Source organism: Acomys russatus, chromosome 29 (genome assembly GCF_903995435.1).
Source record: "Acomys russatus chromosome 29, mAcoRus1.1, whole genome shotgun sequence".
Lineage (NCBI taxonomy): Eukaryota > Metazoa > Chordata > Mammalia > Rodentia > Muridae > Acomys > Acomys russatus.
The window spans coordinates 6,305,695-6,447,269 of record NC_067165.1 but is presented as its reverse complement, the minus strand read 5'-3'; the positions used below and the strand labels follow the sequence as shown (position 1 = coordinate 6,447,269).

At 49.9% G+C, this 141,575-nt stretch overlaps 4 protein-coding genes across 10 annotated transcripts in view; 1 reads left to right on the top strand and 3 right to left on the bottom strand.

Annotated features, from left to right (window-relative positions):
* Positions 1 to 6,493, top strand: part of Cpt2 (carnitine palmitoyltransferase 2) — an 18,382-nt gene extending 11,889 nt beyond the window's left edge. For both annotated transcript variants that reach the window (XM_051171232.1, XM_051171233.1), the window contains 2 exons: positions 2,358 to 3,662; positions 5,929 to 6,493. In XM_051171232.1, coding sequence (XP_051027189.1) covers positions 2,358 to 3,662; positions 5,929 to 6,260 — 1,637 coding nt within the window. In that variant the 3' untranslated portion in view covers positions 6,261 to 6,493. The remainder of the gene's footprint in view (positions 1 to 2,357; positions 3,663 to 5,928) is intronic.
* Positions 6,494 to 13,369: 6,876 nt separating this feature from the next.
* Czib (CXXC motif containing zinc binding protein) lies at positions 13,370 to 20,559 on the bottom strand. Its single transcript, XM_051171687.1, has 8 exons — positions 20,474 to 20,559; positions 20,167 to 20,250; positions 18,658 to 18,714; positions 18,134 to 18,215; positions 17,919 to 17,950; positions 16,974 to 17,051; positions 15,549 to 15,614; positions 13,370 to 13,525 (listed from the first exon to the last, which is right to left on the bottom strand). Exons 1-8 carry the CDS (start codon positions 20,477 to 20,479, stop codon positions 13,448 to 13,450), a joined length of 483 nt encoding a protein of 160 aa, XP_051027644.1. The 5' UTR covers positions 20,480 to 20,559; the 3' UTR covers positions 13,370 to 13,447.
* A 2,255-nt stretch (positions 20,560 to 22,814) lies between these two features.
* On the bottom strand, positions 22,815 to 30,138 carry Magoh (mago homolog, exon junction complex subunit). The gene is made up of 5 exons (XM_051171705.1): positions 29,970 to 30,138; positions 28,690 to 28,748; positions 27,233 to 27,343; positions 24,939 to 25,021; positions 22,815 to 23,039 (listed from the first exon to the last, which is right to left on the bottom strand). Exons 1-5 carry the CDS (start codon positions 30,055 to 30,057, stop codon positions 22,940 to 22,942), a joined length of 441 nt encoding a protein of 146 aa, XP_051027662.1. The 5' UTR covers positions 30,058 to 30,138; the 3' UTR covers positions 22,815 to 22,939.
* Positions 30,139 to 36,836: 6,698 nt separating this feature from the next.
* Positions 36,837 to 107,641, bottom strand: Lrp8 (LDL receptor related protein 8). Of its 6 annotated transcripts, XM_051171496.1 has the most exons (20): positions 107,512 to 107,641; positions 106,681 to 106,800; positions 74,721 to 74,843; positions 66,491 to 66,619; positions 63,288 to 63,668; positions 62,339 to 62,461; positions 61,450 to 61,572; positions 58,265 to 58,384; positions 58,067 to 58,192; positions 55,286 to 55,460; positions 53,112 to 53,339; positions 51,768 to 51,886; positions 51,385 to 51,524; positions 50,055 to 50,196; positions 48,635 to 48,787; positions 47,328 to 47,552; positions 44,534 to 44,602; positions 40,288 to 40,460; positions 39,172 to 39,348; positions 36,837 to 37,005 (listed from the first exon to the last, which is right to left on the bottom strand). In XM_051171496.1, the coding sequence occupies exons 1-20, from the start codon at positions 107,621 to 107,623 to the stop codon at positions 36,967 to 36,969; spliced, it is 2,997 nt and encodes a 998-aa protein (XP_051027453.1). In that variant the 5' UTR covers positions 107,624 to 107,641; the 3' UTR covers positions 36,837 to 36,966. The 6 variants fall into 6 exon arrangements, with proteins under 6 accessions (XP_051027453.1, XP_051027454.1, XP_051027456.1 ...); XM_051171497.1 differs by lacking the exon at positions 61,450 to 61,572; XM_051171499.1 differs by lacking the exon at positions 63,288 to 63,668.
* Positions 107,642 to 141,575: the final 33,934 nt, after the last annotated feature.

Genomic DNA, 141,575 nt, shown 5'->3' with positions numbered 1-141,575 from the left:
GCGTGCGCCACCACGCCCGGCTCATAGTTTATAATTTTATCCATTATACATACGTGCTGTTTATAGAGTTAGTGAGATGCTCTCTGTGGATGAGGCTGGGGCTGATCAGGCTTAGACATAACTATTTTGTGCTTGGGTTCAGCCTTGGGTTTGTGCCTTGGGTGTCTCTGGTGTCATGTCTGATCGGCTTCTCTAGGAAGATGTTTCTAGTAACCTCCTCATGGAGTGCAGCGTAAAGAAGTGGGGTGGGGGAGATCCGTGAGCTTGGTTGTGATGTGTGTGTCTCCCAGCTTATCTTGATGGAGAGAACAGAGCCTATATTCTACAGAGCGAGGGAAGGATTCTATGTAGAGCAGCAGGCAAGGGCAATGCCACCATCTCAAGCAGGTCTTCTGGTGGCCTGCTGGGTAAGCGCATTGTTCTTGTCTTCCTGCCGCTTGGAGATTGGCCTTCTTCCGTCTGTTTTAGCCATTACCAGTTGCCTAAATACGATCACACTTTCTTTCAGTCTTTCTTCTCTCATTCTCTGGACTTTAACGTTGGTTTGTTTGGGATTTTTTTAATTCTCACTACCCAAAAGGCTAAGACGGAAGAATTACAAATTTGAGACCAGTTGTGGCAACAGTGAGACCCTGTCAAGGGATAAAGAGATACATACATAATAACAGTTGCTTTTAAGGCTGTGGGAATTAGAGCACTCACATAGGGCTTGTGGGTAGTCCTCAAAAGGCTTAGCAGAAGCCAGGTGTGGTGGGGCACACTTTTAATCCCAGCACTTAAGAAGCAGAAGCAGGCATATATCTGTAAATCCAAAGCCAACCTGGTCTACAGAGTGAGTTCCAGGACCACTAGGGCCGTGTAGAGAGACCCTATCTAAAAAAAAAAAAAAAACCAAACAAATCTAAAAAAAAAAAAAAAAAATTAAAAGGCTTCGCAGAGGGGCTAGAGAGATGGCTCAGAGGTTAAGAGCACTATTTGTTCTTCCAGAGGTCCTGAGTTCAACTCCCAGCAACCACATAGTGCCTTACAACCATCTATAATGTGATTTGATGCCCTCTTGTTACCTGTAGGTATACATGCAGGCAGAGTACTGTATACATAATAATAAATAAAATAAATCTTTGGGAAGAAAAGGCTTAGCAGAGACTTAGCTAGCTTACATATATCCTTAAAAGAAATGAGAACATCTGTACACACTTGCATATAAAGGTTCATAGGAATATCATGTTTGGCTAAGAAATGAAAAGACCCCACATGTCCATTAACTGATGAGTAGATAAACAAAATGTACCATATGCATGCAGAAGGAGCTTTTATTTGCCTGCTTCAATTGTTGTCTGGGATGCTTACTGCCTCTGTTTGGTAACCCAGGCCTAGTCCTGGAAGCTCCTAGCCTCATACAATCTAACCTAGGCCTAGAATGTTTTCAGCTTCTGAGACTTACTAATAAGCTCACCCTTTCTTGTTCTTTCTGGCCTCTGGGCCGGCTGGTTCAACTCATCTGTTCTGGCTCAAACTCCTCTCCCAGCTGACTTATTTAATCTGCTTTTCTTTTGGCCTCTGAATTGCTGCTCTTCTTGGTCTCAAACTAACTCCAACAGTCTGCTCTAATCTTCTGGTTTCTTCTCATTCTCTGGCTCGTTCAGTCTTCACCCGAGTTCTGTCTCTGCAACCTGTCTCTCTATTACTGTCCAAGTAAAACTCTGTCTCTGTCTCTCTTTCCCTCCCCTTCCCTCCCTCTCTTTAGGTGACTTCCCTTTCCCTGAGAGTTGAACGTATCCTATTCTGTCAAATCTTCTCTGATTCATCACTTTGTCTGCCACTCAATTAGGCATCACTTTCAAACATGGATGCTTCCTTCTACAAACTAACTTTACTTCATTGTTTGGGATTAAAGACATGTACCACCATGTCTGGACCTAAGCTTTTCGTTATCTGATATGATATACCAGACTGGCCTTGAACTCAGTCTGATTGCCTGTTTCCTGAAGGCTTTTGTATTCTAGCTCGTCACTCAGACCTAGAAGGTCTTTGGATGTGATCTCTTACCAGAGCAGCCATGTTCTGAATTAAAATTCCCCTACATATGCATATGATGGAACCTTACTCAGCCGTAAAAATAAAAGAATTGATGCCTGCTGTAACCTGGGGGAACCTCAGAACTATTATTGGAAGTAACAGGATCCAGACGCCTGAGGCCATGCGTTGCGTGATACTGCTAGTGTCATGAATTACTGTGCAGCCAAATACAGTGGCCTCCTTGAAGTTGATGATGTTTCTTCCGCCTGAGCTGGAGACCTTTTGTGTCTTAAATTTTATTTTTAAAGATTTAGCTTTTTATGTTTTCTCTTTTTTAGGGCCCTGGTTTGATATGTATTTAACTGCTCGAGACTCTGTCGTTTTAAACTTTAATCCATTTATGGCATTCAATCCGGACCCAAAGCCAGAGTACAATGACCAGCTGACCCGGGCGACCAACATGACCGTGTCTGCGGTCCGGTTTCTGAAGACACTTCGGGCTGGCCTTCTAGAGCCGGAAGTGTTCCACTTGAACCCTGCCAAAAGCGACACGGATGCCTTCAAAAGACTCATACGCTTTGTTCCCTCCTCTCTGTCTTGGTACGGAGCCTACCTGGTCAACGCGTATCCCCTGGACATGTCCCAGTATTTCCGGCTCTTCAACTCAACTCGTTTACCCAAACCCAGTCGTGATGAACTCTTTACTGATGCCAAGGCTAGACACCTCCTGGTCCTAAGAAAAGGACATTTCTATGTCTTTGATGTCCTCGATCGAGATGGGAACATTGTGAGCCCCTCAGAAATTCAGGCACATCTGAAGTACATTCTCTCCGACAGCAGCACTGTGCCTCAGTTTCCCCTGGCGTATCTGACCAGTGAGAATCGGGACATCTGGGCAGAGCTCAGGCAGAAGCTGGTGCAAGGTGGCAACGAGGAAGCCCTGAGGAAAGTGGACTCTGCTGTCTTCTGCCTCTGCCTGGATGACTTTGCAATGAAAGATGTCACCCACTTGTCACACACCATGTTGCATGGCGATGGCACAAACCGCTGGTTTGATAAGTCCTTTAACCTCATCGTAGCCAAGGATGGCACCGCTGCAGTCCACTTTGAGCATGCGTGGGGGGATGGTGTAGCGGTGCTTAGGTTTTTTAACGAAGTGTTCAAAGACAGCACTCAGACCCCTGCCATCACTCCCCAGAGCCGGCCAGCTGCTACCGACTCCTCTGCGTCTGTGCAGAAACTCAGCTTTAAGCTGAGCGATGCTTTAAAGGCTGGCATCACCACCGCTAAGGAAAAGTTTGATGCTACCATGAAAACTCTCAGCATTGACTCCATCCAGTTTCAGAGGGGTGGCAAGGACTTCTTGAAGAAGCAGAAGCTGAGCCCTGATGCAGTGGCCCAGCTGGCCTTCCAGATGGCCTTCCTGAGACAGTATGGCCAGACAGTGGCTACCTATGAATCCTGCAGCACTGCAGCCTTCAAGCACGGCCGCACGGAGACTATTCGCCCAGCCTCCATCTTCACTAAGAGATGCTCCGAGGCGTTCATCCGGGAGCCCTCCAAGCACAGTGTGGGCGAGCTTCAGCACATGATGGCTGAGTGCTCCAAATACCATGGCCAGCTGACTAAAGAAGCAGCGATGGGTGAGGCGCGGGTTGGGAGAATACCATGGGTCTTATTGCCCTCAGTGAGCCACAGCTGATCCCTACCCATCACTAGGTTTAATCCACTTGCCGACTCCCAAAATGGTCTTTTCCCTATGCTAGCCACGTCTGAACAGCTAGAGGAGCCACTAGAGATCAGACACTAAGACAACACAGGGAACTTTCCCCTCACTTAAAAGTCACTTTCAGCTGTGGCAAATGGCTTGTTTTATTGTCGTTGTTTTGTTTTTCCCCTGCCTTTTATTGGTCATCAAGCACATTTTTAGCAGTTTGGATGTGTAAGCCGGTCCCTCTTACTTCACCTCAGCTGCAGTGTCAGCTCACTGTAAACAGGTCATCTCAGAAGCTCGCCACATTTATTTATTCATTCATTCATTTGGTTTTTTGTGAAGAATTATTTATTTATTATGTATATAATCTTGTGTCTGCATATACAGCTACACACCAGAAGAGGACGCCAGATCTCATTATAGATGGTTGTGAGCCACCATGTGGTTGCTGGGAATTGAACTCAGGACCTCTGGAAGAACAGGCAGGGCTCTTAACCTCTGAGCCATCTCTCCAGCCCCATTCATTTGGTTTTTTTGAGACAAGATTTTCCTGTGTAGCCTTGGCTATCCTGGAACTCACTCTGCAGACCAGGCTGGCCTAGAACTCAGAGGTCCACCTGCTTCTGGTTCTGCTGGAGTCATTTTTTTCTAGAGTATTTTGTAATCCGAGGATCTCAAAGACCAGTCCTGTTGTGTGGTGTTCAACAGAGCTGGGAACTGAGAGGTGCTCACGACATCTAGTCGTTCTTCCTCCATTTTTAAGTTAGGAAGCTAACACCGGCCCAGCATTCCACAGGCTGAGGTTAGAGCCCGGGGAGATGCCTGCCCCTAGCACTTTGTTCCATCCAGTCAGTCTTTTACACATAATCTTTGAATTTTACCCTAGTTTTTTTTTTTTTTACCCACTCAAGTACATGTAAGAATGTGTGTGTCGCTGGGCGTGGTGGTGCACGCTTTTAATCCCAGCACTTGGGAGGCAGAGGCAGGCAGATCGCTGTGAGTTTGAGGCCAGCCTGGTCTACAAGGTGAGTCTAGGACAGCCAAAGCTACACAGAGAAACCTTGTCTTGAAAAACCAAAAAAAAAAAAAAAGAATGTGTGTGTGTGGTGTGTGTGTGTCTGTGTGTGTATTGTGTGTGTGTGTGTGTGTGTGGTGTGTGTGTGTGTGTATGGTGTGTATGTCTGTGTGTGTGTGGTGTATGTGTGTCTGTGTGTGTGTGTTTGAGGGGTGAACCCATTGGGTCCTGTTTCAGGTGAGTTCATTGTTCTCAGTGTCTTCTCATACCATCCCAACTCTGAACTGTTTCAGTCCTTTTGCTTATTGTAGATGTATTATCTTATGTGTGAGCATGTTTTTTATGTGTGAGCATGTTTTGCCTGCATGTATGTGTGTGCACTGTGTGGAGGTCAGAACAGAGCATCAGATCTCCTGGAACTGGAGTTAGAGGCAGTTGTGAGCCACCATGTGGGTTCTGGGAATTGAGCCGCAGTCCTCTGCAGGATTAACAAATGCTCCCACGGGCCAGCTCTCCAGACCTTGTTTGTTTGTTTGTTTTTTGAGACAGGGTCTCTTTATGTAGTCTTTGAACTCAATATCAACACCAGACTGGCTTTGAACTCAACAGAGATCCTCCTGTCTCTGCCACCACACATGGCCTTTGTTTGTTTTTGATAGATGGGTTTTGCCCTGTTGTCCATGCTGTCCTTAAACTTGAAGTCCTCCTGCCTCAGCATCCCTGGTGTTGAGAGTACGGGCATGCACCATTCAGTGCTTTCAGCATTGTGCTTTCATGTTACGTTCATGTTTAGCCCATGTGTTGGCAGCTGAGAAGACCCTTCTACTTTTTGTGTGAAAGTTCCTACCTGCCTACACCCCTTTCACTCACCATGTTGGGGTTGCTTACATCCTCTGTACTCACCATGTTGGGGTTGCCTACACCCCTTTCACTCACCATGTTGGGGTTGCTTACATCCTCTGTACTCACCATGTTGGGGTTGCCTACACCCACTTCACTCACCATGTTGGGGTTGCCTATACTCCCTTAACTCACCATGTTGGGGTTTCTTGTAACCCCCTTCATTCAGCATCTTGGGGCTGCTTACACCCCCCCGCCCCTTGACTCACCATGTTGGAGTTGCCTATACCCTATTCACTGTGAGGTCCTGAGACTTTGGCTTTCTGTTTGTTTCTGACAGGTCAGGGCTTTGACCGACACTTGTTTGCTCTACGGTATCTGGCAACAGCCAGAGGGGTCACCCTCCCTGAGCTCTATCTGGACCCTGCATACCAGCAGATAAACCACAACATCCTGTCCACGAGCACTCTGAGCAGCCCAGCACTGAGTGTTGGTGGCTTTGCCCCCGTGGTCCCTGATGGCTTTGGCATCGCATATTCTGTTCATGATGACTGGATAGGCTGCAATGTCTCCTCCTACTCAGGGCGCAACGCCCAGGAATTTCTCCGCTGCGTCCAGAAGTGCTTAGAAGACATGTTCGATGCCTTGGAAGGCAAAGCCATCAAAACTTAGCTTCTTGGTGGATGAGAAGCCTCCATTTTTCCTCATCACAAACATGGGTGTCCATGTAGCTGGTAGGTACTATCTGTGCCTAACAAAACTAGTTCCGAGGTGCCTGAAAGCCAGGGCTGCAGTGTGTGTGAGCTGAAAGGTCCCAGCCAAAGGGAATGGGGATCACACAGTTTGGAAAACTAACTCAGGTATATTTATTGTTTAAACAGCAATAAAGCTCAGTTGTTGCTTGAGACATGGTTCCCTTTTTATTATAATTCCCCACCTTGCTTCCTAATCTCCCAAAGAACTTTCCAACAGCAGGAACAGGTAGCATAGTGACCTCAGGGTCCCAGTCTTGGAGTGGCTTGGGTCTCCATCTCTGGAATACAGTCTGTTTAAAAGCACTCCTTCCTGAGGCATGGACTAATCCGCTTGCAGTAGAAGTTCTTCCCATGGCTTGAAAGACTACTTAAGTTTATTCTTTTTTAGTAAATGAGAAATCCCAGGTTTTTTTTTTTTTCTTTAAAGAATTTATTTATTCTTTTCGAGACAGGGTTCCTCTGTGTAGCCCTGGCTGTCCTGGAACTCACTCTGTAGACCAGGCTGGCCTCAAACTCAGAGATCTGCCTGCCTCTGAGTTGCTGAGACAGGAAAGACTGAGGATGGGAAGGGAGTGATGCTCCATCTGGCAGCTACAGGGAAGCTCTAGTGTCTGGTGGGTAAATCTTACCGGGTGTGGCCAGCTGGGGGCGAGGTGTCCACATCCTTATAAGTAACCTCTCACTTATGTGCTGTAAGGAAGCCCGATAAACTCATTAGCTCCTCAGGGTGAACTTCGGTGGAACTGTGCTTCACTTTGTCTTTGGGATAGTTGGTAGGATATAATAAGGCAGGGATGAGTTTAGGAAGAGCACTGGTGTTCCTGATATGAAGAACGAGACAAGCAATTGAAGTTGTGTGGACTGGGGTAGGGGTAGGGGTGTTTGTCCAGGGCATCTTGGCGTGGTGGTATTTCCCTGTAGGACTTTGTGGGAATAGTGGTCTAGGCACAGACAGTGTAGAAAGTAGAGAGATGTGTAACTAAGGTGTGGCCAGCAGGGCAGGAGCTGTCAGTGAGGGGATCCCAGGACGGTAGGCTTCTTTCAGGTGGTACAGGGTGGCATGACTGCTTGATGGGCCGGGTCTGCACTGGGAGTATGGAGCTGTTTTGAGAACTGCTAAAGGTCTACAGCAGATATTGCAGGCCCTGCATGGTAGCACTTCAGTCGTGGAGTATCAGCAAGTGGCTGCGATGGGTAATAAAAGATCTGAGACCAGGGGTGGGGACTGTGATATGGGGATGTGGGGGTGTGGAGAGAGAAAATGCCCTACAGACTTGCCTACCATCCCATTTTATGCAAGCTTTTTCTTTTTCTTTCTTTTTTTTCTTTCTTTTTTTTTTTTTTTTTTTCTTTTTTTGGTTTTTTCGAGACAGGGTCTCTCTGTGTAGCCTTGGCTGTCCTGGACTCAATTTGTAGACCAGGATGGCCTCGAACTCACAGCGATCCACCTGCCTCTACCTCCCGAGTGCTGGGATTAAAGGCGTGAAAACATTTTTATAATTGAGGTTCCCTCCTCTCAGATGACTTTAGCTTGTGTCAAGTTGACATAAAACCATCCAGCTACGGATGCTACGGAAGTGTAAGAGTTCAGAGAGAATGACTGAAGGTTATGAAAAGGCACTGTTAGGGCCTTCTATGCTCCTGTACCTAACATGGCTGTGCTGATTTTGATGGAGTTGGGCTGTCTCCTCAGCGCTGAGGAAGCCTGCCCCTTCTCACCTCACTGGTGTTTCTCCCTTTGGTTAAATCTCTACTTTTTGCACCGTATCTCACAGAGTGACTGTAGAGGATTTTAAATTCAGAACATGGCTGTTTTGGCAAGAGATAACATCCAGAGACTTTCTAAGTCTGTGTGACCCAGCTGGACTACAGACGTGCCTTTCCTGTTAGGAGACAGAGGCAAACAGATCTCTTGAGTTCAGGGCCAGCCTGGTATAGAGCAAGTTTCAGGTAAAGAAAAGCTTAGGTCCAGGCATGGTGGTACATGCCTTTAATCCCAGCACTCAGGAGACAGGCATGCAGATCTCTGAGTTCTAGTCAGTGCTGTTCAGGCAGTTCGCTTGAGTTGAGGGCAGTGTAGTGAAGCTGAGTTCATGGCAGCTCAGTTAGTTTGTGGAATTCAGAGGTAGTTTTATGGGGAGAGTTTTACAGAGAGGTTGAAGAGAGAACAAACTAGACACAGGTGAAGACATATGGACCCAGAAGAAAACAGAATTAATTTGAAGCCAAGCAGAGCAATTCAGTGAGAAACTGAGAGAAGCCAGTTTGAATCAGTCAGCTTGGAGAGAAGTTTGAGCCAGAACAGCTGCACTGAACCACCCAACTAGAGTCCAGAGCTAGAAAGGGTGAGTTTATTTAGCAGTAAATCATAGAGGCTGAAACCATTCTAGGCCTAGATTAGATTGTGTGGAGGCTAGATGCTTCCAGGACTAGGCCTAGGTTAGCAGATAGAGGCAGTAAGCCTCCAAGATGACAATTCTATCAGGTGGCCAAAAGTTACATTTACAAGTGGCCTCCAGCCCCTGGTGAGTGTTGTGTGGATTCTCATTAGAGTGTTCAGCATCACAGTCTTAAACACGCACACGCTGCCCAGGCTGGAGGGGAAGAGTACCTGCTCCACTCTGTGGTTGGAATGAGAAAGGTCACCATCAACTCTCGCATCTGAATATTTGTTTCCCAATTGACAGCAGCACTGTTTGGGGACATTTAGGAAGTATGATCTTGCTGGGAACCAGCTTTGAGCAGGATAAAAAAGACTTTGGCTACTTCTGGTTTGCGGTCTTTGCTTTGTGCTTACAGTGCAGGACGAGAGATCTCTGTATCCTATTCCTGCCACGTGCTGCCATGCTGCCCTGCTGGCCTCGTATCCCGTTGCAACTGTGAGCCTACGTCAACTCTTCCGTAAGTTGTCTTGGTCACAGCATTTTATCACAGCAACAGGAAAGTAATTATCAGGACTCCCTAGTCTTGCCGCTGTTTTATTTGACTGTGGCCTGAGATCACTTCTGGTTCCCAGTCTCTTTGTAGCTGGTTGAGGTGACAGTGATGGTGATTACAATTCCCCAGAGGCCGTGGAGCTTTCCTAAGTGAACTATTGTGAAACAGCCCTAACTGGCTCTAAATTTGATCCACTCTGAAGGCTTTCTCCTTGAATTAAATTGGCTTTCTGTTCTAAACCATTTAGGTCCAGAGCCTGCTCATAGCTCCGGCTAAGGAACACAGGCAAAGCTATGTTTCTCCTGTTTCTCGCTTTAGGGAGCGCCAAGAGGCAGCTATTGGGCAGATGTTTTGTCTTTACATCTGAAAACAGCCAGATTCTCCAGAAGCAACAGGGTGGCAGGCATTAGTGTGTCCTCGATGCCAGGGAGGGCTAGCAGATGTGAGTCAGGCTGGTTCCCAGTGGGTATTGGGTCACTAGAGAACAGTGTGGCCTGTATGCTCATCTGGTCAGAACATTGTTTCCAGTAGCTTCAGCGTGCTGGAGGAGGCCTGACCCCGTGCTGAGCATGCTGACCTCTCCCTGTAGCAGAGGCACAGCCCTCCTCCTGCTGTGAAGGGCTGGCTCATTCCGCTGGGAATGCTTTTGCCAGTCTCAGGCTTCCACCTGAGAGAGGCACATCTGGTGACTGCAATGAAGCCAGGAAAGTGGGGTTTTCAACAGTTTTCCTGTTGGGAAGAACAGATGAAGAGACAGAGCAGCTAAGGCTTATGCCCCACTCCTGGTTTGCTCCTGTATAACCCTTTTCGAGCATTTAGTTTAGAGAACCCTTGGAGACAATGCCAAGTGAATGTGCTGCATAAAACATGCCAGGAGACCATAAAGCCCTGCGGCTTTCTGGAGGGCTGGCTTCAAAGCCCCCTACCCCCACGCCTGCTCCCCGTCTCTAGGGGCCACCAGTGAGGGGGCTCAACCACTGGCTCCTGACTTACTGAAGAATTCCGACAGTATTGTGTAGTGCTCACCACAGGCAGTCAAGTAGAGTTCTTGGGTGTTTCTGCTATGCAGAAGTAGCAGAAAAGGCGGTGGTACACAAAGCACGCAGCATACCACAACCGCAGCATTGTTATTCACAAAAAAGCCACGTTTACTCACTGCTCTACCTAAAAAAAAAAAAGGTGAAAGCTCAGGGATAAGTTAAAGGCAGACTGAGCACTTTTACTTAACGTCCAAACAAAAGCCAGAAGCAGTGAGATGGCTCAGTGGCGTGGGTAAAGGTGCCTGTCACCACGCTGAGTTCAATTCCCAGGAGCCCACAAGGTGGGAAGAGCAGACTTACAAATTGTCCTTTGACCTCCACCCATGCATCATGGCACACATGGCCCTCCCTACACAAATTTCTAAAGAAAAATGGAGCAGTAAGATGGTAGCCTGGTGAGTAATGGCACTTGTTGTCAAGTGGATTCTGATCATAGAGGGAGGACAGAACCAACTCCGACAGTGTCCTCTGACCTCCACATATTTGCTCCCACCTTGTCATCTCCCGGGACTCCTGAAACCATTGTTGGCTTGTATAAGGTGCAGGCCTGGCAAGGAGGAGCAGGGCTCAGACATTGTTTGGACTCATCTCACTGAGTAACTCGCTCGAGTGAACCGTGCTCATTGTTCACATGAAGAATGGGTGGCCCCTGCCCAGGCTTTGCAGCGAGGCAGATGCTGAGCCAGGGATCTGCCCCTCCCACATGTCAGCAGCAGGCACCCACGCTTACAAGCTTACATTCAGTGCAGTGAAACAGGGCTCTGTGCCTCACTGCAGTTTAACATTTGTGTCTGCACATTCAGAGTTAGTAATTAACACGTTCAATTATAACACCATCTGTCATTAGTTCTTTTGTACCAATGGGTCTGTTTAACCTGTTTATTGATCTACTTGGCTACCACAGAGCTAATACCATACTAGCTTAACTGCCACTGCTCTGTACACTGTGGCATCTGGTACATTAGTCTCCCGTCTGTGACTCAGGAATTGATTCAAGTTATACTAAACAGAAGTTGCAGGTTCAATTATATTTATATAACATTTTTAAAAATGTGTCTTAACATTGTCTTCCCACCTGTCATCATAATATGGGCCTTTAATGACTTTCACTGATGCTTAGTAATATTCTCCATTGTTACAAATTCCTTTGAGATTAAATCCTTGTTACTCTGGGGGAGGAGGTGTATTTTCTTGCTGTTAAATTTCTTTGTGGTCCTGGAGTGTACTCAGGAGGTCAGGAATGCGATGCCAGAACTCTGGCCCTGACATGCACCTCACCCTAGACTGCTATTAGAAAAGGCATCTTTTCTCGAATTGTATTTTTGCTTATATGTATTGAAAGGCCTTTGATTTCATCATAGATTTTAAGGCTAGCACCTGTGAACTCTTTTGGACCAAGTTCTTCCTTCTTTATCACACTGGTGGGACCAGCACAGCGAGCAGGAGCAGCGGCAGAGGGATGCTCCTTCCATGCAGACCTGAGTGGCACACTTGAGCATTCATCACACAGTAAACGCAGCACTTGCTCTTGGTTTTCTCCTAAGTCTTGGACTGTTAAGTTTCTTTGTTGCTTTTTGGTTAAATAGGTATTGAATGTCTGCATAGTCTATTTCAATTTCCCTTTACTTCTTCATGACTACTGGCTCCCCAGTCTTTTTGAACCATGAATATTTAATTTCATGAACTTAACACACACTGACTATAGAGACTAGAAAAAAGAAAGGCTACTTGCCCAGTCCAGGGCTCCCTGCTTGCTTCCAGAGTAGACTGCAGCTTGGGCTTAGTAGGGGGAGAGTCTGCCTCTAGGGAGGGAGGGAGGATAGAAGTTCCACTCTGTCAGGTGTAGAAGCACTCAGGAAGCAGGGAACATAGGGGCCTTCGTATACATGACATGGCTGCCAGCCTTGAAGGAAGGCAAAAGAGGCACCTCCCTCCCACTCTCAGGCTAGCGTGCCAGCACCCTTTGTTAGGCTCTCTCAGCCAGCCTGGGGATGGTGTGCCTCTTCTACTCCCAGAGGTGGGAAAACATGGACTAGAGGGATGGCTGGCTCAGCAGTCAAGAACACACACTGCTCTTGCAGAAGACCTGAACTGGTCCCTAGGACCCACACTGGGTGGTCACAATAGCCTGTAACTCCTGCTCTAAGGGCCAGGACATCCTCTTTTGGTCTATGAAGATAGACTCACACCCACATACCTACACCTAAATACACACAAGTATACACAATTTAAAAACAAAATCTTTTTTTTTTTTTTTTTTTGTCCAGTAGATTAGAGAAATATAGTCTATGGAAACAAGTTTTCCAAATGTTTGGTTCCCAAATATGAAGGCAAAGCATCCTCCTTGCCTGCCTACTACTGCACTCAACAGCTCGTGTGGACGGGGAGCTTTGGTTCCACAAGACATAGCAGCTCATGACTGCTGTGTTCACTCCAAAGCGTTGTCTGGAAGCAGAACAAGGGATAAGCTGGGACCAGCAAGAGGAACTTCAGGGGACACAGAACTCTCATGTTAACTCTGCCAGGAAGTACTCCATCACAGCAAGTGAACAGAGACTGGCCATCAGCCGGGAAGTTTGTGGAGTAGATGGGTAAGTGCCAGCAGTGGGCTGCTGGTCTCTGGAGCGAGGTCTGGGATGTGCGACGAGGAGCCAGCAGAGATGCCTGGGTTTCTGGAGAGCCATGCTGAGCAGGGAGTGTTTTAGTTTGGAGCAGCTGGATTCCCAGCATCACTCCATTGGCTTCTCTGCCCTTTGTGCACTTGGCCTTCATGCCTTTAATCCCGTAGGTTGACCTGCCTGTTTCCCAAGAGCTGGAGAGCCTTGATGTAAGCTGTGTGCGCCTGTGTATTTTGCACATTGGATCAGGTAGAGTAGGAATTAGAAAGCAAAGGCCTCCAGAGTCCATTCTTATTTGTGGAGGGAGCACTGCTCAGACTCCCTTCACATACCGCCGTGCCACCAACACGGGCTTTATTGGTGGGACTTAGAACCGTGACAACCCCCAGCATGCAGACTGTGAGGGCTTGGTACAGGTGCTAGGAGAGCAGAGCTGAGAGGCCTCCATGGGAACTGCTGCCCAGGCACTCTGTCTCTTCTTAGTTCTTATGGGCAAGTTTGCAGGAGGTTCAGCACTTCACGAACTGATGGGTGACCTCGAAGATCCCCACAGACTCCTGAGCCTTTTCATCATAGTCTGTCCAGTCCTACGAGATAAGAAGGCAGCATTAGCCTCTCGAGGCAGGACAGAACAGTGAGGACGGCTCACTGACACGGAAAGTTATAGAGCCAATTGCAGGCTCTGACTCAGCTAGTCATGAACCCTGAACAGAGCAGACAACGCAGGCCTGAAATCCCTCTCTTGTCTGGTAACCTGGCAAGTCATGCCACTTCCCCAAGCCTGTGTCCTGCCCTTTATTATAAAAGGGAGACAAGAGACTTGAGAGTGAGGTTCAGTGAAATGAAGCACATGGAAACCAGCACGAGGTGGGGCAACAGAGCGGGCTGGTGGCCTTCCTTCACAGCTGGAGCAAAGACTTGCCTGTCTGCAGGGCTGTAACCCATCAGTACTACAGGTGATCACTGCAAACACTCAGCTGCCGCCGCCCGGGGAGGCAGGGTTAGCGTCTCACAAGCATCTGCTTATCAGCGGCTGAAGCAAGTGCGTGTGTGCGTGCATGCATGCGTGCGAGTGTGTGTGTAAGAGGAGCATATTTACTACATAGCTCACAGTCACCAGCACTGTAACCTGAACCTGATGAAGCCTAACCACTGTGCCCTCTCTGTGTCAGGCACATCCAGCCTTTCTGCATGTGTAAACATGGGACAGCCTGGCGGTGGCCGTGCTGGAGGAACGCCAGTCAGCAGTGGAGCTTATGAAGTACGGCTCACTGGTTAGCAGAGCTGCGATGAGCAACCCTTGGAGAGGCAAAGCCCTGGGGGGATTGTGCCCAGAATGCCCCTCACTGCTGCTAGGCCTGGGTGCTCTTATGTTCTTCTGTACTAAGCATGGTCTGACTATTTTGTAGGGGACTCCCACTGTGCTCTGGGCAGTTTACCTGTAGTACATAACGAGAGCGATGCTTTCCCCAGGGCAATGCTGTTTAATGACTCAGTTGAGCTTTTTGAGAAAAGTTTAAGGACACCAGTGGCTAGAGCTTCTTCTAATTTTTCTTCTTTTTTCTTTTCTCTTTCTTTCTTTTTTCCGGTTTTTCAAGACAGGATTTCTCTGTGTAGCCCTGGCTGTCCTGGACTTGCTTTGTAGACCAGGCTGGCTTTGAACTCACAGCAACCTGCCTGTTTCTGCTTCCTGAGGGCTGGGATTACAGGCATGCAACACTGTACCCAGCTCTCGGCTAGGGCTTCTAATGAGGGATACAGAGAGTGATAAGACTAGAAAGTACTTTTCCCCAGCTGGACACAAGACTTTCTCAACAGGGAAGTTTCAGCATTGCTAGCCCACAAGTCTCGTCTGGAGAGACAGGCCGGTGATCAAAGAAAGCAATTATGTTCCTGTGACTATGGTTAGGTCTGAGTCTCCTGGTCATGTAGTTTACAGACCTAATTGCAGGGTTTTGGTATGGATCTCAAGAAAACAGAGTGGTAAGAGGAAAATAAATGACCCTATTCTGAGTGGGAGAGGAGAGCAGACGGTTCACTAGGCCAGCTGAGCAAGGTCTTCTAGAATAAAACAAGAACAAAAGTCTGCCACTCTATAACCACAAACTGTGTCATCACCACAAGAAAAATGACTGAAATCTACTTGACTTGCATGAACTTTGTTAATCAGTAATAAAAGAATTATTCCTTTTGAGTAAAGATGTAATTATGGGAGGAAATACAGGAAGAGAGATGTTTAACCACATGTGGGCTTCTGAGCAAACTTTTTTGAAATATGTGGCCTATGATTATGAGGTGATTTCTGAGTAGCACGTAAAGGATAACAGAACAGGAGAAAATATGAGCTTGCTTCAGCACAAAACACCTGTGTGTGTGTGTGTGTGTGTCTTCTTATTGCCGACTCCACATTCCCTACTGGGAACCCTGACCTGCTGGAGCTGGACCCCACCAGCCGCTCTTTAGCACTATACTTATAGCCATTCAAATAGCAGAATTGCCAACAAAAGGCACAACAGCGTGGCACTAGCTCTCCACTGACAAGCCCTGCCCACCAAGGGACAATTCCCACCAGGTACCCACAACACACCATGCAGGATCCCCGAGTCTCACCTTTTCTTGCAGATTAATGTCGCTGAAGACTGTCCCAGACTCCACACCTTCAGCAGCAAACCCAGCCTGCAGGGGACAGGGATGCAGCCGTGAGGCTGGGAAAAGACTGTGAAGACTGGCCCAGGGCTGGCCTGACGAGTAAAGCCTTCACGATGACTCAGCTGCTCCTGGAAAACTTCAGTTTCCAAGTTACCCAGCACTGCTGTGGCATCTCTAAATTACAGCCATGGCTCAGAAGACTGCCTTGCTTCCTTTCTGTTGCAGTGATAAGCCCATGGCCCAAAAGCAACTCAGGAGAGCAAGGCTTTACTTTGCTTACAGCCCACCATCTGGGGAAGCCACGGCAGGATCCTAGAGACAGGAACTAAAGCAGAGGCCACCTAGGAGGAGTGCATCCTGGCTTGCTTAGCTACTTTTCTTTCTTTTTCTCTTTTCCTTTTTTTCTCCTTCCTTCCCGCCTGCCTCTGCCTCTCGAGTGCTGGGATTAAAGGCGTGTGCCACCACGCTCTGGTGCGCCTGGCTCTGTTGTTTTGTTTTTTGGAGACAGGATCTTTCTACACAGCCTTGGCTGTCCTGGAACTCACTATGTAGACCAGGCTGTCTTCGAATTTACAGAAATCCACCTGCCTCAGCCTTCTGAGTGCTGGGATTAAAGGTGGGCACCACTGTGTCTTGCTCTGAACCTAGATTTTTTTTGTCTGTTTTTGAGACACGGCTCATGGATCCCAAGCTGGCCTTAAACTATCTGTGTAGCTGAAGATTATTTTTTGTTTGTTTTTCTTTTCTTTTTAGATTTATTTATTAAGTATACAGTGTTCTGCCGGCATATACACCTGCATGCCAGAAGAGAGCACCAGATCTCATTATAGATGGTTGTGAACCACCATGTGGTTGCGGGGAATTGAACTTAGGACCTTTGGAAGAGCAGCCAGTGCTCTTAACCTCTGAGCCATCTCTCTAGCCCGTGGCTGAAGATTCCTGTTTATGAAATGGGGATGCCAAGACCATCTTTTCTAACATACCCGACAGGTTTACTATGAGGTAAAAATGCATAAATAAAAGGATGAACACTGACTGTAAGAATCAGACAGACCTGGGTTCAAATTACAGCCCTCTGCTTACTAACTGTGAGGGTCTGGCTAGCTGTACATCTCTGAGGTTCCCTTGTCTAAACGTTAAATTACTCCACAGGGTTATAGTAAGCATGAAATAAAATAACGTGACGATGACAGGCATGGAGCACAGCATACAGTTGGATTCAATAAGTGACAAGTATCATTCATAGAATTCCTGCATTGTGTGTAGCTTAGCGCTAGAACACCAAAGGGAAAAGCAGAGTAGAGAATTCTCATTTTGTAGTCTCTGTAAGAAGCAAAATTCTGTCACTTTATTCCCATCCCAGAGAGTCTTCTTAAAAATACATACCTGGGGCTGGAAGTCAATTGGTTCAAGGCCCCGACACTCAAACTCTACTATTGTCTTGAACTTCTCATTGTCTTCAGCCTAGGAAGGAAGTGTACTGAGGAAGCAGGCCCAATGGGCCCTGAGAAGACACCATGCCCTCTGTCCTTTCTACCATGTGGGCCCTTACTGTACCTGTGAGCCTAGAATAGCACCCAGAACAACTTAGCCCTTTTAAAAAGGAGCTGCCGTAGGCACTGCTCCCAGTAGGACCTTCTGTAGACACAGATTCTGCAGAAGAATAAGGACCCTTGGGTCAGCCTTCCTGCATGTCAACAGAGCTGAGAGAAACCTACATGTCCATTGTAAGAGTCTGGGTCATGTACAGAGAGCCAAGCACAGGCCCTAACACTACACTCAATGAATGGTAAATGATCAACACCAAGACGACAAGAAAGTTAGGCTACATGGGGCCCAGACCATCCATACGGTTCCAGTAAGCATGCCACGGCCTTTTGCTGACCATCCACCATGTGGTGAGAAGGGCTGGGGGTGTGGGGTGGAGTGAAACCAGGAAATCCATGCCTACTTCACCCCTGGACTCACTGGCTACCAAGCACCACGCCCCAGTTTTCAATCCACTGCAGTGTCAGCCAGTGTGTGGTGGACAAAGGGTGGACTGAGCAAATGAACAGCTACGCTAAGTACATTAAATAGTAAGCAAGCAAGCGGGCATGCTGTCGGAGGCATGTAATCTCAGCATTCGGAAGGCTGAGACAGGAGGAGGATGAGTTTGAGCTAAGCCTAGCCTACCTAGTGAGAACTAGTCTCAAACAAAACCAAGAGTTGGTACATGGGACAATGTACAGTGGCAGGCTACTCTGATACAGCTACTCTTGAACTGACTCCTAGTCACAGGTTCAAATTTACCCTCCCCCTCCATCCCTGTCACTACAGCAGGAAACTTACATTGTAAGACTTGATGGTGCTGCTCAAAATTTCTGAAATACAAAAAGGGAAAGTTGACTTGAATCTATACTCAGGTTCCACCCAGGAGCCCAAGCTTGGCCAGGGGAGGAGGACGAGCTGCACAGGTTTCAGCGTTCCACACCCAAGTCCACCCCTGCACAACACGAGCCTGCTTCCGGTCAGCCTGGAAGAGCCTGGCTCACTGTCTGACCTACCAATGGAGTTTTCCCGTGCACACAGCTTGCATTTCTGGACCATGGAGGCACTGCCTCGGCCTCCTTTCAGCGCCACACTGTCCTGACAAGAAGAAAGCAGAGTCTCTAGTCATGTAAGAGCTAGGTGCAAGGGTCCCAGAGAGATCTCACTCTACCACTTATTATCTAGTGAAACAAACCAAGCCCCACAGAAGTGAGTGACTTGCTGACAAGTGACAAGAGGATTGGGGATAGCTCAGTGATAGAGCATGTTTAGGATGTGCAAAGCCCGATTCAATCTTCCCAGCATCCCTGGGGTGGGGCGGAATCCTAAGGATTCTTGTGGATGACAAAAAAAAAAGGTCCCTCTTGATTTTGAACTCTGCCTTATATCCCAAAGATGCCTGTTGTTCCCCGGGGCTGATCACATCGGTGCCTGCTCCCTCAACCCCCGCCCCCCAAAACGTTCAAAGGAAAGAGATGAGGACCAGCTTCCCCAAGGCTCTGCCCAGGAGTGTATGTGTGGATGTGGCAGGGACTATTACCATCAGCCGGATATATTGCCACTTCTCTGAAATCTCACCGCAGTTGCCACATTTCATCTTCGGGGAGAAAAAAAAGAGTATTAGCTGAGCAGCTGGCTTAACTGAAAGACACCACGGGAAAGGGAAGTATAGTGCAAAGCGGGCTCCTAACCCCAGACCCCCTCCATTTAGTTATTTCAGATAGGATCTCACTCCACAGCCTAAACTGATTTTTTTTTTTTAAAGATTTATTTATTATGTATACAGTATGATCAGATCATGTTACAGATGGTTGTGAGCCACCATGTGGTTGCTGGGAATTGAACTCAGGACCTCTGGAAGAGCAGTCAGTGCTCTTAACCACTGAGCCATCTCTCCAGCCTCCCCCCTCCCCAAACTGATTTTGAACCCAAGATCTTCTTGCTTCCCTTTTCGCAGTGCTGGGATTACGAGTGACTGCCACTATGCGTAATAAAGCAAGCGGAGCTTCTAGGTGATTCCTACCTCATCCTACCTACAACAGCCCCACTGAGGACATAAGCAGACTTATCTCCAGGCAAGGAACAAGTTATTTCTGATACTGCCACCTCTATCCTCCTCTAGAATCTGGGCCATTTGCCTGGGGAAATGCAAGTCACAGGCCCTCAGCAACGCTACCTACTCAGGAGCTTTGTGCTTAGGGTCCTAAGAGCACAGGGGCTAAGCATTCATCTTTTTGTTACTCTTTTCTGTTTCCATTATTCTTTGTTTCTTCAAATCAAGTAAGTTCTTTCTTCAAATAAGCCCTGGAACTCGTGTCCCAAAACATATGGAAATAGGAGCTGTGGGTGCAATGACAGAGCACTTATCTACTACTAGGGGGTGGAAATAAAGTCGATCAGTTATGGCTTCCTGAAAAACAAGGCTTTGGCTGGTCACTGTAATAGACTAGTAGACTGAGGCAGAATTTCGGACAATTAAGCGCCTCACACTGTGTGGACTTCTACAGACCATACGGACCGAGTACCTACTGGGTTTACCAGTACTGTGTGAGGACGAAGGGTGGCTAACGTTCACCGTGAGTAAAGCCATCAAATAAAACAAGGGGAGTTTATTCACCTTATTAGTTAATCAAAGGGTCCCATCACATAACATTTTGTTCGGTGGCTGTTTATAAACCAAGAGTTGGAGAGATAATACAGCAGGAGTGTGCTAGCGTTCGGCCCTAGATTGGGATTGATCCCCGGAACTGAAGAGAACGTTCCACAGTGTGAGGAGGCCGCACATCTGTAATCCTAGCACACGGAAGGTGAAGGCAAGAGTTTCAAGTCATCCTCCGCTACATAAAGAGCCCAAGGCCAGCCTAGATTACATTAGACTAATGTTTAACCACCAACAACAAAAATTTATGCCTGGTTAACTACTTCGGACCCCGCAGAATAGAAAAGTTCCCAGTTTAATGCTAAATTCGCGGCTGGGCCCCAACCCCCAGACGCCCACTGCCTCCCGATGCTCCTCCCTTTCCAAAGAGAGAGCCGCCTTCCGCCGCACCTTCAAGTACCACCGGAAGTCCTCGCCGACTGGCCGGAGGTTGGTGACGTTCTCCAGCGTGGCTTTGAGCTGCAGCGCGATTTTCTGAGAAGCGGGCGGGACAGGTTGAAAGCATGGCCGCGCCTGCCCAAAGCGGGCCACGCCCCACTCCACCCTCCCGCCTCAAGCCCAGAGTCCCGGGCCTCCAAGCGAGCCCACTCCCTTCACTCCCTCTTGGCCTGAGCTTGCAACTCTCAAGTCCTCGCCATCATCGTCCCACCCCTAACTCGGCTTCCGGACGCCCCGGTGGCGAATCGTCTCCCCTTACCCCCATAGCTGTCTCGTCCACATTAGGCCAGTGCGACAGCTCCTTTCCGGCCCGTCGTAAAAGGCTGGCGCCGCCGCGCAGGCTCAGTGCGGGTGGGCGGGAAGCGGGGCGCTGGTGAGCAGTGTAGGCTGGCGCTTTTTAATCTTGTCCCTCCGTAGGTGCGTTGGAACCAGTGGAGTCGCTAATGCCAGAGATAATTCCTGATTCTCAATTTGTGCCATCACAAAGCAGGCAAGATAGTCGGGCTCCAAACCACTGCCACACCTCTCCAGGCCCTCGGTTATCTTTCCGTCTTACTACCCTATGGTCCCGAGGCTTTTCAGATTACCGTGCAGCCTCGCAGATTTGGGATGCTTGTCCTCCTCTAAACTGCTTTACTCGATCTACACGCCAGACCTGATGCTGCGACCTTTCCCACGGGGCTGTCCCGTGTCCACGTCCTTCTCGTGGTCAACGTAGCTGGCTCTTCCCCAGCTTCTTAAGTCTATTAGGTATTTACCGACACTGCAGAAACCGTCCGTGGGCATCAACATTCGAAAACTCGTCCCACTTGACACTTTATGATCTAGTCTTTTAAAGTTTATGTGTTGAATGTTTTTGCCTGCTTGTATGTATGTACACCACACGCATGTAGCTCCCACCGAGGCCAGAAGAGGGCGCCTAGTAACAAATAGCTGTGAGCACCCTTGTGGCTGCTAGAACAGGAATGGGGTCCTCTGCAAGAGCTCTTAACCTCTGAGCCATCTCTCCCTTGCTCCTGTCTTCACCAGACTAGCCTCTAAATATCTCAGTAGTCTGGCATCTTGACATGTCACATACAAATGACATCCCTAACGTAAAGCAGGCAGAGTGGAGTGTTAAGTCTTAGGGCCATTTGTCTCAGGTTGGTATGTCTCTAGGATGTGTATTTAGACTCATCACGCCCCATTTCTTTTGGTGGAAGCTAACCAACTAGTTGCCTGAAGCCATGATGTTTATGTAATGACAAGATAAAGTTCCTACTTAAGTTTTCCTCCACACTGAAATAAAGGAGTTATAAAAAAGGAAAGTACAATATTATGCATGAGAAGCTAACACTACCTAGCTGTGATATGTAGCTGGGTGGCACCCTTGATTAGCATGTGTAAAGACCAGCCTTACACACACACACACACTAAACATAAACCCAACAGCCAGTGTTCAACTTTCTGTTTTTGTTTTGTTTTTGGAGACAGGGTTTCTCTGTGTAGCCCTGGCTGTCCTAGACTCACTCTGTAGACCAGGGTGGCCTTGAACTCACAGAAATTCACTTGCCTCTGCTTCCGGAGTGCTGGAATTAAATGTGGCTTCAAATTGAATGGTGTCAACTTTACAGCTTTTTATCATGACTCAGGGTCAAACACTGCATTATTTTGTCTACCTTGATAGAGATCAAATTCCAGGCCTCATGAATGCTGGGCAGGTTTTCTGTTTCCCTTGGACTTTAAGAATACAGGTTGAACTGGATGTGGTGGCACCTGCCTCTAATCCCAGCACTTGGGAGACTGACTGATCCAAAGTTCAAAGCCATCCTGGGCAGCAAAGAGGTTAAAGCAAAACTGAGGTAAACCTGTCCTAGGATTTCCTTTGAACATTGCTAATGAGATTCTTAACTCTCATTGTGCGGACAGCAGGATGCACCCATGGCACAGCACAGGCGTGGAAGCTCCCAGGCAGTTCTTGCTTTCCGTCTTGTTGAGGCAGGGTCCCTTTCTGTTCTTGGGTGGCTTAGTCCAGGCTAGCTAGCCCATGTAGGTCCCAGGGGTGTGGATGGTGGTTGTCATGTCAGGTTTATGCAATGTCTTAAGTTTGGGTTCCACTGCTATGAAGAGACACCATGACCCCAGCAGCTCTTACAAAGAAAAACATTTAATAGGGGCTGGGTTACAGGTTCAGAGGGTCAGTCCAGTTTATCCTCACAGCAGGAGAGTGCAGGCAGGCATGGTGCTGGAGAAGGAGCTCAGAGTTCTGTATCTTAATCTGAAGGCAGCTGGAGACTGCCACACAGCGAGTAGCCTGAGCATCTTGCCCCCAGTGACACCCTTCCCCCCAAATCTAATAGTGTCACTCATTCCCTGTGGCCAACCAGTCATCCCCACAGGAGCCATTTCTATTCAGACTACATGCATTCACTGCCAGATCCATCTCCCTGGCTCTCAGATTTGTAAACTTTCCCCCTGTAAAAAGGTAGTTCTTAAGAGAACTGCTTAGGTTTTTTTTTTCCCCCTTTCCTTTTTCAAGTCTCCCACAGAATGTACTTTACATACTGAGAATAATTCATAATTCAGGTGTTTAGAAAAATAACAACACCAAAAAAAAAACAAACCATGTTATCACATTTATTAAAGACCATCATTTATTGTTTATAAAAGTTGCCCCAATATACAGAAAAAAAAAATCCTAATTACGGTAACTAAAAACTACCCCCCTGTGTCCACAATATCTAATCTAGATTGGTTTAATCTTGAAATGTAATCCAATAAGACTGAAGACTAAACATTTGAGGTCCTGGACAAGATAATAGAACACTCGCAAGCCTTCTGGATCCCTAAAATACAAAAGAAAACCACAATGTTTAAGAAGCAGATAAAAATTGGCAAATAGAGGCCAGCCTGGTCTACAAAGCGAGTCTAGGATAGCCAAGATAACACAAAGAAACCCTGTCTCGAAAAAACAAAACAACAGAACAAAATGAAAACAAACCTGGCAAAAAACCAAATAACCACAATTACTACAAAATTGTTCCTTATGAAGATATTTACAATAGTAATGTCTTGAGGAAGCACATGACCATTAGAAGAAAGGGCACTTATTAAAATGGAGCATTATGAAGCCATTTAAGCATGTTGTTTTTAATGTGAAAATAGCAAAATTAAGGTGGGAAATCATGACTTCTAAAACAAATCTTGTCTCTTGTGCTATTTAAAAAAAAACCTGTATAGGGGGCTGGAGAGATGGCTCAGAGGTTTAAGAGCACTGGCTGCTCTTCCAGAGGTCCCGAGTTCAATTCCCAAAACCCACATGCTGGCTCCCAACCATCTGTAATGAGATCTGGTACAGATCACTGTATACATAGTAAATCAATCAATCTTTAGAAAACAAAAAACAAAACCAAACCTGTATATGTAGAGCTGGAAATCGAGGTTAGTAGTGGAGCACTTGCCAAACACATGCAAGGCTCTAGCACCACAAACAGAAAGTCCCACTCCCACCCCCAGTACAGGGTGAGGGGGCGAAACTGTTAAAGACCAGGATGGCTCAATATGAAATTCCTGTGCTATACCTCCCAAGTACTTGAGATTATAAGCACGCACCACCATGCTTAGCTCCTGTGTATTTTCTAGCCATATGGGTGAAAAAGGCTAAGAAATGACACGTCAAGATATTAGCGACAGCTGGGCATGGGAGCCACACATGCTTGTATTTCAGCACCCCAGAAGAAGAGGCAGGAAGCTGCTCAAAGTCCAAGGTTGGCCTGATCTGCAGAGCTAGTTCCAGGCCAGCCATGGCTGTATGATAAGATCCTTCCTAAAGCCAAAAAGATGTTACCACTGGTTGTCTACTAAGGTTATAAAAGAACTTGCCTTTCTGTTTTTCTATATTTCCTGCATTTTCTACAGTGACCATCTATTACTTTCAGAATTGGGAAAAAACTGGAAAGTAGTAAGCAGTACCAACAGTTGAAGATCACTATGGCATCATTAGCTAAGATCAGGGAGACTATCCAAAGACAGACAAATGTCCAACATTTACTTAATTTCAGCCATAACAAGAAATCCTCAAACCATGGGAACCAAGAGCCCACCAAATTCTAAGGATTCTTTATAGCAAACAGACTCACATCCCATTTCACCAAGATGAGGACGGGCTAGTCTGAACAGTCAAGACTGAGAAAACTGTTCCGTTAACATCTGTTCGGCCTTACTTCATTTTCTCTGCTGGTTGTTATCATGCAATCCTCCATGTCACGGAGAAGCAGTAACTGAACCACCACAAGTAAAAGAAGCAACTATGGAAGTACAACTGGCCTGAATCCATAAGCTTGCATTTGTGGGTTTAGCCATGAGTGGAGGATATAGTTGGGTTTATGGCGTTTCCAATTGTCACATGTATGTTCAGATGTTTTCTTTTGTTATTATTTCCTAAATGATACATTATTATAGCTATTTGGTTTTATAAAGATGATTTAAAATATATGGGAAGTACACAGGTTCTATGCAATCATGACACTTATTTTATATAAGGGAATTGAACATTCAAAGATTGTGGTACCAACCGTCCATGATACTCAATGCCTGAGCCCGGAGCCCCCGTGAGTGAGGAGGACCACACTGCCCACTTGTGTCTGCTCCACATCTTTCTATGTTGGCCCCATCTGATTGACACCTTTTTTCCAATCTCCAACAACAGACAGACACAACTGGATACAAATGTCATGGATGCTTACTTGGACTGGTTGACATCGATAAGGGAACCAATTTTGGACGTTGTGAAAGAAATGTGCTCATCTCCGATGACGATCTCAAGCTCCTGAGAACATCAAAAGCAAAGCCAGGCAGTGTCGCTTCATTCATCACACCCAAGGGCTCACCCAAACTCTGCTCCTCACGCGTGCACCAACCCATCTCTCCAAATCTTTTTACTCCTTTAAAATAGTATTTATTTATTGGGGTGGTTGTGTGTGATGTATGCATGTAGGCATGAATCTCAGAGGTCAGAGGACAACTTATGTAAGTTCTCTCCTTAGACCTTTAGTGGGTTATAGAGACTGCACTCAGGCCGCCAGATGTGGCAGCAGGAGCCTTTACATACTGACCCATCTGGCTTCCCCTTATCCCCACCCCATCCTTTAAAAAAGAAACCCAAGGTAATGCCTGTCCCCTCTCTATTCTCTGGCATCCCCTAGAACTGGCCTGTATTCTTTCCACTTGCTTTTTAGATTTAGCAGCATACTTTTAAAATAAATGGCTATACCACATGTATATGTTATTTTCATTCAATATTTTTTCTAAGATTGATCCACGTTGAGCTGCTCAATACTTAAATGCTTAGAACATGCCATTTCTTTACTGAAGCAGACTTAAGTTCCCAAGTTTTGTTACTGTATATGATGTAGTGTGCTTGGAGAGGTGGCTCAGTGGTTAAGAGCACTGGCTGCTCTTCCAAAGGACCATGGTTCAAATCCCAGCACCCACATGGCAGTTCACAACTGTCTGTAACTCAGTTCCAGGGGATCTGACAGCCTCGCACAGATGTACATAGAGGCAAAACACCAATGTAAATAAAATATCTTTTTAAAAAGTGATGTTCTAGGTCTTGAGGCTGAGCTCACATTTAAACACTTGTGCTAGTCCTGGGGTTAGGTCCCCACACCCACTACAAGTACTTTCTGCTCTGCCAGTTCCTATGCAAATGGCTCTCCAATGTGGCTGCATTGATACTTGGTCATGCCAACAGTGCATCAACTCTTCTTATCCTTTTGAAGACCTGGGTGAGGCTTTTAAAAATGTGTTGTCCTAATTTTTGCAGGTTGCAAATGCACCTGTAGATCTTTCCCATGTTTGCTGGTTATTATTTAAGTCTATTTATAAGCTTTGCAACATTCTGTCCCCCTTGGGTTATCATCTTTTTACTGGTCTATAGTTTTTTTTATATATTCTGGATAGAAACTCCTTGTTAGATACATTTTCTAAGTATCTTCATCGAGTGGCTTGCTTCAACTTTATTTTGATGTCTTTTATCAAAGAAGTTTTAAGGTTTGTTTTGTTGAGACAGGGTTTTTCTATGTAGCCTTGGCTGTCCTTGAACTCACAGAGATCTGCCTGCCTCTGCCTCCCACGTACTGGGATTAAAGGTGTAGGCTGCCAGCACTGAGGAGGCAGAGGAGGGTGGATCTCTGTTAGTTTGAGGCCAGCCTGATCTACAAAGTTAGTCTAGGAGGGCTAAGGCTACACAGAGAAACCCTGTCTCGAAAAACAAAAACAAAAAAGTGTGTGTTGCCACTGCCTAGAAAATTTCAAGTTTAATGAAGTCAGATTTACAAATCTATTCCTGAAAGGCACACAACTTCTATCCAAGTACTCGGGAGGCAGAGTCATGCAGATCTCTGAGTTCGAGGCCAGCCTGGTTTACAGAGTGAGTTCCAGGACAGCCAGGGCTACACAGAGGAACAGTGTCTTGAAAAACTAAATCAAACCAACAAAACAAAACAACTCCCCTAACAAAACCCAAACTCAAAACCAAATCTTTTCCTTTAAGAAAGAAAAAAAGTTGGTTTTGTTGCTGTTTTTTTGAGATGGGTCTCACTGTGTACCTTTGGCTGGCCTAGAATGCACAGAGATGGAGATACGCCTACCTGTTTCCTAAGTGCTGAGATTAGTGGCACATGTGCCACAATGCCCAGCACAATTTACATTTTAAAAGACACCCTGGCTCTAGGATAGAAACATGGGGCTAGACATGATGGAAGACACACAGAAACCAGAGGTCTGGAGCAGAACAGTAGCGGTCAAAGTGGAATCATCTTGATTTTTTTAGTTTTCAAAATGGTAACACAGGGCTGGAAAGCTGGCTCAGTGGCTAAGAACACTGGTTGCCCTTGCAGAGGATCTGCGTTCCATACCCAGCACGACATGGGTGTTCCTTCCTAGTCTGTTTCATGAGGGCTCTCCCCAGCCCCATGTCCCCAGTGGTCTTTATCTTGTTTGTTAGAAGTAAAGGTACAGTCAATAAAGCACTTACTTGCCGGCCTACTCGGTCAGGAGGGGGCCACAGGGCATCATCTTCTTTGGTGATTTCACTGTCATCAATAATTCTCTTTAACTCTTCCATCACACTTTTATGTACATAAGCCTGAAATCAAGTTTAAAATGTATGAGGCTATAAGGCCCATTCTCAATCAAACCCTAACCAATACCCCAACAATTTTCTAACTCAGAAAGTAACAGAAGATGAAAGCGAGTGCTCCTGAAGATATGGAGGGTCAGGATCAAAAGTGCCCAGTGACAATACTCTGGCTCCCCAGCGGCCTGTTGGCACATCCTGATCACATCTATCTCTCTGCTGTGGTTTCAATGTTTGTGTCCCTCCAAGTTAGGTTGAAACATAATTCCCAGTGTTGAGAAGAGTGAGAGGTATAGGCTTTAGTGTAAGAGTAAGCCACAAGGACAAAGGACTCAAGGGAACTACCTGACTCCCTTCTGGCTCTTTTGCCATGTAAAGAAGAAAGGTTGTTTGGGGGAGGCTATAGCGATAAAGACACTATCAAGAACAGAGTGCGTCCTCACCCCACACCAAACCTGAAAAGGTCTTGGAATTCACTGAGAGGGTAAATGTATTCTTTATACACTGCCCAGTCTCAGGTTTGTTTGTGGACCAGGCTGGCCTCCAACTCAGAAATCCACCTACCTCTGCCTGCCTAGTGCTGGATTCAAGCTGTGTGCCACCAACTCCCTGGCTACATCCTATTTTTAAAGAAATATTTTCAAGCGTGACAGAGTGGTTAAAATGAAGTCACTGATGTGGCAGAAATCACAGCGGAATGGAACATAAGAACTTTACTGAGCCATGGATAGGCCCACATTTCCACCTCTGTCTCTCAGAAGCAGGAGTAACTCTGAGCAAGCCACAGATTTAATATCTGGGCCATCATTTTTCTATATGTAAATATGACAGAATAGTCTGTCACATGGGCTTTTATAATCGAGATTAAAGAATATACATATATGTAAATCCCCAGTGCCACACAAGGCATCAGCCTGCACTTAAAGGCTTTTCCTTGTCCCACTGCACTTTCAGAAGCAAACTCAACATTCTCTTCATGGTCTGTGTACTAGGAACGGTATCAAGCACTGTAAGTATATTTAATTCTATGGTAGCACGTGGGAATGGAAGGTAGGTTTTATTATGCCTCAATCTGCAGATGAAAAAACAGAGACCAAGTTCAGCCAAGTTCAGTACGGAGCATACTGTGAGGGTTCAAACAATTATTGATTCAGCACTGTTAAGAAGAAAAAAGAAAAAAAGAAAGAAAGAAAGAAAGGAAAAGAAACAAGAAAAAGTAAACTAAAGATCTGAGAGATGATCTAGCTGTTTAGAAGTAAGCGCCTGCTTCCCTACTCTTCATCTTTCACTACAGTGACTAGAGTGGCAGCAATGGAAAGCAGAAGGCTAGCTTGGAATGAAGGCAAGGCTCATACCTCTTTCCTGATCATGACGTCATTTTTGTAATTGCTGTTGTTGGCATATCGCAATTTTCCTGTGGGGGCAAGAAAAAAAAAAAAAAAAAAAAAAAAAAAAAAAGAATGTAACGTACAACAAAACATGAACACAGCATCATCAGCCTACTAAGAATACCAAAGGTGCCTAAATTCGATCCAGTTTCTCAATCCATTTCACAGCTGTGACACTGGTCTTTCTGGTGCTTCACTTTAAACTACCTGGCACCGAACTAGAGCTCAGGCAAAAGGCTACTAGGATGCAGCATAAGAACACAGGTAGGCTCTTCCTGTGATAGCTTCTCTGTCGGGTGATGTCCTCAGTTGTAAACAGGATTTCCCCGCCCCCCCTCCCCCCAGACAGGGAGGCACAGACTGGCGGATAGCTGTGAGTTTGAAGCCAGCCTGGTCTACAAAGTGAGTCCAGGCGTGAGCCTGGGTAGTGGGTGGGATATGAGAGAAATGTCTAGTAAAACATAGGTGTGGGTTAAGGGACCAAGAAAAGACAAGCTGGTGTTTTGGACAGGATTCACAGTGAAAAGACTGAAAACTAAAAAGTGTTTGCGATGCTGCAGGCAGAGACAAAGCAGTTTAACTGTGTGGGAAGAGTCCTGTGGGGCTGTGGCTGAAAAGGCAGGCAGGACCTCAGCTTGCCTGGAGGCCATGGGAAGGGTTTACATTTTGTCAGGAAGGTGGAGGGAGCCCCTACCTGACATCATCTCCTACTACTGTCCTTAGAATTCTCTATTACCCTAAGTCACGCCAACAGCCACCTGAAATATGCCTAGTTCTTTGTCGTTCTATGACCTTGACACCCCAAAAACTGATCCCTTTTCAATTACGGCTTAATTCAAATACCCACTCTTCAAAGTGCCCTCTAAAAGCGACCTTATTTTCTGAACACCCCTCACTACAGGAGAGCATTGTCTGTGGTTTCCTCCAGCACTGAAACACATGTCCCAGCAGAGGGGAAATTCATCTACGTTGCTCTGTCCCCGGAGTGGAACACAGGCCGGTTTAAGATGGATATTCAATCAGTCTTTGTTGAAATGTAAGCAATCTGGCTTCTTAAAAAGTGACCGAGAAGCGCCAGCGTATGAACAAAAAGAACCAGTGATGTCCACAAAAGAATGCGCCTTTCACAAGCCCACAGTACCGGTCTCAGTCCCTTCCTTCGCTTCACCACACTCCGGAGCCCGGCTGCTGTTCCTCCGCCCTCCCCGGTGCGGTCCCACTCCCAGCAGGCGGTAGGCCACTCTTACCGTCAGGTCGGAACTCAAACTCCAGGAACTCATGACCGAACTTGCCTTTGTGACCCACGTAGTAACGCAGGTAAAAGTCACTCTCCATGGCTCGCAAAGACCGAACTTTAGAAACAGATCACACTGCCACGGTCCGCACTCTACACTATAGTGGAAGTGGCGCGCGGAAATGACGTCAAACGACAGCGACTGTAACAGGTTTTCCACTCTCCGGAGGCGGGACCGAGATTACCACGCCCCCTCGTCCCGAGGCAAGATCGAGTTCTCCACGCCCCCGCGCCGGAAGTCAAGGGTTCTGAAAGGGCATGGGCTACTAAAACTGCATCTGGAGTATTGCCGCCCCCCCCGCCCCCCAGACAGGGTTTTCCTGTGTAGTCCTGGCTTCTCTGGACTCACTTTGTAGACCGGGCTGGCCTCGAACTCACCGAGATCTGCCTGCCTCTGCCTCTGCTGGGTTTAAAGGCGTGCGCCACCACCTGGAGATCTTTAGTCCCAACACTGGGCTTTAGAATCCAGTCAGGGTTTAGCTTCAATTTAAACACCAAGTGAATCGAACGAATGAGGCTATTCATACTGAGATCACTTGAGGGCAGGTGGGTCTCCATAGTAAAATGGAGCAAAATGATTCGCCCAGCTATGAGCTGGAATTTGTGACCCTCCTACCTCCTCCAGAGTATCGCCACTCACCAGCAAGCTGCCTTTCATCTCTCCTGGCTTCCGGGCTCACTGATGTCTAGGATAGGTGTTGTGGGTGGTCGTGTAAATTGGTGTTGGATTCCCGCTCCTTATCATACTTAGCAGCGATTCGCTGCATGTTGGTGGTATTCAGTTGCATTGAAGCCTCTAAAAAAAATACCCAGGTCGGGACTGGGCATGGTAACCAAGGCCTTTAATCCCAGCACTTCAAAGGCAGAGTCGGGTAGAGCTCGGAGTTTGTCTATGAGTCAGGAGTTGGAGACCAGCAGCTGCATACTAAAAGCCCGTATCAAAAAATAAAGTCTTTAAGAAAACTGTTTCGACGACTCCTTCCCCAACCCACGTTGCCTGGAACTTGCCTGCACTTAGCCAACATCGCTTTCTGCCATTTATTATTTTACCTAACGACAGGTTCCAGGCTAGCCAGGATCACAAAGTGAGACCCTTTTACAAAAAGTAGGTAAGTCAAATTGGGGGCCACTACCCATGAGGTTCATTTCCAAGAGTCCAAGTTGACCACTGTGAATGTTTGCTGGCTAGGAATTTTAAAAGGTTGAGTAGGTAAAACCAACAAAGTTCTAATTATAGAAGATTAACATACATCTTTATATCTTACCACTCTCTCCCCTGCCGCTGGTTTTTGTTTGTTGTTTTTCGAGACAAGAGTCTCACTGCGTAGCCCTAACTGGCCTGGAGCTATGTAGGCCAGGCTGGGCTTGAGCACAAATATCTGCCTACCTTTGCCTCTGGTGTGCTGGTACTAAAGGCATGTGCCACCACCATGCCCAGTTCCTACTGTATTTTAGAAAGGTCACTCTGGGTGCCATGTAAGCTAGCCTAGAAAGGCCGGAAGTATATAATACATTGAGACAGGTAGTTGAAGTAATCCACGAGAGTAGTAATCCGATGATGACCAATGTGCAGGTGATGGTAGAGGAGTTTTTAATGCAGCAACATGGCTACTCTGGCTGGAATACAGATGTGCCTTTAATCTCAGGAGACAAGGGATCTTTGAGTTCAAGGCCAGCCTGGTATAGAGTAAGTTTCAGGTAAAGAAAAGCTTGGGTCCAGGCGTGATGGTACATGTCTTTAAACCCAGCACTCGGGGCGGGGGGGGGGGGAGCAGAGGCATGCGGATCAGTCAGCTCTGCTGAGTCAGTGAATTGTGAGGCAGCGCAGAGGGGTTGAATTTGTGGTGGTTCAGTTTGTATCCAGAGGCAGTTTTTACTGGGAGAGCTTCAGAGAGAGGTTGAAGGAAGAACAAGCTGGACACCGGTGAAGACAGAACAAGCCAGAAGATCAGTACAGATGGCTAGAGTTAGTGTGAGGCCAAGCAGAGCAATTCAATGAGAAACTGAGAGATTGAATCAGTCAGCTAGGAGAGGGGTTTGTGCCAAAAATAGCCGAGTTGAACTAGCTAGTAAAAGTCCAGAAAGAACTAGAAAGGGTAAGCTTATTAAGAGGCTGAAAAGATTATAGGCCTGGCCTACATTGTATGGAGGCTAGAAGCTTCCAGTACTAGGCCTAGGTTAGCAGATTGAGGCAGTGAGCCTCCGAGATGACAATTACAGCAGGTGACTAAACCATTTGGTATTCATTAAGAAGTTAATTAGTGATGGTTCACATCTTTCTCCCATCAAAGCACCACAAAGAAACAAAACAGATTTTTAAAAATGAATTTAATCTCTCTAGAAACAGTGTACTGATTTTTCCAAATGTCCACATTTGGTTTTCAGTTCACCCAGATGATGTCAGTACAGCTAGTGAAATGGAACACACCTCCTTCAGTCCCCGCCCCCCGCCTCAGATGGAACTCAAGAGTGACATGACAAGAGCAGAAATGGTTAGTCTGGCCCAACATTTTTACATGGCCTATTACTACAGCAAATGTGGTAATTTGGAGGGTGGGGCGACAAATAAGAAAACCCATTTGGATAGTGTGAGTTTGCAAACCAGTACCTTACCCCTCATATTAACAGCTTGTGTAGAACAAAATGCTATTTTAAAAGCTTGTGGTTTGTACAGTCTTCTCTTGTAGTTTTTGTAAAAAACAAAAAAAAGTATCAAAACCTTGTCTTTAAATATATATATATTTATACAGGTAGCTTTTTTAAATTTAGTTTTTTTTTTTTTTTTTTTTTTTACAGCACAAAGTGTTTGCAAATGCGGTTCCTGCTGATTCTTAAGACTGTGCACATGGCGCACGGCCTGAATGAAGCTTCCTTTAATTAAACTGAAAATTTGAAGCTGTAATTTCCTCCACCTTCTAAACTCTTCATATGCTGAAAACTCCCAAATACCCTAAAAATACAGTGTAAGGAGACTCTGACACTCTACCTTCATGCGTCTATGGGGAAGGAAATTATATCTTTTGAAACTGTTAACTTATGACTTTATGACGTGCTATGTGATGTGACGAGAGCATCTTTGTAGACCTGTGGAATTAGAACTGTTTTCTCCAGAACCCAACAGCACCTGACTGTACTGTGATTGGGGTACCCTCTCCAAATTCCGTGTCTCTATCATTGTGGTTCGTGAACATCTAAAAGGAACATGGCATGCTTCTGTTGAAAAGTCCCAACGCCCTTACGTTCGTTTTCACCAACCCTATCAAAATCTGACTCAAATCAATAAAAAGCAGTCAGCGTTTCCCTGTGGCCACTGGAAAGTGTGAGGAGGGGTGGGGTCGTGCTTGCAAAGGCTGGCAGTACGTTCCCCGTGATGCCCTGGACACAGTAAACGACCAAAGAAGTGTCTGCTTAGTTACGTCAGAAATCATATCATAAAGTGCTTATGTTGCGGCTGTCTTTCATTCAGTTTCACTCCTTGCCAACTCTCCTGGAGTTCTTTACTCCAGGTAAAATGGACTACGTGTTATTCCCCAAAGCCCTGCTACGGAGTCACGCCTCGGTGGCAGCTCGGCGCCTTTGCCAGAAGCAGGCTGAACATCACATGTAAGACTTGGCTTCGCTCACTTTCATGAAGACCCGGTTTTCCATCTCTTCAGGAAAAGTGGCCATCTCTTTCATTGTGCCCTGGGAGTATTCTAAGTGAAATCTACTTTTCTTTCTTTCCTTCCTTCCTCCTATTTTTCCCCCCACATGCATGTATCTTCTACTGCTGTGAGCTCCGGAAGGGTGAAAAGCATTTAACTGATCTTTGATGTTTGCAGTTCCTAGTACAGAGCAACTAGTGAATAGTTTTAGAGAACACGTTATTGCGAACACATAAGAACAACTGAAGGGCTCAACAATATTGACTGCCATCAATTTAAATCCCATCTCACCATTTTTACTCAATGACACCAGGAGCCCTTTGGGTCTGTCTCTATACCCACAACACACACTCTGAAGAATAAACAGTTTTAGTTTCTTGTTTTAGAAAGGCCGTTTCTGTTGGTGCCTTCATCCGTTCACTGGACAGACAGCCGTGGAAGAGGAAGCAGGCTTGAGGAGGCAGGGATGCTCAGGCAGCCCAAAGTTGTCTTCTGGAGAAGGGAGAGCTGGGCTGGCTTCATTTTTTAATAAGTATTGTTGACTATTCTGCTCTCTTGATTTTGGCTGTGGATACATATGCACAGGGGCAAAAGGCAACAGAAAATTTGGATTACATCTTAGAATGTGGCTCAAGAAGTTTTCCAGCATAGGAGAGAGTGGATCTGCCTCCTTGGACTGCTTCTGGTCCACTGCCAGGGTGTGTTTGTCAGGGTGTCTGCCGTAGGCTGCTTCCACAGTCTCTGCTCGCACACTCCATCGGGAAACACAGGGTGTCAAAGTTGTGAATGTAATAATCGTTTGGAAACCCTAGACTGTATGTTTCAGCCTTATTTTGAAGGCTAGGATCTGATTACAAGTTCAGAAACTATACGTATCATGAAATAACTACGGTTATTTCGATTTCTTTGGAGGCAGATTAAGGGGGGGGGGGAGCTTGTTTTGTGTAAATTTTGATGCTTTCACTTTCACCTTTTTTTTTTCCCCAGTCATAATTGGTTTTCCTCTCCATTCTTGAATGGATGGTGATGAGAAAGCTCCATAGGAGTTGGCCACCTGTTCTTAAGACTATTTGGGATGGGTCAGAGGTCAGTGCATTTCTCCAGTGAGTACCTCAGGACCATCAACACAATGCACACCAAAAGGAAGTTGACAAGACAAAATGGCCAAGCTTAGAACACAGCCATTTTTTTCAAAGGTTAGGAAAACATGACTGGCATAAAGCAAGCTCCTAGGAACAGGATGACAGAACTCCAGACGTTCACCTGGAAACTCAGAGGGCATCACACTGGTGAGCCACTGAAGTTCCGTTGGTTTCGGGGGGGGGGGGGGGGGGGAAGCTGGAGGGTGGGAACAGGGAGGCGTTTTCTTAAGCATCCCGCTCCAGGGGTGCCAAAGTTAGGCATCTGTGTGCTCCCACTTAAGCCAAATACTTCCAGGTTGCACTCGTCCCTGGTCATTTAGCTGGCGGTGAACTGGCAGAGCGGCAGAGTCACGGAAAGACTACACTTTGGAAGAGAAAGCTAATGGGGACTGAATTCCTTCTGGGATTGTGGGATTCCAGAGAGACAGAAAAATGGCATTTCTCCCTACCCCAACCCCAAGGTCCAGAAAAAGTAAATGTGGTGTTCATAATGAAGAAAAACCTATATAAATACCCAGAGTTTTTCCTTTTATTTATAAAGCAGTGAAACAAACCCTTGTGTGCACACATGCCCGAGGTGCTATAATCTCTCTTATGGTTTCCCCCCCAAATAGAACTTTAGATGTGGTCACCATTCTGGACTTACGCTTTATCCATGTGAACATATGGTCGTAAGGGGCATGTTTATTATTTCAAAAATATCTCCCCTACTTGAGAAAATGGTAGAAAGCAAGGGGATGGAGAGGCAGATGTAACCAAGCCTATTTCAAAATCTTTGTCCTTGTTGGCAGCCATTCAGAGGTTCAGTGCCTGAGCCAGTCCTGACAGTAAACTTGGGAATCATAGAAATGTCGCCACTTAGCTCCGGACCAGTGGCTCTCAGCCTTCCTAATGCTCCACACTTTAGTACAGTTCCTCATGTTGGGGTGACCCTCCCCAACCATTTGTTTCTACTTCAAAATTGTAATTGTGCTACTGCTACGAATCATAAATATCCGTGTTTTCCAAAGGTCTTGTGCGACCCCTGTGACAGGGTTGTTTTTTTTTTTTTTTTTTTTTTAACCTGCAAAGGGGTCACGACCCATGGGTAGAGAGCCACTGCTCTAGAGGCACCTGAGTCCTCACTAAGAGCTGAACTTGAAAAGAAGGATGCACTGAGCTCTGCTATCTTGAGCTCCCGGGGGCTCGCGGCACTGTGCAGCATCTGTACACTGACCTAAGCCACAGAAGAGAAAGCCTAAGAGGGCATCGTGGTGGCCACGGAGGAGCTGAAAACCCAGGGCCTCAGGAGTAGGCAGAGGTGAAGAGATCTACCTTTCCCACCGCATGTCTGTACAAACCCGTGGCATCTGTTTTCTGAGCAAGGTTTTCTGAAGGTGTCTCTGAAAACTATATACCCCTCTTTGTGGACTGTTTTTAAAATAATCTTATTTTTATGTATTTGAACAATAGTCATAAGCGTGCCTTCTTCTCTACAGATTTTTTTCCCTCTCATACAAACATACACACATAAACACAGAGTCTGTGCAGTGGGCCAATCATACCAAAAAATAAATACTCTCTCTTCTCTAAATTATTTATAGAGCTAACCTCACTTTTGAAATATGTTAATAAATAATCTAAATGGGGAAGGGAATTGACGTGTTCTTTCTTTTTATACTTATGTTGATGGATAGCCACAAAGCATAATTTTATTAAAAAAAAAAAAAAAAACCCAAGCTCCTCAAACCTAAAAAAGCCCTCAAATCAAACATCCTCTGTAAATATAGTATTCAAATGATGAGTAAAGTTTGTACCATTGGCCCCCGTTTGGTTATGTACATCATGTTAGTCACGCAGCAGTAGCTGTCCCATGAATTCTTCATGGGTAGTGCAACCAGTTAAAAAGTGTATAAAACATTATACATATAAAAACTTTCACATCCTTTGGATGTCTGCAGTTCATCATAACTTTGTGGTTACCTTTCCGCAACATAAATTTTAAAAAAGTTACACACACACACACACACACACACACACACACACACACACACACACACACTCACTCACTCACACACTCACACAGACCCATATATAGAAATGGCATTCATCCAGCCACACACTATCCAGAGTGAGTAGTGCATAGGACTGATCTCCGTGAGGCACGAAGTGGGTGGTCCCATCCTCAGGGCAGTCCATCATCTTCAAGACTTAATGCCACTCGCTGGGGAAATAGACCAAAGAAATTGTCATTAGATCTATAAGAGGCAGTCTTTCCTGAATATCAACAAAAGCACCAGATATGACATTACTTTAAAGAGATTAGCTCACATAGCCTCCAAACCACCAATGACAAGACTTATCTTACTTATTTTAGAGGTGAGAAAGCCGAGGCTCAGTTACGCCACCCCGGCTCACACAGCCAACAGCTGAACTACAGTGGATCCCACGTAGATCTAGAAGTGCAGCTTTCCCCATCATTTTGTTCTGTCTTTTCAGAAGGAAGGGTAGCAAAGGTCTAAACTTTGGTCCCTTGTGGGAGTTTAAGTTGGGTGAACTTAGAGCTATCTCTTTAAGTTCAAACATTAACTCTTGGGCTCTTAGCACTTGTCTCCAGAATATAGATCCCAATTAGGTGGGTACCACGGTGCACCCCTCTGAACTGATAAAAGAGCACTGAAAGCAATACAAGCAATCACATTCAGTCCCTCTCTGCCTTGTCCCTCATTTCCAGTTCCAGGATGCTCAACTCTCTTCTGCCTCAAACAGCTAACCAATGGCTCTGTTCCCTTAAGGGTTAAAATTCTTTCCTCTACTGGATGTGATTTATATCGTCTCATGTTCCTGGTTCTGTATTAGTCTCCGAGTCTGGACAGGAATACTCCAAAACTTATTTTTTGAGTAAGCAAATCCCCTTTCCAGGATACACACCTAACATTCCTTAGTGCGTCCTGATAGAACCTTGACTGCCACTTTTTCTGGTTCCTGGACACCTTCCTTGGATGGACCCTTGTTTCGTTACTTTTCTCAAAGCTACATGATTTGGGGATAGCCTCTTTTCACTTTGCTGAGTCTTAGCTTCATCAGCTGTCACCGAGGCTAGCGTTGCTTCATAGGATTGGTGAGAAACTAAGCGAAAGAACCTCTCTAGAGCTTTCACATGCTACCTAGCAAGTATGGCGTCTGGAGTAGCCCAGTCAAACTTAACCAGCATAAAATAAGCATCTTCTCATTTCTGGACATGCTACATATGACAAAAACAAGACAACAATAAAAACAAAAACAAAACAACAACAAAACCTGGCAAAACCAACCCATTGCCTTGCAAGTTAATTTTGCGTTACTATTAATTTCTCCAGGCCCGCTTGGCCATGCTTTACAAACAGTGATACTGTCAGGCCACCCTCTTATTCTCACCAGGCCTATTCTTTAGGCCAAAGACAGGCCCCAGTAGCGACAGCAGAGCAGCAGGAGCAAGGGACAGGAGAAGACAGGTGGTTGAGAATTTCTGATTTCCAGAGATTGTGGGACAGTACCCCGTGACAGAGTGGAAAGGACAGGGACCTCTCTGCACACCATCTGGAGTTTAATCTTGGTCCTGCCACTTTCTGCCTATGATCTTGGGGAAGCTATTAAAATTCTGCGGGTCTCGGTTTTCTCAGCGGCAAGTGAAACTAATTCTATCTCCTCCAAAGGTGACTGTGAGGACTAAGTGAGAGAAGGGCACGCGAAGCGCTGAGAGCAGTGTCTGATACATAGTGGATGCCTGCCAACATCACTTTGCTTACTCCATTTCTCCATTTCTCTGCAATGGACACAGTGCTGTCACATGGGCCTTCTGTCAACCAGGGGTAACTGCACTGTCACCATTTCCTTCTCTGTGGCGATACTTTAGTGCAGACCGATTTGTAGTTTACAAGACCCTCTTAAACTTTATGACCTCGGGAGGCAGAGACGGGGGTTCTCACTCTCACTGCGCTAGTAAAGGTAAGAAGACCAAACCACAGGGCTATTTACCAGTGGAACGGAGTCAAGGCTTGGAGCCTGTACTGTGCCTTCTCTGGTCTCTAAAAAGCTGTTGGCCTATAACTGGCTACGGCTAAGGAGCCTCAAGGCCATCTGCTAACCCTCGCAACACTGTTCAGCTTCGTTTCATAGGTCTCCTCTCCACAGTTAGCCTCAGCGGCAGTTTGCCTGCCATACACTCAGTGATATTATCTCCACATGCCATGTCCTCGGTCTATGACAAGCCCACTCTTCCTCTGTCCCAGTATCAAGCTTACCCTTGCAGCCTTCCAAAAACCAGAAAGCCTTCTAGGATTTGCTGTGCCTGCCTAGGTTTAAGGCCCTCACTCACCAGCCCCTCAGGCTCAGAGTGGCGCTGCCCTACCTTGCACTTGACGACAGGCAGCTCGGAAAGAGGGTTCTTCGGGAGGTGGTGCGGCTGTGACCTTGGTTCCCCCGGCAAGACAAAAAGCTCCTTGAGGGCAGGGGCTGGGTCTTCCAAGTCTCTGGTCTCCCCAAGACAGGGCTCTGCCCACAGTGGGCGATCAAAGCTGCTGATTGCCTGACAGGGGGACGGACTGGATGGCCTCTGAGGTCATACTCAGCCCCCTGACTCTGCTGGACAACAATGACACCTCCTCTCACCCTTCACAATCCTCGCTCCCCAATGGGCCGTGCTCTTTAGTGCCTCTAAGCCTTTGCACGCGACTCTGGAATGTCAGCTCTGTTCTTCCCTACCTGAAAAATCACTTTTTTTTTTTTTTTTTTTAAAAAGAAGACACAGCTCATCTGTTACTATGAGTCATTATGTGCCCCGGTTTCCCAGACATAATTAGCAGCTCCCTTGCTGTGCTTCCATACCATTCAATCAGTCAGCATTTGTTAGACGCCAGCTGTGCTATGCCAAGCCCAGGAAAACAGACTAACCACATCAGATCCTGCCCTCGGGGAACCTCATGGTCTAACGGGTTAACTACTAAGCAGAAGGTAAGTGGACTGTGTGTGGATAGAGAAAGCCCAGGAGACTATGGGAGAAGAAAGCAAGCCTGGGGGGGGGGCTTCTTAGAAAGACAGATTTCTCCAACTTCCACCCATGACACTTAGCACCTCTAGTTCCCCACCAGCTATGTGGGAAGCAATGTGTTCCTTTATTACTTCGGAATACTTGCTGTCTAATGTGGGGTTTGGCATTTAAATGGCATGCAGAGCTGTTGGAATTCATATATATATATATTTGGTTTCTTAGCTGCCCGGAAGCCCCTCCAGGTAAAAGGCAGTAGTCCTATATGGTCTGCTCCTCCCATCAGCAGGTCTGTGTTTTCCCAGAGCCAGAACAGCATGTGGGAGGTTCTTGATTAAGGTGGAAGGGAGGGAGGGAGGGAGGGAGAGAGGGAGGAAGGAAGGAAGGAAGGAAAGAAGGAAGGAAGGAAGGAAGGAAGGAAGGGTGTAGGGTGAGAGGAAAGGTGGCAGGGAAGGAGCTCTCCTAGTGAGGAATACTTACTGCGGGGTAGACATGGCCGATCTGAGCAGTCCTCCCTATGTGAAGCTCGTCTTCATCTTCTTCTTCCGTTGTCTTCCTGTACACTGGGTTGTCGAAATTCATGCTCTTGGTGTTCTTCCGCTTCCAGTTTCTCCAGATCAGGTACCCACTCATACACAGCAGGGCTATTACCACTGCGGGGGAAGGACACATCACACTGAGCATGCAGGAGCTCTGGCCCCGGGGCCAGCACACATCCTGCCAGCTCCCCAGCGTCACTGCCTCCCAGCACTGTTTCTGTGCGCTCATTTTCTCCAGCCTGAAGTCCTCTCATCACTGCTCTCCTTTGCTAATTCCTCCATTGTGAAGTCTTTCCCAGCTGCTTTGGGAAGACTCTGCTGCTCCCTTAGGTGCGTTCCCAACTCACACCTTTGTTTATTTTGTTTTTCGAGACAATGTTTCTCTGTGTAGCCTTGACTGACCTGGACTTGCTTTGTAGACCAAGCTGGCCTCAAACTCACAACGATCCACCTCCCTCTGCCTCCCAAGTGCTGGGATTAAAGGCATGTGCCACCACACCCAGCTGACCATTGTTTAAAAAAAAAAAAGATTTATTTATTGGTATGTATACAGTGCTCTGCCTGCATGTACACCTATAGGCAAGAAGAGGGCATCAGGTCATATTATAGATGGCTGTGAGCCACCATAAAGTTGCTGGGAATTGAATTCAGGACCTCTGGAGGAGCAGTCAGTGCCCTTAACCTCTGAGCTACCTCTCCAGCCCCAAGTCATACTATTTTTAAATACCTGTTTCCCCAACTAAACTGAGCCATTGAGGGCTGTGCTAACTTTAAGAAAAAAGATTTTTATCCAGGCATGATGGCACATGCCTTTAATCTCAGCACTCAGGAGACTGAGGCAGGCGGATCGCTGTTGAGTTCGAGGCCAGCCTGGTCTACAAAGTGAGTCCAGGACAGCCAAAATAACATAGATAAATCCTGTCTCAAAAAAAAAAAAAAAGATTTTAAAATTATTTTTATGTACACGTGTGTGCAAGTCCCTGTGGAAACCAGCAAAAGGCATCCGCTGTCCTGGAACTGGTGTTACAGTTTGTTGTGAGCCACCTGATGAGGATGGCGGGAAATAGAACAGCAAGTGCTGTTAACTGCTGAGCCATCTCTGCAGCCCAGGGTGTACTTAGTTATCTCTCGTGCACATGCTGAGAACGCATGTGCTCAGTGACACATGCTAAATGGCTGAGAAATGTTTGCCTCCACTTGTACCCTAATGCTGCTGCTTCTCTGGATCGCTTAGGGGAAGCCAGTCCCTCCAAATGACAAGTCTTTGCAACTTTAAGGCTCCATCAGGTGACAAGTGTCTCTAGAAAGGGATAGAGAAGGGCAATGCGGGTTTGGGTTGATGGCTTCGGAGCTGGTGAAAAATACCAAGCAGCTTGGTTCTTGTTGGACAAGATGAGAGAGTCAAAACCAAGCATGCTCTTTGTCCCCAATGCCAGAGAGAACAAAGGAAGGGGCATCTTCTAGGTCTAGAGCCAAGGCCTAAGAAGGGACCCATGCTATTCCAACTTGAAGGACAGGTCTTTGGGGCTGGTGGAAGTGCAAGCAAAGAGTCAGATCAAGATGATAGGGATGGGCAAGACCTCGAAGGCCACGTGGCAACCTCAGAGGTGACCCAGGGTGGCCTACAGGAAGGGAACTTCTAAGACTGTGACCACCAAAGTGCACAGTGGTTCTGAGCTTATCGGTAGAAACTATTTAGGGTGCTATAGAAGGGTTTCTGTCTGATTAAGCATAATTAAAGATAGCAATGAGGAAAACTTAAGAGTGCTAGAGAAGTGGACAAAAAGCGTATTAGAAATAATCTAGGTAGCCAGGAATGGTGGCGCACGCCTTTAATCCCAGCACTCGGGAGGCAGAGACAGGTGGATCTCTGTGAGGTCGAGGCCAGCCTGGTCTACAAAGTGAGCCCAGGACAGGCAAGGCTACAGAGAGAAACCCTGTCTTGAAAAACCAAAACCAAAACCAAAACCAAACAGACAAAAAAAAAAAAAAAAAAAAAAAAAAAAAGAAAGAATCTCGGTAATCCAGAATCAACACAAAAACTCAATAGCTTTCTTTTTAACTGAACAGTAACACATTAGAATTCTGCACTTCCAGACAGTTCCAGCGCTCAGGAGACGGAGACAAAAAGATTATCATACGATCAAGGACAGTGTGGACTACAAGTTAGCTCAGGCAAGTGTGGCTTACAGAGTTTCTGCAACCCTGTCTCAAAAACAAAAAACAAAACAAAACCCAAACAACCCCCAAAAAACAAAACACTCATCCAAACAAACAAACAAATTCCCCAAATAAATAACCAACTAGGAAGTGCCATGGAACGAGCACACTCGTAGCAGCGCAGTAGAGTTACAGAAATCCTGGAGTAACCTAGCAAGAAGCAGCCAGATGCGGTAATGATCCATCATCAGACTCTGCTAAAGGACACAGTGCTGGCTGGACTAGAGACGTCATGTCCTAGAACGGGACGGTTGACACTGTAAAAGTGTGACTTCCCCTTACAAAAGTGTATATCCAAAGCAATTCAATGGAAATCTTGTCATAGATTTTACAAAGTGGCACAATTATTCTAAAGTTCATCTGGAAGAGAAGCCAGATAGAAGCACTTTAGAAAGTGTTTACAAGAAGAGCACTTCACAAAGTGTTGCTAGTCTACGGGAGGTGATGGGGAACACACAGGGCGGCATGTATAGGCATGTACATACTACATGTAAATAAAGACGATCGCTCAAGTCAGAAGGAAATGATGGGTCTCTAAATATGGTTTGGGAGAATCTAGATACACATAGAAAAAAAAAAAGTCACAGATTAGAACAGATATGATTACAAAAGAAAACATCTGAATCTCTATCTCATGCCAGGACAGCCAGGGCTACATAGAGAAACTCTGTCTTGGAAAACAAAACAACAGAAACAAAACATGAAGGAAGGAAGGAAGGAATGAAGGAAGGAAGGAAGGAAGGAAGGAAGCAGGCTGAGCAAGCTACTGGAAGCAATCCAGTAAGCAGCACCCTTCTACGGCCTCTGCTCTCTGTGAGCTCCTGTCCTGACTTCAGTGATGAACAGCCTTATGGACGTGTAAGCCAAAGAAACCCTTTCTCCCCCTAAGACAGGAGATAAGCCTGAAAATGGGCAATCTGACTCAAAAACACCGCTAAGGCACGAGGCAGGTATGAGAGAAAAGTGGGTACGGGCGCGGGAGAGAACGAGTGAACCTCGGGTTCTGAGTCTTCACCAGGGTTGCTCTGCCGGACTGAACTCCGGTTCACCTCCCCGACTCGGAATGCTGTCTGCACTGCTCGTGACTCTTCCTCACTTGGCCCTCTCAGCTCAAGGGTCACTTCTAGTGGGAAGCCTTGCCGGTCCCTTCCCTTGTGGACCTACAGTGATTCCTCGGCACTCCCGCTCAGTAAGTAGCCCAGCTTACTCTCGGGACTGGCCATGTCACAATGAGCTCACCTGTGCTATGTGTCCCTTCTCCTGACGGTTATTTTAGACGTTTACATGCATTTACTTATTTTGTGGGGTGAGGCATGCATGCTACAAGGTGGTGTGTGTGTGTGTGTGTGTGTGTGTACAGAGATCAGAGGGCACACTGCAGGAACCAACTCTCTTTCCATCATGTGGGTACCAGGGATAGAACCTGGGTAGTCAGCCTTGGTGGCAAGCGTGCCCCCCCACCCCCACCCCCCGCTGAGTTATTTTGCTAGATCAAGACCAGACTTTCACAGGATAGGACCATGTCTTATTTCTACATTAACTACTTTCGCTTTCCTTATCAGAATTCGGCACACAGTAGCTGCTTGATAAATGTCTATTGAGAACCAAGGAGAAAGAAAACAAGATGGGATGATTTTTTTCCCCCCTCAAGAAATGACAAGCAGTTAGTTCAGCTCCTCAGTTAACAAGCGCACAATTCCCTATCGTGCGGCAGCCATTGCTAGGAGTGGTGAGCAGGGCACATCAACTGGGAGCACTCATTTGGTCTTCAAGTGAGCATGGGGCGTGAAGGGGGGCAGGGAGGTGCACCTGGATGTTCATATAGGGCCAGAAGCTGAGGGCCGCTGTGTGCCACGCAAGAACCCAAACGGAAGCAAGCAGCACACACAGTTCCTCATCCCTCTAGTACCCTTCCCAAACCCTGGGCAAAGAGTTCTTTTGCTCTTCTTGGTTGGGACCACACTCACCTATGGGCACGATGACCCCGATGACCGCAGCAGTGACTGTTGAGCCCATCTGGCTGCCTTCGTTGCCATCTGCAAAACACCGACATCTACAGAGTGATGCGCCTTTACCGGAATCCAAGCCCTGACTGGCTTCAGTCTGTAAGACCCATCCAGCCTCTTCTCTCACTCTAAAATGATGCTCCCAGCTGCTATGTAATAATTCAGGCTTACTAATAAGGCAGAGGGCATTTCGCATATGGGAAACTAAATTTTGATAAATGCAGACTTGGGACTTGAACTCAGGCAAGACTCATGGCCCAAGTCCCATACTTTCCCATAGTATCAAGATTCCTGGCAGTGGTGGTGCACGCCTTTAATCCCAGCCTAGTACTTGGGAGGTAGAGGCAGGTGGATCTGAGCTCAAGGCCAGCCTGGTCTACAGAGTGAGTTCCAGGACAGCCAGGGCTGTACAGGCTTCTGGGTCAGGGTTCAAATTCTATCTCTATTACTCATGACCTGTGTGACACTGTGGAAGCTACTATAACATTAGACATTATAGACATTATATTTCTTTATCTTAGCGTATTTTCTACCTCCTAGGGATACATTTAAAGATTAAATGGAATAATTCATATAAGATATTTAGCATAAAACCTAGCAGGCCTTGCCTAATTCAAGAGGCTAGTCGGGAGTAGGAGTTGTTATAAGGGCTAAATTTTTAAAAAGGTATGTTAGCCAGGCAAGGCAGTGCATGCATATGAGCTACCACTCAGGATGGTAAGGGAAGGAGAGCCCGAGTTTAGACTAGCCTGGGCTACTTATACATAGTGAGACCTCTCCCATCCCTAAAAGAAAGGTTATTGCTGTTAAACAACATAAGAACACATTCTGAAACTGAAGAGTGCTTGGGAAACGTACTGTATTTTAAATAAATATCCTTTGCTAACCATCTTCTCTGAGACATCTGAGCACACTGTCCCCTGGGCTCCCATGAGAGCCCTCTGAGGGCTAAGGAGGACCAGCTAGCCACATTTGCTCCAAGTAAGGGAATGACTGCTTCCTGCCAATGTCCCCAAAGCCATCCCCTCAATCTATTTCTCCAAGCTACCTTGAGTGAACCTAAGCAGACAGCTGCAGTGCTTATAAAGCTAACTAGAGGGGGCTGGAGGGATGGCTTGCTTGTTAAGTGCTCACCATGTGAGAATGAGGACCCGAATTCTGCCTCCCCGTACAAGGACAGCCAGGTGTGGCGGCATGTGCCCACAGTCCCAGCACTGAGGAGGGGAAGACAGGAGGAAACCTGAAGCTCGCTGGGCCAGCCGGTTTAACTGTATCAGTGAGCTCCTGATTCCGTGACAGACTCCGCCTCAAGAGTTAAGATGGAGAACTATCGAGAACACTCCCAAAGTTGATCTCTGGCCTCTACATGCACATACACATTACCCTCCCCCAGACCCATGCACCACAAACATGACCATGAAAAGACACACAACACACACACACACACGGAAAAAAAGAAAGATAAAAGAAAACAAGCTAGTTGGAACCACTGCTGTCCCCTTGCTCTGACATGCTAGAAAACTTGGCGTGAGGATTGCTCAGAGCTGTGCCACAGATGAGAGGAAGTGGAATTCTACTTCGTCTGCAGGCATCAGGGTGAGTGCTCTATTCTTAGAGTTGGGCTTCTGCTGGTAAAATAGCCCTGAGCTGAAGGCTGTCACCAGGTTGCTTGGTTTCTGGGCCAGCCATGTATGGGGGAAAAAAAAATGTGAGAGATGGTTTAGCCTTTAAAATGAACTCTCCTTGCAATTACAAAGGTGTCCTCTGAGTCATGAGACAGAGCAGTTCTGACAGAGACAATTACTGCGCCCAGTGATTGAAGAAGTGGTGAGCTTAATTATTTCAGCCCAGGGTTTGAAAACAGGCACAAGCAGATCACAGTTATGGGGTAGTGTCTAGGCAACTCACCGAGGCTGCCGGGAGCTCAGATCAGAGCTTTCCAAACTTGATGACACCCACAGCTCAGGAACTCATGAGACACTGACAAACACCCAGGCAGCCAGGCACTTGCATTTACAGTGACTCTTTTGCCTATCCGCCCCCCCCCCTCTTGAGGCAGGGTCTTATCATGTTGTCTTGGCTGGACTAGAACTCTCTATGTAGAGCAGGCTGGCCTAAAACTTACAGAGCTCCACCTGCCTCGGTGTCCTGTTTGCTGGGATTAAAGACACACACCACCATGCCAGGCTCCTTTGCCTCATCTTGAGAAGCAAATAGCGGGGAGGTTATCATTTGGTTCACTTGAAAAGTCAAGTCTCTTCTCACGTACTCTGGTGCCTCACATTTGACCATGTCCCCTGGAGGGGGAGACCTGGTGGCACTCAGAGGAAGGACGGCAGGTTACCGAGAAGAGACTTGATACCCTATGAGCATATACAGGGGGAGGTAATCCCCCTCAGGAACAGTCATAGGGGAGGGGAATAAGGGGAAAAGGGGAGGGAGGGAAGAATGGGAGGACACAAGGGATGGGATAACCATTGAGACGTAACAAGAATAAATTAATAATAAAAAATTAAAAAATATATAAAAACAAAAACAAAAAACAAAAAACAAAAAACCAAACAAACAAAAAAGAAAAGTCAAGTCTCCTCAGTCCCAGGATGGCCCCTTCCCTCCCTTGCTTCCTCTGAGGAGGGTGGAATTCCTTAGTTCTGGTAGGCTCTCCCTTCCCAGCCACTCCCAGCATTCGCCCTGGCTTCCACAGGATCCCACCCCCACCCCCCAGTCATGAAGGCTGCAGAGCTGGTTTCCTTACAGTGCTGTGAGTGGTTGCTGGTGGCAGGGCTCAGGGTAGATGGGTTGATGCTGGGAGCCCTGGGGACACTAACTGAGTTTGGGACGGCAGTTGTCTGGCTTGGTGTCTCTGTGCTGTGGTTCCGATAGGTCGGGCTGTGGATGGCTGTCCCGGGGGTTCTTGTGGTAGCAGGTACGGTTCTTGTCATAGCGGAGGCTAACGTTGTAGTTGAGGTAGACTGAGGTGCTAGAGAGGAAAGACCGGGGAAGTCACTTAGGGCAGTTTGTTGCTCTAGCGCCACATTCTTGCTGCGGAGTCACACGTAGGGGCCCACCCTCTGGGCTTAGCTCAGATGCCACTTCTGTGAAACTTGCCCTCACCACCACCCCGCTTACACCCCTCCCCCCCGCAAATGAGCCATGGTCTGCTCTTCAGCTGAGTCCTAGCACCTCACTTTGCTCTGATAAAGATGAGTCAGTGCAACAGTGCTGCAGAAATAAGTATGGAGGGGCCTCTGTAAAAGGCTGGGGGGAGGGGCAGAAACTCACATCTAGAAGCATTTTATCCTTCTACGCAGTTATATCATTAGGTTTAAGCTCTTCCCACTAACCAGTTGGACCTAGACATTATAAATGATGCAACAGATTTAACGTTCAAGCTAGAGGTCTTGGCTGTACACGGGGACTTGGAAATAAACCCCATTTATGAGGATGAAGAGCTCCTCCGCCGTGACAACTGTACCGCAAGGGCTTCTACGCAGTGTGCTAGGCCTAGCTAAGAAACAGGCGAGCACACAGCCATCTGTGTAGAACAGTCGGTGGAGATCGAGGGCTCTTCACATGAGGCTTGCTTTCTTTTCTTTTCTTTTTCTTTTTCTTTTTTTTAAAGATTTATTTACTTTATTTTATATCTATGGGCATTTTGCTGGGCACCATATGCTTGCCTGGTGCCCTCAGAGGTCAGAAGAAGGCCATCAGAATTGGACCCCCTGGAGCTGGTGTTAAGGATGGCCGTGAACCACCATGTGGGTGCTGGGAACTGAACCTGGGTCCTCTGCAAGAGCAACAAATGCTCTCAACCGCGGGGCCATCTCCAGCCCCATTAACTTGAGGCTTTCAAGGGATTGCAGAAACTTCCTGAAAGTTGAACTTAAAATACTTTGTGCATATTGCACTTTCCTGAGAGATGGGAAAGCCTTAGAAGGCACCAGGAACTCACGCACTCAAGGGAACAAGAGGAATGTGCAAATGTGACAGGCAGCCAGGGAAGACGGAGGAAAACCAGGAGCACACAGTGTCCTAGACGCCAAGGGAATGTCTGCCGCTAACCTCGGTAGCACCTCTTCATGTCTGGACCCAGCCACATCGTGTCAGGACAGGCACACGTGTACTTGGGAGAGTGGCTGGAGATCTGAGGAGCAGGAAGGCACAGGTATTCACAGCCGCCGTTGGGCTGGGCACTCAGTTCACAGGCGTCAGCAGCTAATGCAGGGAGAGAGGCAGACAGACACCATGCTGGGACCCTGGCCCAGGTCCGCTTGTCTTCCAGGAGTGAGATCCCACCAACTGGACTTGCTCAAAAACCTTTCCTTACTCTGATTTGGGCACCTACCAGCTCAGTCCTTTATCCCTGCTCTCACTTGGTTCTAACAGTTCTGAGAGGTGGGTGTTATGGTCCAACTCTAGGAATTTTAGGGACAGACTTTAAAGATTTATTTATTTATTATGTATACAGTGCTCTGCCTGCATGTACACCTGCAGGCCAGAAGAGGACATCAGATCACATTATAGATGGTTGTGAGCCACCATATGATTGCTGGGAATTGAACTCAGGACCGCTGGAAGAACAGTCAGTGCTCTTAACCACTGCGCCATCTCTCCAACCCAGGGACAGACCTTAAATTGAGGTATTTGTTGATTCCCAAACTAAAAACTCCCCACTACTGTTTTTGTCTTGCTTTGTCCTCCTCTGTGTTCCTGTCATCTCTTTCTGCTTTAGATTTCTAGAACCAGAATCAGGCACCCATCTTTTTTTGTTTTGTTTTTCTAGACAGGGTTTCTCTATGTAGCCCTGGCTGTCCTGGAACTCACTTTGTAGACCAGGCTGGCCTCGAACTCACAGCGATGCACCTGCCTCTGCCTCCCAAGTGCTGGGATTAAAGGCAACTCACTACCACGCCCGGCTTCAGGCACCAATTCTATCTCCTTGCCCTCTTGGCTGTTTCCCTCACCCTGGCAGCTAATACCTGTTACAGTTAGTAGTGACAGAGGAGACAGCCTAGCAGCATGATTACTGGACTCTGCTTCCAGTGCACCACCTGGCTCACTGTAAGGCCTTGAGACACGTTATTTTCTCTTGCTGCCAAGTGGGAGCGAGCGAGAAGTGAGCAAGAATTGAAGTGTCAGGACAGAAGGAACTTTGTCATCATGGGGTAGACCTGAGTTTATAGTTTTGTTTTTCTACCTGCTAACATCGTTTTCTGTCCAAGCCTCAGTTTCCCTCTATCGTTGAATGAGAGCTATAATAAGCACCTCTTATAGCACTGGCAAAACTAGGGCACCTGTGTGTTTATTTACTCCTAGCCTTGCTTCGCAATGAGACAAAATGTGGCAGCACACTCTCCAATGAGAGGGGCGGCTGTGTTGTTCCTGGGAATCCTGGGTCATGACATGAATGGAAGGAAACATGGCCTGCTAAGTGGCAGGGGAGGGTGCAGGCAGGCCACCGGGGGGACCGGGGAGGCCCTACCTCTCGGCTGCTTCAGCTCGTGGAAGACGACAATGTCATGCGGGTTGTTCAGGTTTTCAGCCAGGATGGAGATTTCCAGGCCGTTGAGCCGATTGGCACTGAAAATGGCCTCGTTCTCCAGGTCTGTCCAGAATACCTTGTCCTGTGGAATACAGATGTGATGGATTGGAAGCCCAGAACCCACACTCAGGACGCAAGACTTAGGACCTACACCCAAACCAGCGGCAGGAAGAACTGACCCGCCGTCTTCGCAGCACTAGCTACCCTGTCTGTCCACAGGCTTTCCGAGGACTCTCTGCCTTCGGTGATGAAGCAAACTCTCCTAGTTTCCTTCTACCTTAGATGGTTTTATTTAGTGATTCTGTGCTGCTGAGCTAGGCTTACTTCCTGGAGCCAAAAGAGACATGCATCTCTAGGCAAATCCACAAGTCCAGGTGCATCCATGCATCTTATGCACAGATCCAGACACACCACACAGGTCCATCTACACTCATAAGGGCAGAGCCATGCAAGTGTCTCGATTAGTGCGCGCGCACACACATAAACATGCACACACAGGAACATACACCTTTACTCTGGTGCATTTGTGCAGACACGTGCACATACTTTACACGTGCCAGGGAGATGTTCACGCACACATACACGTCCAAGACACTTGAATCGAAGCAGGGGCTGGATTTAGAGGACATACTTTGCTCACAAGTTCAAGCCGTGCCGAATGCAGCTTGTCTAAGAAAACGCTGCCACTGCCCACCACACACCACCGTCTCCTCACTCTACCTCCCCTCGATGGCAGCGTTAGCTTTGTGTGAGAAACTCTGTGTAGGTTCTGGCTTCCTTATTTCCCAAGAAGAAAGGCTGTGAGGGTCAGGGCAGGAGGGCGTCTTGACTCTTTACCTTCTCGGGAGCCTCTTGGATAGTGTTTAGTTTACTTCTATGACCCCCAGGACTCGGCAAAGGCCAACAGAAACGGGCCAAACTGCATAGCATCTCTCAGGCTGTGTCCTACACTAAAGGGATTCCAAGGACACACATACCCCTTTCCCTTTCCTCCTTTGGGTAAGTGGCTTCTGCATGTGAGACACAGGGCTAGGTGCGGAGGATGTGGGAGCCGAAGTGTCTGTGCTGAGACATTTACCTATGTGGCATTCTCTGAACGAGGCCCCTGGGGAGGGAGTCCAGGAAAGGCTGTCCGGCAGACTGGGCTGCAAAGCCTCTCGGAGTATATCCAAACACCTCAACTTGGCTTCCCTGTTCTTCTGTTTCCCTTTGGACAAGTCCTCAGGGAAGCACAGGGAGAACCACGCCTACCCCCCCTTGTGGGGCTCACCTCAAATACAGCTACCCCAAAAGGGTGACTCAGGAAGTCAGCCGAGAAAATCAGCATCTTTCTGTTGCCTCCATTGAAGTCGATACTGGACAGCTGGTGCAGCTTGGAGTCCACCCAGTACAAACGCTGGCTCAGCAGGTCTTGGGGAGGAGGGGTCAGGTCAGACAGCCGTTACTGCAGCTGCATCTCTGCTCCACTCTTCTCCTCCCAACCCACATTCCCAGGCCTCGGACTGAACTTAGCCTAAGGGAATCAAAGACACTGGCGACCGTGAGGGGACACTGAGGCAAGACCGAGGCAAGACCGATGGATGGAACTCCTAACAGTGGTCAGGATCAGATTCTAGTCCAGGCTCCCAATTCAGGTAGATAGGCAGGGCTCACCCAAGGTGATTCCATTGGGCCATTCAATAGCGTCTGAAACCAGTGTTTGCCGGTCTGCACCGTTGAGCCCAGATTTCTCAATCTTTGCCTGGAACCCCCAGTCAGACCAGTACATGAACCTGAAAGATAGACGAACCCAAATTTAGCTTCTTGTTTGGGATGGTTGGAGCAGCCTGAGTTACGAAGGCTCAGCGACCCACTGAATAGCTGGGGATTATGTTTAATGGGGAAGCCTCTGAAATCCTCTGGGCCCATAATCTGCGCGCTCTCATGTGAATAGCTTGTGAGCCCTGTTCTCATTTCTGGCAGCTCTAACCAGAAGGCTAGAGCACCTGTGTGGAAAGGGCCCTTACAAACGTCTCCTGATTTACAGAGAAGAAAGTCTATGACCATCCTAACCCAGGTTCTGTTTCTAGGCCTCAGTTCTTCTAGAGATTGTAACAGCCCCCTGGCCCCCGTTTTTGAGTCACCCTCTCACAAGGCTGCTGTCAACAGCTGACCGTGATTTAAGAGAATTTAAAAAAATCATTTTGTTTGTTTTGTTTTGTTTTGCAAGACAGGGTTTCTCTGTGTAGCCATGGCTGTCCTGGACTCACTTTGTAGACCAGGCTGGCCTCAAACTCACAAACATCCACCTGCCTCTGCCTCCTGAGTGCTGGGATTAAAGGTGTGTACCACCACGGCCAGCTTTCTTATGCCTCCCTAACAACCAAGGACAAGGAAGAAGGAACATTTCCACTACGGAAGAAGAAGAAGGTATTGTTTTGTTTAGCATTCCTAAGCCTCCATGCAGGTGTAGTCAGAATAAGGCAGCCTAGGTGCCCACATACTGGGCATCAAGGGGCGGGGGAGGGTGAGGAGCTAGGAGCGGAGCAGCCCCAGGGTGGCACTGAGTGTGTGGTTTACGTAACTCCCACTGGGGAAAGCTATAGGGAGACAGATTTGGGATTATGAGGGAAAACTCCACTGTGTAATGGGTAGGTATTCCACAGTGAAATACGCTCCATGAAACGTAATGAGTTCTCCACCCTCTAAAATAATTAAGCAGCTGCCAGACACCCACAGACAGAAGCCTGAAGAAAGGCCTCTACCCCAGAAACTTCTACTAGGAATCTCTAGTCCTGTGCTGCCCCAAGACAAGCCATTTCAGTGGCAGAATGAGTGAGCCAAGTCTCCTGGCCAATACCTTGGCTGGGGATGAACAGCATGAGGGCCATTTGGACTTTCTTCTCTGTGTCTGACTGTCCCACAGGCTCCTAGAACCTTCAAGAGCTCTTGCAACTGACACATGAGAACTGAGCACCTTTGCTGGTGGAATGGAATGTTCGAGCAGGGGCTACTCACCCTCGCAGGGGGTCCACAGCAATGGCTCTGGGCTCGCTGAGCTCACGGCTGAACAGAGTACAGCGGCGGCTGCCATCGGTCGTGGCTACTGAGATGGTCTTATTGCCTGAGTCTGTCCAGTAGATGTGCTTATGGACCCAGTCGACCGCCAGGCCCTCTGGAGAATGCAGCTGTTCATCAATGAGGGCCACCTGCTCGTCGGGGACACTGGCCTTGTCCATGTGGGCGCTTGGGAGAAAGCAGGGCTGGCCATGGGCAGATGCTCCACCCACGGGCCCATGTGGAGCTGCCTCTGCAACCCTCCCCTTTTGTCTTCTCTCTGAGCCAAGGCAGTGGGTTTGCTAATCTTTCCTCAACACATTCCTTGAGCCACCGGGATAGGGACACAGGCTGAAGCGGCTAGTTTCTGGCCTGGTGGAGCTCAGTTAGTGGGGGGGGGGGGGGGGGGGGGGGGGGGAGATGCTTGCAGGCAGGGACAATGCAGTGTGGGGAGCTACTGCAGCTGGGATTGGAGACTGCCTTGTCCTGCAGAGTAGGAGAAGCCTCTGTGGTTGAGTCCTGAAGGACTAGATCACCAGGGGGCACTAAAGATGAAGCCGGACACACGCAGAGAGCAGTGTACACAAGTGTAGAAGACAGCGTGTTCTGAGATGGTGCAGAACTTGCTGTGCTAGAGACGGTTTATGGGATGCAAAAGCGGAAGCGAGTGCAGCAAGACCCACACCCTGATAGCTCTGAGAGCACCGCTAAAGGATGGGAGTGCACCTTGGGGTAACAGTGAGACAGGGAACTGAATGGGCCCAAGGACTGTTAGGTTACCTGTGGAATGGATGGATGGACTCGTGAGCGAGGGGGATGAAGGGAGGGAAAGTGCTGGCGGTGGGGGGGGGGGGGGGAGAGGGAGTCTTATGACATGCAGAGGCGAGATGAAGAGGGTCTGCTGGGGGCTGTGCAGTGCAGAGAGAACTGACTATACAAACATACAGGAGGCAGCAGAGCAGGCGTTGCCTGCAGGTTGCTGTTCCCTCCCCCACTGTGCTCTCTGCTTCCATACTGTCCATTTGCCGTAGCTCTGACGCTGCAATCCTGGCACAGTGGTCTTCGCTATCACATGGGCACCTTTGCTCAATGCATTGCGAACTGCTCACCCATGTTCCTGCCCCTCAAGCACAGACTGCCCACCCCCAACCCGTGCACCCACCCGCCCCCCCCAACCTCCTAGGCTTCCACCTAAATGAGTAGCACAGCTGGTAAAAGCCCCAACCAGATTCCTGAGACGTCTAACCAGTGAGTTAATGTAGGTAATGTCTCATTCAGCCCCGTGCCCACCCTCGGTAAACACTGCCTCCCAGTCAGACAGGCTCTAGCTGCTTCTGTGAATGTAAGCATCAACTCGTGTGTGTGTGTGTGTGTGTGTGTGTGTGCGCGCGCGCGCGCTGTGGGAAGGGAGGAACTTAGTTGTCAGTGAATCACACTTCTCATCTACCCATCCACCTACCCACCTCATCTTTCTTTCGACAGTGACTCAGTGTCTACACCATGTATGGTTATCAGTAGTCCAGCCAAGTGGATCTCAAGGGCAGCAGCAACAACAAAAATTAGCTCTCCAAGGAGGCCAGATATTATGGCATCTGAGGAAGATCCAAGTGTCCCAGGAGTTTCCCAAGTGTCAGAGTCCACTGCTGAAGTCATAGCCAGTGATGGGGGGCAGGGACCCAGTGATGAGTGGGTACCACCATCCAGGAAGTCTTCCCAACCATCAAATTGATCAGAGGTCTCCTTAGAAGTTCCTCCCATAAGGGCAAAAAGGTGGCCCACTAATTATATGTGGGACCCTCCAGTCTGAGATCACATCTTAGTCATTTTGAGTGCCCAGGGTCCCGAACACACGTGGCCTTATTTGTATAGTTCCGAGAACCCAGGAGTGTTCTCCCTTTCCCATTTCCTCTGTGCTGCACTTCCCTGCTAGGCCACCAGGGGGCAGGCACAGTCTAGGATGTGGACTCAAGGTTGTGTTCCCACTACAGTAGCTCTCCGCCTTGGCCGGTCCTGGCTGGCGAAGTGCCGGCACTTGTACTGCCACTATGAGTCTGTATCCGTTCTCAAGGCCAGCTCTGCCCTGAGAGACTGGGAACTGGCCCTCACGGCTGGGCTGCAGGGTGCATGCCGCTTACCTGTAGATCTTGCGGTAGGAAAGGTCGCACCAGTATATTCGGTTGGTAGCTACTTCCACGTCCAGTGCCACCACATTCCTCAGCATAGGGATGAGGCGCGAGTAGTCTCGCTTCACCAGGTCTATTCTTCGCACCTCGTGTCGGTTGGTGAAGATCAGGGAGGGGCTCTTCCCAGCTGCCATGCAAGGGGGGCAGCGTCAGTGGAGGAAGCAGGGAGTCTAGACCAAGCTTCCGCCATTGGTTTGCCGGGGCGGGGCCTCCTTTTCCTACGAAGTAGGGGTGACGGTCCCTACTTCATAGGCTGGAAGGACAGGTGAAATAATGAGTACCCGCAGACAGCGGAAGCTCTACAATCCCGTCCCCCCCCCCCCCCCATCGCAGCCTCGCGCCTGCACTGAGGCCTTTTGCAGCATAACCCTGCTTCCTGTCCCGCTTTTTGTCCTGTCCTGGATTCCAGCTAAAACTGCCCGCCATTCGGCTTTTACTCCAGCCAAGCTTCATCGCCCTAGGCTCTTTCCAAGTTTTTTCCTTTGGCCCCGGAGTATCTTTCTTCCCAGCGATGACTACCCTTTCTGCCTGGGGCTTCACCTGCCATCCTCTGAAAACGGCTCACCTAAGGAGGCACGTAAAGATCCTAGGAGTCGGCTGGATTAAGTTTGCCGAGCCACCCACGGAGACAGGACCGGGAGAATCTGACAAGATCACATACATGCACTGACCGTGTAGATCCAAAACCGACTTTTAGACTCTAGAGTTGGATTCAGAAAGGTCCCTTCCACCTGGAAGGCTGCTGTCCCAGAGGTCTTTAAGGACCTTGCACTGCCCAGCCCCAAGTGGCTTTGAGACGGAGCAGGCACAGGTCCCATGTTTTCAGTACACATTCCTGTGAGCCACCCGGTCCCTATTTTTGTGTGTCGGTGCCAGGCTAATGGGGGGACAGGATGGGCCCTGTACAGAGCCATGTAAAAACTGGGGCTGTGTAGTACACACACACAAATATACTGTGTGTGGTGATGGGAGCTATTTCAGGGCAGAAGGGAAAGAGGGAAGCGATGATACACAACGGGGCTCAGAGTGCAGGAAGCACCAGCCGGAAAGCTAGGTTCCTAGGCCTGCTGGGCCACCAGCAAAGCAGGACTTTCCCCGCGCTGCCGATTAACAGCCACGACTTTACCTCTCTGAAGTGACAAGCTGGTTTAGAGGGTGATTGTGAATCTGATTGACAACTGTGTCAGCAACAGGGATCTGTGTGTCTATGACTTGAGTTTCTGTATAACTGCACCGTAAATGGTCACACGGTTTGGTGTATATATCCAGAACGTTCTCTCTACTGCATATATATACTGGCCATGTTATTCACGTCCCATATGGTAATAAAGGCAGGTCACATATGACGTGTAAAACGTGTGTTATATAGTGTATGGCATGGATGGTATAGCTTGGGATTTATGGGTCTCATATCAAGCATTGTAGCTACTGTGTTACCATAATCTATGTATTCTATTGAGTATTTATGTGAAACTTCAGACTTTCACTGAACTGTTTGTTTAATCCCTCCATGTGGAGAGCTACAGTTTCCTTATACTCACCTGTCCAACACACATTCCTCCTAAACTTGCTTCTTTCACCATCTGTCTCATATACTGAAATAGCAACAACCCCTCCCCCCCCCCCCCCCCCCCCCGCCCCTGTTATTTGTCCTTGGAATCTTCTGGCTCATTTTTCTCTAGCATTCCATATTAAATGTATAAGCAAATCTTGTTGGTTGGCCTTCAAAATATACACACGTCTGTTCACTTCTCAGTACTTCCCCCCACCCCCCACCTCACCCCCCATGGTCAGCCAGCTCCAAGCCCTTCTCCTGGAATACTGCAGTAACATGTGGCTTCGCGCTGGCTCTCAGCAGTCTGCGCTCAGCAGTGAAGCCAGGCAGAGCTTTAAATGTTACAACGCATCTCCCTTCCACTCAGAACCCTCTGAGGGCTTCCCTCAGACTCAGGAGAAATCAAGTCAGTCTTAACAACAGCTTGGAAGGCTTTGGGGGAACCTTGCCTCTAATCGCCTCCCCCAGCTTCCTTGCTATCCCTGTAACATCCAAGCACGTGTTCTTTCTGAGGTCTTTTGTATTTTCGGTTCCTTCAGGCAGGAATGCCATCACTGCAGGTGGCTTTTGGGCTCACTCTTTCAGCTCCATTAGGCTCCCACTCTCTTTCAGTGAGGGCTTCCCTGACTATTGCATTTAAAACCATAACTCACCATTCTGTCAGACTTTCCCGTCACCACATCCTGCTTTCTCTCTCCTCAGCCTTACTTCCCAGCCACCGTGTGCTGTATTTTATTTATCGATATTTCTTTTCTTTTCTTTCTTTCTTTCTTTCTTTCCTTTCTCTCGTCTGCCTCAGTCTTGGTGTCGTATGCTGACTGAATCTCTAGTGCCGTTGCATTTAATATGAAGAATTAAACAATTACGTCAGCTGGCTGAAGACATCACAAGCCATGCTCCTCATGTGAGCTGCCTGTGGTGGCTATGTGGTCCAAGTGTGCGCTGTGCAGATGTAAACACTGCGGGCTACCATGAGTGGCCCTAGCCATGCCTGTGGGTGTTAGCGTGCAGTGCGCTGTGCATGTGATGTTCGTTTGTGCTTTGAGTGCCGTGTGCACCCGACCTGCTTCCTAGTGTGTGCGCGCGTGTGTGTTTAAGCACTCCTAGCATATGTGGAAGTTTGGTGCATCCTAGACCCTCCAGAGTTGATCCCTGTCTATCCCTTAGGAGGTCCGTACCTACGGCTTTGCAGTTCTTGGTCAGTGTGTCCATCTCATAGCCAGGGTGGCATTCACACTTAAAGTAGCCCTTGTAATTCACACAGATTTGGCTGCAGGCATCTGGGTCCTGGCATTCATCAATGTCTGTGGAAGAGACCAGAAGTCAGAGCTGGCATGAGGAGCTGCATCTGCTTGGGTGGATGGGGGAGGGCTCACCACCACAGGTCTTCTGGTCCAAGAGCTGGAAGCCTGCTGGGCATGTGCACTCAAAGCCAATCTTGAGGTCAGTGCAGATGTGGGAACAGCCACCATTATTGTGCAGACACTCGTTCAGGCCTGGGGAGGGGACACAGGCTGTTGGACTCCTCTGCCAAGCAGGGAAGTGGCCCAGAGCAAAGCAAAGCCTTGGGGCAGCAGGCGGCTCCCCCCCAACAGAACCAGGAAAACAGGAAGCTGAGTGAACCAATAGCCAGGTGACTGGGAAGGAAGGGAGGATCAGAGGGCAGGTCCCTGGCAGGGCCAGTGGAACAAGGGGAACGCAGGTCCTTGTCCTCCTAGGCCACGGCTCCATCTGCTACCAGACTAGAGGCAGCTAGGCCTTTCCTGGAGCTCTGAGGTCTCACAAACACATTGCTTTCACGGTCCCTTCTTCCTAGTAACCTCTGAGCCTAAGCTTGCGTGGATAACGTTCACCCCTGAAGAACACCTTCTGAGTGCTTCTGCATATCCGTCTCCAGATTCAAGGCAGGTGATGCCACGTCGGCATGCTGCTGCCCTTAACAGATCCCTTCCTGACAGGAGCTGCCTCCTGTAGCTTTGTTCCTCCTCCCAGTGCTATTCTATAGGGTTGGCCAACCTGCAGGGGCTCCCTCAGATCTCTGTAAACTGCTGCCTTATTCCCCCTCCCGCCCCCTCAACCCCCACTATTGTATGCTTTCTCATGGCAGGGCCCAGAGTTAGTTTGCCTTTATTTGCTACAGCGCAGTCTCCAGGCCGGACCCTTCTTTACCTACGCCTGTGGCCAAGTCAAAACTCCTCTCCTACCTGGATCGGAGGTAGGAGCTTTTTCAACTCCCATTCATCTACCTTGCCACAAGCCTAGACCAGGATCGCCAAGTGCTGCAAAGGGTGAAGGGATTGCCAAGAGGTCATCTGGGACTGGTTCCCTCATTCTCCACCCCCTCACCACCTTCTGGAGCATCCTAGGGGAGGCCAGGACCAAGGCTTACCAAGTTCTCACAGCATCTCCTGAGCTTAGAACCACAGAACCACAGAAAGTTAATTCCGCAAGCCAGGGGAAAAAAAATCCCACACCACCCTTCAGCCCACCACGCCAAGCAAAGCAGAGCTGAGTGGAGCCAGCCGTGGCCATGCGTACAGCTGGTCGGAGCTGCCCATCCCAGGCCATGCACAGCTGTGGGTGTCCCCACCTCCAGCCGGAGCCATGCTTAGGGAATGTCCCCTTTACCCCTGGGCCTCCTCCTGTTCCCCTGGAATGTTGGCGCAACTGAAAGAACAAGACCATAGCAAGCCCATGACTTTGGGGGGACTGGGAGGAGCTCAGTCAGGCCCATCCCTGGGAAGCCTCCGACTTCTGGAGGTGGTCTGAGCCACGGAGGGGTTTGGAGTAGTTGCTGGGAGATCTACCTACCACAGGGAGTCATTCGGTCACTCACACCCTCGGTCACCTGTCTCGGGTTTTATTATTTATACCATGAGCACATCCATCCGTTTGTTTCCCACCACTCACTGCCTCACTCATGCGCCCTCCACTTCCTTCCTCTCTTTTTGCAGGCAGTGGCAGCAACCAACCCCACAGTTCTGTTTACCGGACACTTAGCCCAGTGCTATGTGTAGGATGGTGGCTGCTTGGGAAGAGCTCAAAATGACTGTGGCTTTTGGTGAAAGAAGGTACAGAGTGCCTCAAGGCCAGCATAGGTTGGTAGAAGAGAAAAGCTAGGAGATCCCAATTATTCTATCTCTGAACACCTTCTTTGGAAGGCCTGCAGGGAGTCCCCGCCCCGCCCTAATTCTGTGTAGCCTTGTAGAGGAAGGAAGAGGCGTGGTGTAGAGGCCTGGGTAGCATTCGATGTCACTTTCCCCAGCACGGTGCATACTTGCATGCACACACCTTCATGCACACACACACATACACATACACACACCAGCTTATGTGCAGAGGCACAGACAGGTCCTCAGGCTCCACAGACATGGAAACGCAGGCAGAGATGCATGAATGCAGTAACTAGGAGATGTGGGTACAGACACTGGCCTCTCACCAGCACAGACAAAAAGAACACACACGTGGGCACAAACGAGTGAGTTATTTCTCCTTGACGCGCCATGCAGAAGATGAGAATAGAATTTGGTAGGTTAGCAGTCCCTGGATAACTGCAGCTCTGAGTGTTGTGCGGAGCCAGGTTCAGCAGCTCCTGCTTCCCTGTCTCCCTTTTCAGGAGCCCTTTCTGGATCTCTTCCTGGGGGTAGCAGGGTGAGTATCTGTCTCCTGAAGCCCAGGCGGAGGCTCAGCGAGCTCTGCTTAGCTACGCTTCCTTTCAGCCAGTCTGGTTTTAATTAAATCCTCAGACAGTGAGCCAAGAGGTGGGGAGCCTGGGGCATGGTGATCCTCTGAGGATCCAGCAGGGAGACGCTGGGCAGTCTTCCCCAGAGAGGACAAGGAGGGGTCAAACTAGACTGCGTTCTCTGGGGGCGCCTTTGCCCAGTTCTTTGAAGTTCTGGCCTGAGACAAGCAGAGACGACTCTTCTGCATGCACACTCACTGGGTTCCTTGCCCCCCTCAAACTCAAAGCCTCTGCTCCTCCTGGCTCATCTACTTGTCTCTAGATCCACTGCAAGTCTGAGCTCTCCCCCATCCTCCAGGATGCAGATGTAGGATGTAGGGCAACGGCAACACTGCCGGCTGCTGGGATGCCCTCCTCCCATCCAGGCCTGCCTGGCCTGAGCAGTGAGTGGTGCCTGGCCATGCTTCTAACTGGTTCCCTGGCTGCCTCTTCCAGCCTTTGACTTTGTGAGGTGTCCTGCGAAGGACGGGAAGAGCCCAAGGGCGAAGGCCATGGCTAGACCAGCAGGGCAGGAATGGAGAGGAAGAGAGACACTCGCAGAGGGCACACACTCAGTTTGTATGCGGCAGAAACGAGGAGGCTGACTTTGCGAGAAACAGCCTAATGTTTAAAGATCTAGAAGGCACCGGAAAGGCCCCTGGAGCTTTGCGGCAATATAGAGCAAGAGATCCCAGTGGCAAATGGCCCAGTGTGAGGCTGCAGCTGCCACAGGATCTAGAGGACCAGAACAGGTGTGGAGGGCCTACATCCCGGCCGGATGCCAGGAGGGTACACGGTGCAAGCGTTAGCTCAGCTGTTAGGTATAGACAGGTAGCATACCACACTCTTTCTGAGGCTCATCCGACCAGTCCTGGCAGTCCCTCTGATCATCACACACTTTCCCGCCGTCCACGCATTCGCCACTCTTACACTGAAATCTGCGGGGACCCTCACAAGTTGACTCTGTCGGGCCAGACAAGAGAGTGGACAGTGCCTGTGAGACGGTGGGTGGGAAGGGCGGGGCTGGGTGGGGTCAACCAAGGCTCACAGAAAATGAACAGAGTTCAAGCACCAGCCTTAACGGGTGTCTTAGGGGACCTTAGGACAGACTGTGGGGCCAGGCCTGTAGAAGCTCCTCTCCCAGGACAGAGCCTCATCTATCCACACAGGGGGTCTTCGTCTGTTCTTGGGGGTGCTAGGGTCTTGGGAAAGACCATGCAGCAGCACTATAGAGATTGAGTCTGGACTGACCATCTCCCAAGGAAGGGGGCTGTTTGCCTCATGAGCTTTGGATAAGGTACACTGCCTCGCTGCCCACTGACTGTAATGAGCTCCCCCAGATGACTAGTGGGCAGGGCAGGTGGTGAGGTGAGCAACCGAGCCACGTGACACTGAAAGGGACTCTCTGGCTGCAGGGCTTCAGTCTGCTCAGTCTGCCAACTAGTAAGGAAATCCACAGACAGTGGGGGTGGGGGGTTGGGGCTAGATTTCCTGCAGTGCCCTGTAATGCCCCCTTAGCCCTCTGCAGCGTTTACAAAGTGATTAGAAGTCCAGTTCTTGGGCCCTAGAACCCCATATGCAAGTGATAATGGGCAAGTAAATGATGCTGAAGGGTAAAAGCATCTCAGAGATCAAGGGGAGAACACCCCCCAACTCTGTTCTCTCCAAGCTGGGGTCACAAGGCCTCTCTCCTCGCAGAGGCTCCGCCTCTCGTCTGGACCACACGCACCCTGCAGGCAGCCAGTTTCATCACTTCCATCCAGGCAGTCGTTTTCCTGGTTGCAGCGTTTGACTACAAGGACACAAGTCCCATCGCCACACTGGAACTCATTCTCACCGCAGGGTCCTGGCGCTGCGGAAAAGAAGGTGAGGGGAGGTCAGGAGCGGTGTAGTGACAGCCTTCCCCCACAACCTCACGTTGTCACATCCACCCCTGGAAAGAATGGAACCAGTGGCTGAGCTTAGGAGGCCTCAAAGGACACCTAGGCAAATCATCTCTAGTGTACACACGGGGAGACTGAAGCTCAGAGAGGGAGAAGGCCTTGCCAAAGGTCACACAGCACTCCTGCTTCCTGTTTCCCCCGTCCACCACCTCAGCACAGACATGAGGTTTTCCCACTGACTCCTGGGTGTGCTCATGGCTTAGTGATATATGGTCCACTCAAGTCAACCGTTCCTGAATGCGCTGAGCCTTGCTGGGTGTTGGAGGGAGCCCGGAGACTAAGGGCCCGTTTCCAGAAGCTCAGGTGCAGACAGAGATGGGGAACGCACAGATGAAGATAGCACTGTGTGGGTTGGACCTGGATGAGAGGGACGGCAGGGATCTGCCAAGTCCTGGGAGGGACCCAACACAGCTGAAACAGTCAGTAGAATCTGACAGGTCCAGTGTGCAGACCCTCCTAGGACTGAGGTCTCTGGGTTGGGTGGGGACCGGGACGGGGTAGAGAACCAGTGCCTGACTGCCTGTGACAGGAAAGGGCAGGAACAGGTGTGATGCAATGGCCACACAGCAGAGACAAAGGCACAGTGAAGAAGCCAGACCTGAGCTCCTTAACAGCCATGTGACCTCCCACAAGTGACTTCATTTAAGTCTCTGTGAAAGCAGGGTATGTACTCCCAGTAGGAGGGGCCATATCAGCAGGCTCTGGGTGGGACTGGGTGACCTGTAGGGGGCTTACAGCAGTCAGCCTCGTCAGACTTGTCCTTGCAGTCACGGTCGCCATCGCAGCGCCAGCCCAGGTGTATGCACTCGCCGCTGCGGCAGGTGAACTGGGCGGTCGGGGCGCAGGCTGCTGGCGTGACGGAGGTCCCCTGGCCCGCTCGCCCGCAGAGCTCGGCCGCCTCGTCCGAGCGGTCCTCGCAGTCGAACTGGCGGTCGCAGACCCAGCGCTCGGGGATGCAGGAGCCGCCTCCTCCACAGCGGAACTCGCGGGGCGGGCAGGCCGGGTCCGAGCAGCCGCGCTCGTCGCTGCCGTCGCCGCAGTCATCGTCGCCATCGCACACGAACACAGAGGCCAGGCAGGAGCGGTTGCTGCACTGGAACTCGTGCGGGGCGCACACTGCGCAGGACAGAGAGCCGGTCGGCCGGCCAGATCCCATGCCCCATAACCCAGCCCGCTGCTCCTGCTACAGGGGTACAGGGAGGTCTAACCCTCACCTACAGGCTAGAATAGGTCCTGCTGGAGAATGGGAGCTGACCTTGGGCCATGTTTGCCCTTTCTGAGTCTCTGGGCTTCACCAAGTACACAGAATTTCTGCCCTGCAGCCAACAGCATGGTGGAGCTGATTAGTGCTCCAACACTGCAGAGCATCATGGTCTTGATGGACCGGAAATCGTCTGTAACATGGCTGACACCAGATGACAAGGCAGGGGTTTGCCCACTTGTGGATAGTTGTGTAAATAGCTTATAGAGATTAAGTCTCCAGAGTGGCATCTACTACCCTCACCTCACTCCTGAACATACCTCAGCTCTGGCCACCCTGACGATTTGCTAGGCCCAGGGCACACAGCTCCCCTCCAAGGTTTTATTCAAGCCGTTCCATCTTCTGGGAACCCACTGTAGCCCCACCATTGCTTTCCCAGCCCCAGGCCCAAATTCCACCTTCATCCATCACATGCTTTCTGTTTCCTGCTTAGGAAGCCTCTCTCTCTTGCAGCCTGCTTTCTGTGTGCCTTTCACATCTACCCCACATGGCTGGGTTCCGTATCCTTCATACCCCATGCACTATTCTAAGGACTGGCACGGAGCTCCTTGCAGAGTGTGGATGAAGTGATAAAGAGCAGGCCCTAGCCCTGTCTGGGACCTGGGCTTCCTCTCTCTGGTAGGCTAGTCTAGAGTCCACAGCAAAGGCCTTAGAGACCAGCCAGCCCAGTTGCTGAGGCCCCAGAGACGGGAGCACCTCGCTCACGGTCACTTATGACAAGATCCCCAGAACTTAGGTTCCGGGCATTTGCTTCTACTCTGACTCATCCTCTCAGATCTCCTGCTTTTTGTTTGTTTGTTTGTTTTGTCCTTGAGTGTCACTACTTTATGGCATCCACCCCTTGCCTCCTTCTTTTCTCTCACATCTTCAGACACTAGTCAGAAATGCTATGGCTCCCACCACAAACACGGTGGTGGCAGCAGCTCCACATCTCTCCACATGGGGGCACCCTGAGCCCACGTTTCTATGTTCTGGTGACAAGATGTCAATTCACTGTTACTGAACATAAAATAAAAGCGCTATCTTCGGTGTCGGAGATCGTGTCACGTTCTTCTGACAGCTCTACCAAGTCTTTGACAGCTACATTTTTCCCCCTTCTGGGCTTTTGAGATGTGGGGGGGGGCACCAAAGGGAAAATCACATCCTCTCTGGGGCCTCGGCTCCCAAGATTGCTGCTGCCGACACCCTCTTTCCTGTCCAGACACAGCTTAGCCATGCCCAGGGACCAAAGTGCCCAGTGCTTCATACACTCGATTCTCAGCGAGGTTCTGAAAGCTGACGGTAACTGGCAGACCCCCACCAAGGCCAGGGACCCCACTCCTTGCATTCACAAATGGAAGGGGTTCAGAGAACTGGAGACAGAATGGCTCTTTCTCAGCCCAGGTCACAGGGAGCCTGATTAGCCTTTCTCTTTCACCTTTGGTTCCTAAAATTACCAGGAAATGTCCCTATCCCAAGATGCCCTAGTCAGATACTCCCATAGTGGCTTTATACTGGAAGGGCCATTGAGTACAAGTTGGGGGTGTTGAGAAGAAGTGGGGGGAACTACCATGGGTGGATGAGTTCTCACAAAACAATCACAGCTGAAGTCAGCTGCCATCACTGAGGCTTTGAAGTGCAGGTCCTAGCCTGGATCCTTGTTACCCACCCCCATCCATACACATTCTGCTTCAGACCCATCAACCCTCTACACCTGAATCTCAGAAGCCTTAAGAGGAGATGGCCTTGCTCCCGAACCAGAGGGATGGCTGGGAGAGACCAGGTGGGGGTGGGGAGATGCTTGGAGAGGCAGTGGCAGGCAAGTACCTGGCGCACACCCTCCCGCATGACCACTTGTATGTACCTCAAGCCCAGGCTAGTAGCACGGCCAGTCTGTGGTCCCCAGGGGAAGACTGAAGGATCACCTTATTGTCCCTTTTAGAACCTTACTCCCCACCTGGCACATGGCAGGTATCCAGAGAGCCAGGTGTGGTCATCATTGTTGCCCACCCCACCCCCGCCCCACCCCCATCCCAGCATCCCCATCCTCCGGCCCAAACCTTGCTGGCCTGCTCTCTGAGGAGGAGATAATCTTATGTTTGAAGTTCAGCCATGTGGAACTGTCCCAATGACCACTTCCATCTGTCCCTGCTGAGTCTGCTTCTCTGCATGCGACAATGTGGCCCAGTCTGAGATTTCAGCAACAGTAGTCCTTCATTCCCTAGGAATCTTGTCAGCACATGCCCCATTCCCAGTGCCGCCAGTGTCCTGGCACAAGACATCTCACTTCATTCATCCAACCCAGTTTTCGATCCCCCCCACCTCCACCCCTCCCCCGCTTGGAGATCAGTAGAATCAGCAGAATTGCAGAATGGATGAGCAAATGTCAGGCATGGCAAAAAAACTGGGTGTTAGACCTGAATTGGAATCTCAGTTCTATCCCTCGGCAGCCCCGCCCACCCCCCCCCCCCCCCGGCACGTTTCCTCCCTTGTCTGAGCCTCAGTTTCCTCAACCCATAAAACGGGGATGGTGATGGCTAATCATGAGGTGGTCCGTGAGGATGAAAGAAGAAAACGTCTCCCGAGTGCCCAGCCATTTCTGATGTTCTCCTCCTTACTCTCCCCTTTCCCCCTACCAGGCCCCACAGAGAAACAGGCCCCTGTAGCCCTGCGGCTGCCCTTCTGGCCTTGGACTCACAGGTTGGACAGCCGGCCTCATCGGCTCCGCCCTCACAATCCTTTTCCCCATCGCAGCGCCACGAGGCAGGCACGCACTTGTGGCTGGTGGGTCCGCAGCTTAACTTCTCGGCAGGACACTCTTCACTGGCTGTGGAGAGAGACATCCATGCATGGCTTAGCTAAGGATGACACAGGACATCCCACCAGCCAGCCCTGCTACTTGGTATAAGTCCCCAGCACTCCACCAGGGCCCTCTTGCTCCACGTCTTCAGCGGAAGCCAATCCGCTCCAAAGGCTTTCTTTCTAAGTCCTAAATCTGGCTGCACCCCACACAGCCTCACCTAACACTCTCTCATGGTCTCCTGATCCAGACGCCCAAGTCTTTCTTGATCCAAGGACCCCTCCTACACACTTCATCTCCCCTTTAAGAACTAGCAATATGGAGCCACCACACCCTTACTATGTTTCAGCTGGGTGCCTTTGGGTGAGATATGCCTTACTGGACCTCGGTTTACCTTCCGATCAGCATCTCTGCGATCTGAAGCTGTGGGCTTGGAAGGACCGTCAAAGCCTCAGCAGCAACAACCTAAGTCTCTGCAAAGATGGTGTGGAGCCCACCACGGAGAGCAGCCTCCACATGCAGGGCCCAGCGGGACTGCGCAGCTATAATTACTGCAGTCGCAATCAGAGGCTGACTCAATCAGGGGCCTAGAGCCCCAGGGCTGATTCTCAATTTGGAGGAATGAGAACCCTATTCAGGACTAGGGGAAGCTCTTCCTCCGAGCTTCCCCTAATCCACGTGACAGCTGAGGCAGATGTGTCTCCGACCTCTTTGGTTGGCTCCCCCCCGCCCAACCCCCGCCACACGCCCCCACCCGCCGCCTTCCACAGTGTGCGGGAGTCCCAGCCTCAGGTCTCTGGATTGTGCCCGGCACAGTGCTAGACATTTCCATTTGATCTTCATAATAACCCAGCAGGGCGAGGATTATGTCTTGGCCTCCAGCATGGAAAGTGAAGACGTGGGCTCTGAAGGCTGGCTGCCTGGGCTTGAATCACGGCTCAGTCATTCACTGGCCACGTGACCTTGGCCTAAAATACTTCTTTGTGTCAGCAAAGTGTTGATGACACCACGACCTGCTGCACTGGATCGGTTTCATGACTAGATCAATGTCTGTAAAACGTTTAGAAGAGCACTGAAGCCTAGGCTTCCTATATGCTGCCCGTTGTTATCATCCACACATAATGGATGAGACTCTTGAGTCTTGTGTGTCCATTCAGTGGCTAATGCTGAGCACGCTGGGTACCAGACATGATGGTAAGAGGCCTGAGTGCCAGTCACATACACACACAGCAGAGAATGACATGAGGATTCGGCAGCTTTGTCTGATATCAGGGACTGGGCACAGTTTGTAGGCCCAGAAGAGGGGTGACCCATGTCTCACTCTGATCTCTGATCTGTTTCCTCTCATTTTATTTCTGTGGCTGGAATGAGATGCTACGAGAGATGCATAAACGTGGCCCAAGGCAAGAAAAGGCACAGAAGAGTGGATGGGGGCAGTGGGCGGGGGCAGGCGTCTAAATCAAGGTCCCCAAATGGTACACGTTGCTCTGGGAGGAGTGGGTCTTCAGTCCCATGTGGATCCAGAAGCTATCCCGTGGGGGCACGTGTCCACTGGGAACACAGTGGCCATTGTTTGGCCACTTGCCCTAGAAGACGGTGGTGCGTGCTTTTAATCCCAGCACTCAGGAGGCAGAGGCAGGCAAATCTCTGCGTTCAATGCCAACCTAGTCTACAGGGTGAGTTCCAGGACAGCCAGGGCTACACAGAGAAATCCTGTCTTTTTTTTTTTTTTTAAGAGGGAAAAAGGCTGCTTTGTGCCTTGTTTGGAGATAACATTTCTGTTTGTCACCAACAACGCAGAACCTTGGGCCCCTCTTGATACTTCCGAACACAAAACAACTAGAACTGACCAGCTGACAGGCCAGAAGGCACTCTAACCAAGAGTCTGGGACTAAGGGGGCTATTAGAAGCTCAAGTTCCTGGGCCCCAGGCCATATTAACTGGATCTAGATGTTTAAGGACAAGGAATTTGCATTTTTAAAAAAGTGTTATATTTTTCTTCCACTGCATGTGTGTCTGCTACGTGTGTGCGGGTGCTGGTGCAGGAAGGAAAAAAAAAAGGACATCGGATCCCTGGGTGCTGGAGCCTGAATTCAAGCTCTCAGGAAAAGCAGAAAAAAAACCTGAAACCTGCATTTCAGTGGCCACTTTCAACTCCAGCAGTTCCCAGGTATCTCTGTGGGAGAACCCCTGACTTAACAGCCTGATTACTGAAAAGAGATGGCACACCTCGTCTCTTTCTAATACCAGGGCGCCCTAGAAGTGATGCTGGTGTTTGAATGCTTGCAAGCCCCCAAGAAAGCAATGGGGGCGGGAGAAGGTCACCCCTGAGCAGTAGCCCACTCGGGAAACTAAGCCTCACGGGGGAGTTGAAAAGGGCCACAGTTACAAGCACGTGAGTGGGTCAGGCTGCTCTGGGCCAAAAAAACCCACTTGTTTTCCCTTTCCACTTTCCACCTAAGCAGTGGGGTTAGTGCCCTCTTATAGAAGAAGCTGCAGAGTGGATTAAAAACAAAATGTGGTCTATATATACACGGCGGGATTCAGCCATAAAGAGCAAAGTTATGTCATCTGCAGGAGAAGGAAATGCAGCCGGAGATAATCACATTAAGCAATTAAGCCAGACTCGGAAAGATAAATATTGCATGTCTTCTCTCATTTGTGCTCCTAATTTTATATGCATATATAAAATTAAGTGTGTATATATGACACTAAAATAGAAGCAAAATTATATACAGGAACAAAGGGGCTAATAGGGGAGGGAGGGGTGGAAGAGGAGGAATACGCTTAACACAAGGTACTTGTATGAAAATGCCCTTATGGAATACAGCGGCACGGATGTGAACGCACACAGTGGTGTAAATGCTCGAGGTGGACTCTACGCCCTCTATTATGAAGATCTGAGTGAGAAAACAGCATCTCTGAGGAAGGCACCCTCACCAGACACCAATCTGTGGGCGCCCTGCATAGGCACTAGAACTACATGAGATAGAGTTCTCTATTCACAACATACCCAGGCCGGTGTGTGGCACTTTGCTTTACTATCCAGAACCAATTAAGAACCAACTCGTCATCCCCCTCACTGTGAACTCTGACAGGCAAGAAGGCTGCAAGTACAGATTCCGGGAGCACTGTTCTCAAAGGGACTGTGGCAGTAGGGTTTCCTAAACTGAATAGGACAGCAGTCCTAAGATTCAGAGACATCAAGTAACTCACCCAAACATGCACAGCACATGAAAGACGGAGTCTGGGTCCCTCACAAAGGCCCTGTCTTTCCATCAAACCACAGATGACTGACAGCCAGCCCCAAACTCTCTTCCTCGAAGCTGAGGTGACAGGAACAGCCTTTGGCCAGATGCACCACCACCTCAGTGCAGCAGGCAGCCGATTGAACTTTTAATGAATATTTATACAGTTAACAGCATAACCTTTCAACAAGGACAATGATTAAACAATCTGTCTGCTTCCTTTCTTTATAATTAATAAGGCATTTGCTGTGTCCCTAAATAGACAGTTCTAATTACAGGCTCTCAAGGACCTAGCAGTGCCTGCTACCAGTCCCTTCACCCTCTAAAGAGCCAAGGCTCTTGGAACGCCAGGACAAAAGAAGCCAAGGAGGTCAAGTTGACAAGCGTCTCTTGGAGTGACAGCTCAGGGTCCAGACATGGGCAGGTGGGTCAAATGCCTGTCTCTCTTGCATCCTTACCGCCTGCACTTCTCTCGTGATTTAGCTCTTTCCCCAAAGCTGGGACTGGGCCTGGCTCTCCACTCCCGAGCTGCCGCAAGTGCTGATGGGTATCTCCCGGGCAGGGGGCAAAGCCCGGAGAGTGTTAGTTGCTTGCTGAGAGTCTTATGGAAGGAGTAAAGCTGGGTTTCCATTCCAGGTCTACCCTACTTAGCACAACAGGAGACAGGGCTGCTTCTCCAGCATGGCCAGAAAGGCCAATGGGTGCCCACTTAGCCTTTCCTCAGGAAGGCTGGGCAATGTGACCATCTGATATCTACTCTCAGGGTCCTTGAAGCCTAGACCTACAGGCAAGCTGGTACGGGAGAAAGAGCCCAAGGTTTAGAATTGATAGCCTTAGGACCATATCTCATTTACTAAAGTCTTTAGATAAGACATTTGACTTCTGTGCTCTCTGGGTCTCCTCTGCTGAAAATGGAGTTGAAAGATTCCCTAGGGCTGGGAAGTGGTTTGCATGAGGCAACGCAGAAAATCCCTACTCTCAAAAGCCTGGAAGACAGGTGGAGCTCAGGAGAACAGTTGCTCTTGTCTTGTCCCAGGCAATGAAAATGTAAATGCCTGGGGGTGGGGTGCTGGTTCCACCTCTGGGGAGTGCACAGGAGCTTGTGTGTCTCGTGTTGCTTATGGTCCCCACCCTAGTGCAGCCTTTCCCTCTGGGATAGATGCTCCCAAGGGACACCCTTGGCTGGCTGTCCAAGGCAGAAGCAAAAGTCCCCACTGCCAGACAACATTGGCGAGGGGGCTTGAAATGCCACCCCAAAGTGACTGAAGGCATTTATTAATTTCCTGAGAATCTTGTTGCAGAAATCCAAATCCTCAGGCACCTTTTCCAGCTCCTACATTAATAAATTAAGGAAAAAGGAAAATGTTTGTTGTTAGTACCTGGCGGCTACTCACCAGCCTGTAGTTTTAGAGGCTTGAGCTTTAGGGACAAACAGCTTCCAAACGGGTATTGTCTGATCTAAAGGGACTGGAGACTTGGGCCATAAGGAACCACTAGTGTCACTTGGCTGGGTCCTTGTCTTAGGAAGCACACCCTTGCACCCTGTCTCCCCGAAGGAGCAGCGTTACACCAGGCTCCTCTACACGGCTTCAGGCACAATGGGTGACCTTGGATCGCCTGTACTTTTTGATCTCTAAGAAGGGGAGCACGGGAGCAGGGGCAAGCAGCGAGGGCTAAGAGAGGAAAAAAAAAAGCCATCCACACGCAGTAAGTAGCACCTAGATCTGTAACTCATTTCCCTTGAAGCAGTCTCTCCTCTTCCTGCCTGCGCCCCTCCCAGCAGATGCCTGAAGGTGGGTCAGAGGCGTCCCCAATCAAGGGAGCTATAATTAGAGCCCAAATGATACCTTCATTAGGCAAACGTTCTGGGTTTTCCATTGTGACTCCGGCTGTACTTGATGAGTACCTGATCCCAGGTCCCTCTGTTTCTCTGTCTCTGTCTGTCTGTCTGTCTGTCTGTCTGTCTCTCTCTCTCTCTCTCTCTGTCTCTCAGTTTCTGTCTCTCTGTCTCTGTCTGTCTGTCTGTCTCTCTCACAGACACACACACACACCTTATAATGTTTTAATGGCGATATTAAATAGCACGAATCTAGTGTCTAGATAGCCTAATAAACTGTTATGTTGGGGGCAGAGATTTTGAAGTCCAAGTACAATGCAATAATAACAACCCCGGCACTTACTCCAATGCCTGTATGTTTTCGCTGGAAGCACACATCCCTTATGAGGCCAGTATCACTATGCCATTTTACAAATGGATAAAGTGAGGCTTGGGAAGGCTAGACAACCAAGCTGAGGTTTCAAGGCAAAGGACCTGACCCAACCGAACCAGACCCCAAGCCTCCTGTACTCCGTCATCGTTCTGTTAGGGATGATGTGCTGTAAATGCTATCCTGGGGCTGGCACCAGTCCAGGAACCCAGTAGGCTATGGAAGTTGCTATGGCAACACCAATTAAATGGACAGCGGGTTGGCTGCTGGGTTTTCATTCAGTTGGGAAGCTGTGAACAAGCCTGCTGCCCCAAATTCTGCTTGGCCTTCAAGGTCCTCTCTGGCTGCTTCTTCCAAGCAGCCCTCCCTAGTCAAAGATCCCGCCCCACATGACCACTGTCTCTGACCAATGGGATAGTTCAGGAAACAGGGATCCCAAACTTTGCATCCCACTGGACAAGGGCAGAAAGAGAGTCTTGGACTACTAAGAATTTAGAACTCTTAAAATGAGGAAATCTTGGGGGCTGGAGAGATGGCTCAGAGGTTAATAGCACTGGCTGCTCTTCCAGAGGTCCTGAGTTCAATTCCCAGCAACCACATGGTGGCTCACAATCATCTATAATGAGATCTGGTGCCCTCTTCTGCTGTGCAGGCATACATGTAGTCAGAATACTATATACATAGTAAATAAATACATATTTTTTAAAAAGTGAGGAAATCTTTGGGGTTCTAGATTGGCACCCATATTTGCGGGTGCAGGGGAGACAAACCCTCACAGGAGTTGCCTGGGATGAACCACGGGGTGGGGAAGAGGGCCTAGTCACTCCTGGGTGCTGTCTTGGCACCCATGAATCTCGGAGCACTTGAGAAGCCTGACTTTTGTCACGTGAGAGACACTTGCCACAAACAAGCTGTGTGTCTGTGAGGCAAGTCTACCAAGATCTTGAGCCCTCTAGTTGCTCAGCTGTTAAGTATGAGGGGACTTGGGAGTCAGGAGGAGTGGGGTCTGAGGGTTCAGCACAGACCATGCGGTAGGAAGGCAGGGACACTGGGAGTCAGGAGGAGTGAGGTCTGAGGGAGAAAGCAGGCAGGATGGGAGAAAGGGGTAGCAAGGGGCGGGGCCTGGGAGCAGGAAGTATGAGCCAGAAGGGAGGAGCCCAAGAGAGTGGAACAGGTAGGTGAACATGGTCCAAAAGGGCAGGGAGGAAGTGACATCACAAAACAAAGCTGCAGAGAGAAGGGAGCACAGCCCTCAGGAAGCAAGACAGCTCCCCCAGCCCTTAACCTATGCCCAGGGCTAAGGCAGAACTGGCAGGGCAGGAAGCCCCAACCCACCCCAGAAACTCGCCAGGAGGCACAAGGACTTTGTCCCTTCTCTGCTGACCATCCACGGCCTCTTGGCTTGGCCAAACCTGGTCCAGTCAGTTTCTTTCTCTGTGGGGGAATCTATCACCCTCACTCGCTCATTTCAGGCTGGCATGAGGATGACAGCCACAGCCAAGTGTGGCAGGGCCGGAGAAAAGCACTGGGCTTCCTTCTGCCTCCAGACCAGTGTGGAGGGGCATTTGGTGGGGTAAGGGGAAAGGATGGAGCCTGCAGTAAAAGTGGGGAGGGCTTGGCAGCTGCCTAGGAAGTGAGGGGCCCTTTGTCTGGGGCAGGGGTCTCTCTTGTTCTCCCTTTCTCTTTCTCTCTTGGAAACTGGTAGCTAGCTCTGTTGCTAGGAAACAAGGAAACCCAGTTATCATCATCAACTGCAGCCTTAGATGGGACTCTGGCCTCCATTGTCCCTGCCTCTACCTCTGGGGCAAATGTTGGCCCCAGAGAGGGCCTTCTGGATCTCCCCCTTTCAGTCCCACCATCCTCCACGTGCTCCTCCCCGCCCGCCCCCGCAGCCTTTTGTCTCAGTCTAGCAGTACTGCAGCTCTGCCTCTGGACCGCTGGGCCCTCCCCTCCTCCCCTCCCCCTCCCCGTCTCCTTTTTAATTTAACAAATGTCACAGAATGACCTGCCAGGTCTAAGTTTGCTTTGAGGATTAGAGCCTAGAAAAGAAATCACGAGAGAGACAAGACCCTGAGGGTGGAAGGCAGTCCTGGAGAGCGCCAGCTACCACGCCACCTCACCCCTGCGTCCTCATGTCATCGTCTAGATGGTCACGAAGGACAGAAAGAGATGCCGCCGGCCCTTGAAGTCCTGGCTGGATGGCCACGGACAAATCACCCCAGCTTGGGAGTTTTTGAGTGCCCCTTTTGAAAATTCAGAAAGTGGGGGTTACCTGCCTCTAGAGGCTGCTGTGAAGATAAAAGGAATGACGCCCATACAAAGAGCTTAGCGAGGTGTGGCACGCCATAAATGATTAGCACGCACCAGCTGCCGTCAGTGCTACTGGAATTACAATTAAGATCCCCAAGAATGAGAGCAGGGGGCCTGGGAGATGAGCCCTGGCTGGCTACAGCTGAGCGGTATTTGGGGGCTGATTCTAGCTCCCGGTGCTGCAGGGAGCTGAGGAGAAAGCCGGGAAACCGGCCCTAACCCTAACTAGACAGACATTTGCTCCCTTACCAGGAGCCTCCTACTCCCCACCGGGCCTGGCACAGAGTATCCATCCTCCGACCATGTCCCCATATCCTGCCAAAGGGGAAGCTGAGGTGGGGGTGGGGGAGGGGCGGGACTCACAGCATGTGGCCTTTGATTCGTCAGATCCATCAGGACACTCCTCCTCGCCATCACACTTCCACCGCTCCTGGATGCAGTGGCCATTGTCACAGGTAAAGTCGCTGTCTGCGCAGGTCCTCTTGGCTGTAGGACAAAGATAAGGAGGAGCATTAGGGGTCTGGGGAGTGCTGGATGCTTTTCTGAGACAGGGGCAGGTGACAAGCGGGGAGCTGGCATGTGCTCGGCCTAAAAAAGGGCACCACCAGCCCTCCCACAGGGTCTGCGAGGCAGGAGCTCAGTCAGGCCCAGCAAGGCTGCCACCATGGCTTCCCACCACACCATCTCTCTTCTCAACTCCTCCTTCAGGAAATTCTCAGCCTCTGTTGATATCCCACCGCACAAGCAGGCCCCTTGGAAGAGCCCCAGGGAGCTCAAGACCATGAACCCTAAACGGAGACGACGGTTTTGTGGCAAAACGAATGAGGGATTTTGTCCTTCAAGTTGTGGCCAAGACGGACCGCCTACTGGTCAAGACACCCACATGGGTCCCCTGTTCTAGAACTCTGTGGGAAGACTCAAGTCCTGCCTTGGGATTTTGGAACCCTGCTGGGCCCCTGCCATCTGTGTGAATTTGAGGACATTACTAACCTTTGAATTCCCTCTTCGTGACTATAAACTGAGAGAACACAAAGGGCTGAAGAAGAGCAAGGGGTCCAGCACACGGCAGGTGCTTGCTGTCACCACAGCTGTTGCCATTTGTCTGGACAGTAATTAGAAGGGAAAGAAATGGGGTGTTGTGTGCACACGCAGGCTGAGGTCTCATGGCTCCGGGGCAGACAGGAAGGGAGAATGTGGACGCCAGGTCCAGGCCCAAACTAATAGCTGCCCTGTGTGCCTAGTTCTGAGAGAAACTGCAGTTTAAGGGTCAGAGTGGAGAAGAATGCCATGTCCCAAGGTTGTCCCCATATTATTTCCCTGTGTTGTCCTGGTGCCTGGCACTGACCATCTCTTCAGACAAGGGCAGAACCAAGCAGCTGTCCTAACAGGGAGCCTGCAGGTGAGCTTGGCTGCCTGCCTGCCCACCCTGGAAAGTGTAGCCTTGGCCTTTGGCTCCTTGCACTCTCTATACATGCCAGGACCTCCAAGGGACATATCAACATCACCTGCATTCCCGCTTCTACAAGCTCTGCCTAGGCTTGGACACTAGATCCCATTATAGACGGTTGTGAACCACCATGTAGTTGCTGGGACTTGAACTCAGAACCTTTGGAACAGCAGCCAGTGCTCTTAACCTGAGCCATCTCTCCAGCTCCATCTGCCTAGGCTTGGACTGAGGGTCCAGCAGTGGGGACAGGAAAAAGGGAGCACTATGCAGGAAGCTAGGAGGCCAGGATGTGCACGTTGGCTATTCTGCTTTGCCATGAACTCTCAAGTAAGACACTTTCCCTTCCAAGCCTTTGGCTTCTTTGTAGGGAAAGGGAAGACACAGTCTTTTGGACGTGGTAGGTAGCCACAGGTCAAGAGGTCCAGAACTGGCAGAGACAGTGTCTTCCTAGCATAAGAGGGTACTTAGGGGGCCCAAGTCCTGGACCTCTCACCGAACAACAGTGGGACCAGAAGTGATGTTCACGGCCACCTGGAGATTGCCCCCCTCTATGGGCTGAAAGGTCTTCCTCCCATTTCTCCCCTCTCTGACTTCCCAGTTGGCCCCACCATGACTACTGTTGGTCCCTAGCTACTGTTAACACCGTCACACTCTGCAAGGCTGTCATCCGAATACCCTCACTCTAGACACTGCTTTCCCATTATAAGCTTGGATGTTACTTCCTCTGGAAGCCTCCCATCACCTCCAGTCTCTGTCAGGGCCATCATCTCTAAATCGTCCTCTACAGCCTGGCAAACTTGGTGTTGATGATAGGGGGCTTCCAGTCGCAGAGGCTCTGTCCTGCTCCTCAGCTTTGCTATTGCGGACAGAGAGAGCCCTCATAGAAAGTAGGTGGGTTCACAGGGCTGGGTTTCAGTACCAGTTTATTTTCTTTCTTTTTCTTTTTTTCTTTTTTGGGTTTTTCGAGACAGGGTTTCTCTGTGCTAGCCTTGGCTGTCCTAGATTCACTTTGTAGACCAGGCTGGCCTCAAACTCACAGCGATCCGCCTGCCTCTGCCTCCCGAGTGCTGGGACTAGAGGCATGCACCACCACACCCGGCTGCCTGCATGTACACCCACAGGCCAGAAGAGGGCACTAGTTCTCATTATAGATGGTTGTGAGCCACCATGTGGTTGCTGGGAATTGAACTCAGGACCTCTAGAAGAGCAGTCAGTGCTCTTAACCTCTGAGGCATCTCTCCAGGCTAAGTTTATTTTCAAAGGCCAGCAATGGGCTGGTTTTGACCTGTGTCCTTAAATCTGATGCCCTCTGCTCTAAGTCATCACTGATCCTGTGGTCTGGGGTGGCTTTTCTAGCTCCTGTCCCTCCACGACAGCGACCATGTCTGATTCCACACAGGACCCAACTCAGGACAGACCCCCAGGAGGACACCATGCCCATGCCTGGCCTCTCTGCTTCTGCACATCCAGGGTAGGGCTCCTTCCCCTTGGTAAGCACATTCCATGGCCTAAGGGTTTTGATTTGTTTTGATTTTTTCCACTTCTTGTGGTCCTCCAGCTGCCTAGCAAGGTTCTGGAAAACCCGACTGGCTTCTTTGACCCCACCCCGTGTCTGCTTTGCTTTTCCATGGCATCCGTCAGGGCATCTCTATCCGAGGAGCTTTCTTCACATCTTCCCAAGATAGATGCCTCCGTCTTCTATTTACCCAGCTCTCTCGGTCTCTGCTGGATGTTTTACTCAGGAAACCCCGGGACAACAGCATGGCATTTCCTCATTTGACATAGGCAGAATCCCAGGCGGAGCTGTGAAGTTATACGCCCGAGCTCACATGCCAGTGAGAGCAGACCTGAACCTGTCAAGTCAGCAGGTTTCGCCAGCACAGTCCTCAAACAGTGGCACATGTGACAGAGAAGCCCCTCAAATAAGTGGAGCAGCCTGTGAGAGCCCCAGTATCCAATAGGCCATTGCCCTGGGGATGCAGAACCCAGGACAGCTAGAACAAAACACTCCAACATACAGGCAAGCCTGCCAAGGAGCAAAACATATTACATAAGGTGATGGGACTGTCACCGGGCACAGGACAACCAGATACCATCCCAGGACCCTTTCTTCCTGGGTATTCTGGAAGTACAAAGGAGAACTTGCTTTCTCCCTGTATGTCAAGCCATTGGGCATGGAAGCCATAGCAATGGCAGCTTCAGGGATGGCTGGCCCACGGCAGACTGTGGGACAGACTATTTCAACACCTTTCACCCAAATCCTAGGTACCCCTCACAGCTACCCTGGCAGTGATGTGCAAAGAGTTGGGTATGTAGGTGTCAGGAGGGGGGGAGGGCCTCAGGGGTCTGTGTGGCAGCTGCCAAAGGTGAATCCCTTCCGGCAAGGCCTGCCACCACCAAGGTATTGGCAAGTGAATAGTAAAGGCTCCTGAAATAGATGTCCCTCAAACCTCAGGGACCTCGCTGCAAGGCAACCACCCAGCACAGAGGTTTCTGCACACCGCTGCCGTGTACCTCGAAGTGTGCTGCAGAAACCTGGCCTGTGATGAGCTGCGCCCTGGGAAACTAAGGTGTCATGGTCACGCTCAGCACAGAGACTCGACTATGCCGCCTTTGAAGGTTGGACTTCTGTAATCACTTGGAAGGAGCTGGCACTGAAGCCTAAGATAAACTCTGGCATGGCCACCTCTTTGCTAGATGACTGAGGGCAAGCCCCTTCTGTCTCTGAACCAGTGGGGATATGGCTTTCCTGTGTAGCACTGCCACAGGACAAAAGCCAAAAAGCTCAGTGAATAAACTCAGCGTCATCGTCAGGCCTCTCCAGTGTAACCGGGCTAGCTCAGCCCTGCCACAGGAAGAGGCCGAGCATTGCAGGCCATGGCAGCCCCTGCTCTTCTGGCCTTGGCTTTGGTTCCCAGGGCAATCCCCCAGCTGGGCTCCAGGCTGTGGTTCCCTGTTTCCAGGGATTTATGTCCCTCTGTGCCAGTCTGCCCCTCGGACAATGCCCACCTCTGTGAATCCCTGTACTCCATGCTGCAGGAGTGATACATAGTCATCCAGGGTCTGCGACATCATAATCTGGTGCCATGGCAACAGATGGACTGCCACAAAGGACTTGGGATTCCACGGGGTGGTGAGGAGGGGCCTACCCCAGGGAAGAGCAGAGGACAGTGGGAAATGCAGGACAAAGGAAGCAGGGAGCTACTGCTGTTTATAGTAGGACCAGAAGCCAAAAAGGGAGCATCAGACAGCAGCTCGTGGTCAAAGGGACTCTGCTGCCACTTGCGGCTGTGTGACTTTATTCAGGATCTACTACTACTCTGAGCCTCACAAGACACGCAAGGCTGCTCTGGAGAACAAATGGGATAAGGAGGGTCCTAGGGACTTGTGAACTGAGAAACAAAAGGGAACATGGTTGAGGAGTATAGAGTCACAGCCCTGGCCCCAGCTAAAAGGAATGTGACACAGGGGTGTCGGTCCAGCCGTCTGGGTGGTTGGTGCTCCTCAGCAGATGGTGGTGCCAGCGGGCCCTTCAGCAGCTCTCAGCCCCTGTGTGATCCCGCGAATGATTACGATCACTCAGCGCTCCCACTCACCACCCCCAGAGGCGTCCTTCCCCAAACAATGCATGTCATCGGCCTGTGGATCCCACGCGCAACACACAACTAACTCCTATGCAGAGATGTGGCTTCAAATAGTCCAGCTGCCAGCTGCTGCTCACGGCCAAGAGAATGTCCCAGCAACGAGTGACAACTCAAGGTCACAGCATGTGCCTGTGGGAGGCTGCACGGTGTGGCCAGGAAGCCTGATAAAGGCCATCGGAGGAAGACTGTGCCCAAAGAGGGAGATGCCTATTGCGAGGATGGGGTGAGGGGATGAAGGGGCATTCTGGAAAGGCCTTACAGGCCTGGACTGGAGGAACCAGAAGAATCTGCGAGGGGCTTGGGGAGCAGCAAGTACCATGGAGCCTGAGGGTGCTACCAGGCTAGCAGCCAACTTGCTCTGCCTCGCATCAAAATGTCCCTTGCAGACCCGGTTTGTTCTTGCTTTCCTTGAGCTCACCTAGGGACCCACTCAATGTCTGGCTAAGCCTAGGACGGCTTATTCAGCAGCCGGTGAGACTCACATCTGTTTGCTTTGGGATATGGTAAGGCTATGCCACATAGACCAATGGCCCCTAGCTGAGGAAGAGAGAGATACAGGCAGAGGAGCCTGGGTGGCCATCTGCCCAGATCTTCGCCCCAACCCCTTTGGACACCATGTCTATTAATTTTCCAAGAAAAGCAAGTCCAGTGAACCATACCCAGGAAACACTGTGTGATGCAAGCTCTCCATCCTGTGAGAAGAGGAGGCCCTTGGGAGGAAAGGTTGGCCATTAGGCACCCAGCAGAGAATGGTACCCAGCCACCTCACTGGGGGCCCCCTCCTACTAGACTCTGAATAACACGTGTTCAAAGGGCAGTCAGCACTGGGGAGAAACAGTCCTCAGATCAGGGGCTGCTTGAGGGAGGGCTCAGTACAGCCACCTGGGCCAGGGAGGTAGATGCCAAGGATGCAGAGTGTCTTCTTTCTGGTCCCCTGAGCTCCAGAGAAGAAGCAGAGCAAGAGACCAATAAGAAAGGTGGAATGGAGCTCAACACTGCAACTGAGTGACCTGGGGTGGTGGGTGGGTGGGTGGGTCCCTGGCCACGAACAGAAAGCTTTCGCCTCAGAACCTGCCCAGACAGACTCACTCAGCAGCTTCTAATCCCCCTCTTAGACCTAGGCCAGCACTGGGTGGCCTGGCTCTGCCTGCAGCCAGCCCTAAGGCAGCTGGGCCGCTTGTACCCTGTTCGGGGGAGATGAAAGGGCTGCTCCCCACACAGTTAGCCTTCTGCGGAGCTCGCCAGGCCCTGGGGTTGCCAAGACGACTGCTGCCAACAGAATGAAGATCCGGGGTGGGGGAAGGGGGGGCGTGCCAGCCCGCCCCTGGCCTACTAACCTGGCAGGCAGATTTAAATGACAGCCCAGGAAGCTACTATTAAACTGTCACCCCAGTCAACAGGACGACAGGCTGGGAGTGCTCTCTAGCTCCAGCAACAACACAGCAGGAGTGAGAGGGGGAGGAGACGGTGGCCTGGAGCAGCCTGCACCACCACCCCCACTCCCAGGAGGCCCTGGCCTGCAGGCTTGTCCACCCACTGCCAGAGACAACCCCCTCAGGCTGTTGGTGGGTCCTGGCATGGAGCTGCCGCTTGGTGCAAGGCCTAACAAATGTTCTTCGCACTTAAGCACAGGAATCTTTTTCCAAGTGAAACCCCAACACGGAAAAAGGAAAACGTAAAAATGGAGTTGTGCTATGGAAATCAGGGCTATAAGGCAGGATCCCATCAGCTGTTTCCCCTCAACAGCCCTGCACAAACCTTCGCGAAACTCTGGGACTCTGAACCCCTCTGGGAGCTACTTTTGGCTCAGCAGCTCTGGGTTCAAATCCTTACCCCTCCCTCCCTGGGCATATGACATTCCCACAGGCCTTGAGTTTATAGATCCCACGGCTCTGATGTTTAAAGCAACTTCCCCGTGTCTTTCTCTAAGCACTAACTGTCTAAGGAGTCCTAATTCTAATGCCATACCCCCTGAGCTGCTATGACATGCTCTCTCTCTCCTCTCCTCTCTCTCCTCTCTCTCTCTCTCTCTCCAAGTCACTGCCAGTCAGAGATGTCAGAAGACAGTGGGTGGCACCGGCTGCATCCCCACAAGGAACTGTTTCCCCGGGTTCAGGCCGCCACATTCTTGGTGGCCCTAGCAGCAGACTGTTCCTAGAGTCCTGACATCAAGTGGCATGTGCAACTCAGGTCCCTGTCTCTGTGCTGCCCAACTGGTTCCAGGGCTTAGCAGGTGACATTCAAGGCATCTGAGCCCTTTCTCCTGCCAGCTGCGGAGAATGAGGAAGACCCCACAGTTGCTAAGGAGGCGAGAGCCAAGTACAGAGACCTCACGGTACGGATCACGTAAGCAAAGTCCTCTTTGCTAGTAAGTGGATAAAAGTTCTCACCTTTTCCCGGGTGTCTCCTCTCCTGCCCAGTTCACTACAGGTACACATTCCATGGAGGGCACATCAGGACTCAAACAAAAACATCCCCAAACACCGAGGTAACAAAATGAGGTATAGAGGGGCTGGGAGGCCAGAGAGAGGCCATGTGGGAGACACTTGCAGGGACACTTGTGGGGGGGTGACGGGGTGGAACTGGGCCTGGAGTGTCAGGGTCATTGGTGACCTGTGGCCGTGGCAGACATCCTTAATGTTACTCCATTAAGACCCAACGAAGAGATGGGTCTTCCTGCCATCCTCAACTGGGGCCCTTTAGAGGAAGGTCACAGCCAGCAGGGTGTGAGCCAAGACATGAGCCCACACCTCTCTCTCTGACCCAGGTCCTTCCTCAGTGTCCTTAGCTTAGGAACTCCCCTGGAGAGTCCCTAGCCCCACATCCCTCACTGGCCAGGAGGCCTCTTCCTTGGGTGTCATTTCCTCATCTGAATCAACCTCTAAGGACTCTTTCCAGCTGATGCTCTGGACCAGTGGCTTCAAGACACACTGAGGCTGTGACCTTTGCTGTGTTCCAAAGTCCTCCAGTAGGGTCACTCAGGGCTTCCCACAACCAGCCCCTCCTCCTTCCAGACCCAGCACATCCCAGTTGCCATCAGACACTCCGACCACGGTCTGGCTGTCACCAAGGGAGGTACAAGCTCTCACTGGGGTATGTGGGACTCCCAGTCGCCACAGGAAAGATGAGCAGCTCTGAGGGACAGGCAACAAAGGCATCTTCCTGTCCCAGTGATTTGTAGATGCAGGCAGTATTGAGCCACTGGCAGCTGGGGGCGGGGCTAGGGTGCACAGGGAGAAGTGGATGGGATGGGACTAGCAGGGGTCTTGGGCCGGTGCCTGGCAAGGTCCCAGACCCAATGTATGCATGCTGTTTGGAGACGTGGGAGCACACCTAGGGAGCACCATCATCTAAGGATTACATCAGCCCCATGCTGGAATATGGACTCCCCACTCAGCACTAGGACTGTAGGTCCCAGCAAAACAGCTAGAAGGATACCCAGGGCAGACTCAAAATAGAAGCTTCCAGAGAGCAGGCGGCGAGGTTGGGAAAGCCCTTTAGATCAGAGGTTCTAGCCCACTGTCCTGCCTAGCGCCAGCTTCACAATTCCCACTGGGCAGAGGGTACTTACCTCCTCTAACCAGAAACCTTTCTCCCTAAGTCCAGAAAAGTCACCTGAAGCCTCTACGAAGTCTGTGGTTCTCCTTAAACTGGGCACAAAGATGAGCAGAGTCCTTAGACTCTGGGGGGGGTGATCTGGGTGGTGACAGACTCCTGGATCCTGCCTATCCCACATCTGTTAGCCAGAAGTAAGGGCCGGGAACAGAGGCATGTATGCCCCAGAGAGGCATGAGGCTCTGCACCAGGAAGCAGATGCCCCATAATGGCTTCTGGGCTCACAGGAATGCTCCCACCTACTGGGCATCTTCCACTCAGTCAGCACTGCGACCCCAGCACTGCCTGGGGGCGACCTCCTGTGGGAGGAGGCCTGTCACTCCATCCCTTACTCCTTTGCCCCCGGGGTTCCTTGGGCTTCTGTAGCCTGGCTTCCTTGGCACTGATTGCCAAGTTTTGTTCTGGGAACTCTGCCTTAAGCCTGCCCAGGGTCCCTCAGCATATTGGCAGAGTGGGGCTAGAATGCAATCTAGAGCCTTCTTTCTGAACTGCAGCAGAGCTGTCTCTACTCCCATCAGGAGGGCTATGGAGGGAAGAACAGGTTCCCAAACGCAAGGGGCCTCCGCAGGCTTGAGGAGGGGCGTGCCAGCGTGCCTGTGTTCATGACACTGGGCGTGTATGGAGGTCTGAGGACAACTTATAAGTTTTTCTTTTCCATGTACCATCTGGATCCAAGGGACTGAACTCAGGTCATTAGGCTTGCTTACTACTGAGTCTTCTTGCTGGCCCCTACTGGCTCATATTCTACAGAGAACAGGGTTAACCTTGGGCTATCTCCAGCCCCAGCCTGCGGGATCCTGGCCGTGCTCTGGGGCCTTTGCCTTCTCTGTGCCTTGATCTAATCAATGGGGTGACAGACTGGACAGATGAGCTCCAAGCTCCCAAACTACGCAGGCCCAGGGCAACGCAGGCAGAAGGAGGTGTGGCTTGGTGCCCAGGTCCTGACTGTCTATGCTGCTTTGGCTGAAGGTATTGGGAGGCAAGTATAAATGAAGCCCCACCCCTCAACCAGGAAGGCATCTTTGCATGTCCTGCGGATCCTTCTCTTCCTCAGAAGACGGTCAAGGGACTATTGAGGGGCTCGGGAATCTACTACGCCGTTTACTGGCCACCTGCTTCCCCCAATCACTCCCAGCCACAGTCAACCAGAGCCTTCTCATCAGAAACCTTGACATGGGCAGCTCCGCACTGGCCCGCCCTCCTCTCTCCCCGGATAGCCTCTTCCTCCATATCACAGCAGCTCAAGCACCAGTATGATGGTGTCCGGCAATGCCCCTACCTGACAGGCCAAAAACCAGTGGATTCCTGGCCTAGACTGCTACCCCCCCTCAGCCTACCCCACCCCATAACCCCCACCCCACCCCACCCCGCCAGCCCTGGCAGTTTGGATAGGCCAGCTCCCAGGAGTGCAGGGGAACCGCTGCCATGCAGTGCCACACAGGACAGGGATCGGCCTGTGTGCTGCACAATTTCCGCCCTGGGAAGATCAAGGGAAGGGCCTCTATCACACAGGATCGGGTTGGGAAAGTCATCCTAGAGGCTCAGCACATGCTGATACAAGGCTCACCCACCTTCCCCAGCCGGGATCAGGGGGCTGCACACCCTCACCAGTCCAGTGCAGTGGATAAGCTCTACGGGGTCTGGGGAGGTCCATAAAGCCAGGCCTGGCTGAGGCAGTCCCGAGCACTACTCCAGGTTGCCCCTGGCTTCTGGAGGCTTCTCTGGACAAGTCCCCTCCAGCAGTTCAGTCTCCTCCTCCAATAGTCATCAGAGGAGAAAAGAGGCAGTTTGTCCATGAGCCCAATTCAAGGGCTTGCTCCAAGTGCCTATAGGTGGCAGTAAAAGGGACAGATGGGAGTTTTTCAGCTGTGGGGCCAGCATGGCAGCACCAATTTCCGGATGGAAGGGCAGGTGTTTGTTAGGGTGGCAAGGTCGGCTGAGTCCAGGGTTCAGGTAGGTACCCAAGGGATGAAACAATGGGCCCCAAAGGCAGGGACAACCGAGGAGCTTAGTGGGGAACAGTAGGGGAGCTGTTTAGAGGACACAAGAGGTGAGTGGAAAACTCTACAGAGCTCAAATGGTCCTACGCTGTGTACAGCAAGCTGAAGTAAGAAGGACCCCAGAGGAATGAACAGCCACAACCCAGCGTGCACAAGGACAAGGGGCTGGATTAGAGGCAAGGATGGTAGGCTGGGCATGACGGCATATACCCTTAGTCACAGCCCTCAGGAGACAGAGGTGGGTGGATCTCAAGGCCAGCCAGGGGTACATAGGACATCTCTGTCCCATCTCTATCCCCGCCCCCACCCCCACCCCCAGTGAAGCAGTTTTAGGACATGGACACTGCAAACAAGCTGCAGTGGCAGAGAGGAAGGGGTCGGGGGCGGGGGGGGGGGAGGCTGCCTGAAGAGGGACTTCAGTTGGACCTTAGAGAAAAGGGACAGAGCTCTCCCTCTCACTGAGGTCCTACACGCTGGCTAAGCCAGGTCTCCCGCGTCTAGGGAGACTCTTCAGCCACCGCTGTGCGGGCCACAATGACCGACAAGGCCCCGGGAGGAAGCTGTACAATGGTAGATGAGCTTATCAACACAGGGCTAACATTTTGGGATGGAGAGACTTCGAGGAGACATGGATATTGGAGTCACGTAGCAGGACTGCATCGTCCCGCCAAGGCTTTTCACCACTGACGCGTTCCTGCTGGGACTTGAGAGGGAGCTGGGCTGCCTCACTTCTGGAATGGCTGAGGGCTCGGCTGGACAAGATGCCATGCAGCTCAGGTCCCATGAAGTACTAGACAGAAACCAGGTTACATAGGGCCCTTATAGGCAGGCAGGATAAAATGCTGGCCCAATTCTTTACTTTATGGGCAGGGAAGCTGGGGCCAACCTGAGATGACATTTCCAAGGTATGTCTTGGGAGGCAGAGGCAGGCAGATGGCTGTAAGTTCGAGGCCAGCCTGGTCTACAAAGCGAGTCCAGGACAGCCAAGATAACATAGAGAAACCCTGTCTTGAAAAAAACAAAACAAAACAAAACAAAACAAAAATTTAGCAAGACCCAACATGACAAAACTAAGTGCAACCCAAGGGAGTGTCGGGATTGAGAAAGAGCCTCCTGTGCAAGCAAGAGGACCTGACTCTGGGCACCTAGCACTCACATTAAAAAAGAAAAAGAGCCAGGCAGAACTCTGTGAGGGGTTACGGGGTTAAGGGTGGAACCCTAGAGCTCACCAGCCAGCAGTCTAGCCAAACAGTGAGCTCTGGGTTCAGTGACATTCAGCAGAAACTCTGTATGACAACGTGCCCCCCCACCCCCTCCAGAATCACAAAAGAGCCACAGAACCACAGATTCAACTCTTCATATCCCAAAGTAAAAATCTTAAGAGTCTCAAGACACAAAATTAGACTCCTCAGGCCCACTGGGCCAGCATGTGGGGGCACTAGGCACAGAAGCTTCCCAGAGACTCTCACAGGCAATGGCTCGGGAACCCCAGAAACTCTTGTCACGGGATCTACCGCAGGTGCCAGAAGCAGCAGGCGCCGCCGCCCCTCCCCCACCCCGGGCACAGGAATCCCGTTCCCACCACCACTGACATATGGCCGGTCTGTGCAGGCAAGGGGGCTGACTGCTGTCCCCCCTGAACAGGGAGGGAAATAAGTTCTCAACGGGAGACCCCCACTTTGTACAAATGGATTCTTCACCCTCCTTGTTCTTTGGCTCTGGTCAGAAAGATTCTCGGGGAAGTGGCAAGGAGCCAAGAGCTGCCACGAAATGACTTTAACCAGCAGACAGGCTGGTAATAGGTTTCGGTGGAAAAAAGGCAGGAGCAGGCGATTCATTCCAACTTGCCATGCGATAAAGAAAATTAAGGCATAATACTGAGGAGGCAGTGGCGCTGTTAACCTGTGTGGAATACCAATTACCTCAAGCTTCTCAAAACGGCTAGAAATAAAAAAGAACCCCCCCCCCCCCAAAGAGTGTGATTGCCGCCCAAGGCTCATCTGGATTACACTGTTTGTTTGCCCTGGCACCCTAATGATGGGAGTGAGGGAAAATTCCCCGTTACCTGGGAGACAGCTATGCCAAAATTGGCTGGGGGAGGGGGCACGGATTGGGGGAGGGGACAAGCCCATGCACTGCCACTGGTCTGCTTGGCAAAGTGTTCAGGGTAGATGATCCCCAGGTTCACTCCAGGAGGGCTGGGTGCAGAGGCTGCTAGGACCTCCCCTTGTCGTGCCTCCTGTGGCACCTGTGGCACCTTCAGTCCCAGGTACAGGATCCCAGAGGACCAGCTTCATTCACCCTACTCAGCAGGAGAGTCTCAGGTCTCTACTGAAGCCAAAGAACCAGGAGGGGAGGAAGGGTGCTTACTGTATGCCAGCCACCTGCCAGGTACTGATGATCTCTGAAGTTAAGGGGGAGATTTCTGGGGGACCTTGTCTCAGAGCACTGGCCCCAGGGAGACGCCAGCCAGGGAGCAAGCAAGCAGAGGCAGAATTGGTGGCCAGGGGCTACAGCATAGGGCTCAGCAAGACACCAGCCGGGGAAGGGAGCAGAGGCGAAGAGAAAGGCCAGCCGCCCAGCACAGCCTCCCTTGCTCACAGGCCCCTGGCCTACACCACAGCCCCTCTACCTCTCCTGTTGCCCAGGAAAATGGCCCCGCTGTGGCTTGCACGGAGGTGAAGCTGCCTACCCTGCGAGCACTGCCTGTCTCTCCAGAACAAATTCATCCCCTTTGGTCTTCCCTTCAAGTGGCCAGTTCCTCCTGGCACGGAAGCTTGAGAGTCTAAGTCTACTGCCTGCTGTGGTCTTCCTCCTGCCAGGAGCAGGTTAAGGGAGCCAGGACTTGCCTCTCACTGGCTGTGTGACCTCATGCAGGTTACTTGGCCCTGACTATGGAGTGACAGCCACCAAATTCATTGCTCCTGGAGGTGTACAGAGCCTCCTGCATATAGGCTTTCTTAATTTTGTGCTGAGAAATGAACCTAAGGCCTCATGCAAGCTAGGGAAGTGCTGATCTATCATCTATCTATCTATCTAGATATCTATCTATCTATCTGTCTAGTCTTTTTTTTTTTATTTTTTTGAGACACTGTAGCAGATCACTTTGTTGCTCAGGCTGGCCTTAAACTCACTGTGTAGCCAAAGATAACCTTGAGCTTCTGATCCTGCTCTCTCCACTCTCATGCCTGATGTATGCAGTGCTGGGGATAGAACCACGGGCCTCGTGCATGCTAGGCAAGCGCTCTCCTAACTGAGCTACCTCTCCAGTCCTTCCTTAGTTCTTACAACTATCCTGAGGTTCAGAGAGGGACAAGATCAGCCTAGATCACACAGCAAATGTGTAGACCTACTAGGTCCCGTGTTCTCCAGCTGCTCAAGGCTCCTCCTCTATGGAATGAGAAGACAGGAGCTGCAGTAGGAGTTCAGAATGTGATCCTGGTCAGTCCTGAAAATAAGAGTGGTACTCTTTCAGGAACTTCTCCGAGCCACCATGGAAATCTAACAGTATAAAAGATGCTTAAGGCACAAATTGCTAGCCAAGGCAAGAGCCTAGTGGAGCAGAAAAATACCACAGGGAGTCTGGGGACTGGGCTCCAGTCCTGTCCCTCCACCCTGGCTCTGTGCTTGGACAGGCCTGGGTTTCCCCATCTGTCAAACAAAGCACAAGGATTCCTGCCCCCTTCCCAATGCCCGTGTCTACCTGCCAACCCTGTCTCCATCTTGCCTTCTGCCCAGACAGTCTGTGACTACCACCTCTGCCAGGAAGGCTCAAGAGACCCACTGGGCATATAGCCCAGCCTGTCTCACTTTGCTCACAAGCCAGGCCTGAGCCTGGACCACACACCAGGAAGTATGTTAAAATGGACATGCAGGCCCTCAGGCATAGCAAATGGTGGGCACACATGCAGAAAAGCATGCGTGCACAGAGATACACTCAGCCACTTATACACTCATATGTGCCCCACATACCAAGCATACTGAGACACACATGCCACACTGTGCACATGCTGCAGCACACAGGCCACATACCCACACACGCACAGGTGGCTTCCTATGATGCTCACACACTGCAGAAAAATATGCAGAGATTTGCCTGCCTCTCCTGTGACAGCCAGATGGTAGGTTTCTCCCACCGGGCTACCATTTAATGCTCTAATTAATTAAAAAAAAATCCTAGGTACCCAAGGCCTGGATTTGTTCCAAATGTCTCAGGCATGGCCTAGCCAGAGGCCAAGGAAGACGGCAGGATTTAGAGAGAGAGAGAGAGGGGACACATTGCACCTCACAGAGGCCCCACCCATCACCTTGCTAACAAGGGGGCAGGGGCCATCTGCCCCTACAACTCAGGATGGGCAAAGACTACACTGTGGCATTCCTTTATTTTCATCTGTCCATGGGGAGCTTTGTTCCTGCTGGGGAGCGGGAGGGGGCAGGTCCCTCAAACTGCACTGCACTGGGGTGGACTGGAGGCTTACAGCTGTCTTTGCCGAGCCCTAGTGTGTACAGAGCCTGTGCACTTCTGTGGGAGGACTCTGAAGAGGATGTGTTCGTGCACAGCAGTCTGCTGTTAGACAGGAGTGAGGCAGAGCTGAGGGACCAGGCAGAAGGGCCGCTAAGCTCCCTACCCTGAGCTTCTGCACTCCAGTGAGGCAGTCACCTGGAAACAGTTAGCTGACCTAAGTCTTCCAGGGAGCCAACCCCTCACCCTCTCTATCCCCACCACCCCTGCCAGGCCATGAGGATGGGGGAGGGTGCAGGCGAGGGAGGACTGAGCATCATCATCCACCCTCCAGGCCTTTCCCACCGTGGTCTTTGCTTCTGAATGTTTTGGAAACTTAACCGCCTCAGTTATGAGCAATCGGCTGTCAGGAGCCCTGCGTAAGCACAGAGGCTGGATAACAAGGCTTAATTAACATTAATATTGTGACAGACCTCAACCTAAGGTGGTGGTGGGGAGGACACCCCATATCCTGTACCCAAGCCCCGGCCTGCTCTCTCCTGCTCACGTGGGAGGTGAGAGGCTCAGCAGGGGCTCTCAGAGATACCGATGGACAAAAGGAGACTGTCTCTAACATAGGATTAGGGGCAGAGGGTTGGGGTCTTGAAGTCTGAGTCAGTGCAGGATGCCAGAAGCCTCGATCCCAGCCTCCACCCCTTCATAGGCCACGTGACCTTAGGTGAGTTTCCCCCACCTTTTGCTGCCTCACAGAGTAAGGCCACTAAGTAGCCACTGTACATTGTGCCCATCAGTTCACAGTCCTCCAAGGTGGGGAAATCACCAAGCCCTGACTGTGCAGCCAGGACATCCTGACCTTATGAGGGAAGGTGAGCCACTCAACTCTCATGCTGTGTGACTGTGGTAGAGTGGGCCACAGTGTGGGTGGAAGGAGGGGCCTCAGCCTTCCATTACACTCATTGAAAGGAGTCCCCTGAAGAGTCTAAAGAGCCAAAGTTTGCAGGGGGAAAGGTTAGGCCCTGGGGGTTACCCTGGGTTGTGCCCAGGCATGACAACAGTGTGGAATGACTTGGTAATGGAAGATAATGGAAGGTAAAGGAAGGAAAAATGTACTCTTGGACAGTGAACGGGCATCCAACGAAAGTGGGCTTTCAGCCACTGAGGCTTAACGGAGCTTTCTCATCGCCCCGAGTACCCAGCCAGTGTGAGTCAGGCTCTGGGGAAAGAGACAACAGTGGTGGGAATCCAGGGAAAAGCACATCCCTTGCTCTCAAGACTGACACCATCATCTTCCATTCCCCGTGGCTGGCCCCAGGACGCCAGCAGAGACCTGGCATGAAGCAGACACACTGTAATTTATCATTAATGACTGCCATTATTAATATTAATGAGAAGATGCCCGGGCCCAAGAAAGAGGCCCAGGGCCTTAGTCCTGCATTACATCCTGGGTTACTCTAAGCAAATCACCTGTCAGTTTAAGGGCTTTGGGGACCACACATTGGCTCCCAGAAACAGGAGGGGCCCTGGGCCCTCAGTCCTCATTTCCTGGTGAGAAACTACCCAGCTGGAACTTGGTGCCAAAGACCTGTCCAGGCACAGGATGGAGTATAAACAGCTTCTACTCCAGAAAAGCGCTGGGAACTCTTATTAGACTAGTGGCCCTCAACAAGCCCCAGCACACACAGTCCCTGCTCCACGACCCAACACAAGGTGGGGGCTCAGTAGAGACCACTGCCAACAACCTGGAGACCCAACATGGGGACCCAATCCTGCCAGGGGTCACTAAGAAACTGGGCAGACTCACGGGAGCCCCTGGATTCACAGAGATGGTCTGAGTAAGCAAAGCCAGAGGCCCTGTGGAAGGTTGGGACCCCTGAGGCCTCAGGACCAACAAAAAGAGCTGCACCGTGAGGGAGTGTGGCTCTATGTCAGAAGCTATGCAAGCAAAGAATCCATCCATCCACTCATCCAAGTAACAAGTGTCCACTGGACCCTGTATGGCCATTAGGGGGTTGGGAGAGAGCCATTCGGAGATATTATTTATTTATTTATTTATTTTGTTTTTCGACATAGGGTTTCTATGTTGACATGTGTAGCCATAAGTGTCCTGGCACTTGCTCTGTAGACCAGGCTGGCCTTGAACTCACAGAGATCCACCTGCCTCTGCCTTCCCGAGTGCTGGGATTAAAGGTGTGCGCCACCACCACCCAGCTGAGAGAGCCATTCTTGCCTGTTGAAACCACCCTAAAGAAACAAGACACACCAAAGGGACCAGGTCAACCCCAAGTCAGGACTGCCCACTTCTGCAAATGTCTCAGGGCCTAGAAGAAATGCAAGGGGCTTCCAGCCATGAAGGCAGCTTAATAAAACCCAGAATAGCACACCAAGGTATTGAGTTCTGGCCCAGAAGGCATTCTGCTTGAGCCCCCCCCCCAAATGCTCTGTGATCCAAAGGCCTCCCGTCTCCAGGCCCTTCCTTGACCACAGCTCAATGCCAGCCCCTAGAGCCCTCTGGCTACCCCCAACATCCAGCAAAAGAGAGCAACATTTGTCCTCGGTGGGTAGGGGCAAGAGCACAGCCAGTCGAGGCAGGTGGCAGGCTCACCCCTTGCCCACTTTCCTGCCCCACAACATCCACCCGTAACCCACCCCTAAGTTCCTGGGGAGCCAGCTCTGAGGAGGCCAGGCAGCCAGACCACCAGCTGCTTCTCCTCCCTACACAAACCATGGACACAAAGCACCCTCCCCCGGCTCTGCCCGCCTGCGGTGACAGCCTCTTGGCACCAGCTCTCCCCTCTCTCCATCTGTCAGGAATCGATGCAGACAAACTGTGAGAACCAAAGAGGAAGTAGCAATGGTGTATGGACCTCCTCCCCTCTCCCTGCCTTCCCAGCACTCTCTTCCCCTCTCCATTCCTCCTGTATCTCCCCCTCCTCTTCCATCTGTCTCCATGGTCCCTACAGATGAGGACAGTGACAGAGTGGACCTGCAGAGAGGACGAGGACAGGCTACCCAGCAATGCCCCTGACAGCCACTGTGACCATAGCATGGCCACCCTCTTGTCTTCCTTTCTCTCTAGCCATCAAGGGATGATGAGATTGCAAGCTCAGTGTTCCTATCTGTAAAATGGGTACAGCACACCTCCCAAGGGCTATCATGGGCTTCAAGACCACACATGGAAAGGGCTTGGCCCACTGTGAAGCCTTGTAAGATACAGATAGCCAGTGTCTTTGACATTGTCTAGGGTTTCAATGCTGCCTTCCTCTGGGAGTCATGAGGCCACAGCAGGACTTGGTGGATAAGTGTTCTGCAGAGTACCAATAGCAACAGAATCACTGGTGGACCCATCAGGAATACACAGTCTCCTCAGAATTGCTCAGCAAGAGCTGAGCAGAGTGAGAGTAGGGAAACCAAAACGCCATTACAGGCTGTGCTGGAGGCAGAGTCTGTATCAGTGGCCGGGAGTTCTGGTCCTCTACACAGCACTCAGGATGCCCAGACATACCTAACCTCCCACTAGGCTCTACTTCCCTCTGCATTCTCCAAACTGTGGAGTAGAGAGCAGCATTTCTGTTTTCAAGTGAGCCATGCCCAGCTGCCTTCCCAGGGAAGCCCTGCTGCAGAGCTCGGGGACGAGAAGCAGCAGCCGGGGCTTGTGGGGGTGCAGGAGGGCTGGCTCAGTGTCCAGGGACTGAGGGCTTTCTGAGATGTGAGACTGCTATTTTTAACCCGGAGGCAGTTCTGAGCGGATCAGAACCGAGTGAGTCACCCTTGTGTGGGGTATCACTTGGCAATGACAAGCAACAAGCAAACATAATTTTCACCAGAAAAGCGAGCCGCCTGCTGGCCCCACCTGTGAGAGTCCCTGTGGAGAGGATGCTCTGGTCTGACCCCAGGGACAGCATGCTGGGGGGGGGGGGGAGTGTCACGGATCCTCCCACTCCTCCACAGCGGCAGAAGCTGAAGCTTGCGGGGGAGGGGGTAACATTGAAACAGAGGCCAGTGATCCTGGGGAAGGGCCCTTGGCACGTAACCCAACTCAGGGAATATTAGAGGGAGGAGCGTGGGGCTCTAGGCTCCTCCATACTTCTATGGGACTCTCAGAAACCCTACGCCCAACCCCAGGTGCCAAGGAAGCAGACATACTACAAGAGGTAGGCACTAGGCATATGCAAGGCCTAGGGTCACCCTCTACTTACACTAATGTCCCTTCCACCACAGGCATTCCCCTGCCTCCACCCCTGGGGCACATATACATGCAGAACCATAGACTCTTTTTTTAAAAGATTTATTTATTGTATATGAGTGCTTTATCTGCAGAAGAGGGCATCAGATAACATTATAGATGGTTGTGAGCCACCATGTGGTTGCTGGGAATTGAACTCAGGACCTCTGGAAGAGCAGGCTGTGCCCTTAACCACTGAGCCATTTCTCCAGCCCTGAACCATAGACTCTTATTAGACCATCACAGTATAGAGTGACAAGGACAGAAATGGAGGGAAACATGGGAGGCGAAAAGTGTGTCAGAAGAGTGCCCCGGAAACGGTGGCCTCACAGGTAAAGTAGGCTTGGACTGCGTGGGAGAGAAGGTAGAGCTTTTCGCTTGGGAATGGACTGGGAATACAGTCCTCGGGTTTGGGGCACTAGATGGAGACCGGAGGCTTCAGAGGAGACAGGTGCATGCTAAGCTATGTCTTGCTCTGAATGTCAGCCGAGGAGACTGACATCCCTAAGGGCAGGCAAGAAGGAAGACACACTTGCCCCTTTCAGAGTGCCCAGAAGACAGACCACAGGGGCATATTACCATGAAGTCTGGGAGAGTGAGGCAAATGGGGGGGGGGGGGAGCGGGGCAGGGCATGGACTTGACAGGTCACAGGCAGGGGGAGGGATCTCGGGGACCACAACAGGTGATGGCACAGGGAACGGAGAGTTCCAGCCTGAGTCCCCCTACCTCCACTCATGTGCTGTGCCAAGGCCATCGCAGACCTAGGCACTGCTGCCTAGGAAGCTCTCTGTAGGATGCCACCTTTGCCTCTGGGCACAGCACATCTGCCCTCAGGAAGTCAGTCCTGTTAGAGGGAGGCAGCGCCTGAGAATGCAGTCTGTAGGCCCCACCCTGAGGTCAGAGAGATGGAGACCCTCAGGGGGAAGAGCGTCCCTACACTGGGGCCATGGCAGGGTAGAGAGGAAGGGATTAGGGGAGGCTTGAGTGAGGTCTCTGTAAGCGAGGGCTCCTAAATTAGCTGGAACCAGAAGGCAGGCAGGCAGGACTGATTGAAAACAGAGAGAGCAGTGGACAGTCAGTGGGTTCCCTGTCCTACCAGGTGCTAGGCCCTGCCTCTGCCTGCTGAAAGATTCCTGTATGTGCTAGCCAGAAGCCGATTCCCTACTCAAGGGCCAAAGCTTGCTCACATGGTGCCTTGGGGCTTTCACGGAGACATCTCCGTAAGGTCAGGCATAGAGGTGACTGTCACACTCCAATCGCAGGCCTATCTCCTCTCTGAAGGGCCCAGTGTCCTTCCCTTCCTGGGCACACTGTGGTGCAGGGTCAGACATGTAACCTCACCTGAACACCACCCACTATGGGTCCCTGAGGTTCTGCGCTCATTTCTTAACAAGGATCCTGGAAGGACTCAATCTAATTAAACTGGGCCAGTAAGTTCCAGCCTGGGGACACAGGAATGAGGGGTACTAAAAAAAATCTTTCTAGGGGCCAGGTGCAGTGATGCACGCCTGTAATCCCAGCACTCAGGAGGCAGAGGCCGTCAGATCTCATGTGAGTTCGAAGCCAGCCTGGTCTACAAAGCGAGCCCAGGACAGCCAAGGCTACACAGAGAAACCCTGTCTTGGAAAAAACAAAACACGAAAAAAGAAAATCTGAGGGCTCTCTGGCTCTTCACACCCCACTCAACAGTATGGTACAGGAGGCCATCTCTCAGGGACAGGTTGAAGACAGGTCTAGAAGATGTCAAGGATTGTTCCTGTTGTTTCTGTTTCTACAATGGATCCCACTGTCACCTGGAGATAGTTTGTGGTGGTGCCACTTATGATGGCTAGAGTATTCGGAGAAGTCAGGTACCTTGCCCAGACTCATTCAGCTACAAAATGTTGAGAGTTGGATTTGGCCTCACTGAAGGCCTGAGGAGGATTTTCACAGCTGTGCTCCCAAGCGACCATGAGCTAGGCTGGGATTGCTAGTTAGGCCTGGAAAGGAACTGGAGCTAAAGTTCAAATGCTGCCCACAGTGGCTCAAATACTGGACCATGAAACCCTCCCCAGGGAAGATCACAGCTTTACCCAGGCCCTGCCGGAAGTCACCACAAAGTGCAGCTTCCTGGGTCTTAGGGTGGGACTGAGATCCTGGGGTTGTGGAGCTGGCAACATAGTACAGTTCTCCAACAGCAACAAGAGTTCAGGCCTGGGTTTCCAGGAAGAGGGAGAAAGAGCTCAGCACAGAACTGTAGGGGCAGGAAAGACCCTTGCTCCGGGGAGAGGGAAGGAAAAGAAGAAAGTGCTGATCACAAACCACATGACTGCGCTCCACACTGTGTGACCACCAACCAATGGTATGGACTCATGGGACCACACTGCTTCTGGTGCTTTCCGTGAGCTAGGAATTATTTAATCCCTATACTAGACAGTCTGGGGTTCAAGGGCCTCACCCAGGGCTGGGGCTGGTACTAGCTGACACTGTACAAACCACAAGGGCACCAGGACCAGTTTGCTCAGCCCCTACCAGGGAAGAAGACAGGTGAGGCAGGCAGCAGAAGGAGACAAAAAGCCTTTCACAGGGCCCTAATCGCAAGTCTGCTCACCCCAGGCAGATCAGCAAGAGTAAACAGGCATGAAAAGCTCCAAGCAGAGGTGGAGGAGATGGCTCAGTGGGGAAGAGGCTTCCTGTGCAAGCACCAAGACCCAGTTGAAACCCAAACCCCAAGTAAAAGCTGCCAAGGAAGCCCAGCATGAAACCTGTAACCCCAGCATTAGGGGGCGGAGCCAGGCAGTCCAGGAGCTTGTGAGCCAGCCAGCTTAACCCTGAGCCCTCAGGTTCAGCGAGAGGCCAGTCTCATGGAAAGAAGAGCAGTAGAGGAAGACAAGCAATAGCAACCTCTGGACTCTGTAAGAACACACACACACACACACACACACACACACACACACACCCATATACATACATACACCACACCCAGACATACACACACATATACCACACACACACACACACACACACACACACACCACACACACCACACATATAAACACACCCACATACATCATATACCACACTCACACATACACAACACACACACACACACACACACACACACACACAGGGTTAAATATGCTTTCCTGTCTTTGTGTTCAGTTCAGACCATGTCCGCTTAGGTTTAGGGCAGGGCCCTTACGGTCCATAGGGTTGGCTCTCACAGCTCCCCCTTCTGTCCATGGTCTGAGCCTCCTGAAGCTCCTTGGAGACCCCCCCATGGAGCTGACCATGGTCAGTTCCAGCTTCTATGAACACCCTGAATTTCAGGGGGGAAACAACAGAATCCTAGAGGATTTGGGATGAATAGGGCCTAAAGGTGCCCCACTTCCAAAAAGTAGAGACCCCCCCCAAAAAAGGTTCAAGAACCTGCCAAACAGTCATGTGGCAAGATGGGCCTGCAGCCTGGTCCCCAGCTGTTGGTAACTACCTCAGTCCTCAGGGAGAAGCCAGATAGCACATCCCAGGCTGTGGCCAGGGTGCAGAGGCACAGGACAGGCTAGGACAGAGACCCTAGGAACAGCACCCTTTCAGTTACAAATAAACCCCAGCCACAATAGCCTGGAGGAGGACTTTCGCTTGGTTTGGGCTACCTTGGCAGGGGTAGGAAGAAGAGTGTCACCTTGGTTTGTCCAGAACGGTCACTTTCCCTCCTGGTAACACTTGCTCTCAAGCATACATTGTGTGCACAGCCAAAAGAAGGGACTTTCTTTTTTTAAATTGAAATTTTTTTCATATACTCTATTTTGATATATTCTTTCCCCACCCCCAATCCCTCCCAGATCCTCCCCACCTCCCTACTTACCCCACACCACATTTTTCCCCCCACACCACATTCTTTCTCTCTCTAAAACAGACAATAAAAAACCTGGACTTAAGGGTGATGGGCAGCAGATGGCAGATCAAGGTCTGGGAAGTGGGGATGGAGGAGAGCTGGCTTGAATGTCCTTGGAACCCAGCCATCAGGAAAGCCCACGCTGCCCGCAGCTACTCAGCCAGGCGGCTTAACCTAGGCCTGGTGGGACCTTCCTGCCTCTCATCAGCTGCCATGTCCCTGATGTCACCCTGGACTCACTGTGAACCAAGGGTGAGCCAGTTCCCGGGGCCACCTAGAAGCAGCTGCCCCGGGCCCCACTGCAGTCAGGATGGGGATGGCAGCTGAGGCACTACTGCAGCCTGGTCACCTTCTTCCCGCCCTCGGAGCAGCTGACCTACATCTCTCCTGTGCTCTCTCGGTAGCACCCTTGGCAGAGGACAGTGGCCGACAGTGCTCTTTCCATATGCAGGGATCCTGTGCTCAGGAAGGGGCTAGGAGTGTTTGTCTACAGGTCTTCACCCGCCACGCTGTGGCAGTGGCAGGTGTTTCAGCATGGCCTGAGGGGCTGCTGAGCATCACTTCTTTCTCCCCACTACCGCTGTACTCTCATGCAGCCTGGCCAGGAGCTTAAGCAAACAGAAGGGAATGTGGTCTGAGAAGCCTGGAACCTGAGACTGTGTTCTGGATCCTAAACTGCTCAGCAGCTCTCTCTATATAGCTCAGGGTAGTCTCCCTTCCCCCAGGCTAGCTCCAGCCCTAAGCTCAGGCCCCAGGCAGGAGTCTGAAACTTGGAAGACCCTGCAGTGCAGACCTGGCAAGGACCAACAGGTGGAGGGAGAAAGCCACTTGCCCAAGACACGCAGAGAGTTTGGAACAGACACAAATCACGGAAAGCTAAAAGGGAGATGGGTTTTACAATGTATTAGAACAAATGAAGCAATAGTTGGGTTCTATTGTGGGTTTTTTGGTGAATAAGTGTCCTTCGGGCAGAACATAGTTGCCCTTTATCCCTGCTCTGGGTGGCCCAGATATGGCTACTTTGTCTGTGTCACGGGGTTGGGACAAGGTGGCCCTATGCTTAGGGGACAGAAGGTCCTTTGGGCTGGCTGGACACCTGGGTCAGTAGGGCATGTAGGGGTGTTGCTGAGGTGGGAAGGGACGGGGCAATGATAAAAATGCACAGGCTAGCCACGTCCTTCCTAGGGCATCGTCACCTTCTGGTGTCTGTTTGAGCTTCATGTATTTTGTTTCGTTTGTTTTTAGTTAGGCTCTAGCTATAAAGACCAGGCTGGCCTAGAATTCACGGGTCTTCTTGCCTCAGCCTCCCATGTGCTGGGGTTACAGACACCTCTCTCCATAGGAGAACATGTCACCACATGTCACCCGCCAGCCCTTTAAAACAGTGTGCATCTATGTTACTGGCACGGGAAGCTACGTATGATATGAGGAGAAAATGATCTGAATAACGGGACCTCATCTTTAAAAAAAATTACTTTCATGTAATCAGAAAAAAAAGCTATTTCTGTGAGGTAAAATAAATGCATGGATAAACAGAGTCAACCAAAGTTTTAGCTCCGGAATTACCAGTACCTGAGTGAGTACTGTGAGGCTCCTCAGCCTGAAACTGTCTTCAGGGCAGTGGGGCTTACTCACTGCCAGTGTCTGCCTCCCACGTGCAATGTCTGTGGGGGGGGGGGGGCCTTGAGGTGTGACAAGCTGGTGGCAGGAAACTGACAGAATAACAAGGATGAAGTTCCTTCTAGAACCTCAAGGCCAGTGTCCAGGGTAGAGTGGGGCCACAGGACCACTCCCATGGATTTGGCGGATGCAGTTTCCCAGGAAGGCTTTCACCTGTGTGTCCTGCCATGTTCTAGAAGGCTCTAGAACGGGCCGGAGAAATGGCTCAGCAATTAAGAGCATGTGTTACCCTTGCAAAGGACCCAGCGCCCACATGGTGGCTCACAACCATCTATAACTCCAATTCCAAGGGATATGATGCCCCCTTCTGACCCCTGAAGACACCAGGCACACATATGGTGTACACACATATATGCAGGCAAAAATTTATACACAGGAAGTAAATAAATCCAGAAGGTTGTAGATGAAGGCAGTCAGGAGTCATGGGAACTGGGTAGATGGTGTTGGGTGAGTTGATCATCTGATAGGACCCCAGAGTCTATACCCCCAAGGAGTTGGTACTGAGCAGGGTTTCCCTAAGGCCCTCAGCTCTTCCTGGGCCATTCCAACCCCAGGGTGGGTGACATAGCAGCTTGTAGCCAGAGAGAGAGCTTAGGGGCTGATGATTAAAATATCTGCTACCAGTGGTCCTTCCTGGAGGATGGTCAAGGGCATCTCGGGGGCTAGTATTTCTCAGGAGGGACCAGCGCACCCCATGACAGGGCCTGGTAGCGATGCCTAGAATGCTTGGAAAAGTATCTGTGGCACACCTATGGGTCCGACACACTGTTGTGACTGGGGTGTGTGTGAACTGATCTCTTCTTTTTAGCTGCCAACAGTCGCTACAGCCAGAAGCAAGTCCCACCCCTGACCAGGTGACTTAGGGCAAGTGACTTTGACTCTTGGCCTTTTCTTCGATGACATGCAATCACACAATGCCAGGCCTTGCCTAGAAATCTTGTGTAAGTTAAGATCCTGCAGAGAGCACACTCAGGAAGCCACAGACACACAACAATCACTTTATCCAAAGATCTGGGGTGTGGCAGGCATGTGTCTGCCCCTTGGCCAGTGAACAGAGAGGTGTGGCAGATGGCTGTGAAAGAGTGGGAGGGAGCATATCTGTTGTTCTTCGCCCGAGTTCCGCTAGGGAGCTGAGCACCCTGCTTCTGAGAATTGGGCCCTGATGCTGCCAGGCGTCCAGAAGCCAGAAGGCAGAGTGTAGGTGAAGCAGTGACAAAGGGTTGACACTCCCTTCTTCCCATCATCAGAACATTAGGGTCTTCCTTTCTGAATGGCACAGCTAACAGAAGCCCATGAGGCTAGGAGAGGGGGCCCTGTGTTGCACCTCCATGGGGTCTCCGAGAAGGCCTCCTCCCAGACCCACTCCCCAGGCCAGAAGCGAAGCGTGTACCCTAGGGAGACACTGCTGAGCAATGTACCCTTTGACTCCATCAGGATGGACAGAGCTGAGAGAAGCTGGTTTGTGTCTGTAATCGTAGTACTCAGGAGGCTGAGGCAGGAGGATAGTTGTGAATTCATGGTCAGCCAGTCTACAGAGTGAGACCACGTCTCAAGGGGGAAAATATGAAGAAGAAGAAGGAGGAGGAGGAGGAGAAGATGAAGGAGAAGGAGGAGGAGAAGAAGAAGATGAAGAAGAAGAAGAAGAAGAAGAAGAAGAAGAAGAAGAAGAAGAAGAAGAAGAAGAAGAAGAAGAAGAAGAAGAAGAAAAAGAAGAAGACAACTAGAAGGGGGAAGGAAAGGGAAGAAGGAGCTACGGCTTTAGACATCAGGGCTCCAATCCGGAAGCACCAGGCCCCATGCAGCACACAAGCCATGCCATTTCGCTGTGGGCTCCTGTTTCCTCTTTAAAATGGGGATAAGAAGAAAACAGATGAGAAGTGCTGAAGAAAACAAGCTGCCCAACACTGCCACAGGCCTTGAGCTAGTAGCCAGATTCTGTTGGTGAAAATCTCCAGAGAGGAAGGTGTCTATTCCGGAGTCCCTGGTGCTCAACACAAGGCCAGCACAATGAGGAAGAGCCTGAGGCTAAAGAGGGGACAGGGTGAGGAAAGGTACCCTGAGAGAGTTGGCACCTAGGCCACACCTTCAGAGACCCTGCTGGCACCCAGCCTGACTTCCTGAATTAGGAGGGCCTTGGGGACAGCACCATTCACTCTGGACCAGGAGAATGCCGCCTGGCTACACCCTGAAGGGGTGCTTGCTCTACTAGCCCTCTGGGTCCCTCGGCTTCACCTGCTGCCTCATTCTCCAAGGAAGAAAGCTGTCATGTCAGCAGCCTGCAGGCTGTGGGCGAGGAGGAAGCCACAGCCACGGGGCCAGCTGTAGCCTCAGAAACTTAGGGGACTCTGACCCAGGAGGCCCTATGGAAGGCCCAAGGGAGAGCCTTCAACAGCACCCCCAAGTCCTGCTGGAACAGCCCAGCAGCATAGCCTGGACCTACATCAAGGCAAGCTTGGGGCCTGTTGGAGTGCCACAGTGATAGCCGACACAGCTGGAAGAGAAGACAGAAGCAGGAGGCTAATCACTCAGGACCTGCTCTTCCCAGACCCACATTACGTTCAGAGACCAGCCTTGTCTGTTAGAGTCACCCCTTCCCCAGCCCCGCCCTAGGCACTTTCTGCCACCATCTCAGAGCCACCTCCACAGCAGCACTTGCCTGAAGCCACACCCTCGGCTGGAGCCTTTAGAAACTTGGAGCAGGGTTTGGGCAGCCCACTCCAGTAGCAGCCTCCAAGGTGCTCACCACAGCCATTCATCAGCCCTGCATCTCTGGGAAGGAGGAACTATTGTCACCAGGGCCATTCAGCCAGGAGAGGACAGCTCTGGGGTTTCTGATCCAGGGCTACACAGAGTTGGGATTTCAGCACTGTCCCCGAAGTCCCTTATCTAAGCCCGAGGAGGAGAGAGTGGTGACCCCTTCTCTGACCTGTCTAAGTCTCCAACAGTGGTTCTCAACCTCCCTAATGCTGCGACCCTCTAATACAGTTCCTCATGTAGTGGTGGCCCCCAACCACAAAATTATTTCGTTGCTATTTCATAACTGTAATTCTGTTACTGCTATGAATCATAATGCAAATCTCTGACATGTAGACTATCTGCTATGTGGCCTTCAATGGGGTCCCAACCCACAGGCTGAGACACACTGGAAAACCGTGGAACACGTGAGAGGAGGGTCCTAGGAAAGCAAGCAGAACACACAAAGGGCCACAGGGGAGAAACAAAGGGAAGGTGACCAAGACGTGATGGTGACCAGGCTCACAGGAGGATGCAGGAAGAGGCTGGAAGGCAGTGGGCACAGGGCCCGACAAGGAAGGCCAACAAAGAGACCACTGTGCTAGCTTCATTCTCAGGGTGCTGAGAGGCTGAACAGCTTGGTCAGACGAGGAAGCCAAGGTTCAGAGAAGAACAGCTTTGGCAGTGACGTCATCGATCCGAAAGGGGAATAAAGTGGGGCCTGGTGTCCCGGCTGTACCCTGCAGGCCAGATGTGGGCTACATTACAAGCCAGGGCCGGTGGCCAAGCTGTCATCATTCATAAGGCCACCACCAAGCAAGCTCTGGAATTTCTGTAGCCTGGCCTGAACCAACTAACTAGTGGGCCTGAAACCTGGGAGGCCGAGCTGTAACTGCTCTTCCCTGAATGCGATGGACAGATGGTGGTGGCAGCTAGCTAAGGCAAGGGAGGGACAGGTGAGCACGAAAAGGCTGCTCCCTGACCCAGTCTCCCACAGAGCAGTCCAGCATTCCAAGAGCTGGGGCAATCGGCCTCACAGATCATCTCAGGATGAGAAAGGGAGGCGTGGGGAGATCTGCACAGGCCCCATCGTTGCATGCCTGAATGCACACACCAAAGCAATTTCCCTTAAACACAACTGTCCCTTACCCCTCTGAGCCGCTACAAGGTGGGAACGGCTCAGGCCTCACAGGGTCAACCATCTTATAGATGGAGGAGCACCAGGCCTGGCCAGAGTCGAATGCTGCGCAAGGGTAAATAGGTGTTGTGTCTAATGGCCCAGGAGCAAAGGCCTGGCCAGAGACCAGACTCCCCACCTCTGCTCCCAGACACCAGGAAGCAACAGGAAACCCAGTCCTACATGAGTTCACAGACTGGAGTCCCACCCGACTTCCCCTGGCTGGAACCCTAGGGCGTCAGACCCTTCCTCCGCTTTGAAGTCATCTTGGGAACCGAAGCTCCTGTAAGCTTCCTTTCCCTAGCCCACCAGCTGTGAGGCAAAAGCCCTCCCTGCAGATAAGGGTCAAGACTTAGAAGACCTCCGTGTGAGTTGCAGAGACAAGGACAAGCGACATGACTTAAGTGTCAGGTCATCACTCTGAGCACAGGTGGCCTCCGGAACATGGTGTCTGTGCCACCTTTTATGTGTTTGTTTGTTGAGACCGGGTCGCACTATGTACCATTTGCTGGACTAGACAGAACTTACTATGTAGACCAGGCTGGCCTCAAACCTACAGAACTTCACCTGCCTCTGTCTCCCAAGGGCTGGGATTAAAGGTATGTGCCACCATGACCCGCCCTGTGCCCCTATTTTAAGAAGACACGTCTTCTAGGAATCAGCTCAGCAGTAGCCTCCTTCTACAGGAAGCCCGTCACAGCCTCCTCAATGCAAAAGCTCCCTTCTTGCCTTTAGTCCCCTCCCTGGTACTCTGGGCTACATCAAACACTTAAAGATTCATCATGCCTACATTGACTTTCTTTCTTTCTTTCTTTCTTTTTTTTAAACCAATTACAAGCACTTCCCTTGCCCTGTTTTGCAGCCTAGAAGGGTACAGAGGCTGAGCAACCAGGCCCCTTGTGCACAGGGCAGAGAGGGAGGGATCAGGGGTGGAGTGATTCTGGGCAGGTGGCATGGAATGGCAGATTCTCAGTGTGTGCATGTGTGTGTGTACACGCACACGCTGGTACCACAGAGGCCACAAGAGGGCATCAGATCAGATCTCCTGGATTTGGTGTTACAGGCAGTTATGGGATACAGGACAGGGATGTAGATAATAGGAATTGAACTCTGGTCCTCTGCAAGAGCACTAAGTATCTTAACTGGCGAGTGATTTCTCCAGCTCTGTGGGGTAGTATATCTAAATACCGTCCCCCCAGCCCCCTTCTTGCCTGACCCATGAGATAACTTCCTATGTTCTAGTGTAGAGGAGAGACAGGTTTCCTGGGGGGCATCCAGTAGAGTCAAGCCGTGTGCAGCCAACATCTACTGCTACTAGAAGCCACTACACTTTCCACCTCACACCACTAGTGCCATGGATGTCTGCCCACTGAGTGCCTAGGACTCCACCTCACCCATCTCAAACCAAAGCGGTTTCCAGACTGCCTGAGCGCTCTCCTAGTCCAGTCTCAGATGACCAGCCACCACTGCCCATCATGCCCACATCCTTCTGTAGAGTAACAGGGCCTCATGTCCACACCACACTCCTTGCCACATCCATTTATGGCCTGAGCTAACAGGTAGCTGGAGAGCAAGGCCACCCTGTGCTGTGTGACCTTGGACAAGCCACCTCATCTCTCTGAGCCAGTATCTCTAGCTATAAAACAAGATGACAAGAAAAGCATCACAGCCACACTCACAAGACTAGTGCTTTAAAGGGCCAAGGGGTAAGATATGAGGTTTTGCCAGGCGTGGTGACGCACGCCTTTAATCTCAGCACTCAGGAGGCAGAGGCAGGCGGATCGCTGTGAGTTCGAGGCCAGCCTGGTCTACAGAGTGAGTCCAGGACAGCCAGGGTGACACAGAGAAAACCCCACCTCAGAAAACAAAACAAAACAAGAACAACAAAAAGATATGAGGTTTCTATTTCTGTATCCAGCCCTCTGTGTGCCCCTTTAAGAAAACCAGAACAAGGCCCAGGCATGAGATCCCTTCTAATATTTTACCCAACCACCGGCATACCCTAAGATAAGGATTAGGCTAAGAACTCTGGTAGAAGATGCTTAAGTTCAGGCTTCTATTTAGCAACTCAGTAGCCATGGAGCAAGTAACTCAAGCCCAGAGCCCGCTTTTCGTCTGTAACATAAACCACGGTGAAGAGTGTTAGCATCCCATGGGCTGCAGCTACAGCTCAAATGAGAAACCGAGGCAGTCAGGTTCAGTATGCCCAAGAGCCTGCTCTAGCCTAGTACGGAGTGAAATGTCAGGCTGACTGGCAAACAGTCAACAGAACTCACCAACGTCCGGCTGGGCCGGTGAAGGCATTTACTGTCAAGCTGGAAGATGTTGAGTCGAGGCAGGGCACCCACAAAGTAGGAGAGAACCGACTATCACAAATCGTACTCTTATCTTCACATGCATGCTTTTCACATGCACCCCGCCCCCCAAAAATGTTAATCAAGGACTTAACAGACTGCTTCCGAGTGGGAGTGCCTTCAGCCTACCCTTCCTGAGGGCTTGGCATGTGCCCGCCTGGGGCTCTCCCTGTTCTGACTCTGTGCTCCCACGCTGCGGGGCTTGGCCTGATCATGTATGCCCAACACCGGCAGGCAGTGCAAGCAAGCCTCCTATAATGACTACTGAAAGGCCTCCAGGGTACATGTGGCTAGAAAAGTCTAGGTTCTTGGTACCAGGAAGTCCATTCCGTTCATCGAGCTCTCAGTTACAAGCCCACAGCCACCTGAACACCGGCCCGTGCAAGAGAAACTTCCATTAGTTACTCAGGATGTACAGAGTCCACGCTTAGCAAAGGCAGCCGTTGCTTCAGTTGTTTCCAGGAAACACACTCTTCTTCCTGAGCCCCTCCTCGCTGTCGGCCCCATGACTCATACCCAGGCTGGGCTGACTGAAGGAGAACGCTGTCTCAAGGGTGACTCGACAGAACGACAGCGGGCTGTGACCAGGATCTGTGCCTACCACGTGGAGGATGCGCGCAGGGGTGCGGCCTGGGCGGGCCAGGGCAGGGCCTAGAGCCCGGCGCACTGTGCAGTACACAGCATACCGCCGGCCCCACGATTGGCCGCTCCGGCCACGGGCCTGTGGGGTGGTACTTGCACAGCCAATCAGGGGCCCCGGGGAGCCCATTCATTCATAAAACCGAGCCGAGTAGGAGCCCCTCGCGGCCCGCGCTGCGTGGAACTTTGAAATGTGCATGCCCAGTGGGGTCCAGGTTGGGGTTCCGATCCCTAGAGGTTAGAGGTGTGCGGAGATTGCCGCGTCCCCGCCCACAGTCTTGGGCCAACAGCGCTGGGCTCCACCCTAACTAAGCAAGACACGCCTGCCACCCAGCTCCCGCCGACAGCTAAGAGCTACCCAGACAGGAACAAGGCCGCCAGCTTGGGGCAGGTGGCCCCTTGACGGATGCAGCCACGTGCGCAGCGAAGCATGGCGCCCCCCACACTTCCCCCTCCCCTGACCACCCGGACTCACGGCAGTCGTCCTCGTCGCTGTTGTCCGAGCAGTCGTTGTCCTCATCGCATCTCCATACGGAGGGGATGCAGCGCTCATTCCGACACCGAAACTGGTCCTCTTCGCACTCCTTGACTGGCCCTGCAGGGGGTGGGGGTTGTGAGCTGGGTCACTGCACTGGCGCTCGCTCCCTACGGCGCACCTCTGGTTGCCAAGAAGTCCAGCAGATATAGGAAAGGGAGAGATACCGGTAAGCCCCCGGGTTTCAAGCACCTTAATTGGGAGCGAGCACAGGATGCCACGGATTTCTTCTCTGCAGGACCCACCAATGGCACCGCGAGACCGGATACAAGCTTACGGCCCGTGGCTATACCTTGTTTTCAGACACATAGCCCAAGTCAGGTCTACGCAGACTCAGCCTGCTGGGAGCTCCGCACACTGGCGACACACGCACTGGGAGCACAGCTCAGCTCCCCTCGCTACCTGTCACTCTCCTCGGCCCGCAGGGGTCCCCGGAAACGCATTGTCAAGAAAGGCTGTGCGGCTTCGCTCATCATCGCCGCGAAGCGTGCGTGTCAAATAAACCAACCTCTTGCCCGAGATCCTGAACGACTACCCCCCGCAAAGTTCAACGGCCAGGGACCGTTCCCTTCAACACCCATCCCCCTCCAAGAGGGTGCCCGGAGCCCCGGCAGAGCTCCGGTAACGGATGCGGAGAGCGGGTGTCCAAGGCAAATCCAAGGAGCCGGGGGCTCCGGAGCCTTTCTCGCGGGGCCTCGCCGCACAGCGCCCCCTCCCCACGGCCGCGCTTTGTTGGCGGCTCCGAGCCGGCCCGGGAAGCGTTGTACGCACCTTGGCCGCCGGGCAGCGGATCCGTAGCGGAGAGATGCTGGAGCTGCAGCAGCAGCAGCAGCAGCATCAACAGCGCCAGCGGCCGGAGCGCGCCCCGCTCTGGGCGGCCCATGGCGGGCCCGGGGCTCCGGCCGCCGCGCCCCGAGACCCCCGCGCTGCCGCCGCGCTTCAGCCCGCCAAGTCTTTGCCGCGGCGCCGGGGCTGCCGCTGCCGCCGCCGCCGCCACCACCACCGCTGCCGCCCGCCCCGGCTCCCCGGCTGCATTTCAAGCAGGTTCGGTGACGCTCGGCGGCGGGGCGGGCTCAGGCTGGGCGCGCGGCCCCGGCCCTGGGCGGCCGCCGCCGGCGCGCGCGCTCCCTCCTGCCGCCGCCTCCGCCCTACGCTCCTCCAGCCGCCGCCTCTTCTCCTCCCCCTCCTGTCCTTGGTCCCCTCCTCTCTCGGAGCGAGCCAAACGACCCTGTTCTATGTGCGCTCTGGTACTGGGCGCAGCAAGACACAGTGACGAGCCCGGCTAGGCTCTGGTCGCCTGGTTTCCCCGCGGAGGTGGCAAGCAGATGAGAGAAAGAGGGATATAGGGGAGAGCCGGGGCAGGGGGAAGGCTACGTTCCAGACTCACAAGCCGGTATAAGGAACGTGCGGAGCGCGGGAAGGCTGAAAGCATCGCTAAGGGAAAAGCTAGAGGAGCCATGTAGGACCTCTGCACCTGTTATAGCTTCAGGATCAGACGAGTAGTTGCTTTCTGCGATCATGTACATCTGTGATTGTTACACACTGTGATCCTAGGCAGAGAGGTGTGGAAGATGTCTTGGATCTGAAGCACAGACTGTTGTAACCACATTCAGCCCTCTCTGCTGGCCCAGCAAAGAAGCGGATCAGAGCCCTGCCGGCATGGCAAGGTAATCGTTGCTGCGGAGAAAGGTAGGGGCTGTGGAGGCCCAGAAGAAGGACGTGTCATCCCTGCCGCCAGAGGCCGCACATCTTCGGTCTCTGTTTAGGCCCCACTAGCCTCTGCACAAAGAAAGCCCCTCCTCTGGCAGCGCGGTCCCACCTCCCCCACTCCACCTTGTCGGGAGAGCAAAGCTTAGACTAGATTTCAGCCACCTGCACAACCTTATTCAGAGAGTGAGATTCTTGGGCACTGGTTTTAAACCAGGCCCACAGAGGGTGCCAAGGCCCAGTGTTAAATCAGCTCTCTCTCTCTCTCTAAAGGAAAAAAAAATTTTTTAAATGGTGTGAGCTGTGATCCCTACATCAGCCTGGGTGTGCCGCCCCGCTGGGTCATTAGCCTCTTCTGTCTTAGGTCTTTCCCCGCAAGGGTAGCCATTACAATGGCTATGGTCACTCCACCAAAAAGAACAGAGACCTTGGAAGACCACAAAGTGCTTCTGTCAACATCCCTTGATTATGTTCAGGCCCCGTGTTGGGTCTGGAAGTTCCGGCCACAGTGAGGTCCCTAGCTGAGAGGAAGACAGACCATCAACAGAAGATAAGAAAATGTAACAAAAATTTGTGAAACATATGCTGGCTGTCAGGCACTGTTCAATCAAAGGCTCAAGGCTACAGAATGGTAAATGAGTTCCTTCCCAGACTTCCTGCTGTGTACATATTAGTTAGAAGCGAGAAATACAGAAGAAAAAAAAAAGTTATATCAGACCATTGTAATCGGGGTGAGAAAATAAACAATATGAGAGCACTGAGGGCCAGGCGTGGTGGCGCAAGCCTTTAATCCCAGGACTCGGGAGGCAGAGGCAGGTGGCTCTCTATGAGTTCAAGGCCAGCCTGGTCTACAAAGTGAGTCCAGGACAGCCAAGGCTACACAGAGAAACCCTGTCTTGAAACTCCCTTTCCCTGCCAAAAAAGAAAAAGAAAAGAAAAAAGAAAGAGAGAGAGAGAGAGGGAACGGAGGTAAATTAGAGAAGAGAATCATCTCCATGACCAACAAGCAGAAGGTCATTCTTGGCAGAGGGAAGAGCAAGGCAGAGGCATCATGGTGAACTGGAAACCCAGTGACAGGGAGAAGTCAGCCAATCAGGGGAGGCTTTGGGAAGTCAGTGCTGCCCAGTCATAGGATGGCTTTGTAGGCCACAGCAAGGAATTTGGATTTTGTCCCAAGAGCAAAGATGCCTACTGTGAAGCCCTTGGAAGTTAGGATGGACCTCCTCCTGCAACCCAGAGTCACACACGCAGGCACACTTGCTTCTACTCTGTACTCCTGGAAAGTCAGCCCCATTACTACTGGGCCTCAGTGAGCAGATCAAGAACTGGGGAGTCAGTTGTGGAGGCTCCCTCTAGTGCTGTGATGTTGACATGAGGTAAAGTTTAGGCAGCAGGTGAAAAGGACAGAAGCATCGGTCCTTGGGTCTGACTTCCTGGATCTGAGCCTGCCCTCTCCCCCCGACTGTACAAACGTGGGCACCCCCACTTCTGTGCTTCAGGCTCTGCATGTAAGTGGTATGTATGGGTGTGTGTGTGTGTGTGTGTGTGCGCGCGCGCACGCGCGTGTACTCACCACACAGGCTGTGAGGTTTAGATTAGATGCAGTGGTGTGATAGCCATGTACAGAGCACAGTAGATGCCTGATGAATATTAGCTACTGTTACTATTATCCGAACACCCTCAGGGGGAAAAAAAAACCTCTGATGGCTCCCCAGACCTCAAAGAATACAAATTGCCCAGCCTGGGGATATAGCTCAGTGGGCACAGGCCTGTAATTCAAGCTACTTGGGAGGCTGGGGCAAGAGGAGGAGCACAAGTCTAAGCTGGTATCTGTCCATCCTTGGGCCTCTGCTCTCGTAGCCTTCTCTAAGGAAGCTTCTGGTATCTCTACAGAAACACTCTGCTTCTGCCAGTTCCCATGGGCTCCGTGGGTCAGTCTCTCTGAACTGCCATTGGATCCACTTCTGTGTAGAGACCTCAGGTCAGAAGGGCTTCCCAGTAGCCCCTGCTTTGTCTCCACTGGTGGCTTGTGAAAGGTGGTTGTGGCCCCATAAATTTGCTCCAGGACCAGAAAGCCTACTGTCCTGATTGGCTCAGGGATGAGGGATGGGGGGGGGGGGGACATAGATGATAAGACTCTGTTGCTGCCCTTGGCGCTCTGTCCTCTAAGGACCAAGACAACTTTGGAAAGACAGTGATGACGTCACAAGAGGATGTACACCCCAGAGAGCCCGTTGCTCATGCTCAGGGACATCAGGTTCCGCCCCCATCACTCAGGCCTGCGTGGTTCACACAGCCAGGGTGCAAAACCACTGTCCCAGCTGAGCTGCAGAGCGTGGCACTCTCTCACTGCCCCCTCCCTTCGCTTTACAGATGTATAGCCCTGCTCTCCCTTGCTATGCTGTGGACCTGTTGCCTATCTCTCCTTGTCAGTGTCTTGTAAGATAGCTGTTCTAGTTCATGAGATGAACTTCAGGGGTTAAACCACTTGATAGCTATGTGTGACCTCGGGGACATTTCTTGGACTCTGTGTGTTCATTTACTCATCTATAACCTGGGAATATGGCCACGTGAGGTGGCTCAGTGGGCAAAAGTGCTTGACACAAAGCTTGGTGACCCGAGTTTCACCTCTAGGGCTCTTGGTAGAAGGAGAAAACTGACACTCTCAAGTTGTCCTTTGACTTCCATATGGGTGCCATAAAATGCATGGGTACACACACACACACACACACACAGAGAGAGTAATAAACTTTTTGATAAATAAATCAAATAGTAAGTAGATTAAGTAGGAATGGAGTGTGTGTGTGCGTGTGTGTGTGTGCAGGTGCATGCCTCCATGCACATGTGTGTAGATGCATGTGGAGGCCAGAGGACCCCCTCCCACAGACATTCTCCGGCTGCCATCCGTGTTGTTTTTGTGACATGGGTCTTTTACTGCCTAGGAACTTGCTAATTAGGCTGGCTAGCCAGCGAGCCCTCGGGATCCCATTTCAGCTGATTTCAGCATATGGGATTACAAGCACACAACACCATACCTGGCTGTTTACATATGGGTTCTGGGAATCAAACTCAGGCCTCGTGTTTGCAAGGCGAGCACTTTATCAGCTGAACTGTTTGCCCAGACCCATAATTTCACTTCTCTATGCAGCTAAATAAAATTCCATGTGTATATCTATCATATTTTCAAACTGTCAATCAATAAACGGGCCACTGACCTGAACATACAGTTTTCAAAGGAAGAAGTATAAATATTCAATTAATATTTCAAGATGCATTCAATATTTTTAGCCACCTGGGAAATGTAAACTAAAGCTACTTTGAGATTCCCTCTCATCCTAGCAGAGTGACTATCATCAAGAAAACAAATGACAACAGAGCTACTGATGAGAGTGGAAATCAGTGTGGAGGTTTCTCCAAAATTAAAAAAAAAAAGAAAAGAAAAATTGAAGCATCATGGCCTAGCTTTATAACACTCGTGCACTTACCTAAAGGACTGTATGCCTATGGCTGAGGTAACTGAACAAACAGCTTTATTGCTATTTTATGATAAAAGCAAGGGGACAGAGTCAGCCTAAATGTCCACAGGTGAGTGGTCAATGAAAATGTGGTGCATCCACACAGTGTCTTTCCTGACCTAAGCGTGGATGCCACACCAGCATTGCTGCAATGTCCTGTTGATTGCGCAGGTCAGCCTATTTCATGGGAGGCAGCATGAGCATGTGACCACCAGGAGGCAAAAACCCTGAGGAACGTCTCTCAGGCTGGCTGCCTCATCATCTCCTAGGGTGTGGGAGCCCAGGTTAGCATAGCTGACGCTCTTCAGAGGGTTTCCGGCAGGCAGCCCACAGCATATGAGTGATTGCTCTGGTTACTGCCGTGGCTCCTGCTTCTGTCACGCAGAGAATAAGCACCCCAGGAGGATTCTGAGCAGCCACCATTGACACAACTGCGGGACCTTTTGTAGAGAGAGAGAGACTCAGCAGCTGACAGATGACCCTTGTTCCAGAGTCACAGAAAAGAAGAATAAATGCCGCCTCCATCTCTGGCTCCTCAGCCAAGCGCTGTCAGGAGTGAGCCGGGTACCACTCCTCCTTCATCACCTTCTAGCAACACAAGCTGGATCCCCTTTTCTTCAGGCTTGCAGTTCCTGTCCCTAACCTTTCGGGGTTTGGGCCAGGTCAGCATTCCTTGTGTCTTCTGCCATCACCTTCCTAACTTAAGTGAAGTTTCTCATTTTCACGAGTCTCCTCGGGTGCCTTCCTCCTACAATCATCTCTCAGGGTCTGGGGAGCATTGGCCCAGGAACACTTCCGCCCCAGAGATGCCAAAGCGAAAGCCCATGGATAGCCAGGCAAAGTGGCACCATCAGAGCACTGGGGAAGCTGAGCGAGAGAGGACTTCCAGGCCGGCCTGGGCTACACACAGAGACCCTGTCTCAAAAGGAGAAAAGACCAATTTATGGCAGCTCGGGTCCCTAATATAAAGTAGCTCCACATTTGCATATAACCTAAGTGCATGTTGAACACGCGGGTACATCGCCTGCGGCACGTTTAGAGTGTCTAAGACAATGTGAGTGATCTCTAGGTGTTCTGTTGTATTGTCTAGGAATAGCAACAAAGGGGAAATGTCTGTACGCGTTCAGTAGATAGAGACGCTGTTTTTATACAGTATTTTGCTGCCCGTGGTTGATTGAATCTGAGGATGTGAAACTCATGTATATGGAGCTCCCACTGTATTCTCCTTAAATCCCCTCACTTAATAAACGTGGCTTCCTCTTAAGCAAAAATCTCCCCGAAACCACAAGGTTGATATGTGACTTGCATTTCGGAGACACATTAAAATGAATGTGTGGCTATGACAGTAAGTGACAGAGCCTCTGTCAGGGGTGAGCTTCTTTAACGGATGCTTTGAGGCACCCCATTTGTTCTGGCAAAGGAGGTGGGGCGCCAGAGCCCTGAGCACTCTGGCTATAAAGGAGAGTGTTTCTCAAGGTGTCTTGGGACGTGTCCCAGGTCCTCGGTGCCTTTGACCTACTCACAGGACCTTCTAGAGGACACTCACAATTTTTTTTGTCATATTTAATTACCTTTTAAACAAAGTTTTAAAAATAATTAGTTTATTTTAATATATACGGGTGTTTCCCCTGCATGTGTGTCTGAGTACCACGTCCATCCCTGGTGCCTGTGGAAGTCAGAAGAGAGGGGCATTGGATCCCCTGGAACTGGAGTTACAGATGGTTGTAACTACTCAGCATGGATGCTGGGAACTGTACTTAGCTTCTCTAAAAGAGCAGCCAGAGTTCAGAACCTCTGGGGCATCAGCCTTTACTCAGTTATATTTGCGTACAGTTTATGAAAAACTTAAGTCACTGGGTCCCCACTTCCTTTTCCCTCTCCCAATAGGCAGCTGCTATCGACTTTGGGCTGAATTATTTGGTAGGTATCTGCATCACTAAATAACACAACTCTTTCTGTTGCTTATATATCCAATTGCTTTGTTTATTTGTCTGTGTGCATGCACATGCATGCCAAGGAGTGCGTGTGGAAATCACAGGACAACTTGAGGGAGCTGATTCTCTTTCCACCGTGTGAGTCCCAGGAATCAGACTTAGGCTGTCAGGCCCGTCAGCAGGCAACCTTACAGAAGTCATCGCTGGCAAGGAGGCAGGCAGCCTGGTGCAGTCGGTTCCCTCTGCTTTTGACTGTGGATCCAGGCTTTGAGTTCCTGCCTTGACTTCCCACAATGGTGACTGTAACGTGCAATGTCAGCTTCTTTTTCTCCTCTGGGTCGATTTGGGTTAGAGTGTTTTTATCATAGCAACAGAAATGAGACTCGAACAATGGCATTGAGTGTGTTCATTTGGTTGTGAAACTATCACCATCAACCAACCACACCCATCAAACAGGAGCTCCAGTCCCCACCCCAACTCCTGGCAACCACCCATTTCCTGTCTCAGCCAATTCAAGTATTCAAGGAAGGAGCACCATACATTATTTTCCCTTTGGGGCCTGCCTGTTTCACTTGTCCCATGTCTTCAAGGTTCATCCGTGTCACAGCATGTTCCAGGATCCCTTCCATTATAAGGATATGTTGCACTCCACACCCATCCAACTGTGCGACATTTGCACTGGTTCTATTGTAACCATCACAAATGATGCTGAGTGAGCCCACCTGCACACGCACCTGCTCGCGGTCATTTGGGACATGTCCAGACATGGACTTGCTGGACCATGTGGTGACTGTAGTTTTAATTTTCGAGGCACTGCTGAGGTATTTCCACAGCAACACTTCCATTTAACATTCCCATCTACTATGTACAAGGTTTCCCAGTTTTCCCCATACCAGCCAGAAGTTGCTAGTTTATGGATTTTGTTATTTGTTTTGTTGAGTTTTGAAAGTATAATAGCTATCCTAATGAGCGTGAGGTTATTTTTTTTTAATTGTGGTTTGAATTTGCATCGCAAATTGTCAGTGATAATGAGCATATTTTCACATGCTTATTGCCCATTTGTTTATCTTATTTGGATAAATGTCTAGTCAAGTCCTTTGCCCAATTTTAAATCAAGATGGGATAGTTTTTATAGTTGCTATTATTGAATTGTAGAAATTCCTGGATTTCTTTTTTTCTTCAAGACTATTATTGTTGTTGTTGTTGTTGTTGTGATGATGATGATGATGTGAGTGTGAATGTGTGTGTGTGTGTGTGTGTATGTGTGTGTGTGTGTGTGTGTGTGTGTGTGTGTGTGTGTGTGTGCAGGGAGATGTGCATATGAGTGCAGGTACTCTTGGAAGCCAGAAGAGGGCGTTGGATCCACTAGACCTAGAGTTACGGGTAGTTAGTTCTGAGTTGCCTGACATAGGTGCCAGAAATTAAACTCAGGTTCACACTAGCCCCTCATCAGTTACACACTTACAAATGTTTTCACCATTCTGTAGGTGGCCTTTTCCCTCTGTTGATGTTCCTTTGCTAAACATTTTTAAATTTTGTTGTAACCCAATTTTTCTATTTGTCTTTTGTTGCCTATGTTTTGTTGCTGCATTTTGCACAGCTTTTTATATGATCATAAAAAAATAAATAACACTCACAGTGTGCTGTGATTAATATTTTTCTTACACAGCTTTGTGTTTAACTTGGAATTAATCATTGATATTTTTCCTTTGGTATTTTATTTCTTGTTAAGTTTTCTGTATATTCATCCCTTACCTGTCTCCAGTCTCCCTCATTTGTGTAAATCTCAATACGAACATGCACAGTAAGTATTCTGGAAGCTCTCTCCCCTGCATGAAGTCACTGCTGGTCTATAGCTCTTTCTTCCTGGTTGTTTGTTGTTGTTGTGTTGTTTTGGGTTTTTTGTTTTGTTTTGTTTTGTTTTTTGGAGGGGGGTTGAGCTCTCAGGTCACCTGGGACTCTCCCTTCAAGGTCACCTGGAGCCTTTCTGACTTCTCTCCTGGGTTGGATCCCTCACTTCCTAGTTCCCATGTAATCTCCTCTGTAGATCCTACCTTCTTGAGGGACCACCTCTCTACAGTTTCCCAAAAGGAAATAGGATGTGCCCCTAAAACTTATTTCCCGGGGCAAGAAAATGGCAGGGACCTCTGACCATGCTGTCTTTCAGAAGCGGGGTCTTGGGGCTAGTGACACCGGTCAGTCCTGGTAGCTTTATGGGAAGAAGAGACAACAGAGGGGCACACTCAGCACATGACGCCCTGTGCTGCCTAAGCACTCTGCTAGCAAGAACGCCATTGCCAGATGCAGCCCTCCACTTCGGAGGAGAATCGTGAGCCAAAACAAACCTCTTTCCAGTGAAAACGTACCCAGTGCTGTGTAGTTAGCAACAGAAAACAGGCCAGTCCAGAGGTCCTTAACGTGAAATGCTAAGAAGCTTACATTTCTAAAAGTGTTTTGTATTTGACTGACAAGTTGCCAGGTACAGAATTTTTTAAACTGGAAATCATCTTCTTTCTGATTCTGAAGGCTTGCTCTGTTGTCTTCAGTTTCTGCCAAAGACTTCAACAACATTCTGTTCCCAATCTATGAAAAGAGCCTGTTCTTTCTCACTCAGTGTGTGTAGGAACACGTTTGTTTCTAGTCATGGTGTTGGACACATGGTAGATTCTCCTGTTCTGGAGATGTACCAGCTTCAGTTGGAAGATATTTTTCTAGAACTAATTCTATATAGCTTTTGTCCACTTATTTTTTTCCTTTTTTTTTTTTTTTTTTTGCTTTCTCTTCGGGAAAATTTCAACTCTCCACTTTTTCATCATTACTTTTATCATATTTCCAAGAGCACTTTGCTGTCTCACTGCTCTTTTTTCATATTACCTTGTTCTTTTTTCATGGGTACAATACCTTCTCCTGTTTTCTGAAGTAACGCGTTGTGATGCTCTGCTGTTGCCTCTGCTGAGGTGCTCCTCGCCATGCCTACACTCTGCTTTCTCCAACTTAGCTTTCCCCGCTCATTACTGAAAACACACACAAGGAGAATGTACCACAGGGTGGATAGCGAACAAAGCGTTGCCGCCCAGAACATAAAAGACGTCCAACAAATCACTGAGAAGACAAACAACTCAATTTAAAAAGAACAAAAAGAGATAAACAATCGATTCACATCAGGTGAAATAAAAACCGGAAAACAACCCTAAAGAAAAGCAGTTCACGCTTAGGAAAAATCAGGAAAATGCAAGTGAAGAGCCAGAGACAGCCAGGAATGGCCCTGAATTCCAGAGATAGGAGGATCTCTCTGAGTTCAAGGCCAGCTGGGTCTACATATTGAGTTCCATGGCAGCCAGGAATACATAGACAGACCCTGTCTCAAACAACAACAACAACAACCAAACAACCAAACAAAAAGATCCTGATAGTGATGTGTGGTTGATGTGTGAATCAACACATGCTCTTTTTTCTTTTCTTTTCTTTCCTTTTTTTTTTTTTTTTTTTTTTTTTTTTTAGACAGGGTCTCTCTGTGTAGCTTTGGCTGTCCTAGACTCAATTTGTAGACCAGGCTGGCCTCGAACTCACAGTGACCCACCAGCCTCTGCCTCCCCAGTGCTGGGATTAAAGGAGTGCGCCACCACGCCTGGCCTCTTTTTTCTTTTTAAGGCAGGATCTTACTACCTAATTCACACCAGCCTCAAAATACCATCCTCCCAACCTGGCATGGTGGTGCACGCCTTTAATCCCAGCACTCGGGAGGCAGAAGCTGTGAGTTCAAGGCCAGCCTGGTCTACAAAGAGAGTCATGGACAGCCAAGGCTACACAGAGAAACCCTGTCTTGAAAAAGAAAATTATCATCCTCCTAAGTTAAGTAGAGATCACAGGGGGCCACCATTATGTCTAGCCAACAAGCCACTGCCACCTCTTCTTCCTCCTCCTCCTCCCCTTAAACATGTCTGAGTGTGTGCCATGCGTGTTTAGGTGCCCATGGAGACCAGAAGGTGTCAGATTCTCTGGGAGATGTGAGCCACCCAACATGGGTGCTGGGAACTAAACTTGGGTCTTCTGAAGGAGCAGCGAGTGCTCTCAGCTGGTGGGCCTTCTCTCCAGCTCCGAACTTTCTTATGGACTCCTTATGTAGTAGTCAGTGTTGGTTGCTGCAACCACTTTGGAAGACTGTAATTTCATTACTAACTGCAAGGCCTAGAGAAGGAAGGAAAAAAAAAAAAAAAAAAAAAAAGAGCAGTTTATTAGTCTGTGGTTGAAATTGTGCTAAGGTAACAAACTCTGAAATCCCAGTGCAGTAGTCATAAAGGTTTATTTCCTGCTTGCGCAAATACAGTGCAGGTCAGTGAATCTCCTGAGCACACCAACTCACATGTCCAATCTCCTCCCTTTCCTGAGTGTGGGAGCAAGGAACAGGGTCAGGGCCTCATGTAGCCCAAGCTGGCATTGCACTAGCAGTATAGCTGAGAATAACGTCAACTTCTGATCTTCTTACCTCAGCTTCCCAAGATGCTCAGTGCAACTTTTTTTCCATTTTCCAAGACTGCTTGCCAGCTGTAGTGGCACAGGCCTGTAATCCCAGCACTCGGGAGGGAGAGGCAGGCAGATAGATCTCTGTGAATCTGAGGCCAGCGTGGTCTACAAAGTGAGTCCAGGACAGCCAAGGTTACACAGAGAAACCCTGTCTCAAAACAACAACAACAACAACAAAAGAAACAAAACACAAACAAAAAGACCACTTATTTTCAACTCATGGATGTGGTGGAAGGGCAGGGAAAAGAGCAGGTGTCACTCCAGGGCTAACGGGGAAGGCTGGACCCAGGAAAAGCAAACATCGCTTCTACCTACACATCTTCTGTAAGAGTCCAGTTGCATGGTGTGTTAGTCCATCGGATGATTCTACAGCACAGTGGTCCTCAACCTTCCTGATGCTGCAACCCCTCCTCATGCTGGGGTGACCCCCAACCACAGTGGGAAATTATTTTCATTGCTACTTCTCAACTGTAACTTTGCTACTGTTGTGAGCTATAATATAAATGCCTGGGTTTCCTGATGGTCTTAGGCGACCCCTGTGAAAGGTCCAGTTGACCCCCTCTTTATCACACGGTTCTGGAAGCTGAGGTGTTCAGGATTTGGTGGTTTCACCTGGTAAGGTTGCCATGCCGTGGTGGATGGCATCAAATGGAAAGAAGTCTGGGCAAGAGAGGTAGTGGGCACATGGGAAAGAGAAAGGAGGTGCAAAAGAGTTGGCCCAGTTTATGACCCAGCTTTTGTGAGATCTAATTCACCCCTGCAGGAACTAATCCAGCCTCGTGAGGAAAATATCCCTCTTAAAAGTTTTGCCTCCCAACACAACTACCTCTGCCACCCAACTTCATTATGAGTTTTGTGGGGAACCAACTATAGCACTTTACTGCCTTGGAAGTTTTGGCTGGGAAATGCAATCCTCCCACTGGCCAAGGAAGAAGAAACAAGGCGGATGAGCCTGTGGTCACACTGAGTGCTCTGCTGCAGGGCCGAGTCCAACACCAGGCAATGCCAAAGCCTGGCATAGGTGGGATTTGGTCAAGGTTCGCAGACTCCCAGGAGGAGAGTTCCTTAGAGTGCCAGGGGGGAGGCCAGGCCAGCTGGGGTCAGGTCAGGAGCAGCTTCAGTTTGCCTGCTTTAGGTTGTCTCGAGGGTTCAGAGGGCAATTAGCCCTTGTGTGGGGGATTTCCTTGTCTTAAGCTTTTCTTTTCATAATCTCTTAAACTTTTGGTGCCCAAGTGTTTCCCCCTCAGGGTCCAGGATAGCCTAAGACTCCCACTTCTTTGGTCAGGGGTCTGGGATCTTTAGGTCCTGCAGAAACCTTCCACCTTTATATGACAACCAGCCACAGCCAGTTAATACCCGAAGGTGCTAGTCAAAGCACCCACTGGTTTTCCAAGGTGCTTTCGGATGCAGAGCAGAAAGAGATGGTGTCCCAGTTCCCACAGGTCAGCTGTGCTCAGCAACAGCTCTCCTGCTACCTAACCAAAGGCAGACCCCACCCACCGGGCTTGGTTGATGCTGTCATTTCTCCTGGTAGAGGGAGAGGACAGGGAAGGTTAAGCAGCCTGGGGCATCCAGGGATCAGAACCACCCTGGGAAGACTGGGTCACCAGGCAATTTCCATCATCTCTCTGAACCTCCATTTGCCCATCCTTAGCGTGAGTGGAATGATCCCCATTTGTCAGAAGGACCCCAAGAGGATCCCATGAGACAGTGACTCTGAAGAGAGATGACTGTGGGTTCTGGGTCCAGGCTATCAGGAACAATGAACAGGAAGCCTTTGGGTTCCTGCTAATGAAAGCCTGGGCCAGCGACTCACTGGGTGAGGGGCAAGAAGGGATCAGCATCCCATCCCTGTCTGTAGGATCCAAACAGACACAAGTGCTGTGTGTCTCTCCCTCAGAAGGGAGGTAGCAGCCTGGCTTCCTAGGTCCTGCTCTCCAGGCTTTCTGCAAGAAAAATACGAATTCTTCTTAAAGGTCTACACCTCTACCTTGGAAACCAACCTTCGATCTGAGTTTTGGTGGGAACAAAGAGCAAAAAGGAACTCTGGTCATAGATGAGGGGAAAGGCCTGACGTAAAAGGAACCACTGTAGAAAAGAGCTTGAGGCGTGGTGGCGCACGCCTTTAATCCCCGCACTTGGGAGGCAAAGGCAGACAGATCACTGTGAGTTCGAGGCCAGCCTGGTCTACAAAGCGTGTCCAGGATAGCCAAGGCTACACACAGAGACCCTGTCACAAAAAAACAAAACAAAACAAAAAAAAGGCACACTGAAGATGCAACATGCAGGTCTCCTCATGAGGCCTGGCAGGGTGGGAGGGAAGACAGGACAGGCTAGGACATGCTTATGGCTCCCGCAAGGCTCCAGGAATTAGAAGGAGACTCTGGCAGGGATGGAGACCCGGAGATAGACAGGACTCCCAGCATGCCCTGAGCCAGCTCCTGTGCTGTTGTCATGTTGCAAAGAGAGTTTTTTGCAGAGGCCACAGCCTGAACACCCAGCCAGACACAGACACTGGGATGGAGCTGCAGGGCTTTGGCGGGGAGCCACCTGGGCAGGAATTCCTGTGTCCAGCATCTTCACGGCTCATCTGCCCGCAATGTGATACAGATGGAGCACTGAGGAGAGCTGTAGGTCTTAGGGTCCAGCACGTCTGTGCTGTACTCTTGAGGCCAGCAGCTTAAGCAAGGATTCAGGATGTAGAAAGCTTGGGTTAAACTCCCACCCTATCACACACCTGTTTGAGACCTCAGGTAAGACCCCTCCCTCCTCTGTCCCTCATTTTCCTCGTTCATAACACGGTTCAAAAACAGGAACACCGGTTCCTGCCGAGGGTTGATTAAGTGAGCTAATATGTTCAAAACGCTTAGACCAGCACTTGGTACCGGAACTGTGAAAGCATCTGCTACTGTTTTGTTATTTATTATCTAATTACATTCTCACAACCTCCACATGTGGCTCACTTAATGCTTTCATCTCAAGAGCACAGGCTTTGGGCTCATCCACATCTGGAATCTGAATCCACCCCCAGCTGTGTGGCCAGAAGAGTCATTGTCCCTTGCTGTGTGTTTGGTCTCCAGGTCTGGGAGATGTGTGGTTGTTGTCATGAATGGATGGAGCGGTGAAGAAAAGCTCCCAGGGCCACAGCTTGTGCCCAGTGGACACCACAGAGGAGTCATGACAAGACCATGAGGGCTCAGCCAGGGTGTCAGCGGGACCCTCCGCATAAGAGGCAACTAGTGGGTGTGACCTGAAACTCAGGTGTCTCCTTTTGTCTGCTGTCTGTCCTGGCCTTGACTTCCTCACCACAGAATTGAGAAGGTTGATAGGTGGAACCTCAGGACAATCTGGATTTTTGTATGAAACCTGACCGTTTCTTCCCTGAATGTCTGCAGCCAACTTGGTTAAAACAGCCTGACTCCTGTGCTGGCTGCATCCTGTTGGGGAATGTTTTTTTGTCTGGTTTTTGTTTTTGTTTTTCGAGACAGGGTCTCCCTGTGTTAGCCTTGGCTGTCCTGGACTCGCTTTGTAGACCAGGCTGGCCTTGAACTCACAGCGATCCGCCTGCTTCTGCTGGGATTAAAGCAGACATCATGTCCAGCTTCTGTCGAGAAATATTTGAGGCCTTTGGGAATTGAGGCCCAGACCCACACAGAGCTGATAAGGGCTGAGCCACAACTCCTGAGAGCCACACGAGGGCCAGGATGTGCCAAGTTAGCATAGTAATTGTCTGTGGATTGGGATTGCCTCCCAAGACACACAGGCTCAAAGGCACAGGGCTCAGGCAGTGGGGCCGAAATTCAAGAGGCTGGTCTGTATGCTGCTCCAACAGCTTCTTAGACAAGCTGCCCCGCCCACACTTCCTGCCTGCACACCTGTGCTGACGTTTGTGCAAACTGAGGACAGCCTTGAGGAAATGCAGGAATTCTTGTTCCCCTGAGTAGCTCTGATCCACATATCCGCCCTGTTGGTTTCAGCCACCGGGACAAGGCTGGACCTCAGTGATCAAAGCCCAAGGAAACCACAACATAACAGATTTGGTCCCATCCATCAGTTACTCCAATGGGACCAAGGCTCATTGGTTTCTCTGGGTCTCAGCTTCTCCATCTGTCTCAAAGATGATGGTCACTCCACCTGCTACCCCAACCCTCAAGAGTAAAGTGGCAGCCTGTGGCTCTGCAGTCGCAGACCTAGTCACAAGTGGAAGCTCTGCCCCTAGAATGTGTCTGTCCCTCAGCTTGGACCTTCCTACATACAAAATGAGACCCAGGCTTCCGGGGACAGCAGGAGAACCTGCTTCCTCCTTTGTGCTGACCCTGGCTTCCTATGGCTCTGCTGCCTGGTTCCTTATGCTTGGCCTGTAAATTGGGGATAAAATTATCATCTTGTTAATTGTCTATAAAACAAAGTGATTGCTGAGAAAATGACTTGGTTAGTAAAGTCCTTATCATGAGAACAGGGGAGATCCAAGTTCAATTCCCAGTACGCACATAAAAGACAGATGTGGCCAGTGTGTGAATGTAATCTCAGCACTTGGGAAATGGAGCCAGAAGGATTCTGGGACCTGCCAGACATAATTCTGACCAAATGGGTATGCTCCAGGCTTAGTGAGAGACCCTGTTCCAAAAATACGATGGAGAGTGAACAAAGATGGCACCTGACATTGAACTCTTACCTCCACACAGACACGCACACATAAACATGGACAGGGACACCGACACACAGATAACGATTATGGTCTATGTAGCATACAGTAGGTGCCAACTAATGCCAGCAGCCTTCTTCCATGGGACTAGCTTTGGTGTTGGAAATGTCTCCATAAGATTAATGCGCTTTGACACTTGTGCGGCAGACAGTGATGGTTATACCGTAGCTCCAAATTCCTGCCACAAAAAGAACCCCACCCCCCGTACCCAGGGTCTTGGCGAGACATGGCCAAGCTTGGGACTCTAGCCCGGAAGTGCCCAGAGCAGCCCTTTCAGATGAAGCTTTCCCAGCAGACGGTCAGCCTGGGGCCACTCAGGAAGAAGCTGAATCCATGTCGACCCTGTCCCAGGGTCATGCCTGCCTCCCTTCCTCGCCCTCCTATCCTCACTGACTCCTGGCTTCCCCAGGCACTCTCTGCTTCTCCCCTGGCCCCTGACATCATTCCTCCCATTGAGGAGAGAGAGTCTCTTAAACCTAGACACCACCTCTTGGTCCTCTTTAACACATACCATATTTCCCATCATCCTTCAAGCCTTGGCCTGGCATTCTAGACCTTTCTCAACTTGGGCCTTGCTGAGTTTCCCCTAACCGCACCTCCTGAGAACCACATTGGGACCCCAGCCTCTGGCTGCACCACCGTCTTTCTTTCCACGATTTTTCACTCCCAGAAGCCTTTGCGCCTGCCGTTTGTTCTTCCTTTTCTTCTTTCTGTGTTTCATATTTGAGGCTGCTCGTGCGAGGCCCATCGCCTCACACAAAAATAAGAAGGCAGCCATCCCTCTGGTGGAGCAATGCGTGCAGAGGGGAAACCAGAAAACAAACAAAGCCGTGATTTAAAGTGGGTCAGGTGGCACCGACATCACACACAGCGGGGGGAGCAGAGACAGGAAGGTCTGTAGACTTTGTAAGTCTGAGGATGTAGGCCAGGCACACAGCGTGTGCTTTGAATGTGCTGGGCCCTGGCTTCAGTCCCCTGGGAGAAAAAGATTCCCCAGTTATATAGTTCCTACCTTGTAGTTAAAAGTTAGCTTTGAGCTTAGAGGGATCCTCCTGCCTCGGCCCCTCAAGTTCTGAATTATATACACCTTGCCCAGCTCTGCGGTTTCGGAGCAACTGGGAAGCTTGCGTGCCTGGGAGTCAAGGGGCTGAATCCAGTGATCATTTTGATGGGTAGTTACTGTTTAAAGTGTGAGAGCATCATTAGGGTTCCCAATAAAAACCAGAAACCCATTCATTCTGGACCAAGCAGCGGCAGTGGGTAGGAGACAGCCTTAACCCCTCAGTGGGCCTTGAAGACAGACTCCTGGCCTACGTACCTTACCACCAAGAACTCTTTTTGAGGGAGATGTGAGCTAGCCTAGGCTATGTAGCTGAGGATGACCTTAAACTCCCCTTATTTTTTTATTTTTTGCTTCAGTCTCCCAAGCGCTAAGACCATTCTTAGCACCAGCAAGAACTGTTGACTCTGATGCAGCAGGCTACAGGCCGCTGGGACTACAGGCAGATTGAGTGGTCACTTCAGGTGACCAAGCAAAGGCTGATGGGTAGAACTTAGATGGATAGGAAAACGTGAAGACTCTAGCCTGGGCCTTCCAGGAGGTCATGGGCGCTATTGATCCTTCACGTGGCACTAGCCACTCCCGGCCAACGATAGTCAAGGAATGTGGTCTGGAGACAGGTTTCTGAGGTGCATTCTGACTTCATTTTTCTTAATATTTATTTATTTCTTATGTATACAGTGCTCTGCCCGCATGCACACCAGAAGAGGGCATTAGATAACATTACAGATGGTTGTGAGCCACCATGTGGTTGCTGGGAATTGAACTCAGGACCTCTGGAAGAGCAGGCGGTGCTCTTAGCCGCTGAGCCATCTCTCCAGGACCCTGACTTCATTTTTGTACCCAGTTTGTCCCATTTATCACACTGACAGCTTGGAATCAGGCCGCTGTGAGCCCCCTGACCAACGTCACCACCATGTGCTCAAGGTAACTGCTTAGGGCTTCTCCTCTGCTCATCTGCCTGAGGGCTCTCAGCACGGGACAGCTCAGTTGGGACTTGGGGTCACCAGGATGGGAGTCTGATCCCCAGTAGCTCCCTGGCTTTGGGGTCCATGAAAACATGCTCTCCCCATTTTGCAGGTATAAAAGGTGAGGTTCATGGTCACACAGCTGCTGGGGCCTCAGCTGGAGTCTGCTGCATCACCCCTGTAAGGATTCCAGCAGGCCTCATACCCCCTGGTCCCCACATGCAGGCACCAGGCCCCCGAATATGATGTCAAAGTGGCCCACTGCTTAGGAAATTGTGACACAAACCCCTCAGTTCCCTCAGGACATTACATTAGTATTTGAAATAAATGCAAATCTAGTTTTGGAGGGACATTTATTTGTTTGTTTGCTTGGTTGGTTGGTTTGGTTTTTCGAGACAGGATTTCCCTGTGTAGCCAGGCTGGCCTCGAACTCACAGCAATCCGCCTGCCTCTGCCTCCCAAGTGCTGGGATTAAAGGCGTGCGCCACCACTGCCCAGCTGGAAGGACATTTAAAAAAAATCACACCTGTATACTTAAAGAAAAAAAAATCCTACGTGTGGTTACCTCTTAGGAATGGAGAGACTGGATTTTCTATGGCAGTGACTACTAAGCAAAGGTTGGAAGGATCCGGGAGTTAGGGCCAGGCCCGGGGTCTTGTTTCACAGTCATTCACGTAGCTCACCATGGTTTGGGGTTCTGGGATCTCTGTGGATGACAGATACCCTTCCCTCACTTTAGAGCAGTGGTTCTCAACCTGTGGGGTCACGACCTCCTTGTGAGGGCGTCACATATTGGGTCTTTACACTATGATTCCTAACAGTAGCAACATTGCCGTTATGAAGCAGCAATGAAGTAATTTTATGGTTGGGGGTCGCCACAACATGAGGAACTCTTTTAAAGCATTGCAGCATGGGGGAGGAGGGGGGTTTGAGAGCCATCGCTTTACAGCCTGACTTTTCACACTGTGTGGTGCTGGTACCACCAGAGGTGCACCGGAAATTAGGAAGGTTTGCAGACAAGCATCTTATCTTCGTGGGAATATATTCGTTTTAAAAATGAATGTATTAGCACACCAAACCTGGAATTACTGCCAAGGACTCTTGGGGGAAAGGCTTTGTTTATTTCAACTCGAAATTGACCGTGCTCACACTCCTAGGCGCTGGCAGTCATTGGAGGAGGTTGTCTAGAAGCTGTCTGTCTGTCTTGTTCTGAGCTTCTCTATATAATTGAGACACTTGCTGCGTTATATGGTGGGGGTGGGGTGGGGGGACTAAAATTGTCCAGTGTGGAAGAAGGACGCCAGGACTCAGGGCATGTTGGGCAAGCGCCCTGTGGCTGAGCCACACCACAGTCTCGACTTTTCTTTTTTAAAAAAACAGTCCGTCCTTTGTTCTCTTCTTGGTGGCAGTGGCTAGAAGTGCAGACTTGGGAGCCCTGGGCCTCGGTACAGCTTCTGCCTATGGCCTTGTGCTACTTCCTCAACCTGCCTTAAATCCCACCTCTGAACAGGAGACAGTGACAGCCCTCACCCCGCACCTGCCAGAGGCTGGCATGGGCTAATCTCAGGGATTAGCCCATCTGTGGGATGCTGAGTAAACCATAGCTGTCCTAGAGTTGGCTCCTTCCTCAGAGAGCTCCTGGCAGGCTCACAGGGCAGCTGCAGGGGACCCTGCATTGTGAAGGGGTTCGCCTACCGTCTCCTCTTTTAAATACTTTATCATCAGCATTATTATTATTGTCATCATGTACAATGTATGTGTACCTATATCAGTGTGTGTTCATATGTGTGTTTGTATGTGTTCGCATGTACATACGTATACATATGAGGCCAGGCGTGGACATGAGATGCCCTTGCTCTGTCCATCTCCACCTTGTTTTCTCACTTGCTGAATCGGGTGCTCACTGATTTGGCAAGACCAGTTGGGTAGTGAGTCCCAGGGATGCTCTTGTTTCTATGTCCCCCTTACAGACGTGTGCACTTTGTTGTTGTTGTTTGAGACGGGGTCTCACTAAAGTATCTTGGCTGGCTGGCGACTTACTATATAAACTAGGCTGGCTTCAAATTCATAGAGAGCTGCCTGCCTCTGCCTCCCCAGTGCTGGGATTAAAGATGTGTGCTACCAAACCTGTCTCTGAGCCTAGCTTTTTTGTTTGTTTGTTTGTTTGTTTGTTTGTTTGTTTGTTTGTTTGTTTCGGCACAGGGTTTCTTTGTGTAGCCTTGGCTGTCCTGGAACTCACTGTGTAGACCAGACTGGCCTTGAACTCACAGAGATCTGCCTGCCTCTGCCTCCCTGAGTGTGGGATCACAGGTGCATGCCACCATACCTGGCTCCAGCTTTTTAGCATAGGTGCCGAAAATTTGAATGCAGGTCCTCATGTTCGCACACAGCAGCAATTTACATACTGAGATATCTCCTCAGCTTCCTCCACTCTTCTTTGCCTGTATACATATACACAAATGCATACCATATACACACATATATATATACACACATATACACACACATGCGCACATGCACACACGCGTGCGCGTGCGCCCACACACATACACAGACATACACCCACGCACACACATACATGCACACACATGCGCACAAATACACATACATATACACACACACATACACACACTGGCCTCTCTGTGCTGATTACATTTTGGTAAGTCAGATTTATCACTGCTGGTATTGAGCTGTTAATTTTTTATTTCGATGTAAAATTTTAATAGCATTCGCTTTGTTTCTCATGTTCATTTTGGGTGAATCATGCTGGCTTTCTATGTGCAAAAATAATGAAGCATCCTTTTGGAATAAAATTTAAGAAGCAAGTCCAAATGAAAAGAAGTTGGGGGCGGGGGGAGGGGGAGACGGTGGCCCTGAATATGATCAAAATATATTTTGTGAAACTCTCAAAAAACTTAATAAAAATATTATATTAAAACGAACTGCCATCCTATTCCTGTAAACCTCAAACTATTTTAAAGAAGAAAGTACGTTTAAAATAGGCAGGCTTTGGGGTTTTTTTTTTTGTTTGTTTGTATGCTTGCTTTTTTTTAAAGGAACTTTTACAAAATAGCAAGCTGATTAAGGCAACCTAATGTCAGCTCTGGAGATTAGCTGGCAGACAGGTGGGAACTCAGCTTCGGTGGATCTGTGTCCTCCTAACCCTGACCAGGGGTTTGCAGAACACCTCAGCAGGCAGGAGGGAAGGGAGAGTTGTGAGTGACAGGCCCAAAGCTCTTTGCAGCCTCCTCTAACCTTGGAAGCTTCTCCCACAACCTCCACAGCCACCCTCAGGAGCCTAGCGTTCTACAACCCGCACCTAACCACCCCCATATGCCCCAACTCCACATCCTCCCCAGGTCCTCCACCCCCCCCCCCCTTACCTCCCACCCCCCTGACGCTGCAGCCTTTGCTTTTCTCACTGGCTACATCCCCCCTGAGAGCAGGGACAGTGAAGGGCAGCTAGTTCCCACAGCTGGTATCTGTAGAGTAGTGGTCCTCAACCTCCTGTGACCCTTTAATACAGTCTCTCCTGTTGTGGTGGCCCCAGCCGTAAAATTATTTTTGCTGCTACTTCGTAAGTGTAATTTTGCTACAGTTAGGTACCGTAATGCAAATATATTTTGGAGATGGAGGTTTGTCGGAGGGGTTGTGACCCGCAGATTGAGAACCATTGAGGTGGCCGCCTGGTATATGGGTGAAAAGAAGCTGGCAGATAGAGGCTCCTGCACATATATACGCAACCGTGCGCCTTTCCATCTCCACCCCACCCAGCCCCACCCAGCCCCACCCAGCCCCACAGTGCCTACTTCCCCTCCCAAGTCTCAGTTGCCTCATCCACCACCATTTAGCACAGAGAACCAACCAGAAGAGAGAGCAAGCCATGGGGAGAAGCACCTTGGCTTTCTGGTCAAACTGTGACTTCTACCCTTTCTAAAAGAGGACAAAGCCCACTCCTACTGCCCAGGGTGTGTGCCTCACTCTGGCTGTCCCCAATTCAGCCACTATGATGGCAGTGATGTCCCCCCAGCACAGGTCACTTTTGGTCCTGCCATAGGACCTGCTGAAAGAAAGCAGGTGTCCCATCCGGTGTGCTGCGTCATTCGGACCTTCCCTTCTGTCCCACCTCTGCCAATAGACGGGAGCCTCGGGGCTGAGGAGGGAGCAAGTAGTCCAAAGCCACACCAGTGAGTGGCAGGTATTGCAGGGGCCTAATTGGCCAGGACAGGCTCTGGAACCAGCCTGTTTTTCAGGCCTGAGGAGCCTCCTGGGAGTCGGGAGAATCCCTGGTCAAGGCCTCCTCGGCTTGTCTAATTTTTCTAGCCTAATTAAGCACCTGCAAATCTATTTGCTACCTAAGAAGCAGGAGGAGTCCTAAGGGAGCATAGGAAAATAAACAATCTTTCAAATGCAAGAAACAAGCAACCCTGCAGGATTGCTGATAATGCCAAAGTCCTATGGTGTCAGCTCTCACCCGCCTCTTCCCTAACCTATTCTTGTTTTTTTTGACAGATAGCCGATAACCTCTTGTTCTTAAAGGAAGAGACTGCAGAAGCACCTACAGATGCTCCTTTCCCCCCAAGGCTTCCTTCAGCCCAAGAGGAAATGCTGATGCCAACCCTAGTCTACGCAGCCTGCTGTGTGGCCTTGGCTGCCTGCTTAACCTCTCTGGGCCCTGTCTTTTTTTCACCTAGCGAAAGGAACGTGGATCTCCTCTCTCCATCCCACCAGTGAAGAACTGAGACAGCACCCTCCCCAGCAGATTCCAGCCACAGGAACCTTCCTGCCACTCCCTGAACGTACTACACAGGATGGGGACAGCGTGGCAGGTAGCTTTTGCTGGGTGATAAAAGGCCATTGGTTTAAGACAATAAGCATTTACAAGCTGGCGGCCATTCTGATTACACCGGGTCTATTGCAGCTGAGTCAAGACTTCCCTTCTGTGACAGACGGATTACAAAACCGGCCCCAGCCTCCAGCCCCAGGGTGCCCCCTTGCAATGTGGCTTCCTAGCCGCCACCAACCCCACCCCCTCCTCCACAGGAGGGGGCCGTTTCTTCCCATTTGTCTGGTCCTGCAGAATGGAACCCCACTTCAGAGGCCTTGCACCCAGCTGCTTGCAGTCTGGGGCACTGTGTGGCTGCTGGGGCTGCTGGAGGCTGGAAAGCCCTTGGAGAGAGAGGCCCAGCTGTCCCTCACTGGCCACTCTGCCCCTGCCTAAGATGGACGGCTTTCCTGGGCCGCTGGCTGGTCCTTCAGCAGCATGACTGCAACAGTCCCAAGGAAACTAAAATGGCTGATCTCTTTACAGCTGCTTTACCAACTGACTCAGGTACAGGAGCAACTCCCAACACCCCTATCCCCCCACCCTCCCATCCCCCACCCCCCACTGAGGTCAGAACTGCCTTGCCAGCTGGCATGTTTGCTGTGTGAAACCAACGTCTGTGTTCTGGAATGTTGTTACACATCAAGACTTTCACTGATACGTCTCCCCATCTCTCTGTGAGTGCTGTGCCTGACCGACTCACTGTCTTCCAAGGCAAGAAAATGCCATCTTGGCACACTCACCTATGCCCACCCACCTTGCAAAAGACCATCCCAACTGGGCTGGTTAATGATTTACACTCTTCCGCCACCTCCAGTATCCGACCGAGGGCTCCCTGCAATTGGCGACTCTGGAGAGGCTAGAGCGTGCGTAAGTTGGAAAAGAGTAAAGAGTGAGCTTGTCTGTGTGGCCACAGGGAACCCTCATCCCTTCTGGGTGTTTCCAGATGCAGGTGGTTGGGGAGCAGTCCCCATAGCACTGTGAGTAACCTCTCACCTTATATATGCTCTGTAAGGAACCCTAGTAAATTCACTGGTTCCCCAGAGAGAACTTTGATGGGATCTTGCCTTGGTTTGTTGTTGGGATCTTAGGCTCGCAGCTCCCCTGGGAAGGGATTCTTGGGACAGTGTTGCTATCTGCAGAGTTTGCTATCTGTGGCTGTGCAGATTGCATCTTGGCATTACAGCAGGAGCCATGGTCACAGAGCTCACATTATAAATGGCACTGCTTGGAGTGGTGCAGGATAGAAGCCGCTCAAACTCTCCAAGGCACTTACTTGGTCAGGTGTCACCCTCTTTCTGAAGGCCGTCTTGACTCCCGTGGATGTAAGTTATTATCGGAAAGGAGTCATTTGTGTTAAGACGGGTACACACGCCCTAGTCTAGCATGCTTTAAAGGTCCTACCATGGATGTGCATCTTGGGCAAATCATTTTGACTTCTCTTGAAAATTTACAGTGATGCTATCTGCCATCTTCTAGGTCTGTGAGGAGTGTGTGGCTGGACAGGACCAGGCGACAGTGAGCACTGTCACCACCTGCCTTGAGAAGAAAGCAGTGCGTGTATCTTCCATCCCAATGCTGAGTCCCCCCCCCACACTACTGCATCCCCCTCGTACTGTGTTTAGTCCTCTTCCCCCACATCCCCATGCCTCGCTGAGTCCTCCCTCCTGTGTCCCCACAGCACACTGAGTCCTCCCTGCCTTTCCTGCACCCACTGTGATACTTTCCCCTGACGCAGCCACCTCCCCACTGGTCTCCTTGTCTTGTGGCTGCTCTGAAACCCGAATAAGTGCTGGGCAAGTGCGGCAGCTAGCCCTCTTGCATCTCAGCACATGGGAGGTGGGGCCAGGAGATCCTTAGAGCAAGTCAGCCAACTAGACTGAGCAAATCAGTGTGCTCTGAGCTCAAAGGAGAGACTCGGCTAAGTATGTAAGGTGGAGATGTCACCCTCTGGCCTCTGCATGCGTACGCACACATATGCAGCTTCACACCCCTGTACTCACACACATGCAAGCAAGCACACACACACACACACACACACACACACACACACACACACACACACCACATATGCAAAGAAACACATGTGAAATTAAAATGTGTCATTACCATGATAATCAGGACACAGAACAGTTCCATCATCCCAAAGAGCTTCTTTGCAAAATACGCTTTAAAATTTTTTTGGAATAGCTAGTATATAAACTTTGCAAAGAGGTATATTTAACTGCACAAAAGTTGCTCCCAGCCCTGGTCATTCCTCAGATATATAATTAGTAGTATTTATTTTATTGTTGTTAATTTGTTTTTAGACCCTTATGTAACCCAGGCTGGTCTTGAACTCACGATCCTCCTGCTTTAGCTCCCCAGTGCTATAATCACAGATGTACACCGCAGCCAGATAATGTGTAGTTACCTGGACAACCTTCCAGGGACGGCGTATGAATGTGCAAGCACACGTGTAGCTCTGTCCTATTTCATTACTTTTTATCCACTCCATAAGTGATCAGTCTATTTACTGGGCACAATGTGACATTCTAACACACCCTGGCTTTTTGTAGCTGGAACTGCATCTTTTTTTTTTTTTTAAGATTTATTTATATTTATTTTATGTGCATTGGTATTTTGTCTGCATATATGGAGTTGGAGCTACAAACAGTTGTGAGGTGCCATATGGGTGTTAGGAATTGAACTTGGGTCCTTTGGAAGAACAGCCAGTGCTCTTAACTGCCCATCCATCTCTCTGGCCCTCCTGGAACCACATTTTTGTTTTTTGTATATAATGTATTGGGGAGATCATTTGAGGTAAGTGCATTGAGCTAAATGCTTGAAGTGTATTTGCTCATTTAATCCTTGGTTTTGGTATTGGAGAAATGGCTCAGGAGTTAAGAGCACTGCCTTCTCTTCCAGAGGACCCAGGTTCAATTCCCAGTGCCTACACAGTGGTCCACAACTTTCTGCAATTCCAATTCTAGGGAATCTGATGCCCTCTTCTGGCCCCCTTCGGCACTGCAAACACATGGCATAGACACACATGCAGGCAAACATCCACACACATGAAAATACATAAATTAAAAAATAATCCTCTAGGCCTCGTGTGGGGTAGTGCAAGCCTTTAATTCTAGGAGGCAGAAGTATCCAGAGTTCTGTGAGTTCAAGGCCAGCCTAGTCTGCATAGCAACTTACAGGACAGCTGGGGCTCTGTAGAGAGACCCTGTCCTTAAAAAAAAAAAAAGCTAATCTTCAGCCTTGAGGTTGGTGGCATTACCATTACTATAATTATTGCTGTTGCTGTTACTGTTATCATCGTTACAATCCCATTTGGGAGATATGACAGTGGAAGAAAGTAAGGCAAGGGACTGTCACAAATGCCACACAGTCACCACAGGACAGGACTCAGGTGTCTGGCTCCAGAGTGTGAGTTCCCAGGGATCCCACTAAACCTCTGCAGAGGACTTCAGGCAATCTCGAGGAATCCCATTATGGTTAGACAGGGCCATTCATTTAACCAGCCTCCTCTTGTTGGGCCGTTATCTGCCACGTCAAACAAGGCTATGCGGGGGCCCCTCTGCCTTTTGTCTTGCTGGACAGGTGGAAGTGTATCTGTTGAATTAATTCCTAGAAAAGCTGAATGCCTGGGTCACAGGGTGAGGGCGATTTTATATTTGATAGATATGGCTGGATTGTCTTCCAAGAGCTCATCAATTTATATTCCCATCAACAAGGTGGGAGAGAGCGCTCTGCTTTGCCCAGCATGGGAGCCGGCCACGCACTAAGAGCGAAGCCATCCAATCAAGGGACCGGTACCATTTTCTCGTTGGCCTTTCTCTTTCTGTAATTGAGCGTAGACATCTTTTTGTGTGTTTACAAGCCATGTGCATGTATTTTCTGCAAGCCATCTGTCCACATCCCGTGCCTACTCTTCTCCGGGGTTACTAATCTTGAAAGAAAGAAAAAAAAAAAAAAAAAAACACAGCAATCTCTTTTTACATACTAATTCATCCCTTTCCCTTTATTCAGCCCTACCCCTCACTCACATGACACGTGGTTGATTTCAGTGGGTATGTATTCTTCTTTTAAGGTTCCTGGTTTGAATTATTTTTTAAAAAAATAATTGTGTGTATGTGTGGTGTGGAGGAGTGAGCACATACCACAGCATATGTGTGGAGGACAGTGGACAACTTTATGAAGTCACTTCCCTATATCCACTTTTACTTGAGTGTTGCGATGGAGCTCGGGTCGGCAGTTATCTTGTCAGCTGGGTTTAAATTATTTCGAGGAAGGCCTTTCTGCCCTAAACTAGAGCCACAGAATTCATTACCCAGGTTTGCCTCAGCATCCAATAGGCTCATTTAGTACTTTCAATCCTTGGTCCACTCAAAATTAAAATTAGTGCAAGAAGTGGCATGCAGCTTATTATTGTATTTGTGTGTGTGTGTGTGTGTGTGGCGTGTGTGTCTGTGAGCAAGCGCACACACACACACGTGATGGGGAGTGTCAGTGTGTGAAGGTGAAAGGACAATTCTGTGGAGTTGGTTCTCTCCTTCCATCTTTACATGAGACTTGGGGATCGAACTCAGGTCCTCAGATTTGCACTCTCTGGAGCCAACTCACTGGTCCCTGATTTGCCCTTTTCCAGGCATCTCAAAAATCATTATTAAATAATCCACTAAGCTACCCATTTGCAATAAAACTCATTGTCACCTGTGTTCTGCCCAATTCTGAATCCATCATTTTTAAACATCGTCCCAGCTATTCTTTTTTATTTATTTATCGTGGAACAATATGTATATGCCAAATGCATGGGTGTCTAAGTGTTCAGTGTGATAAGTTTGGAGATTAAATGTTCCTGTCACTGTCAACTCAGCATATAGAACCCCCCCCCCATCCCTTCCCAGCCAGGCACCCTCAGCACGTCATAGGCAGCAACCTTAAGGGGTTTTCTCCTCATAGATTTGTTTTGCTTCTTCTAGTAAAGCTCTGTGCAGGTCAGTATTAAGAGTTAGCTTGCCGGGCCGAGCGTGGTGGCACACGCCTTTAATCCCAGCACTCGGAGGCAGAGGCAGGCGGATCATTGTGAGTTTGAGACCAGCCTGGTCTACAAAGTGAGTCCAGGACAGCCAAGACTACACAGAGAAACTCTGTCTTGAAAAAAAAAGTTAGCTTGCCCATTGTTGCAGAGTCCCATCACAGGGACATTCCCCAACCTGCCTACCCCATCTCCTGTCTGCAGACATTCTAAGTCTGTCCAGGACAACAATGAATAAAGCAGTCGTCAGCATCCATATAGAAACCCTCGTACAGGCATTTATTTCTTCTTTTCTCATGGGTGAAACCGGTAGTGTAGAGGTAAGTGGATGTCACCTTTGTAAAAGATTGTCAGCTGGGAATATATAGAAGTGGCAGAAGCTGGCTAGCATGCCCTACTCCCTGAGTTCAACCCCATTCACCAGAAACAGACAAAACCAAGAGGCATCAGATCATAAAATCCAAAAACGGTAGCTAATCATGGTGGCACATGCCTGTGATCCCAGCATTAGGGAGGCAGAAGCAGGCAGATCTCTGTGAGTTTGATGTCAGCCTGGTCTACAAACAAGTTTCAGGGCAGCCAGGGCTGTTGCACAGAGAAGCCTTCTCTCGAAGTAAAAGAAACCAAAACCAAAGGCAGTTGTATATTTTTATATTCCACTAAAAAAAGTGTACGAAATTCAGTTATACTTACTTATACCTTGCTAATATTTAGTATTTTCTCTTTTTGTAGGGTCTCTCAACAGCAGTAGTTCTCAACTTTGCTGATGCTAAGACCCTTTAATACTTTTTCCCATGTTGTGGTAACCTCCAACTATAAAATCGTTTTCACTGTTACTTCATAACTATAAATTTTCACATTATGAACCATAATTTATTGTTATTATTATTATTATTATTATTATTATTATTATTATTATTATTATTATTTTGGTTTTTCGAGACAAGGTTTCTCTGTGTTAGCCTTGGCTGTCCTGGACTCGCTTTGTAGACCAGGCTGGCCTCGAACTCACAGCAATCCACCTGCCTCTGCTTCCCAAGTGCTGGGATTAAAGGCGTGCGCCACCACTACCCGGCCATGAATCATAATTTGGTATCTGTGTTTCCCAGTGGTTTTCGATGACCACTGTGACATGGTTGACCCCCGCCCCCAGGTTGAGAACCACTGCTTTACAGTAGCTCTGACTGTCCTGGTCCTTGCTATGTACATCAGGCTCAGACTCAGGAGATCTGCCTGCCTCGGCCACGCAAGTGCTGAGACAGAGGCGTGCGCTACCACACCTACTGTGTTTGGTATTCCAGCCCTGTCGTTTCTAACCGTTCTGATGCTTCACTATGACAGGTGACAGCTAACAGCTACAGGGCACCTACTTTACTACCCGTTGGGCGTTTGCACACATCCTTAGGCAAGTGTCTATTTAAGTCTGTGACCTGTTTTAAATACGATGATCTTTTAAGGAAAGAATAAAACTGTAGGCGTTCTTATATTCCTAGAGACCATACACATGATTTACAAGTATTTTCTACCAACTTGGAGCATGCCTACTAATTTTCTCAATGAGGTTTTTTTTTTTTTTTTAAACTATAACTCTCATTTATATAATGCAAATAAAACTAAAATATAGTGGCATCAGGTGCTTATGTTAGACGAAGAATCATTGCTGCAGTTTTCCACTCCTTTGCTCAGGCAGTTTTTCTTGGAAGAGGTGAGCATGCTAGACAGACACAGTCGCACTCCTGTAATCCCAGCACGTGGGGGCGGAGGTAGAAAAATCATTGCCGTCCTGAGCTATACAGCCAGTGCTCAGCCAACCTAGGCCACATGAGGCTGTGGTTCTAAAAAAGGGAAGGGGTGAAACTTTAGAAAAGATTGTCTTATTCTTTGACAGTTTTTTCACATACATATCCAGTGTATCTTGATCTCACCCCCTCACTTCCTTGATATGAACCTATAATGGCCAGGTTGCGTTTTCCAGTCTATAGGCAAGAAATCTTAAGACATAGAAAGGGTTTATTTAAAAAAAAAAAAAAAGTCAGGCTAGATAGAAGGCCCAGTGTGCATATGCACTTATCATGAGGCCTGAGTGCAAGTCTCCAGAGCTTATGTAAAAGCCACGGTGAGCTTAATACTCCCCTGAGGAGATGAGAGGCAGAAAGGAAGTGCATGCTGGGAGCTGGTTGGCAGCCTGGCCTGTGTAGCAGAAAGCAAGAGCCCCTGTCTCAGGCTGGAAGATGAGAACTGATGTCTCAGGTTATCCTCTGAGCTACACACCATGGCACATGTGCTCCCAACATTTATACACACTCACAAATACAAACACACAGACACACACACAAATATATACCAACATACATTCACATAGACACAGACACACACAAGCACACACAAACAAACACACAAGGACACATACACACAAACACACAGACACACACAAGCACACACAAATAAATACACAAGGACACATACACACAAACACACAGACACACACAAGCACACACAAACAAACACATAAGGGCACATACACACAAACACACAGACACACATTCACACAGACACAAACACACAGATACACACAAGCACACACAAACACACAAGGACACATACACACAAGCACACACACTCACACACAAACACACAGACACACACACAAATACACACCAACACACACACACAAACACACACACACACACACAAGCAAACACACAAGTACACATACACACAAGCACACACACTCAAACACAAACACACAGACACATACAAATAAATAGATAGATACATTTTAGGAATATCTATGATGGCTCATTGTACAACCATTTGGGAAACCACATTTGCCGTATTCCTTCATTACTCTGTGCCTCCCGCAGTCTCATCGAAGCCCCCAAACAAAACTCTGTCCTTCGGATACTAGAGTGTATGTTTCTCAGGTAAATCAAGCAAGAGTTCATCCACACGATCAGGCGGAATAAAAGGATGTCCCGCACCTTCTATGTGATCAGCAGTCTGAGCTCCATCGCATGGCTCTCTGTATCTTCAGGGGACAGGAACTTACAAGACACCAGAAAGAATTTAGGAGTTGAAGCGGAAGTAAGAGGAAAAACTATCAAAAATGATTACACTGGCCGTTTCTGTGCTGAGCAGGAGGCTGAACTCAATAAACTCTAAAGCGCCTTCAATTTCTCAGACCAAATATTACGTCTGGCTTGGGAAGGTAGTTTGGTGTGTGAATAGCTGTTCAAATTCGAATGTCTCAGGGGAGTCAGTCCATCACCAGTGGATCTGAGTGGACATTTTTCTCTTCTATGGTTAGCTCCTATGCAAAAGCCCCTTGCTTACCTCAAAGCCCCCAAAGCATTCTGCTGTGCGTGACTATCCTCTGAGGCAAACAAACACCGTCTTGGGAGTTGAGCTGCACCCCTTTGCAAAAAAACCACCCATCAGGGCTTGTGACTGTTCACAGCCCTCCATGGAAGGGTGCGGTGGGTCACAAGGCCCTCACCTGAATTTCCAGTCACTTCCTACTGCCTGGCGAGTGTTACTCTGTCTTAACTGCACACGACCTGAGGGAGGGACTAGAATATATATCCAGAGAGACCACAGAGGGAAGTCTGATCTATGTAGGTGTAGAACAATCCTTAGACCTGTTGTAAAGACTTTCTGGAGTGGCTGTTTGGGCAGGGGGAGCACTCACAGCCCCGTAGATACCCCTCACCTACGCTCTGTAAGTAAACCTCATAGACTCTTTGTTTTCCCAGAATGAACTTTGGTAAAACTGTGCCTTGGTTTGTCACCAAGACCTTAGGTGAAGGGGTAGACATCACTTATACACCCCAATCCCAGGAAAAGAACTCTCTAAAAACTTTATGATTATGCACTTTCATCTAGGTTCATGATCTGGACCAGTTCAACATTTGTGTTTGGAGTGAGGTAAGGGCTAGATTTAATATTTCCTCCAATGGGTAGCTAATTGTTTCAAAGTATTTATTTGTCTAAACTGATCACTCCCAATGAGGGGATCTTGGTTGAAACTCACTTGACCATGCGTGGGTTTCTGGGTTGAATCTGTTCAGTCCCGTTTTTGTCATGCTTTCATGGGTACACCACACTGGTTAGTTGGTTCCTCAAGTGTTGGTTCCTCAACTCAAGAGTCCTTTAGACCACAGACTCTCAAGTTCTCACAAATCATACAGGTTTTGTTTTCATTTTTGTTTTTGTCTTTGAGACAGTCTTCTCATGTAGCCCAGGCTAGCCTCAAAGTTGATCCTCCTACCTCTCGTCTAAAAAAAGCCTACTGGGATTACTTTCTTATTAATTTTGCATTTGTTTATTTAGTGTGTATGTGTGTAGGACATGCACCAAGGCATGGATGTGAACACAGAGGTCAACTTGGAGGTGTCTGTCCTCTCTGTCAACCATGAGGGTTCCAGGGATCAAGTGTAGGTCTCCAGGCTTGGCAGAAAGCACCCTCACCTGCTGAGCCATCTCACCGGCCCCTTCTGGGGTTGTGTTGAAGCCCTAGGCCATCTGGAAGGGACTGACATCCTGACTGCACCATCTTCTAACACAGTGCACATGGTTACAGCTGTATAAATCAATTTCTGTTAGCCATATTCTGTAGCCTTTAGATACACACATCAACCTTCTTACATATGTTTTTAGTATTCTCTGTTTTCTGATAACTATGTGACATTTAAAATTTTTCATTTTCCAATTTGCTTTTCTAGCAAAGCAAAGCACAGCTGACTTTTATAAACCCACCTCATATCCTATAGCTGAATTTACACATCTAGTCCAGTAAACACTTTGTAAGTTCTACAGAGCTTTCTGTTGAAACTGAATGTCACTTGTAAATTTCAGCATTTTAACTTGTTTTCCCTATAGTTATATATATTTTTTCCTTGCCTAATTTCACTAGAACTTCCATTCCAGTATAAACTAGAAACAGTGAGAGCGGGCACCCTCGCCTCATTACTGAACTACGTAGCATGGCATTGGCTGTAGGTCATTTGCAGAAGTCTGTCTGTTACTATCCTGAGAAAGGGGCTGCCTACTTCTAGTTTCATTGCAGTTTTATCATGAATATATTTTCAGTTTTCTCAGATGATTTTTCTGAGTATCCGCAGAAGCAATCGTGGGTTTTCTCCTTTGTTTATAAATAGGGAATTATGTTAATTACCAAATGGAAGGTAACCTTACACTTTAGAACAGCCTTAGTTGACTATGATGTACTGTGCTGCTACAAATTGTCCTGAGGATCCCCTGTCCCCACCCTCCAAACACCACGGGTACAGGCTGGCGGGCCACTGTGCCCACCTGGCTTTATGTGGGTAGTGGAGATCTGATCTTACATTCTTGTTTGACTCGCTTGGGGGTCTCCCCAGTCCTTCCCTATCACATGTTTTTCATGCAAATTGAAGAACCCAGTGGTTTTCTCAAGAGAGCGAGCTTCAGCCCATTACCTTTGTTTCTTAAGCAGATAGGTTGGCCACAAATCCTAGGCTTCCTTAGCCATAGGAGAGAATTCTAGCCAAGGGAATGGGGGTGGAAGTGATGTGCTTTGCTTCTAGATGCAGAGATGCTTAGGATCCAACTAATGGGAGGCATAACGTAGCCTCTGACTATTATGGGTATGGGCTTAAAAGCTTTTATTTTACATTTATTTATTTGTGTGCGTGTGTGTAGAGGTCAGAGGACAACATTCACTCCTCACCTCTGTCCTTCTACCATGTGAATCCCAGGGATCACACGCAGGTTGTCAGATGTGGCAGCATGTGCCTTTCCCTGATAAGCCACCTCACAAGCCTGGCTATAATTAAAAAACAAAGTTTGAACTTTATAGCTGTTTCTTCCTCCTCTTCCTCTTCCTCTTCTTGACATGAGGTTTATTTGCTTCACTGTGCCCATGGTGCAGACATGGAGGCCAGAGGGAGTCATTTGATGCCTTCCTCTAGAGTCCTGTGTCTTTGTTCCTTGATACAGGGTTTCCCACTGAACTGACATCTTAAAGGTTTTTTTCAGCTAGGCTAGCTGGCTGTACTGGGTGTTTTAAGTGGGTGTTGGGATTTGAACTGAAACCATCCTGCTTGCACATCAATTGCTCCTACCCACTGGGTCAGCACCCTCTCCCCCCCCCCCTCCTGATTCTCCTGCCTCTTCTTCATGAGTGCTAGAACTATAGACGTGTACCATCACACTTAGCGTTAGTGAATCTATTTATTTATTTAATCAGTCAGTTAGTCAGTTAGTGTGCATGTGTTCATACACCATGGTGCGTGTGTGCAGGTCAGAGGATAACATTTTGGAGTAGATTCTGTCCTTTCTATTATGAGATTCCCAGGGATTAAACTCAGGTGACCAGGCTTGGTACAAGCACCTTTACCCTGGGAGCTGTCTCACCACCAGCCTTCTAATCTTTCTTAAACAGGAATCCTGCGATTTTGTTTTGCTCTGACTCCTTCAAATCATGCACCAGTTTTGGCAATGAGGAGACTGTCACACACAGGTGCTGAGGAGCCATGATCCCACATGGCAGGCAATCCTGGTTTAACTCAGGCACAGCGTAGCCCTAGGTGGG

Excerpts from the sequence above, each read along its gene's own strand:
- Czib (XM_051171687.1), bottom strand. Across the intron at positions 18,216-18,657 it reads GGCAATATATCCGGCTGATG|GACAGTGTGGCGCTGAAAGG; the intron begins GTAATAGTCCCT and ends TCTTCTTGTCAG. Across the intron at positions 13,526-15,548 it reads ACATTAATCTGCAAGAAAAG|GACTGGACAGACTATGATGA; the intron begins GTGAGACTCGGG and ends CTTATCTCGTAG.
- Lrp8 (XM_051171496.1), bottom strand. The coding sequence starts at position 107,623 with ATGGGCCGCCCAGAGCGGGGCGCGCTCCGGCCGCTGGCGCTGTTGATG. Across the intron at positions 53,340-55,285 it reads TCCTACCGCAAGATCTACAG|CGCCCACATGGACAAGGCCA; the intron begins GTAAGCGGCATG and ends CTTTCTCCCAAG. Across the intron at positions 51,525-51,767 it reads GCCCAATGGAATCACCTTGG|ACCTGCTGAGCCAGCGTTTG; the intron begins GTGAGCCCTGCC and ends CTCCTCCCCAAG.
- Magoh (XM_051171705.1), bottom strand. The coding sequence starts at position 30,057 with ATGGAGAGTGACTTTTACCTGCGTTACTACGTGGGTCACAAAGGCAAG. Across the intron at positions 28,749-29,969 it reads GTTTGAGTTCCGACCTGACG|GAAAATTGCGATATGCCAAC; the intron begins GTAAGAGTGGCC and ends TTGCCCCCACAG. Across the intron at positions 27,344-28,689 it reads ACGTCATGATCAGGAAAGAG|GCTTATGTACATAAAAGTGT; the intron begins GTATGAGCCTTG and ends ACTTGATTTCAG.